At 37.3% G+C, this 144,179-nt stretch overlaps 7 protein-coding genes across 7 annotated transcripts; 2 read left to right on the top strand and 5 right to left on the bottom strand.

Moving 5' to 3' along the window:
• Positions 1–15,713: 15,713 nt before the first annotated feature.
• LOC121429196 (histamine N-methyltransferase-like) lies at positions 15,714–24,076 on the bottom strand. The gene is made up of 3 exons (XM_041626143.1): positions 23,814–24,076; positions 22,937–23,278; positions 15,714–17,782 (listed from the first exon to the last, which is right to left on the bottom strand). The coding sequence occupies exons 1-3, from the start codon at positions 24,040–24,042 to the stop codon at positions 17,361–17,363; spliced, it is 993 nt and encodes a 330-aa protein (XP_041482077.1). The 5' UTR covers positions 24,043–24,076; the 3' UTR covers positions 15,714–17,360.
• A 12,527-nt stretch (positions 24,077–36,603) lies between these two features.
• On the top strand, positions 36,604–42,697 carry LOC121428970. Its single transcript, XM_041625864.1, has 7 exons — positions 36,604–36,633; positions 36,955–37,147; positions 37,857–37,990; positions 38,377–38,445; positions 38,985–39,179; positions 41,115–41,261; positions 42,348–42,697. The coding sequence occupies exons 1-7, from the start codon at positions 36,604–36,606 to the stop codon at positions 42,507–42,509; spliced, it is 930 nt and encodes a 309-aa protein (XP_041481798.1). The 3' UTR covers positions 42,510–42,697.
• A 6,005-nt stretch (positions 42,698–48,702) lies between these two features.
• On the bottom strand, positions 48,703–105,786 carry LOC121428324 (MAM and LDL-receptor class A domain-containing protein 1-like). The gene is made up of 21 exons (XM_041624892.1): positions 105,691–105,786; positions 92,271–92,417; positions 91,543–91,805; positions 90,647–90,863; positions 87,303–87,461; positions 85,684–85,787; positions 84,443–84,607; positions 83,570–83,690; positions 78,751–78,864; positions 76,082–76,225; positions 75,018–75,280; positions 62,652–62,868; positions 62,019–62,183; positions 61,345–61,445; positions 59,917–60,081; positions 57,819–57,954; positions 57,001–57,132; positions 55,966–55,980; positions 52,371–52,476; positions 50,490–50,544; positions 48,703–48,820 (listed from the first exon to the last, which is right to left on the bottom strand). Exons 3-21 carry the CDS (start codon positions 91,795–91,797, stop codon positions 48,776–48,778), a joined length of 2,679 nt encoding a protein of 892 aa, XP_041480826.1. The 5' UTR covers positions 91,798–91,805; positions 92,271–92,417; positions 105,691–105,786; the 3' UTR covers positions 48,703–48,775.
• A 3,434-nt stretch (positions 105,787–109,220) lies between these two features.
• LOC121428913 (phosphatidylinositol N-acetylglucosaminyltransferase subunit C-like) lies at positions 109,221–123,686 on the top strand. The gene is made up of 9 exons (XM_041625797.1): positions 109,221–109,302; positions 116,260–116,364; positions 117,027–117,096; positions 118,283–118,437; positions 119,141–119,253; positions 119,893–119,948; positions 120,140–120,287; positions 120,714–120,880; positions 122,210–123,686. The coding sequence occupies exons 2-9, from the start codon at positions 116,262–116,264 to the stop codon at positions 122,250–122,252; spliced, it is 855 nt and encodes a 284-aa protein (XP_041481731.1). The 5' UTR covers positions 109,221–109,302; positions 116,260–116,261; the 3' UTR covers positions 122,253–123,686.
• A 4,131-nt stretch (positions 123,687–127,817) lies between these two features.
• On the bottom strand, positions 127,818–131,090 carry LOC121428771. Its single transcript, XM_041625590.1, has 2 exons — positions 130,823–131,090; positions 127,818–130,293 (listed from the first exon to the last, which is right to left on the bottom strand). The coding sequence occupies exon 2, from the start codon at positions 129,398–129,400 to the stop codon at positions 128,369–128,371; it is 1,032 nt and encodes a 343-aa protein (XP_041481524.1). The 5' UTR covers positions 129,401–130,293; positions 130,823–131,090; the 3' UTR covers positions 127,818–128,368.
• A 16-nt stretch (positions 131,091–131,106) lies between these two features.
• On the bottom strand, positions 131,107–133,612 carry LOC121428772. The gene is made up of 3 exons (XM_041625591.1): positions 132,711–133,612; positions 132,143–132,339; positions 131,107–131,236 (listed from the first exon to the last, which is right to left on the bottom strand). Exons 1-3 carry the CDS (start codon positions 132,922–132,924, stop codon positions 131,162–131,164), a joined length of 486 nt encoding a protein of 161 aa, XP_041481525.1. The 5' UTR covers positions 132,925–133,612; the 3' UTR covers positions 131,107–131,161.
• A 5,403-nt stretch (positions 133,613–139,015) lies between these two features.
• LOC121428968 (trichohyalin-like) lies at positions 139,016–140,508 on the bottom strand. The gene is made up of 2 exons (XM_041625862.1): positions 139,971–140,508; positions 139,016–139,683 (listed from the first exon to the last, which is right to left on the bottom strand). The coding sequence occupies exons 1-2, from the start codon at positions 140,506–140,508 to the stop codon at positions 139,016–139,018; spliced, it is 1,206 nt and encodes a 401-aa protein (XP_041481796.1).
• Positions 140,509–144,179: the final 3,671 nt, after the last annotated feature.

Below are 144,179 nucleotides of genomic sequence, written 5' to 3'. Positions count from 1 at the left end.
CACCTACAGCAAGTTTTGTATGTGCTAGTCTTTGCGTGGAGACACATGTGATATTAATAGTTTCATTCAAGGTCTTAGCCTGCAGACTAATGGCGTATCTAGTGTGTGTGTGCGTGGGGGGCTGTTTGCGTGTGTGTTTCATAAAAACATGTTAAAAAAAGTGTGTGTGCTTGTGCAGGGGGGGGGGTGAAGGGTGGAGTCAAACATCCTCCCTCTGCCTGTTGTGTGACAGGGGAATTTATGATTACATTTATGTCGAAAGAAAGTAAACCCTCTTTTCTTTTTTGTAGTGATATACAAAAAATAGGAAACCATTGGCGGTAAAAATACTACGTCACTTATCATATAAGCATTTGAACACTGTAGACCCTTTCCTGACTATTTGTCGTACATGACTTGTGATCTACTTACTACATGGTAAACACAGTTCACATTACGAACGTTCACAGATGAACAACAGCAACAAGAACAAGAACAAAACATCAAAAATTCGCGAGAGTGGCTCGGCTTTAAGACAAATATAAGAATCTCATTCCTCATTTCGTCTTCTTTGCCTGTAATTTTTTTTCCAATGGAGAAGAAAGAAAGTTATCACAACTCGCGGAAAGCATTTTCCCTTTAAAAGAGCAAAGAATAATTTGTCTGGGGGCAGTGGCGTAATGTGCCAAAAAAAATGAGAGGGCAGATATGATATTTTGGCTAAAATTTTTAAAAAGAGAGCGAAGCAAGCGAGCTAAAAATCTTGGAATTTTTATGACGAAACTCGAATTTTGTGATGGATTTTGACATCCCAACAAACAATATCATACTTTGCCCTTCTCTCGTTCCTTTTCTCCCCCCCCCCTCTTTTTTCCCTGGTTGTGGAGCAAGCGCTTTCGATCCCTCCCCTCTGTACGCCAATATCAAGGGGCAAGTCCCCCTCCTCCCCCGACTCCGCCAGTGGGAGACGGTCCATTGCAAACTCCACAGGGAATAGATGCTCGCGTGATCAAATACACACAGCGTGTTTTCATGTCCATCCAAGTCGGCTATTACCAAGATGACACTTTCCTCTCTAAAGTTAGAAGCCCCTACCCCTACATCCTCCCTTGACTGAACGGACGGGGACCCCCTGCAGTTCGATTTGAACTCGACCAGATGGTCTCTTTACTCGTAAATCAGAAAACTTTTGTGACATGTTTTCATTACTGCCCTAAGCACCACTCGGATGTTTAATTAGGCAGAAAATGAGCCCAAAACGATGACAAATAAAAAAAAATGGGATAAGGAGTCACGTGACCTGCTCATCAGTCTGACCTAGTGGTGTATTAAGAACTTGATTATCCATCCAAAGACTTGACGTAGCACCCCTCCCCTTATAATCGTGCATGAGTCATTGTATTGTTTTGTATTGTCAGTACAATATTCATAGGCACAGGCTTGGGGCTATGGACCCCTCCAACCCCCCCCCAAAAAAAAAAAAAAAAAAATAAACAAAGACCAAGAAAACAGAAGAAAAAGACAGAATAGGTAAGAAAGGAGCTGAAATATGACATTATACATTTTCTGAATGTTAGTTCAAAAATTGGATTTGGATCAGGTAATAACCTTTATAATTTATTTGTAAAACTAGACGGATTGGCCTCCAGAGCTCGGAAGGGGCGAAAGGGGGATGAGGGGAAGGTGGGGGGGGGGGGGGCGAATGAAAAATACAAGTACTAAAAGCATATGAAGGAAGCCCGGTCCTCGTAAAATTTCTTTTGCCGAGCAGTGGACGCTTGGAAGGGAAGTCTCGGGATTATTGAGTAGTTTCTATGATGTGACTATACTTCCATGGGGACGACTTCATCTTTCTTTTCCCTTCCTTTCTTTTTTGGGGTAAAATATTTTTAAGGCATACTCTAGACCATCGCTTTCACCAAGCCCCAAATATTCGTCCTAGTCGAATGGAAAAACAAGTTATAGGCATTTTCAACAAAACAGTCTGAACTCCATCCCACTTAACAGTTCATTTATATTCGACTGATCTATAAGGAATATTGTTGTTTTTTCATAGCTATCATTAGGAGCTGTTATAACGGAAATGTGTTCTCATTCTGGTAAGAGTAATTATTTTGTCACATCACTTTTGTATTTTTTGTTTAATATTTTCAAAACGCGTTCAGGATATTTTTTTCCAGTTAAGTAGACACACGTTTGAAATACGTTTTGTCTTTTCAATGAAGCAAACTTGTCACGGTGCTTGCATAAATCTTGAAGATTGTTATACGATGCGATGATTAACGTTGATTCGGTTCGTTTCCGAGTTGAGAAACTGAGAGGAAAGTCTAGTCAATTTCCCCGCTGACAACTCTCATTAAAAGCCCGGATGCGCGCCAACTCCTATGCTATACGGCATCTAAATACTGTTCACCCAAATATCGTCTGCCAAAACATGGAAACTGAATCGAGTTTACCTGGAGGAGGAGAGGGTGAAATCTAAAATTAGCAACACACAAAAAGCAACATGAAATAGATGCATTTAACAAAATCATGATGAGTAGGGACGATAGGGGCAGATGAGGGGCGCACAAGGGATAAGATCTAGGGCCATGAGACTAATTGGCCCGAATTCACAAAGGTGGTTTCGTTTGAAACCATGGTTTTTAGAAACCATGGTTTTTGAAAAACCATGGTTTCTAAAATTTGGTATTCACAAACGATGGTTTCTAAAACCCACGGTTGAAACCATGGTTTCTGCAAAAACCACCTTTGTGAATTCGGGCCATTATGGATACAAAACATAAGAAAAGAGACAAATTGTGGTCGGCGGGGGGGAGTGAAAGAGTGTAAAAAACGAGAGTGAGAGAGAGAGAGGACGAGAGGGGAGGGGAGAGAAAATGGACGGGGGGGGGGGGCGCTGGCGTACTGGGGAGGGGTTGCCAGGCTGCTGCCCCTGTCAAGAAAAAATAACAAAATTTCTCTTTTCGCTAACATCCAAATTTAATAAATCTAATTCGAATTTCTTCAATATCTGGATCAACTTGTTTTTCTTTCTTCAAAATCATGAATGGACTCACCCGTGTCGTTTGTTGACCAACTTACAGGACAAGTCCACCCCAACAAAAACTTGATTTGAATAAAAAGAGAAAAATTCAATAAGCATAACACTGAAAATTACATCAAAATTGGATGTAAAATAAGAAAGTTATGGCATTTTAAAGTTTCGCTTCATTTCACAAAACAGTTATAAGCACATCTCGGTCGGTATGGAAATGAGGAAATGATGACATCACTCACTCACTATTTCTTTTGTATTTTATTATATGAAATATTTCTATTTTGTCGTCATTGTCACGTGAAATGAAGTTTCATTCTTTCCTTAACACATGGAGTTCCATTATTTTAACATTTTGTGCTTCAGGCAAGGAGGTCCTAATTGTCAAATTCGTAAAAAATTAAATATTGTATAATTCAAACAATAAAAAACAAAAGAAATAGTGAGTGGGTGACATCATCGACTCTCTCATTTGGATGTAACTGGCTCGTTCATATAACTATTTTGTTAAAAATAAGCGAAACTTTGAAATGTCATTACTTTCTTATTTTACATCCGATTTTGATGAAATTTTTAGCATTGTGCTTGTCTGATTTTTCTCTATTGATTCAAATCAAAATTTGTCTGAGGTGGACTTGACCTTTAAACAAAAAATAGACCACCGTAATTTAATCTCATCCCCCCAAAAAAATTCAGCCTCATTACGCACGGACTCCGAGAATTCCTCGACTCCATCGACATAGCATTCAAGACATTCCTTCCTACCAGGTACCTGTTTAGTCGAATGAACGCAGAAGGACGAATACCAATTACTCTTCGTCAATGTATCTGTATCATTTCCCAATATGTCCAACAGAAAGAATTACCTACTTACATTGGACTTGGGTAGTCGATTTATAAATTAATGAAGTACAAAATGTCATTATCGAATGATTATGTATACAAACACTTATTGATATTGCACGTCCGCTTATTTTGTTTTTGCAGCATCGAAAGAATAAAGTTGCTGTCGTTAATGATATCACTAGCGTACGTCATTGTGGTAGAAGAGAGACTTGGGCTATCATAAAATTTCAGATTTATTTGTTTTCTCTTAACACTCCTGTTTATTTCAACATCATTTTAATCAAATCACAATGAATATCTGACGACTTTTTTTAGTCAGGGGATAAATCTATTCGAGAGAATCAATTATAACACTTTATTTCAAATGCATTTTGCCGCTTCATGGCTTAGCTTGATCTAATGATTTCAGTGGCACAGTATCTTCTTCAATACTTCTACTTTTATTCAGTTTTGCCGCGTTCATTTCTAGCCGTCTTGAACTTACAGGACTTAACGCCGGCAAACGAAACCGACTTAAACCGACCAAAGATTGTTTTGTCATCGGAATAATGGCATATCAGAATATTTGAAGTTTTCTGTGTCAGTATTTCAGGTAATCATTAAATCACTCTTCCTTTGATTATCACTGATACTCTCCATGACCACCATCATGATCATCATCATCATCATCATCATCATCATCATCATCATCATCATCACCATCATCATCATCATCATCATTATCATCACCACCACCGTCATCATCATCATCATCATCATCATCATCATCATCACCACCACCGTCATCATCATCATCATTATCATCACCATCACCGTCATCATCATCGTCATCATCATCACCATCATCATCATCATCTCCATGGCATTTATTCTCACCATTGTCACCAATATCCTCATCATTAAAATTATGAACAAATATTACCATCCTGTTTTACAGATGTATTAATTTATTTAATGAGGTTTAATCCGGGGTTATCATTTTTCAAAGCAATCTGCTCACAATGACAATCATTCTTCTTCAAACTGTAAATGTTAAATTAAAATTGTTTGGTATTAAATCATATTTATATAGAATGACATTTCATTCAGTCCATTTTTCTCTTTATGCTTTATGCCCCCCCCCGAAAAAAAAAAATCAGTATATCATTATGTTTGTTATGTATTGAAAATTAATTACACTGTTAAAAAAACCCTGATTTTACAGAAAAAAAAAGATTTTGCAGAAAGCAATAATAGAATCATTCTGTGAATTCATAAAATAGGATTTTTCTGCAATTTAACAGAACAGGTCTGTTTGAAAAGGGGAAAAGGGTGTTTTATTTAAGGAAATTTGTAAGGTTCCATACACCAAATACCAATTTCCTGTAATTTTATATGATATAATGTAAGATTACGCAATCTGGTAAGATTACAGGTGTTCTAGATACTCTACTGCAGGAACTTCTTTTATTTTAAGGATAAATTTTCTAACAGTGTATCTACGAATGTCATGAATGCAGAAGAAAACAATAAATCAAATCAAATCAAAGCAAATATCTATGATCGGTTTAGAGTCAGTTGCGCCCACAGTGGCAATGAACCAACCAAGTACTATTCATTTTTATAATTTTATAGAAGAGGAGAGCATAATATCTTCAGGGAAAGAGAATAAGCCTATGAAACTTCATGAACTGAAATATAGAGGGGTATTTCCCCATGGGACCTGAATTTGAATCTGAATCTGGATTGCATGCCAAACAAAAATCAAGTTAGCCTATATAAAAATTTAACCAGGTTTGATGTCATTTCGTGTTCTGGATTTTATCTGGTTCATCACTCATAAAATCATTTAGATTCATTAAGAGAGATTCATGGATGTCAGTAGTTTCAAATGAACATTATTTTGATATGAGGCTGATTGGTCAAAAATGTTTTAGGAAGCGATTGGATCTGACACATGAGAAAAAATGTCAAAATATCATTTCTTATAACCATCCGCTCATGAAAACATAAGGGCGCGAAATGTTAAACATACTCTGAACCATAGGCCTACTAAAATAGTTTTGTCTTGCGTAGATATGGGGGTCTTAGTGCCATGTGCTAAAAAAAATCAAGACCAAGAAAACAAAGAGATATAGAAAGAAAAGGGAAAGAAAACTATATGAACATTTTGCTCGCTCGATCGCTACGCTCGCTAGCACCTTTTTGGATTTTTTTGCCCCATACGCCATGTCTGCCCCCTCAAAAAATTGCATTCATAACGCTACTGGACGAATGCAATGATTTTATGTTATTCTTTGTGGTGGTGTTGAGAATAGCTCGGATTCGAAAAAAAATATCTTCAGCTCGACGTCAGATGGCGCTGCAACTCATTAGTTAACAGAGCCGTCTATGAAAATATGTATTCCGACACTTCACCTTCCACTGATCAGTGAACCTATTCTGCAGGCTGATATAGGCCTACGTAACGTATAAACGACCTAAATAATCTTAACAATAATGACGAAAAACAAAATGATAGCGATATTAGAATTCGATAGTTTGTGTGGCTTCAAAAATATATCACGGATTCCCGATCATTGGTTTTATTCATATCCCGAAAATAAACTTAGTCATAAAAAAGACAAATGGAAAGAAATACCAAAATAAAAAAGTATAGTGAGGAAGGTTAAATGAGAGGGTGGATTGTTTTTGCTCAGCAACGCCCGGATGATTCAAGAACTGAGAAAAAGTCTTGAAAATGCCCGCCAAATGACAAAGAACAGCTGGGAGGTCTTTGTCTAAAACTTGGTGAACCGTAACAGCACTTTCATTCTTACCATGCTGGAAAGAACACAGTGTGTTCACAGTGTGGACTATGTCACACTGTTAAAATGCTGAAGTTCAACAGTGTGAAAACATTTTCACAGTGTGATCACAGTGTGTTCACAGTGTGGACTATGTCACACTGTTAAAATGCTGAAGTTCAACAGTGTGAAAACATTTTCACAGTGTGATCACAGTGTGTTCACAGTGTGGACTATGTCACACTGTTAAAATGCTGAAGTTCAACAGTGTGAAAACATTTTCACAGTGTGATCACAGTGTGTTCACAGTGTGGACTATGTCACACTGTTAAAATGCTGAAGTTCAACAGTGTGAAAACATTTTCACAGTGTGATCACAGTGTGTTCACAGTGTGGACTATGTCACACTGTTAAAATGCTGAAGTTCAACAGTGTGAAAACATTTTCACAGTGTGATCACAGTGTGTTCACAGTGTGGACTATGTCACACTGTTAAAATGCTGAAGTTCAACAGTGTGAAAACATTTTCACAGTGTGATCACAGTGTGTTCACAGTGTGGACTATGTCACACTGTTAAAATGCTGAAGTTCAACAGTGTGAAAACATTTTCACACTGTGGACACCTCGACAGTGTGACTGTCCTCAGTGTGTTCACACAGTCGAATCATGTGCGTGATTCACACTGTTGGAATGCTCAAATTTGAAGAAGAAAAAAAATGAAAATCCATGAAAATGAAAAAGAAGTGTGAAGGCGATTTTGGTGGTTGGTGGTGGTGATTTTTTACCTGATTGCTAAGAAAGCAAGAATGCTTGTAAGCAAGCAACCAGAGGACCGACGGCTTAAGGTCCTCTCCGAAGGACCTGGTACTGAGGATTAATGCCTTACCAAAGAGCACTAGCGCACCAAATGGGAATCGAACCCGGGTCACCGGAATACGAATCCCCCGCTCTACCGACTGAGACATTGTGTTTTTTCCAGTATTAGGGTAGTTTCAGAGCTGACGATCAATAATATTGCACCCGTTTGTCTAGATTCAAAGACTAAACAACTGTTTTGATTTACCACTTTTCGACAAAGACTTCTTGGTTGTCCTTTTCATGACGGGCATTTTACAATACCTTTTTCTGTCTTGAAACCTCCGTACACGCTGCTGAACCATGTTAAAATCTTAGTTAACGCGCGGGGGGGGGGACATACGTATTGGGAAATATTCATGACTGCATGGCTAATCCATGCTTATTGGATTTGGCTTTTTGACAGACAAAATAATTAGAGGTGACAAAACGTTACTATCTTAAGTCATCTGTAATTTATATTTCACTCGATAAAAGTTTTGTTCGTTTATTTCCTTCTTGGGTGGTATGATAATCACCAAATCCGTCATCGGTTAAATGATCAGACGATTTCATTGTTTCATGAACGCTTCGCAATTTATGCCCAGCATGGAAGCCGCCGTGTCTCTTATGTATATAATTATGATTTCCGAAACGAAGAATAAAAGAAATATCTATCATTGGCTGCATGACCCGCTGTACTTTCCTTAAAGGACAAGTCCACCCCAACAAAAATTGATTTGAATAAAAAAAGGAAAAATCCATCAAGCATAACACTGAAAATTTCATCAAAATCGGATGTAAAATAAGAAAGTTATGACATTTTAAATGTTCGCTTATTTTTCACAAAACAGTTATATGCATATCCTGGTTGTTATGTAAATGAGGAGACTGATGACGTCATCCACTCACTATTTCTTTTGTATCTTATTTTATGAAATATGAAATATTCTAATTTTCTCCTCATTGTCAAGGGAAACAACGGTTAATTCTTACCTGAACCTTTGGAATTATAATTGTTTTATATTATGATTCAGTCAAGTCGGTCCCTATGGTCATATCTGTAAAAAAATAAAATATTGTATAATTCAAACGATAAAAAACAAAACAAATAGTGAGCGATGGACATAATCAAGTCATTTATTTGCATGTCACTGAGTTGTGCATATCACTGTTTTGTGAAAAATAAGCGAAACTTTATAAATGCCATAACTTTCTTATTTTACATCCGATTTTGATTTAATTTTCAGTGTTATGCTAGTTTGATTTTTCTCTATTCATTCAAATCAACATTTTGCTTGGGTGGATTTGACCTTTAAAAACGGTTATTTAGGATTTTGGGTACTGCGTGGGTGGGGAAGGGGGGGGGTGTACCGGGTACCGCATTCGCCGATTAATGAGTGTCAAAAAAAAGGGATGGGGAACTGGAAGTGCACTTTGAATGGAAGGACGTCGGTGGTCGTAACTCATCGTTATTTCTCTAACGACTAATTGGGGTTATTTATTGAGGTTTTACAATTATCTGGGCATTAGACTAAATTATAATTAGACCAAGTGGGTTTAGCCCACTATCCGAGTCACGGTATAGACCAACTATACTTTTAGACCAAGTGAAAATAAACCTTCAAAAGGGGCAAGATAATTATCGAAATCACCCGTGTCATGCTCAAAGTATATCTGGGCTCAAGGCCAAGAATTGACAATGAATATGACGGAAGGTGCCTCCTTCATTCTTTTCCTCAGGAATTCCTAATAATATAACATCTCCTCGCCTCCCTCCCTCCCCCTGCTCCTCTTATTCATCCGCCATTTCTTTTATTTGCTTTTGTCTGCTCGTGTAATAAGTAATTTTAGCTGTAGTTGTATTGTCGCCGGTGACATTCTCAAAGTTTCATACACTGCAGAAAACAACCGGTAAATCTTTCTGACAACTAGAGCTATTAAATACGAATGACATAGAAGAGAAATAGATATTTAGGTTTTATAGAACGATTTTATTTATTTCCGTTTCAGATTATATACACAATATAACAAAAACTGCATGGCAAAGTCAAACACATATAAGCCCTTATATCAGACCGTGGTCTAACTCTGTGCTAAAATTATGGGAAGCCGAAGGTGTCACAATAATTGTGTTAATTACATTGTATGCTTGATATATTTACTGTCCTCTTTCCTATTTCTTTAATGGATGGATAAGACAACCATCTTTTTCATCCTCTCCAGTCAGTTAAGAACGATTTTGAGAGTAAAACAAATTTATTCCTTCAAAATCTAATGCTAGAGATTTATGTCACAATTTGCCATCCATAGTTAAACCACTGACAGCTTTAGACCTGAGTTTTAATTAAAGTTTACTTCAGAATACGGGTCATTATGTACCAGACATCGCATGCGTAATATAATCATACATCTTAATAATAATAATTATTGGATTTAAATAACGCTTTTTCCAGAGGATACAAAGCGCTGTTGATGGCATAAGACAAGTTAATTTATGGTTATGTGTGTTTTGAAGAGATCAAGAGAAGAGAGGTTTCAAAGAGATGGAGGGAGTTTGTTCCAAAGACAGGGGGGGGGGGGAGAGATTGAAAGGAGTTAAAACCGGCATGTCTTCTTTAAGAATAACTAGGAATTATTTTTACCCCAATATTTAGTGACCTTGAATGATTTCAATATTGAGGAAAAATGGAAATTAAACGGAGAGGCGTGCCGTAAACCCAGAGCTTGTATAATGAGTGTCAATCCATTTAACATAATTTCACTTTGTAAGTTTAATAAGAAAAGTCAATCGAAATAATAATGATAAACATGTACTATTAACATGATTAAGTACTGACAAAGCATGCAGTACATTCTCTCAAATTTGTGATTTTTTAAAAATGTAATTTATATTTATATTTGTAATATTTTCGTTATGGCCTCCAGATAGGGTGTAGTCCCGGGGGTGTGGTTTTGTAGTCTTGATCTAGTGGGGTTGCTTAAGAGGTATGGGTTGAATTGACACCAGTACGTTGGGCCTATAGGCGACGTGCATGAATTCAAAATAGAGCAAGATGATACACAGGTCACACTTAAAGGACAGTCCACCCCAACAAAAAGGTGATTTGAATAGAAAGAGAAAATTCTAACAAGCATGACACTGAAAATTTCATCAAAGTCGGATGTAAGATAAGAAAGTTATAATATTTCAAAGTTTCATTTGATTTGAAAAACAGTTATATGCGCATCCTGTTCGGTATGCAAATGAGGGGACCGATGACATCACCCACTCACTATTTCTTTTTATTATGTGAAATATGAAATATTTTCGATTTTCTCGTCATTGTCATGTGAAACGATGTTTCATTCCTCCCTGAACACGTGGAATTCCATTATTTTAATATTTTGTGGTTCAGGCAAGGAGGTTATAATTGTCAATTTCGTAAAAATTGTAGTATTGTTTAATTCAAACAGTAAAAAACAAAAGAAATAGTGAGTGACATCATCGACTCTCTCATTTGCATATCACTGAGTGGAGCATAGAACTGTTTGTGAAAAATAAGCGAAACTTTAAAATGTCATAATTTTCTTATTTTACATCCGATTTTGATGAAGTTTGATGAAGTTTCCAGCGTTATTCATGTTTGATTTTTCTCTATTTATTTAAATCAACTGTTTTCTGGGGTGGTCTTGCAAAAGTTTTGATCCGGCTAGAACTTCTCGACGTAGTGTGTCTGCGCCGTTACCACTTGTCAATGCTGACACCTTTGAGAGAGTTCCGCAGGAAAAGAGAGAGGAAAAATGGGTAGAAAATGACCTTTTGCACTGGCGAGGAATAATAGGATAAGAGGACATTTACACTGGACATCTGGCCACCACATGGGTGTCTCTTTCGTTCTTATCATGGACCTACAAGGTCCATGTCGGTCCATATTCTTGTGGAGTAATATTTACAAGTTCTCTGAACGGTACAGAATACAAGAGCTAAATATTGCGGTTTATCACCCATACCAGGCAATAGGCCTATAGGGCTAATGGCCAAAAGTGTTACGTCACTTAAAGGTCAAGTTTACCGCAACGTAAAGTTGATATGAAGAAAAGTGAAGCAGACACCACATATCTGTAACATCGAAGTTTGATTTTGAAAAAAATGAATTTCACGTAAAATGCCTAGTTCTCAGGAAGCACAGACCGATCGGGTGATATTATGTAAATGGGACATTCGCGACAACGTCATACACTCAACATTTTCAATTGTTTGAATATTTGTTAACAAGAAATCTATTGACTGTATAATCTACAAGGCCAGAGCATGATTAGATGGATACACTTTTAAAAAACCCTGATTTTACAGAATAAAATGATTTTGCAGAATTATTCTGTAAATTCATAAATCAGGATTTGTTTAAAAAGGGGAAAATGGTGTTTCATCTAGGGAAATTTGAAAGGTTCCATACAACAAATACCAATTTCCTGTAATTATACATGATATAATCTGGTAAGATTACAGGTGTTCTCGAGACTCTGCTGCAGGAACTTCTTTTTTTTAGGACAAATTTTATAACAGTGTATTACAGGATGAGAATTGAATTATTTATCATCATAGTGTTGTCACTGGTTACCTTCAGTGCCGCCTGCATATGATGCGCAAATGGGCCTCTTTTGTGAAAGTAAAACGAAGAAAACTTTGTTGTTTTTTTCCTTATTTTATTTTAGGGTTATTTTAAAGCTTGTACTTAATTGGATTTTTTCTCCTTTATTAAAGATCGTCTTATTGTCGAGCTCGAATTCTCTTAAATCATCACATTTGGGGTATTGTGCTCTACAATGTTGTATCGACGTTGATATTTAGTCGCACAACATGGTCCCAGAAGGGGCGTCGATCCGTTTTTCAGATGGGGGGGGGGGGGGGCAAAATCATGAATCAACGTTCCAAAGTCGCTCGATCACACAAATGTATAAATATATATGTGACTCATGAGAAAGAGACACATCTCACCAACAAATTAATGCAAGCGCGAACTGCGAGCTGACATTTGTAGTATACTGACCTGAATACAGGAAAAAGGTACCTGTTTAGGACTGTTTGTAATGCGAGTACCGAGAGCGAGCTGAAATTTTCTTAAAATCTGACTTGGAAAGCTTGATAAGCATTTTTGGTACCAATTAGTAAGATGGGTATCTAAAAAGAACAACAGATGCAAGCGCGAAGCGCGCGAGCTGAAAACTTTGACATTTCCATCTGAAAAAATGACAGTTTAATGAACGTGTTTAATAAAGAACAAGATGTCCAATAAACGATTATTGAAAATCGAAGGGGGAGTTCTTTTAACGTTTGGAACTGAAAACGGGACATTTTATTAAGTTTTTAGTGCTTTATATGTTCATTGCATGTTTAGTTATCATAGATTTTCCAGACATTTTTATGTGTTTAGCTTTTAACATTGATAAATCATGTATTAATTTTCATGTACTCGATTGTCCATTATGCATGTTATAGAAACATGAATTTACTTTGACATTTTACTTTTCCATGTTCACATTTACTTTTATCTTGTATGCACCCCTTTGTTCGGATTACCTAATAGATATTTCATTTTGTATATAATTGATTTTTTGAGAACGGTATATCATTTCTTCGTCTTTTTCTTACTATCATTATTATTCTTTTTCTGTTTTATTTTCCGCTGTCTTTTGCTTCTTCTCCCTTTTCCCTTCTTCTTCTTCCCCCTTTTTTTGTCTCCCCCCCTCCTCTTCACCTTTCTATGATTCCTTTGTAATATTTCATTGCTGCTTCTGTTAACATATTTTTTTGTATATATTGTTCGTTAAACACTGTTTTTTTTAGCGTATATTATATCAATTGTATATCATGTTCCACACGGCCCCAATGGAAATCAGTCTATGAACTGTTTGGGCTTTTTAACAGTGTATAAATGAAATCAATCTTATCTTATCTTACCTTCTTAATCATGAAAAGAATGGGATTTTTGCCAAAAGATAAAAAAAATGATGCAGCGCGAAGCGCGAGCTGAAAATTTTGACATTCCAGTCTGCAGAGGCCATTTTGAGCACGACTATAATTAAAGAACGAGTGGCATCTCAGTCTCGTTTGCCGACTTCTGTGTAACATTAAATCTTATTCTATTTTTGCACATCCGGAATTATTGGGGGGGGGCAAAACGATATGTTTGCCTGTCCAATATTTTCATTGGTGGGGCGATCGCCCCCTGCCCCCCAAGATCGACGCCTCTGGGTCCAAGCACGGCCAGCTGCACCACCATGACCGCGTTAAAACCTAAACTCACCTAAAATCCTTCAATGTCACCTTGCAAATGCATCCCCTGATAAGCTTGGTCGCTTCGATCGCTCCCTCTCTTTCGAGTTTCTTGAACAAAAAATTAGGCGTCTTACCTTAATTATCCTAATTAGGTGTCTTAAGAAATTCTGCGTACGTCCATGATGGTTTTTATTTGAGCAATATTCGTGTATTGAATCTAGCAAAAGTAATTGTGAAATTTTGGCCAAAATGGAGTTACTAGTATAGCTCCATGGTATTGTGTATTACATCATTCTTTCAATCGTTTGAATCAGATGAATATTGATCGCAAAGTTCGTGAAAGTTACCGTCTTTTCCGGACAATCAACCCGTCCGGACATACAGCACGCGGGTGTAATTGTCTAGATTAAGACAATTTGTTACGTAACTATACACCTTTCGAAAGGCCTAGAGTTTATCGTTGATCACATTTCCGTCTATTTCTGTTTTTAGTTCTATCAAGTATTTAGTGAAATTGCCCACTGAATTTGTTTATCACTTATGTATAGGCAGACTAATAAACGATAGAGATAATAACAGGAAAGGATGGTCAGGACGACGACCTAGTATTTTGCTAAATTGCAGGGGTAATTAAATTACATCATACCTAGATCTATTTTCCCTGCTCTTCTTCTGTTACTTCCCTCTTATTCTTTCTTCTGTCTTCTCCTGGTCTGGTGGTTCTGACTCTTGCCTCTTAAAACGGATTGTCCTAGGTTCGAATCCATAGGTTCTCATGAATTCATTCACAACGTGCCTGTCTCGATCTCGGCGAGATATGGGTGTTAGGATGCACCTTCAATGTGTTGACACATAATGTATTCATCATGTTCATTCAGGGACGAAAATCTCTCCCAAAAGGTAGGGGGGACAAGGGGCTGGAAAATTTGACAAGCAAAAAAAAAAGGGGGAGGGGGGGGGTTAACCCCAAAAGTAACGTCATCTCGTCATAAATTACATGTTTTATTTAAATTTTTAATGATGAATTTCTTATTACAGTTCATTTCGGCAAAAATAAATTTGACAAGCAAAAAAAAGTTATCATCCCAAAAGTAAGGTCATGTCGTCATAAAATAATGTTTTATTTAGATTTTTAATGATGAATTTCTTATCATCATAAAAGACCAGAAATAGTAGGGGGGCATTTGTATTGTGTCCCCCTACTATTTTGAGTAGAGGGGACACGCCCCCCCTGGGATTTCCGCCCATGTGTTCATTGTATTATCACTGCGCTGGAAAGAACAGTGTCAGATAGTGTGGAACACGATGTGAAATCATCTTCACACTGTTTACTTTGAGCATTTCAACCGTGTAAATCACATATTCACATAGTCGACCATGTGAACACGCTGTGAACAGTCACACTGTCGAGGTGTCCACAGTGTGAAAATATCTTCACACTGTTGAAGTTGAGCATTTTAACCGTGTGAATGATATTTTCACATAGTCCACTATGTGAACACACTGTGATCGCGCTGTATGACACAGTGTTCTTTCCAGTAAGAGTGTCAGCTAGGTCCCAGCTACGTCCTAGCTACAATCCAGGAAAATTGATTTAAATTATTGAAATAAATTGAATTTATTTTCATACTTCAGAACAGAATAATTATAATAACACAAAAAAAAGGCATTTGATACATACGCAATACAGAGGATAATGACAATGGCAGTAAATAAAAGTGAAATATGAAGGAAACTGCATAAAAAGCAGAGTTTGTAATGAATGTCTGCAGGTTCAAAATGTAAACGCATAATAATATTGCTAGGCATATAGCGCCATCTATCTAGAATATTCTATTCCGAGGCTCGTTGTTATTACCCCAGCTTTAGCTCGAGCTGCCTTTCAGCGCTCATGCATTCAATGAATTAATCCTGCCGGGTACCCATTTACCTCACCTGGGTTGAGTGCAGCACAATGTGGATAAATTTCTTGCCGAAGTAAATTACGCCATGGCTGAAATTCGAACCCACGACCCTCTGTTTTAAAGTCAGAAGACTAATCCACTTGGCCAGAACGCTCCACATTATGCACATACATGTAGCTGCGCTTTACAATAGATCATCACTATTATTGATTTTGATATCTCCAAAAGTGGATCGAATAAACTTGTGGCATCCATGCCGTCACCACCATAGCTGGACCACTCCGAAACCCAGCGGCACCCCGTCCCCCTCAAGTTCAGCTCACAGGCGGGAGGGCCCGCTACATCTTGCACGCCGCTGAACTTGACACATGGAAAAAATTATTATCAACATGATCGAATCCCCTGTTTGCGGTACGTGCTACCGACATGACCTAGACGGCATAAATAAAAGAAAGAAAGTGTGATTTTTGTGTATAACATGACAAACTACACAAGTACAGCGATTGGTCTTAATACACATTAAGAGACTGAAGACATGAATGTGCTATAGGTGGCACCAGCTGGCACCAGGGCAAAAAAAAAATCCCCAAAAAGGGCGACAGTGGTCTATCCTATTTACAATAGAGGGAGAAAGGGGAGGCCAGTTTGCAATATGTCTCCTTCCAAGCTCTCCCAAAACATAATTGTAATTCATTTTGATTTTAAACATGCAATCTAAATTTTATACAGACAGCTCTGTCTCCCGCCTCGTTCCTGAAGGAGGATGTAATTATTTTCCATATAACTGCCCGATTGACCAATAAGTTGATAAGATATCATAGGGTCTATTATCTTTAAAAAAAAATCATCGTCGAGCATCTGTTCGTTTTTATCATGTCATATCAGTTGAATAACGATAAGGAATCTGTGGATTCTAAACTGAGCTGAAAATCTAGAGCCACCCCCCCTCTCCGAAAAGCTTTCTCGTCATTTACCGATCACGAACAAGAGAGGGCGATCTTGGTGAAATTCCACGGCATCTGCCTTTGACTGATCTGATCGTGGCGGTGCCGTGGCCGAGTTGTCTAAAGCGCCTAGCCAGACTCTGAAAGTCCGGGGTTCGATGCCCGGCCGCGGCACCTATGCCCGTGAGCAAGGCATTTAATCTACATTGCTATTTTATCCTGCTTTCAAATAAATGGAAATGTTATGTGCATCATTGGTAACAAGGTGTGCATTTGTATATTAAACAAAAAAAACATTCAACGGGTTTATGCCAACCAATATAATCTCCAATTTCTTGCAGCGAAAAAAAGAATAGAAAACGAAAAATGACGAAGAATAATAATTCAGCACCACGCCCTCTAGAGTGCCCCATTGTGTCTCATTTTGTTGTCGGACACTACAGGCTTCACAACTAGAGTTCCTGTAGAGAATAATGAGAATAATCAAACACCACCGTCCCTCACCTATATAACGCAGTAGCCAAGTTATACCGGTCGACATAAGTTGCATCATAGATAGGTCTACTTTATACTTGCTTAATATTGATGCCTTGAACACTATACTCATTTGTGCGACAGTCACACCAACGAAACCGACTCCAAACCGATCGATTGATGTCATTAGAAATAACGGAATGGCTTTTGGTCGGTCTGAACGTAAGTAGTTTCGGCGGTATGACTGTCATTCACGTTGTACGTTATTACATCATTGAATCTTACAAAATAATGAAAATTTGCAAACTTATTAGTTAGCGAAAAACAATGACCGACCGCCAATCCCTGTTAAAACGCAACTCGTTGTCTCTGTGATCCTTCTCTTTGGGTACCCCTTCTTTCAGTTCTTCCTTTGCCCCACCATCGGCTCCAGACGCCTCGGAGCATATGGCGCGCAGAAATCCTAAAACCTCGTCATACATCTCTGCGGGTGCAGTATCCCTGAATCGTATCGTGTTGGTTAAAAAGTCGAGGACTTTACCCCCTTCCTCGGATTCCGGGTTAAAGCAAGAGATCGCGTCGGTCCTGCAATTAACCGTCTGCACGGAGTAGGCAATCCCGAGGTCTTCGAGAGCTGTTGTTATGTCTTTGCTGGATAAGTTCTTAGCGAGAGCATCCTGCTGTTGACCAACGAGGAATGGAAAGTTATCCCACATTCGGTAAATGACGTGATCATCTGTAAAAGTGAAAAAGAGAGACGAAAAAGCTAATAATTGATAATGAATAATAATAATAATAACGTTTTATTTACCCAGGGAGCCAATTCAGTTAGGAAACTGCTCTACCAGCGGGCCCTGCATAATCGCATACATTCGTAATTCCGAAGCTTCGTAATTCCGAAGGTTCGGTTATTCCGAAGGTTCGTATTTCCGAAGGTTCGTAATTCCGAAGGTTCGTCAATCCGAAAACGAAATAAGGTTCGTAATTCCGAAGGTTCGTTAATCCGAAAACGAAATAAGGTTCGTAATTCCGAAGGTTCGTTAATCCGAAAACGAAATAAGGTTCGTAATTCCGAAGGTTCGTTAATCCGAAAACGAAATAAGGTTCGTAATTCCGAAGGTTTGTTAATCCGAAAACGAAATAAGGTTCGTAATTCCGAAGGTTCGTTAATCCGAAAACGAAATAAGGCTCGTTAATCCGAAAATTAAATAAGAGTCGTATTTCCGAAAATGAAAATAATTCATTTTGGTAACAAAAACGATGTTATTTTTCATTATTATTATTTTATTCGGCATACAGAATCAAATAAAATATTACAAACAAGTGAATACAAAATGCAATAGAGTCATACAGATCATAATATAAAATTCAAGACAAAATTACGTTGTATCAGGTGCGTCTGGTCAAGCTGCCAGGGTATGGAAAAAGTTAACTTAATAACTATGGTCCGCAGACCTTCCTCCCCATACCTGACCAGACGCACCTGATATTGATTGAAATAATACATATATATATACATACATGTATATCAAAGTAAAATACGTACATTACAAGATTACAAGATATTATGCAATGATAGTAATAACGATCGATGATGTGTGTTGGGGCCAAAGCATGTATTTCATTAAGAATGGCGCCCTGATCAAGCATAGGCTAATTTCGATTTTATCTGAGCAATTGCTGCCTATAAGCAAATGGTTTAATTAAAGATGCAGGGGATCAAGTGTGTTGGAAGCGTGCGAGCAACCTCTAGATAATAGGATTTGTATTGGAGGGGATGTCATTTTTAATAACAGCTTCTGCTGGTAATAAAAATAAAAATAATACTAATAATGATCCTTGTGAGATGTTGAAAGCGCGAATCGCAAGCTGAAACTAGTAGACATTTCATGTAACAAGACGTGAAGTGAGCATTCGGAGCATTTTTTGTAATCGTGAGAAAGATGTGTATCTTTCTAAAGAATTAATGCGAGGGCGAGCTGTAATTTGTTTATATACTGACCTGGGGCCCGCTGCATGAAACTTTTTACCTGAGTTTTTGCCCTGTGCTAAAGTCAATGGCGGAAATCAGACTAACCTTAGTTTTCAGTTTTTACCAGAGTTTTCTCAGGTAAAAAGTTTTATGCAACAGGCTTCAGAAAGTAATCTTTTAAGGACTGCATTTAGTGACTCATGAATAGAATATATATCTCACGAACTAAATAATGAGAGCGCGAACCGCAAGCTTAAAATTTGTGATATTCCAACCTGAAAACTGGACATTTCATACTTCTTTTTTGTAACCAGGAATAGAATGAGTTCCTCAATAAACAATACTTGATGCGAGCGAGAAACGTGAGCCAAATTTTTCCGATTTTCCAACCTGAAAACTGGACATTCTATAGCATTCTTGTAAAAAAAATAATAATAGCTGGGAGAATAGTTTTCAGAACTGAAGTGGCTTCCCTGGGTAAATGATATCTATATCAATATCATCATTCTAGGCCCACATGAAATTTCCAAAAGTTTGAGCACGTGATTCGCTCGCAACATCTCACAAGGATGCCCTTTTCACAGTATTGACCAAAAAGGTGAATTTTACATCTTCAGATTTGACTTTTTCCCCCAAACCGCTTGCTCTCTACGCTCGCAGAAATGAAACGTAAATATATAACTTTAGCATGTTTAGTGATCACTTAAGAAATTGTGCTCAATTTAGTTACTACAAAAACACACAACCTCTTTACACAGATGATAATCTAATGGTGAAAATATCCGTTTGCACCAAATTGCCCCTATTGGCCCTTTTTTTTTTTACTTTGCCCCCCCCAAAAAAAATACGTTCCTCCCCATTGGCTAAAACACGCATCGTCTTCATGGCTAACTGCAAAAAGTTCTTAAAATGTCCCCTTTAGATCAGATCAGAGCTTATATATTTAAAAATTCTGTTCGCGCTTCTTGCTAGCAGTTATTATCTAAATTTAGTTACATAGGCATCTCGCTTTGAAGATCACAAACATATTGCCCATCATATTAACAAAAATATAGCTCGCGCTCGCATTATTTAAAAAGGGTTTATCATGTTATTACATATTTACTTTATTTTATAAGGATAAAGCTAATTATTGACTGTTAGGACTACCCTTTCAAAGAAACAAACAAAAATCAACTTTAAACTGCCGATCAAGGAAAATATGGCTACCCCCCCCCCTCTATTTGACGAAAGTTGGATCCGCCGGGAGGGAGGCAGGGGGCATCAAAAATGGAATAAAAAACAGGGGAATTAATATTTTCCAAAATGGGAAAGTTCCTTTTTCATGTTTTTTTCGAAATAAAATACTCTTTTTAAAGTATACAAGTTAAGTTAAGTTTTCAGGCTGGAATATTGAAAAATTTCAGCTTGCGCTTCGCACTCTCATTCGATTGGTGAAATATGCATCCTAAAGAGGTCACTAAATGCTTTCTTTAACAGGTTCCTTTTCTGGTCAGGATTTTTAAAAACTGATTTTCATTTTTTATTGAAATAACCTAAAGTTTAGCTTGTGATTCACGCTCGCAACACCTCGCAATAATGCCATTTTAAGAATAACTGACCACAAAAAAACGTTATACAACTTCACCTTTGAATTTGTTTTACCAAGCCGCTCGCTCATTATACTCTCTCCCGAAAAATAAAGCCTAAATATACATTTTGCCATAATAAGAAGTCACTTCAAAAAAGTTATTCTCTACTTAATCACTATCAAACAGACAATGACTTCAAGCAGATGATAATCTTAAGGTGAAAATATCACCACAGTCCCAATTTTGACGTATGAGTTTCATTTTTTGGCTTTACCCCCAACGAAAATTCGTTCGGCCGCCCTTGCCTTCCCATCCTCATATGATAATTGAAAGGCAACAGTGTCCCCCGCCCCCTCCCCTTGCCTCTGCCTCTGCTTTCCCGGTTTTCATTTTTCGGATTAACGAACCTTATTTTGTTTTCGGATTAACGAACCTTATTTTGTTTTCGGATTAACGAACCTTATTTCGTTTTCGGATTAACGAACCTTCGGAAAAACGAACCTTATTTTGTTTTCGGATTAACGAACCTTATTTCGTTTTCGGATTAACGAACCTTCGGAAAAACGAACCTTATTTCGTTTTCGGATCAACGAACCTTCGGAACAACGAACCTTATTTCGTTTTCGGATTAACGAACCTTCGGAACAACGAACCTTATTTCGTTTTCGGATTATCGAACCTTCGGAATAACGAATCGTCGGAATTACGCCACAAATGTTCGGATTAACGAACCCTTTTTCGTTTTCGGATTAACGAACATCGAGGTATAGGCAATTTACGTGTTTCGGAATTACGAACCTTCGGAATAAAGAACCTTCGGAATTACGAAGCTTCGGAAATACGAAGTGTAACCAATTCTATGTTATATCACCCTTCTCCAATCGAAATGCTGAGCGCCTAGCAAGAAGGCAGAAGGTTCCATTTTTATAAGTCTTTGGTATAACTCGGCCTAGGATCGAACCCAAGACCTCGCGTTCATCAAGCGGACGCTCTACCACGGAGCCACCATTACAGACTCACCATGAAACTTAAGACCGAATGTAACGATTATAATTGCCCCCCCCCCTTTCATCGTTGATCACTGGTTTTTTTTTTATTTTTTTTTTAGCTTGTTCAAGTTTCGGGGACGAAATATCCTTAATTTTTGGTTAAAACCATTTATTTTGCTTGTCAAATTTTTCCTCGGAAAAAATATGCCCCCCTTGGAAAATCCTGGATCCGCCCCTGTTGTTGATATTAATGAGTTTGCACTCCGAGACGTAAGGATGATTTTTAAGAACACGGTAAATATATTAACAATGACTGTCAAATGACAAAGAACAGCTACGAACCGTAGCAGCTGCTTCGTCCTAAGTTTCTGAGCTGACAAAAAACTTGCAAACATGTCGTTGTCCAGAGTCGGAGACTAAATTGCTCCTTTGATTGGCTGCTCTTTGTCATGAAGGGATTTGACAATATATTTTCTAAGTTCTCTAATCCTCCGTACGTAGCTGTGCAAAACTCCCTGTTGTCCACAGTGGACGAAGCATTTTCATTCAATGGTATCCAGAGATAATATGTTAGAGAATATGATATCACAGACAAAAGTCAATCATCACAATAAAAAACAAGAAAATGCTGTTTAAAATTGTATACAACGTGGTATACTTAAATACGCCAGCCATGGCATAGTTTCCTTCAGCAAGAAATTTATCCACATTGTGTTGCACTCAACCCAGGTTAGATGAATGGATAACTGGCAGGAATTTATTCCTTGAAATGCCGAGCGCTGGAAAGGCTGCTTGAGCTACAGCCGGGGTAATAATATCGAAGTCCTTTGGAAGCGCATATAGAGACGTAATGTGCTATGCGCTGTACAAGAACTGACTATTATTATCAATTATAAGGATTGTGTCATGGACTAGTGATGGCAAGTTTGTGACTTCGAATCCCAGCTCTGCATTTTTTTTTTCATTTTGAGAAAAAAAGGAACCGAGAGTAATTTCTGTCGTCTGTGCCTGATTGGCTTAAACGTGAAATGTTTCCTATGTCATTTATACCAACTTGCCATTATCCAGGCATAAAGCTGTTCTGTCGAGTTCCTACGGGAGTTGAACCTTATAGTAGTTGTAACAGTTTTAACAACCATCTTAATTTACTGAGAATTAAATTTAAAAATTATACTTTGTTGTATAATATTTTAAACATTTTGTTTAAACCGTTTAAGATACTACAGAAAGCCTATTATAGTGTCAACAGCGTTATATAAACAAAAAATAAAAGGGTTTTTACTTTGTGTAGAATTAATTGAAATCACCCTTAATCTAGTCATTTTTAAAGGCTCATTTTCCGGGAGAATACATCTTACCTGTCATCACAATGACGAGCATCACGCCTCCTTCTTCCAGCATCTCATACATCTCTCTGATCACCTTCTTGAAATCATCCACGTGATACAGGCTCGAGATCGCGTGGATGAGGTGAAATGTTGGGCGCGAGTCGCTCGAATTCGAGTTCTCCCGCGTTTCTGCGCAAAATTCCTCGAAGGTCGTCTGCTTCAAGTGCGTTGTTACCCCGGGAAGGCTGGTCGCTTTCTCATCGAGGAGGGCTTTGTACTTCGAGATGGCATCGGTCGCAGGTTCGACGACGGTGTTGCTGATGCATGAGAACCTAGCTGATAGCCGTTCCAGGAGACAGACATCAATCTCACCTGAAAGTATAATATTTAAAAGAGGGGAGTTGGGGGTAATGATAGCAGCGCTTTAATTGTATCATCAAGAAAAGGCGCTATACACTTAAAAATAATGTTGGGCAAAATGCTGTCTACTGTGTTGGGTAATATATGATGGTATTATTTCAGGCACTTAAAGTTTCATGATGTAGGCCTTTTAACTAGAGATCTATTAGTTATTATTATTCATCAGTTATTTTTTTCATTATCTTCATGATATATGGGGTAACATTTTTATATGAGCCTTAATATCGGGGGAACTTGGAAACGACTATGATCGACTATAATGGAAAGCCAGAATAAAATGACTTCATATTCACCTGGCGCATCATGGGGGGGGGCTGTTCTGTTTAATTTAAGTAACACGAGTTACACGACCAAAATGTACGTATCTTTTTGATACACTCCTTTCTATTTTCTCCTCCATTCTTCTTTTTTTTTTGGGGGGGGGGCAATTGCCCCAAAATCCCCGATATCTTTAGGCCAGTGTCGCGGCGCTCCTGTTTATAATTACCTCCTCCACTTCCAATACCGAGGATTCTGAACTCCTGTTCCCCTTGAAAGAACTCCTGAAGCTTTTCTACTGCGATAGGAAGAAAGACGTCGTCTGCCCACTTCTGATACAACTTGATTTTGTGACTATAGAATCCCGCGTAGGAGCGATACGCCTCTGCGTAGTAATCAAGATCGGAGACCAGAGATTTCATCTGGGGCGTCCTCATATTCTTCCGTTGCGTCTCCATGGCATCGCAGAAGTCACTGCATGGAGTGAGTGAGATTCCGAGAGATTTATGGGGGAAATATATATGTGTTAAGAGAAATAGGAACCACTCAAAATATGTAGTCCTATCGATTGACGTTCAGAATACAGCATTGAAATTGCAACGACCTGAAAACCCACAAAATTTGAAAGATAAAAATGCGGGATCTAAGTTGTTTCTGAATGCAGCAGCCGCATTGCCCGATTGGATTTGGTCGAGTTGAGATCAGACATTGACATCAAAATTATGGCTATTGGATCATAGAGATATATACTAATAACGCACATCTCTATTGGATCCACTATAAGGCTTACTGGGACATTATTAAGAAAGTGGATTTTATTCTACTTACATAATACACATAATATGTAAGTTGGTATCGTCCGTTATTCACTCTCTGTTCTTCATGTTAGGTGAATAAGGCTAATGATGTTTTATAAGGCACTTATAGGCCCTAATGCTTAATCTCAGAGATTAGCTGTCATCGTCTCACACTAACCCTCGATAGGAAGAAAAATCGACCAAAGGTCGTTTATTGTACAATAAGAATTGGGCATAAAAATAACATTGTACATGTATAAACGAAGTACGGAAAAGATCGACCGAGGGCCACGGAGGCTGCATTGGCGAGCTTTGACTGTGGCACCTGCGTTCAGATGGGGACACGAGGGGGGGGGGGGGGATGCAAGGCCATGCCCCATACATGGAAAAATAGACCCAGAAAGGAAAGGATGAAAAGGAAAAAAACGCCCCACGCCATGTCTGGCCCCGATTGTTTAAGGACTAATTTATTTTTCATTTTATTTTTTATTAATTCATTCATGCATTAAAAAAGTTATTAATTCATTTTTACAGGACGATCAGGGCTCAGTGGTATAAAAACCTGCCCACTCACAACCTAGCCCCCCCCCGCGCATGCCAGGGTGGTTTACCATGCAAGCCTTTATTTCTTTCTCTTTCCATCTCTCTCCTTAGGATCTTTTTTTTTTTTGCTAATCTCGGTGTATTTTCAATAAAACCCCTTGATATGGAGACAACGGGCGGATCCAGGGATCCGGCTGTGCCCCCTTTTGGGAGGCACAATCAAAATTTGTTATGAATTGAATTGAATTTAATATAGAACGTCACTGGCAATTGCCAACATTTTGTTCAAAACAAGAAAATATATATATAAACAGATAAACAAAAACAAAATAGTATTTTTTGTCAAAACAAAACAAAAACAAAACAACTTATATATACAAATATACACTATATAAACATAGGAATCATTCTGATAGAATGAATATAATTATGTAAATATGCCGTTATTACACAAGTGTACCCCCCTTGAAAGTAAGGATGTTTTTTTCGTGGACGAAATGACCTTAAATTTTTTGGTGAATCCTTTTTTTTTTGCACGTCAAATTTTCCTCATGAAAATGTGCCCCCCCCCATTTGGAAAATTCTGGATCGGCTCCATGGAGACATACAGGTAGGCCTATACCTACTTGAAATTAAATCGAATTACTATCATAATTCATAATAATAATGATAATAATAATAACAATAATAATTATAATAATAACAATGATTATGATAATAAGAATAGTAATAATACTACAACTGCTCCTCATACTTCTATTACTACTACTAATAATGATAAACAATAATAAATAAAAGAATGTTTTTTAGAAAACGAATTTGAAGAATATCTATGATGGCGAAAAAAGTCAAATTCATGGTTGCCAATAAGAACCTCCAGCCCCCCCCCCCCCCGGTTATTCAATTGAGCTTTCTGAGAAGCAGTACGTCATGATGGTGTCACTTCTGCCCGGGGGAGGGGCACTTCCATTGACGAGTGGATACCATGCGCGACCATGAGATCTCAAAAAGCACCCTAAACACGTATTTTCCATAGCACATTCTGAAAATGCACCCCTTAACAAGTATTGGAAACACAACGACACTATTGGCAATGATTCCCTAAATTGAACCCCTACAGCAATATTTCAATAAATTGTGTCAGTCACGGACGTCGGTTTTACCTTTACCTACATCAATGTTGGTTACAGCCCCACTCGCGCAAATCGTACTTTAAACACGTAGTGTTGACTCTTGGGGCAAAAAGTACATCCTTTATAAAACATTTTAGTCTTTATTTTTTATACCCTATTTGACCCCGAACACGGAGCTTTCCTATCTGAAATAGATATCCCATTTTTATTATTTAAGTGTTTTTGCCACCCTTATTACTCTACCTACGACGTACGTTATACGTACGGCACGTTACGTAGGCTACGTAACGTGCCCTATATCTTGGAAAAGATATGGTATCTACTCGTAAGTGCCCCCCCCCCACTGCACTTCTGCAATTGGGATTGCAGTGATTAGCAATGCCTTTGCAAGTTAAACATTAACATTTGCAAACTCCAAACATGCACGCGGCCATGTTAGGCCATTGGATGTTTGATTGACTGATTGATTTTTTTAAATTGTTTTCGACGTTGCATTGTTTGTAAACTGTAGGCTTATAGTGAATGGTCAAGTGTATTGTCTCCTCTCCTCAGTTAACTACTATAAAAATGTTAAGAAATCAGCTACTGAGCTGTGTTGTTGAGTATTGTAGGCCCTATAGAAATGTGCTTAAAGGAGAAATATATTGATTATGAATGTGGTCTTATTATATATCAATGGAAAGGTAATGATGTGGGGATCATCAGTGGGTCATTCAAAAATACCGAAAATAATACAAAAAGGTGAAAATCGCCGATTAAAAAACGCTAAAATGCCCCTCCGAAATATGCCTCGCATCGGTCTCTGAATTGACTGGAATTTGATGACGTCACTGTCTGTACGAGAGGCGTGATTGGCTCTCCCACGTGAAGCTCCACTTGCATGCAAAACCTGTTGCGTGGGTACGTTTTCTCCACACTGTCACTGAATACTTCTATCACGAAATGACAGAAAACCCAGAATTTTATCTAGATTTGGATTTTCAAATTGATGATTTTAAAGATGAAGAGAATGATGATGAAGTGAACAACACAGTGAGGTAGTTGGAGGTAAATAATGGGGGAACAATGCCGATGATTATGATGAAAATTCAACTTGCCTGACGATCACAAGTCATGTACATGCCGATTCGCTACCAACTCATGCAGCTGCTGCTACAAGTGGTAGCTATACGTACACCGCGCGGGCCAAATTAAATCCATGAAAATGAATAACCACATCCAGAGAGAGTCTATCATAAGAAGGAAAATAATGATATAACTGTACTTACAAACAAGTGAATAATCCGAATTAACCTGAAAGCAAATCAACTCAACGAATAGCAGCAGACGATATGCACCGACGATAAACTTCATGTGGCTGGGATAGATTGTCACTCGTTCTGTTAGATGTAATTTGTAACTCATTAATTTGACAAAATTACGAAACTCGGGGAATTATTTATGTATATAAAAATATAGTAACATCTCTTATTATTTTTTGTATTACGATAAAACCTCTTTTGAAGGAAAACGTTGAGATAAACTAAAATTACTTTTAAATCCCCCCCAACATGCGTAGCTTGTATGTCATTGCAAACAAACCATCGCAAACATGCACGTATTCCTTCCTTGCTGATTGAGAGCTGTGCAACACGTGCATAGATCTATTCTCTCAGTCTCAGCCAAGGCGAGCAAACAATACAAAACAGGTTTTATCGTAATTCAAAAAATGATAAGAGATGTTACTATATTTTTATATAGAATAATAATTCCCCGAGTTTCGTAATTTTGTCAAATTAATGAGATAAAAGTTACATCTAACAGAACGAGTGACAATATCCAGCCACATGAAGTTTATCGTCAGTGCATATGCCATATCGTCTGGTACTATTCGTTGAGTTGATTTGCCTTCAGGTTCGGATTATTCACTTGTTTGTAAGTACAGTTATATCATTTTCCTTCTTATGATAGACTGTCTGGATGTGGTTATTCATGTTCAGCATGAATTCAATTTGGCCCGCGCGGTGTAGCTAGCACTTCCAGCAGCATGAATTGGTAGCGAATCGGTATGTACATGACTTTACTTGTGATTGTGTTGCAAGTTGAATTTTCATCATCATCATCATCGGCGTAATTCCCCCAATTTACCTCCAACTACGGCACTGTGTTGTTTCACTTCATCATCATTCTCTTCATCTCAAAATCATCAATTTGAAAATCCAAATCTAGATAAAATTCTGGGTTTTCTTTCGATCATTTCGGGATCGAAGTATTCAGTGACAATGTGGAGAAAATGTACCCTTGCAACAGGTTTTGCATGCAAGTAGAGCTTCACGTGGGAGAGCCAATCACGCCTCTCGTACAGACAGTGACGTCATAAAAAAATCCCCAATTTCGCGGACGTAATTCTGCGTGTTTGAAGCATTCAGAGAGAGAACTTTAAACTATCAATTAACTGAGTTTCATCCGTCTCCATGATAAATGATGTACACCATCGTGTTCTCCTTATTTTCTCCTTTATTGTGATATATGATTCTCCAGTTTTACGATTTTCAATATATTTCTACTTTAAGGCCCTATCTCACCAACGGAAACGTCGCGTCGCCGCGACAGTCTCCAACTTATCAGTCGCTGCAGTCGCGGAGACGTCTCGGAGACAAAAATGGCTTGCGCTCTCACCAAGGAGACGTCTCGATGGAACGTTTGAAAGATCATACACCTGACTTGGAGCAGGAGGAGGGATATCAGCACGCGTTCAGTCACGTGGTTTCTGAAGTGGGTCAAACAGTGTGAAGAAGTGCCGCGGAGACGTCTCCGCAATGTATTATAATTTTTTTTGGTCTCCAGCGGGTCTTCGCGATGTCTCTGAGACGTCTCTGAGACATCGCGGAGACATCGCGGCGATGCAGTCGCGTATATCTTTAGTCTCCGAGACGTCGCAGCAACTGATGGAGACTTCTCGGAGACGTCGCGGAGACAAGAAACAGTCTCCAAAAATATTAAACATGTTTAATCTTCTTGCGACTCCTCGGAGACTCTGTAATTTTCATGAGACGTCTCAAAGATGTCGCGGAGACGTCTCTGCAACTAGCAAAATTTGTAGTCGCGAACTAGTTTCAAGCCCATGTGAGATACCCCTTAAGTGCCTACATCATTTAAAAACGTTGTCTTATCGGATCGGGGGGGGGGGGGCTTCCATTGACGAGTGGATTCCATGCGTGACCATTGATCTGAAGCTGTGCGCGATGACCATGTATATTTGTAGGGAGAAAAAAAGGAGAAGAAAAATGGAAAAAAGAAAAAAAAAAGAATTTATCTCTGGCGTTTCTATTCATGGAGATACCATTTTCTGTCTTCTCCTGTTTAATAACTCGAAGATATGGAGCAGTGGAGTAAGGAGCGCAATCATGTTTTCGAAAGACACATTATTAAAACCAATTAACTAATACATCCATGAACAGAAAAGACAAGCACTATAGTACTAACTGTTAAATCTAACAAATGATGTTTGTTAAACAAAACACTCAAAAGGTTGTTGGTATTAGCTTGCCAATCAAAATGCGAACGCGCAGCGCTAGCTGCATGGAGATGTTGATGCTCAAACAATATAACGGACCGTTGCAGAGAATCAATAATTTGTAAATCAAACAAAATAATGAAAGCTCGATTTCCGAACTGAAATATGTATTGTATATCGACTTCAATACTTGATATTTTAAGCTCCATAACAGCCTAATGAGCAAGATCTTATCGAACATGCATGGATTTTTTTTTTGTAGTGACACGAAATATTTTTTCAAAGTCTTCCTCTCACCTTATTTTATTCCTCGTCTTCTTTCTCCTTTTCCCTCTTTTTCTCCTCTCTTTTCCCTTCTTTTCCCTTTTTTCTTTTGTTCCCCCTTTTCCATTTTTTGCTTCACCAAAGGGGGGGGGGCGGGCCCTCTGCCCCCCTGGATCCGCCTATGTGTAAAAAACACTAAAATCATGAAAAATTGTATATATTTCGCTAGGAAAACTATTTGCGGTCCAATTTGCGAGGGTATAAAAAGACTGAAATACTTTAGGGATGTATTTTTTTGTCCGATTAATTTGAGCGAGGTGTGGGAGGTGGGGCGGTATGAATTAGCCGACGTAATACTAAAGGTAAAGCCGATCACGCGTCCATGACAAAACAATTAAAATATAGGCGGAGTCAAATCAGGGCCTATCAAGGTTGCCGTTTTGTTCCAAACACTTGTTACGAGTAGTTTTTCACATGCCATACTTGTTAAGGGGTGCATTATCAGAAAATGGAAATTACTTGTTTAGCCGGGTACTTTTCGAAAACCAATGGTCACGCATGGTATCCACTCGACAATGGAAGTGCCGCCCCCGGTGCATGATCTTATATAACACTGGCGGATCCAGGGGGAGGGGGGGGGTGGCACAGCCGGTCCGTGCGCCCCCCCCCTTGAGATCGAGGCACAATTAAAATTTTTAATGTAAAAATGCCGTTAAAACAGAAGTGTGCCCCCCTTCCCGTTTGAAAGTAAAGTGTAAAATCTTTTGGTGAATGAAATACCCTCAGTTTTTTTAACCCCCCCCTTTTTTTTCTTTTCAAAATTTCCTTGGTAAAATGTGCTCCCCCATTCGAAAATCACGGATCCGCCCCTGTATATATTGGGCACATAGCGTTCAAGCATATCGCACGTAGGCCTACAGGCACTTAATCTAAAGCCCGAGTCCTTATAGGGATGGTCCGGGCTGAAAATATTTCTATCTATATAAATAGAGTAAAATTCACAAATTAAAATACTGAAAATTTCATCAAAATCGGATAACAAATAACGAAGTTATTGAATTATAAATTTTATCAATATTTTGTGAAAATATGCACATCGTCATGAATATTCATTAGGTGGGCTGATGATGTCACATCCCCACTTCCTTTTTTCTTTATTATTACATGAAATCGTAAATGTTTTATTTTTTCATACATGTGTAAATGATGCGTCTCCAATATGATGAACGAATTGCGGCAATAATGCACTTAATCAATTGTTAATAAATTTGTTTTTCTTAGTATAGATTTTTTAAATACTAATTTAATGTAATAAAATACAAAAGAACAAGTGGGGATATGACATCATCAGCCCGCCTAATAAATATTTATAAAGACATTCCAGTTTTACCGGAATAATTTAGAATTCAATAACTTTATTATTTGTTATCCGATTTTAATCAAATTTTCGCCTTTTTTCGGCATTTTGCTCGGTGAATTTTAGTACTCTATTTCTTAAGATATAGATATTTCCAGCCTGGACAATCCCTTTAAGTTTAAGATAATTTTCCAGTGACTGGCTAACTTTATTTAAAAGTGAAATAAATTTACAATCCACCGCGGTTTACACGACACACGGGTGCAACCAAAAAAAAATCATATTTATCATCATGATCAAGCCTAAATTTTTATCATAATGTATTCAAACTTGTAACTGCATGTATATTTCCCCGACTAAGTGGCGTCTTTAGTATTACTAGTAGTGTTCAGGGGCGGTATTCTGAGGTCATTTTTTTTCGTGAATAACGTAATACTAGCAAACTAGTATAAAGGAGCTTTGTTGAAAGCTCCTAGCTTGCTATTACATATCTCCTAGCTTGCTATTACATATCTCTAGCTATTACATAGCTTGCTATTACATATCTCTTGCTATTATATATCTCCTAGCTTGCTATTACATATCTCTAGCTTGCTTGCTTGCTATTCAGTATCTATATGTCGTAACGTCGATTGCCCATCCATTCTTGTTTTGATTTGGCAATATTGACTATGCTTTTGACTATTGCCCATAATCCTACTACTGTAGTCTTTACTAAAAGTGTATATTTATTTTATTCAGAGTGAATATTCGAGATATATATATCTCTGGTGTGAATTTATTCTTCAGATGGGTGATCGGGTAAACTTAACTATCACATGAAAATACATCTCATATGTTAACCTTGTATATTTTGACGATTTGTTTGATATACTTTTACCAATCATAAAATTCTAAAAGTAATAATACTTTAAATAGGCGAATTGAATGAGACTACATGGAGATATGTAGCGTGGGGACGCAACGCCAATGCCAATCAAGTTTTGTAACGACAGCTAGCTGAAAAATCGATAAAACTTACCTTTGCCTTCCTTTCTGCTATTTTCGTGTATTTATCCGACAAGAATTCCGGTGAGTCAAGAAAAATTCTTATTGAAATATATGTTGAGAAAATTATCAAATTAATATTACCGTTTGAAAATTCAAAGAAAGAACGCGAGCGCGAGTGATGATGAGTTGTTTGTGTGCGAACACGATCACGAATACAAAAGGCAGCTACCGGTAGTGCCTGCCCAGGCCAGCCGCAGAGTGCAGGGCAGCTCGACTGGTATCGCCGACTAGACGCTGCCAGCTGCCTGGCCCTGCCCTGGACTCGCTCATGCACATGAGTTCTCTGTGTTGGTAAAATGTGTGGCAAAATAAGGTTGACAATGTTACTTTGGCTTATTTTCTCTTTTTCTTTGCCTTGGAACAAATGCTTGATTGTTTGACACTGCCAGTATTACAGCTACATGTAACTTGGCCTTATCCTGAAATAAGTCACCTCTTTTGTGTGTGTGCACTCGTTCAACTGCACCATCTTGCACTCATCCTACGAACGAGGTTATAATGCCATCTTGCATCTTGCCTGTAACCTTGTTCATTGAATGAGTGCATCTACCGATTACCGGTAGCCTACCTTATTCTGCTTTTCATCATCATGTTGTCATAAATTGGCTGTAGCCTTTTTTTTTATTTATTTTTTTCTAAATCAGAAATAGAAATTGAAAAATGAAAAACTTATTGCCAAATTTATATTAGTACCGGTAATTTCCACCAATAGAGGGCATACATGTAGATGAATCAGGGACAACTCGGACCACGGGACATCTCGGACCATGGGCCGAGTTGTCCCACCCATTGCGAGATTTTTTTTTCACAAGTTTGCGTCTATTTTTCCGTCATTTCGAAATTTCTTGTAAAGATTTTCTAGAGATATGGTCTGATGGTAATGTTCTTCACTTTCTATTACTTAAAACTGAACTCTCTACACCAGGGAAACTCAATATGAAAAATAAAATGTAAAAAAAATAGGCCTAAAAATAATAAATTTAAAGTGAAATATTAAGCGCCCCCCCAAAAAAAACCAACAATTTTTTTATTGATGGCTAGCCTCAGCCCGGCATGCCCACACAGCTACACCCCAAATATATTTTTTTTTCGCATTTCGGGGGCAAGAGTGAAATCGCCCCGAGCCCCCACCCACGTAAAAATATTTTTGAGCGACTCAAACATCCACACCAGTCACACTCAGTCAAAGAAATTGAAGCATATTATATCATTACAATCTTAGAGCTCGAAACCAGGGAAAATCAATATAGAAAAAAATTGAAAAATACATATTTACAAAAAAAAAGGCAGAGCCTATATGACTATACGACACTGCCAAGCTTCAAACTCTAGTTCACTCTCTCTCACTCAGTCAAGCTCAGCTCTTTGACTGTGCACGCCCACTTCCATTGTGGATTCGGGCTGAATCCCACCCCGCCAGTTTAGGCGGCCGAGCTACGGAGAATTACGATGAAGAGCAGCGGACCGTTCATCGGTTGTTCGCTTCTTGCGACCAGAGAGAAAAAGATGAAAAACTTGAACAAAATCGTGCAAATACACCAAATTTTATCCTTGTGATGAGAAAATGGAGGTAATGGAATACAACAAAGTCCATCTTCTGCGATAAAAGTAGTACTTTGAGGAGAAATGATCACAAAATCAAGTCAGTTATTGAGCGGGGCCGAGCACCGACACAGTTAATACACGCGCGCCTATGGGAATCGCGAGCTGTCGAAAAAACGCCTAAAATTACACTTTTTTTTATTTCAGCGAAAAAAAAGTAATAGAAAGTGAAGAACATTACCATCAGACCATATCTCTAGAAAATCTTTACAAGAAATTTCGAAATGACGGAAAAATAGACGCAAACTTGTGAAAAAAAAATCTCGTAATGGGTGGGACAACTCGGCCCGCGGTCCGAGATGTCCCGTGGTCCGAGTTGTCCCGACCCCATGTAGATGTACACAACAATATAAATCAATATGCCCAACATTCACGTTTTTGAGCTCTCTGGATGTCTGGTTAATTTAGACAAATAAAAAATAAATTTCAATGTATGGAAATAGTATTTTTGGTCACAAAAATGTATTTTTAATGACTTTTTAAAGGGTGTGTAGCAGTAGTGTGTTAGGACTCTGAGTGCATGTCTAAAAGCTTCAGTAGAGTCTATGTCTGTTTTTAAGGCTATTGAATTAAACTGATATATAAGCTTTAAGTTTAACGTCATTGTCTGCTTAATAAAGCTCTATTGCGACCTGTTGGCATTAATTGTAGCTACACACAGGTCATAGCGCAGTTTACCTCAGGCAATGGTTCGTATAGGCTCCACTACTAGGCCCTAGGGTGACTGCACACAGAGCAAAACATTTCGCTCTTTTCATCGCATTCACACAGCAAAAAATGGTCATGGTTTTGAGGGAAAAATCAAAGTTTAACACATTTTTGACATATGATCCCGTTTTTCAAATTAACCCTATCTAGGCCGGGTGGGGCCTCAGAGGCCCCCCCCCCCTCAACGACTCATGCGATATTTTCGCCGTGCAAAATTTTTTGACCGCGCTGCTCGCTGACTTTTTACTTTCAAGTCTTGCGCAACTTTTGAGACCAATTTTGCATTGATCGGGTACGCAGTTCTGAAGTTACGCAACGTTACATGTATGTATTGAAGTGCATGTCAGACAAAAAATTGCACAAAAACGTGATTTCGTGTACAAAGTCAATGTAAATTGTGTTTTTAACCAAAAAATCATAAATTTATGATTATTTTTAGTTTTGCTGGCATAAATGTATGTTTTTTATGCTGTTTATGATCTTAGAAGAGTCCTCAACGAATTTCATTGAAAAAACAATGAAAAACAAAAGGTCCCCAAAACAAGGAAATACATAAGAAACTGCAAAAACAATATAATACATAAGAAATTGATCTGATATCACATTTTTTTCATGTACACTTGCTAAGAACATCACAAAGAGTTTCTATGCTAAAAATTAGAACATTTGGAGCTTTATCTATGGAGTTAGAGGAAAAAGTATGATTTCGCATACAAATTACGCATAAATTAGCATAATTACGTAATAACGATTCCCATGAAAAAAATTAATATACAAGTTTGTAGAATATATTCCAGACAACCTGCGTGCCAATTTTCGTCGTGATCCCGCATTCGATGGCCGAGATATCAAGGGGGGCCTGAGAGGCCCCCCCTGGCCATATGAACTCCCAAAATACCCCAGCCTAGATAGGGTTAAATGATTTTGGTATCCAATTAAAGAGAATAAAATACTCCAGATAACCTTCATGCACTTACATGTATTTTACATTAGGTTACTACCATTATTTTGATGTCGCATTGAAAAAGGAAGTTCAATGTCTCGTATCTTGTGAATAAATGTACAATATTTTTGTACTAGCGGGTTTTTGTAGTATTGATAATGGTAAATCCAATAGAAATACTAATTTTTCACCTTTCCTCTAGGATCAAGTGTCAGAATTGATTTCAAAATACGCTTCCCCCACTTCTCCAGAAAGCCCAATGCAAAAATGCACACAAAATATCTGCACTCTGTGTGTACATGTAGTTGTGTGTTTTAGCTGTGTGTGTTGTGACAAATTATACTACAGAGCCTGTTGGGAGCATTTGGCTGAATTTCATTCGAAATTCATTTGTTTCATGGATTACTATGAAATTTGGTAGAATTCTATGTAGCATTTTTTTCATCAAGATCTAAAAAAACTGTTTAATGAAGTGGTTGATGAGATAGAAAAATCTTGTGGTCTCCCTACCACTGCACTTCACTACCCTACCACTACCCTCTGCTCCACCTATCCGAATCTTCAGCTCCGGGGACAAAAAATACTCGCTCTCAAAACCCAGTGACAAATTGTGGCACTTTATGGTAACAAAGGCAACATATGACCAAAACATACATTCAGCTTTAATACTCTACAGTGACTTAATTTACTATCGGACACAGGCTTACTCCTGGCCCTTTCTTGTAGTTGTAATAGTCTCGAAATCGGTGATTTGAAGCCGGTTAGCACACATTTTATTTCTCTGCCGAATCCAAAATGGGGATCGCGAACGAAAATTAATTGTGCATGGGTCATCAGTTTGGCGGTGAATCAATACATGTGGGGTACTGCAAACAGGCTTCAAATCACTGATCACCAGTTCACCACAGCGACTAAAGAATCTGGCCCAGACCCAGTTCGATTTGTTACTTGTTAGATCATGCTTAATTGTGTAGGCCGAACGTTACGTTAGATTGGTCGCTGGTGTCACATTTGGCTACGCGGCCATGTAATCCAGAATGTATAGACCTGTCCGGGTGTCCACTGTTTATAACTTAAGTCTGCTTATAACTTTAAATTTCAATTCAATCTGTGTTCAAGATTAAGAATGTGGGCAGAGTGCAGTGCAGAGTTTGCTGTAGTCTAGCAGTTACATGTTGGCTTAATGGAGGCCTCTTTGATCCACATGCAACGTTAAACTAACATTAGATCTAGATCCAAACATAATACTTTTTATTTTTTTTCTATCTCTTTTATTTTTAAATATACATAAGATCTACTAGGTCTACTTCAAATAAGCTCATTAAAATCTAGCAGTAATTACAGTGCTTTATTTCATGTCCAAATGTCAGTTTTTTTGTGTGTATCATTGTATCACTATCACCATGCCTAAGCACGCTCTTGAATCATGTAGTCTATATCTATTATTTTATCTCTCTTTAGGTTAGTATTTTGAAAGAAAATAGCCATGGAACTTTCATCAATTGACACTCCAGTCCTGGTCAGCGCTTGTCTCCTGGTCCTGGCCTTCCTGATTGGGTGTTCTAGAGGACGGGACACCTGGATCTTTGTGGACTTTCTGGCTACTTCTGCATTTGGTCTTGGCTGGTACTTCATCCCTGACATCATCTTAGGATTCCAGGTTGGTTGTCATGACAGTAAAATGATTAGCAGCTGAAAAGAGAAGTGATGGGGATGATGGAGAGTGATGATGATGGAGTAGATGATGATGATGATGATGAAGATGATAAAGGTGATGATGATGATTAATGGTGATGATCAAGATTATGATGGTCTCTTTAACAATTAGAGATGACAATGATGATGATGAGGTCATGAGGATGCTAGTGATGATGATGATTAATATAGTGATGATGATGATGATGGTGATGATGATAATGATGGTGATGATGATAATGATGGTGATGATGATGGTGATGATGAAGATGATGATAATGATGATGGTGATGATAATGATGATGGTGATGATGAAGATGATGATGATGATGAAGATGATGGTGATGATGAAGATGATGAAGATGATAATGAAATGGTGATGACAGTGATGATGATGTGAGTGATGATAATGAAGATGATTGTTAGTGATGGTGATGATAATGATGGTGTTGATGATGGTAGGTGATAATAATGATGAAGATTGTGATGGTAATGAAGATCACAATCATGATGATCATAAAGATGTAGTGATGATCATTGATGATGTTATTGATGAGGATAGTACAAAATGTTGAAAATCCTACATGTAGATTTGCCACTCAACATTAATGTACATTTTCTGTGCATTTATCCATTTGAAATTTCAACATGCAATATTTTTTTTGTCTTTCAGATCAATGTGACCCCCCGATGGCACTCATCTGACATATACTCGAGCCTTTGCTGCTTGTATGATTGGTGATGCTGTATCCCGGTATTTCCTCCGATGTTCTAAAGATGCTTCTACACTTGTCTACCTCCTCTTCTCACGCATAGTGGTAAGAATTACAGTGCACTCGTAAGCAATCGATCTACTTTTGGGTGTTTTCTAAAACATGGACTTATTCAAGATGGAAGATAAGAAAAGAAGGAAGATAAGAAAAGGAGGAGGGGAAGGAGAATAAAGATGTGATAAGAAATAGGGGGGGGGGGGTAGAATAGAGTTCCAGTAGAGAACAAGCTAATGAGGGGGTTTAAGAGAAGGAAAAAAAAATCTTTCGTGCTCTATATTTTTTGTGAAGCTGTTTAAGAACATTAATTTCTCAACATTGTACCAAAAGTTTGATATTATTCCTGCTCTAAATTCACTAATCACATACATGTACATGTACTATGCTATTGCAAAGTTCTCATATTTCTATTTTTTTTTGTATTTCTACAACAGGGCTGCTCTGTTCTCATTATTTCCATGATCTACATTCAATACTTCGGTGGAAGTGCTTGGAACCAAAATGTGAGTATCCTTAATTGTTATGAAAATCATCTAAAAGTTTGCCCCGTCACAAAGAAGTGAAATTCTCACACTTAATGACTGCAGTTACGCTTTGGTAGTTGCAAGTAGATAATTTCAAGTTCTTGCATATTTGACATCAGATTGAACATAACACATACATGTACATGTATGTCGATGTTGCTGTGCAATGCAGATTGAGTGACAAACAAATAGAGATTCAGCCCCTCAACTTTTTTCGTTATAAATTCATGATGGATGAAGATCTTTTTGCTGTATTTTTTTTGCCTTTTTATAGTCTCGCACACTTATAAAACCCAAATTCACAATAACACCAGGGTTCTCATTTCAAAAGTTGTGCTTATTTTCATACCCGCATATCTGACTGAATTTTTTTTCAGAAATTAGTAGTGTTTTAAGCTAAATTAGTAGTGTTTTAAGCTAAAAAAAGAAGTAGTGTTTTAAGCTAAAATGTGACAATATGAATTATTTTCATCTTTGATTGATTTAAAGCAACACCATTTTTTCTACTCCATCTTCAGCACATCTTCTTCGGCATGCTGGGCAACATGCTATGGATGATGGGAAGTGTCGTCTACTACTACCAGTCCCGCTACTCCGGTGGCCACGCCCAGCTTGAAAGCCGTCTTAACATGCACCTCCGCCTGGATGGATTCCTTACTCTGTTGATCGGATGCTCTTGCTATGCCTTCCCCGATTTCTATTTGAAAATGCAGGTACGTTGTGCGTTAACTTTTTCCTCTTTTGCAGTTAGGGTTGTTTTTAACTTTGGATCTTCAAAGTTTTATCAGTCAGAAAATTATGCAAATTTATTAAACATGCCCCGTGTTTGTATGATTCATGTTGAACGATAAATGTTTGAGAAAACCGTGTTGGCAAATGAATTTATTGACAAGGTGATTTGCATGTGGTGCACATGGAAAAAGGTGTGCCTTTTGGATAAATGCACAATGCATGGCGCTTTGTCAAAGGTTGAAACTATCACTTTGATTAAAATGCAACAAATTGTCGGCAGTTCTGTGTGGGCTGCATACTTTCGAGGAAAATATGATTTGGATTTACAGTGAATTACAGTAGAAAACAAGAGATTCAATGTTCCTCTGCATGATTATAAACAAAATTTTCAATAGACGAAGTAGAAATTATAAGAAGACAAGGGGAAAATTATACCATCTGGTTATTAGACTAAATGACAGATGGGAAAAGTGAGTATTAAACAAAGTGATGATTGAACCAAGAAGTATTCAACCATATTGATAGACCAAAGTCCCCAAATGGATTCAGTCACGATAGTGTTAGGTTAGCTAACCATTAGACCATCTTTGTGTAGACCAAGTGGGTTTAGTAATGAAGGGTTAGACAAGCTGAGAATTAATCTTATCTTTTAGACTAAGTGGATTTACCCAGGATGTGTTGAAAGATCCAAGAATTAGACCATCTGCCTTCAAACCAAATGGGTTTTACAGACCTGTCAACCAGTATGTTTTTTGCGTATTAAATATGTATTTGCAACCAAAATACGGCAGAAATATGTTTTTGTTAAAAAAAAAATCATGATTTATTGAGAAAAATCATCTCTATATGTCTCTATTTCATAAAACTTAATGTATCACAAATATGGTTATTAGATCAATGTAATTTCGGGTAACTTGTTTTCTTTTTTTCAATCATTTTGTTAAAACCAGGGTGAGATATACACATGTTTAAATGTTTATTTTTTTCATCTGCAAGAGCAGTGCGCATTTTAGCTTGCATGCATCTTTAGTGCCGCGATGAGCGAGTGTGCCACGCATTTTATTATGAAATACACTTTTTTGGGGAAAAATACATATTTTTTAAATCACAGAATCCAATTTTTCATTCCCGGAGGTTGGCAGGTCTGGTTTTAATAGCCAGAGTGTGTTAGACTAGCTCAGAATTAGACCATCTGCATGTAGACCAAGTCAGATTAGCAATGATAGGTTAGACATCCTGAGAATCTGCATGTAGAACAAGTTGGGTTATCAATAATGAGATTGATGAGCTGAAAATTAGACCATCTGCATGTAGACCAAGTGGGCTTAGCAATGATAAGTTAGACAAGCCGAGAATTGGACCATGTGCTCGTGAATGTACAGTACATTGTTACCGTGTTTACACATTGACTCGGGTGTTGAATCCGCGAGCCGGGTTGAACACTGCGAAGAAGGGATCAGAGATCGCGTTTATACGTACATATAAAAAGGTGAGTTCAACACGGCTCGCGGATCTCGAACGGAAGAAGAATTATGACGTCGCAAATTAAACGCGGGAAATTCACCGCCGGAATCGAATCTTGTTCGTGCGAACAACAACAATGCCAAAAGTGAAAGCGCGCGCAGTGACCTGGTCAAGAGAGTTCGACACGGCTTTCTGTTTACACACGAAAAAATTGCCGAGTCTGACTCGGCTCGCGGGTTGAAACCTACGATTTTGGCGGATCAAAAAAGCCGTGTTTGACACGGCTAGCGGATCACACTGATCACGTTTACACAGCATAAAATTGCCGTGTTGAGCACGGCTCGCGTGTCGAACCCCCGAGCCGTGTAACTGTGTAAACACGGTATGTATTACCAAGTGGATATAAACCATGATAAAAATGTTCACCAATGATACTTTCATGATCTTTGCAGACCACCCTTGAGACCTACGACGGAGCCCACCTTCACATGGTTAGATCCACTGGAGCTCTCCTCATTGGGTCTTCTATGCTGAGCTTTGTGGCTCCAGGATTTCTATTCGACTGGGACAAGAGGGCGCTCTTCACGGGCCGTATTGTGGTAAGTAATGTCAACTTGTTTCTTCTGTTCTTTATACATGCAACATGCGCTGTTCGTTTGCTTGATTGCACCTCTAATTCTCATTTGTAAGATATTGCACAGATGAATGATTGCCAAGGTAGAGAGTTGTAATGATTTTTATTGCGGTGGGTGTTTGATAAAGAGCTTCATAAGTAACTTTTGATCACTTCACGAACAATTGGAACATGTTCTTTGGTACCATGTCATTTACACGTATGTAGAGATGTTATCATAATAATGATAATAATAGTTGCATTTATACACATGGAGCACTTAATTCTTCATGTTCTCAGCGATTTACATTGTACTGTGAGCACTTCCTCTACTTACTAGAGAGCATTTCAACAAAACTTCCAAGATGCAGTTGCTTGGCATACTACATGGGATTTTGCATCTTACTGGGTACCCAATTAAAATATGGGAGGGGGGGAGCACTTCCATGCGTGACCATGGGGTTTGAAAAGCACCCTACACAATTATTGTCCATGTTTTGGAAATGCACCCCTTAACTAGTATTGGTGTGTGAATCCCTACCCTTAAAAGTATTGGAAACAAAATGGTACCCTTGACAAGTATTCCCTGAATTGACCCGCCAAACAAGTACAACGATACATGTATCTTAATTGTTATGTCATGGACGTGATCACGGACGTCAGCTTTACCTTTACTTTCATTGGGTTAGTACCACCAGACACACCTCACTCAAAATGGACCATAAACACGTAGTGTTCTAAAAGTACATCCTTTAAATATTTTTGTCTTTTTATACCCTCGCAATTGGACCATGAACACATAGTTTTCCTAGTGAAATATATACTGTACCCTTTTTTCATTATTTTAGTCTTTTTGACACCCGTATTACGTTACGTACGTAATGTGCCCTATCTTGAAAAAGAGATCCATTTTATGTTTCTTTTGGTCATGCATAGTATCCAATCGTCAGTGGAAGTGGCCTCCCCGGCCATGTGGGATATTAACACACAAACCCCTGATTACAAGGCGCGAGTCAGAACCACTTTACTTTATTTTTATCTTCCTGTTTTCTTTTTTCTTCAACCTTTACAGAAAGTATTTGTGACTGTCCTTGCTGTTCTCTACGCCGCTGCCAAGTACGATGCGTGGGGAGGCAATCTCCATCTCTACCTCCTCATGGAGATCATCATCATATTGAACTCGTTGCTAGGTTACTACGCCCCCCATGAGACAGAACGCTACAAGAGCAATTAAGGAGATATCCCAATGACACCGGAAGCACCTACACCTGTACACAAGGTGCAAATGAGTCTAAGGGTTTTTGGCGATGCAGCAAATTCTGAAAAGTGGATTAAGTTAGACCTAGGGGCTGTTTCATAAAGAGTTACAACTGTTGAAACATTGCCATAATGGCAATTACCATGGCAACAGGGCTCAGGAGCCAATCAAAATCAAGGTTGCCATTGCAGTTGTCATACAGTTACACAGTTGTAACTCGTTATGAAACAGGCCCCTGGGCTCCATTTCATAAAGACTTAATTTTGCTATATTAATAACTACGATGGAAACCTTGATTTTGATTGGCTACCGAACCCTGTTTCCATGGTAGTTACCATCATTGCAAAGATTGTAGGTATTTATGAAATGGGACCCTGGGCCCTGTAACTCAAAGCTCAGCGATTGATCATACAATTGATCTGTGTAATTGATCGTCGTATCAGTCGTATGATCAATTATTAGATCTTGTTTTTCAGGGACCTGAGCATTGTTTAGTCAGTCATAGAAGCATTTTTTAAAAATCATAATAGTCACATACCATCTAGCTATCGTAGCTTTTTATTTATTGGTACGCATGACAGAATGCATCAGTAAACTTGAGGTATGTTAGGGTTGTAGTGTTGAGGTTGTGATTCGATCCAGGCTGTGGCTGTTTGCTGTATGCCTCTATAACTGACCAAATGATGCTCCTAATTCTAATTTGGTCTATGAACTATGAATGATGAATCGTCGCGTGTCATCTTTTTTGCTGTCCGCTTTATGCTGTGGCAATTCTGAAACAAATGAGTCACGAGAGAGATATAATTTGAAGATAATAATAGGGTCACATGACTTGTATTGAATCACAGGCCTTAATTTGCAAAGTTGATTTTGAATCTTTTGGACTGTAGGATCATATTGATATAACATAACGGCCCAAATTCACAAAGGTGGTTCTGAAAACCTACGGTTGAATCCATGGTTTATGCAGATTTCCTGTATAAATTACACTTAATTTAGCGTGTATCTAAAAATGTCCAATGCTGATGCACACTTTTGTCACAGTGCGCCAAACTGACGCCTGTTACCATGGATAGGTGCGCTATTTTATTCACGAGTCCACTGTTTGAAGAGTGGATTCATTAATTCAAAACAGCGGACTCCTGAAGAAAATATCGTGGATAACCACGGCACTGACAAAAGCGCGCATCGGCATTGGAATTCTTTAATACTAGTATACACGGTGAGATGAGCTTCATTTATACAGGAAATCTGCATAAACCATGGACTCAACCGTGGGTTTTCAAAACCACCTTTGTGAATTTGGGCCATTATTTATTTTTTTTTGAGTGCTGTAAATTTTCTTCAATTTTTTGCATTGAGAGTAAAGTAGGAACTATAATTTGGGAATGACAAGGATATGAAGAATTGACATCTTAATTATGTAAAATTGTAATTGAGGGTAAAATTGTAATTGAGGGATGAGTTAGGCTTTTCAAGATATGGATCATGATCATGTTAAAAAGAGACCCAAAGTGAAATATTTTCTTATCTTTATAAGAACTAAATAGACTTGGACAGTCATAGAAAAACTACTGTGTGTTTTGATTCTTGATAAATTATTACGATAAACAGTAACCAATTCGTAATGGAAACTAACAAAAATACTGTTTGAAGTGAATTAATGATACTATAAAGCACTTGATGCATGTCTTTTCTGGAGCAGAAGGATGTTAACATGAACCATGGATTAATGTCCTTCTGACCCTGACTGGACTGTTGCAAGTTCTCGCAAACGCAACAGAAGAATGTAGTATGGTAGTAAAAGCCGTATGTGAACATGCCCCATGGCAGCCATGATTTTTCCTTGTACAAGTAATGTGAGCAGGAACATTCACATATGGTGAAAACAATGCTGAGCGTAAGTGCCACTGCATTTTGGAGCTGCATCGATCCAGGATTTCAATGGCAAACTTTGTATGTCACTTGAAAGGCCTCATGCAGGCCTTGCCGACCCTAGCGCCATGTTACTCCTCTGATGTGTCTGCGAAAACTTGCTATCTATATCACATATTGTGTACTTATGACAACGTGTTATGGACTTTCAGGGTTGTGTTTTAAGAGGCAATTGATAAGTATCGTGTGCTGTAAATCTGGCTGGATTGGTTTGGCAATACAAGATGATCAAACTTGAAATGACAAGAATTATAAGAGTGAGGTATTTGCAGTTCTTTAGGAGTGATTTGAGTTTGTTTCGTCATTGTTTCATTCACCATGATAAAACACATCCACAAGTATATACTTTTTCTATGGAATTAGAAGTCATTTTTTTGTAAAAATCAAAACGCAAACTCTTTCTCTGCATTGTAACATGTATAGTGGGCAGACTACATTTCTCTTCCACCTAAAAAGCGATCCAAAAATAGTTTATTTTTCTATGCCACTTTGGTATAAGTGCTATTTTGTATGAAAGGAAATCTTGTATATACTTTTTGTGTCAAATGAATGGGTTATTTTCTTACTCTTATTTGGTTATACGCGAGTTCAAAATAGTTGTAGTAAGTTCGTACCAAAGTTTGAACAATCTTGTCTGGACCATTCCTCAGTATATGGTGTTTACATGTATGTTTACATTATCTGTAGTGGTATTGAGCCTGTCTCTCTGAGTTGTCTGCACTCAGTTTTGGAAGAGGAAATGGTGATTTGAAAGATATTATCTACCTGCATGATAATGATTTTTATCAATTGAAAATATGTAGATCTAGCAGTAGCAGCTTGACATGTCTGGCCCAGTGGATTAGTTTCCGGACTTTGAAACAGAGGGTTGTGGGTTCGAATCCCAGCCATGGCGTAATTTCCTTTGGCAAGGAATTTATCCACATTGTGCTGCACTCGACCCAGGTGAGGTGAATGGGTACCTGGTAGAATTCATTCCTCGAACGCTTTAGCGCCTATTAATATGGCGGCTCAGCTACAGCTTGGGTAATAATATGATGCCGAGTATCAAAGCGCAGTTGAGTATACGCACATAGTAACTGCGCTATTAATACTAGTAAATATTTATATTATTATAAGTGTTTATGACATAACCATGTACATACACTGTACACACGGCTCTTCCCATTGTACATTTTGGCAATCCTGTATGTACAGTATTGCAACTGGTTTATTTAAATCGGAAGTTGTATGTATTCATTGCTCGGTCTCGGACTATGATTTTTGTATATTTGTACATGCTGCATGCATATCGTTAACAGTTATCCTCTTTTGACGGTCATTGTATGCAAGGGATAGGCAAGGTTTCATGCAATCATTCCAGTGTTCTGATTAATATGCATTATGTTTCAAACACTAGATCTGCCATTTCCACTCTTTATCCAAAAGCACTGCATGCTTGTTGTATATTCAGTTTTGTGATATGTGTAGTAGAGGTACATGTAAAGCCTCATGGAGAAAAAATCATCCATATTTCGATTGCTATATATTTGTCTCCATTTTAGATAGGTAAATGTTATGACTTGCTTTTCATCTAAAAAACAAGGTATTGGTAATTATCCACTTCAGAGCCCCGTCTTACAAAGAGTTTCGATTGATGCAATCAGCCTCAAGTATAGGAACATCTATCAACATCAGAATATTTTTCTTCAAGAAATATTAAACAAGTGTCTTATTTTCTTCAAGAAATTTTTAACAAATGTCTTGTTTAAACAAATAGAAGCACAGTGAATTTTCAAGAAAACTACAAAATACAGCATATCTAGGAAATATTTTGAACAAACACATTTTAGATGTTGACGTTGCTGGCTTTCCATAGTTGTGTATGATTGGATCAATCGTAACTCTTTGTAAAACAGGGCCCTGGAAGAGAGACTGTAATGTATACCTCACATTCCAACAGAGGCAATTTTGTTAACCTTTGACAAAATTCATCCCTTTTAAACCTTGCATATTTTTTTCAGTACTCCCGAGTCCTGATACCACCTTGAGATTGTTGAAATAAGCTCCAAGTACTGTCAAGAGAAATATTTATGTCCACCATTTTTATTGTATTTTGTTATGAAGTCATTCATCTGCAAGTTCCCTCCCAGCGCCCGAGAGTATTGATATCCAATTTTTTTTTCAGAGGCAGATCTTTGTTCAGTTTTTAAAACAAATCCTGAAAGGGGGCAGGCATAATTGTCTGTTCTTGATATTTATCAATTTTGACATTTTCCCAGTATCCCTATCTAGTGACAGAGAATTAGCAGTGTCTGTTAAAAAAACTATAGATGTTACAGCATTTGATCTTAAAAAAATGCATTTAACCTATAACAATAGCATGGTCGAGTTTGGGTGGGGGTCTTTGGCCGAAGTTGATGACAGCCAGGCTACAGAATTTTAGCAGTGGACTCGGCCGGTGTAAATTCATGTGGGAGTGTCATCAACGGAGTATCATGAAAAGTTTTATCAGTGATTTTTACTCGGATATATTCAACTACTGCAAAATTGTTGCAACCGATAGGCTGTGAGCCAAGTAGTGAAAATCACTTGGAATTTTTCATGACCCCCCCCCCCACCTCTGAAAATTTCTTGTTTTTTTGCATTTAATCTCATTTTGTAATCATTCTATCCCTATACCACTGTATACCAGTGACGTTATTTTTCATTCTGATTATGTATGCAATGATACCCATTTGTATATTGATTTTTTTCTTGTGTTCTATTTTCTCTGAGAAATACAGACGTTTTGGTTTTCCATAAACTTGTTTCACATGTTTCTTTCTTCTGTGCATTTGGTATTTACATTTCTGAAGATGTTAATATGAGTTTGACTGAGTGATTTGTTAAAGGAATCGATGGTGACGGATTCATCATCATCATTACCACCACCACCACCACCATCATTATCATCATCACCATCATTATCATCACCACCATCATCATCTTCATTATCACCATCGTCATCATCATTATCATCATCTGTTCATCATCATCATCACTATTTTAATCAACATCATCATGTGACATTTATAAATGTCATGATAATAAACATTTGGAGAAAAGTGCACAAAGAGACTTCATTGATTTTACAAACTCACAATATATTTTCCATATTTCAGATAAACACAAAAATAAACAAAAATGTATCGATATTTGAATTCTAACATGTATAGCAATGACAGATTTAGTAAATGATGTACATGAAATATGAACGTGCGAGCAGTCATGATCTTGCCACGCCCCTCCCCTCCCCGGAAGAATAAAAATCAATAAATGATTATAACGTAAATGAAAAAAGGTAAATAAAATAAAAACATGAAATTGAATTAAATCATCTTAAAAAAGTAGAAAATACATTGTACATCTTTTTATATCAAAATGTAGTAAAAGTACAGTAAAAGTGTGACCCAGTTCCAACGATTTCTTTCCTAAAAATGCATAAAACGCCTTCAAATTTAGTAATTTTGCTCCCTAAATGAGTGTTCTTGATTTTACATATTTTTCCCTCATCTGTGACATACCACCCAAAACTAACAATAGACCACCAATAATAAATTTTCAGGTCTTTAACGGGCTTAAAAAAAACTAATTGTCGAAATTGTTCAACACAAACCCAGACAAGTACTCGATTGATTGCAGAAGAAATCAAGCGAGAGCTTATTGAACGCAAGCAGAAAGGTTTGAAGTGTATGGTTCACTCAAGCATTGAACAATTTCAGTAAAATTTTAACTCAGTCCTCAAATAGTGGTGTAAAAAATCTTTTATATCTTTTCTTTTATTCAATTTGCATAGTATGAAGGAAGTTTGCTCTTTTAGATAACCCATTTTTAACTTGCTTTTCGAAAATCTAGTTAGTATTTTTGGCTATTTTTACAGAGAACCTTACCTTATTGTTGGTTTATGGAGGCTGATCACCTTTTTATTTCTTATAAAATAGTAAGGTGGTCGCCCCCTTCCATACATTTTTTTGACTTGACAGAATACTCGCTTTCCAATCTAACTTGATAGCAGTGGCGGATCTAGGTAAGGGCAATCCAGCCCGTGCCGCCCCCCCCGTATTGATCGAGAGGCACAAAAATATTTTCTCGGGGGATGTATCACGCATAAGCAAGAAAGGTTTATTTTTTCTTTTTTTTTTGCTTTTCATTTTTTTCAAAATGACCTCCGTTTTGGATCGAGAGCCCTTTTTTCCGTTTTTGCATGTAAAAATCCTGGATCCGCCCCTGTAGTTATGGTTGATTTTTCTGTGCTATAATTTGCTTTTGTACCCAAATATGTTGCATTAAGCTTGTGTGTCTGTCTTTTCCATGCTGAAAGAGGCCGGATTCTGTAAAGGAGAAATTGATAGAAAAAAAACCCACCAATCGTTTAAAAGCATGAATTACACCCCCAAATAGAAATCATTCCATATGGGTACGAGTATTGTAAAGCCGTACAACAAATCACAAAGAAAATAAACGACAAATAAACTTTACCCCATTTCGAAAAGTGAAGTAAAAGAGAATACATGAAATTCAAATGCATCGTTCTTGTTGTGAACTTTCATTTTTTTTTGTTGAAAACAGTATGTGAAATGAAGGGAAATAAACGATTCAATTATTAACAAACCTTTGGTTAAAAATACATAACAAGTGGAATGCCTCTGGCCGTCTCACCTGCATCACGCAGTTCAACATAGCAGCAGTGCTGACTTTGAAAACTACTATAACTCGCACAAGATGTTCAGTGATACTTGGTTACTCTTATTTCCGCGTTTTATGAACTAGACCAATACACTTACAGAGATAGGATGGTAATTCAACAAATACCCCCAATATGGCCAAAGTTCATTGACCTCACATGACCTTCGACCTTGATCATCTGACCTGAATCTTGCACAGGATATTCAGTGATACTTGATTACTCTTATGTCCAAGTTTCAAAAGTCAGATCAATAAACTTGCAAAGTTATGATGGTAATTCAAAAGATACCCCCATTATGGCCAAAGTTCATTGACCTTTGACCTTGGTCATGTGACCTAAAATGCGCACAGGATGTTCAGTGATACTAGATTACTCTTATGTCCAAGTTTTATGAACTAGACCAACATACTTTCAAAGTTATGATGGTAATTCAACAAATATCCCCAATTTGGCCAAAGTTCATCGACCCTAAATGACATTTGACCTTGATCATGTGACCTGAAACTTGCACAGGATGTTCAGTGATACCTGATTACTCTTATGTCCAAGTTTCATGAATCAGATCCAAAAACTTTTAAAGTTTTGATTGTAATTCAACAGATACACCCAAATCGGCCAAAGTTCATTGACCCTAAATGACCTTTGACCGTGGTCATGTGACGTGAAACTCATGCAGGATGTTTGGTGATACTTGATTAAGCTTATGTCCAAGTTTAATGAACTAGGTCCATGTCCTTTTTAAGTTATGATGTCATTTTAAAAACTTAACCTCAGGTTAAAATTTGGTGTCGCCGCCGCCGTCGGAAAAGCGGCGCCCATAGTCTCACTCTGCTATGTAGGTGAGACAAAAATCAGGTCAAAATTGATGACATTTCAAAACCTTAACCTCAGGTTAAGATTTCGATGTTGATTCCCCCAACATGGTCTAAGTTCATTGACCCTAAATGACCTTTGACCTTGGTCATGTGACATGAAACTCTAAAAGGATGTTAAGTAATACTTGATTAACCTTATGGCCAAGTTTCATGAACTAGGTCCATATACTTTTTAAGTTATGATGTCATTTCAAAAACTTAACCTCAGGTTAAGATTTGATGTCGCCGCCGCCGTCGGAAAAGCGGCGCCTATAGTCTCACTCTGCTATGCAGGTGAGACAAAAATCAGGTCAAAATGTATAAAGTTCTGTGATATCTCCATGAATTAAAACATTAATTCATTGAATCAAATAGTATATCAAAATAATATACATAATGTACGTGTGTAGGAAGCAAAAATATAGATGAAAGGAAAATTGTTTGGTTACTATCACTTACGTTGCCATATGCAGGATTTGATACTCCCGGAGCCATTTCATTGTTGACAAGTTTTCTGGATAAAGAGAATAATTTTAAAGCTTATAGTGGCATTACTATTAGCATCACCTGCAATTTAAATACATTTGAGGTAAAGTGCAGCAGCTGAAAAGAGACCATAGACACACCTCCAAGCTGGTTTAGCCTGCCTATGATAGACGTCAAGATGACAGTTTTCTTGTTATTTATTTTTTCTTATTGTAATGTAAGATATATTCGAGTGAAGATGCAGAAAGTGATTGTTAGAATGACATACAGAAAGGTATGGAACCATAAAGTCTACATAATCAAGACTATTTTGGAAAAGCATACTTCCGTTGAAAAAAAAGGAATTATTGTGTTTTACTGCTTGAAACATGAAGATGGCCAAATAACAGCACTTTGAACAGCGCCACATATGCAAAAAAAGGTGAAGGAGTGGGCTTATAGAATGTATTCGTGTGTTAGAATATTACTTTGACATAAAAAATAAATCAGGGGCTGCGGAAGGTTTTATTGAAAGGGTGGGGTGTCAATCATTCAAGAGGTCAATTTGAGATGTTTTTGTTTAGGTCCTGTCAGTGGCGTACCGTGGGTCACGGCATTGGGGGCACCAGTAAAAATTTCGAGTCACTTCATGAGCGCGCGAAGCGCGCTCAGTTGCCAGGTATACTGACCTAATTGAGATATTTTAAAGACAATGACATTAAACGGATATGTATCTCACCAATCAAATAATGCGAGCGCGAAGCGCGAGCTGAAAATTTTGTTATTCAGACCTGAAAAGGGACATTATAATCATTTTTTTAAAATTATGACAATGCGTACCTGTCTCGCTAAACAATGCAAGCGCGAAGCGCGAGCTGAAATTTTTGTATAAATTCACCCCAAACAAGGAGATTTTAAGGACTATATTTTAGGAATCAATTAAGAGTATACATATCTAACCATAGTCATCTAATACGAGTGCCAAGCGCTTGCTGATTTTGTTAGAATTACATCTAAATATATGAAGCACTTGTAGTCATTGTAATCATGAATATCATAGCATCTCACTAATCAAACATTGCGAGCGCGAAGCGCGAGCTGAAAAATTAGATAATTCAGACCTGAAGAGGGGTATTTTAAGGCTTGTTAGTAGGAATTCACGAAGACCATACGTATTTCACTAGTCAAGTGATGCGAGCGCGAAGCGCGAGCTGAAATTCTTTGATATTCACATCAGAAAAAAGGGACATTTCAATGACTGATCTGTATTCATGGAGAGCAGACATATCTCATCAATCCACTAATGCGAACGTAATCGCGGACAGGAACTGTTTTATATTAAGACCTTAACATGGGGCAATCAGTAGTCATGAAACAGAAGCATATGTCACTACATAAAACAATAATAACTCGAAGTGCGAGGAAATACATTGGGTGTATATTGGCTTGAAAACGGGAGGTTTCAGTACATAAGCATCATATATCTCATTAAACAGACAATGCAAGCACCAAGAACAGTGAAGACATAGGCCCTGAGAAAATTATGTTTCATAAAGTTATGATAAAAATGTTTTAATGTAACATAACATAATTATAATATAACATTATTATGAAAAAACAAGTTCTTCGTTCTTCTTCCCCATTTCGTTTCTCTTCCTTTCTCCCTCTTTTTCTCCTTTTCCCCGTTTTTGGGGGTCAGCCGATGGGGGGGGGAGGCAAGTGCCCACCATGCTCCCCGTAGTTACGCCACTGGGTCCTGTACTGGAAGAACATGGGCGCAGCCGCTACATATGACTTCTTAAAGAAACACTACGATGGTTAGTTGAAACCCGGATTGCATATCGTACATAAGAGCATAAATAAGAAGCGACTTACGGAGTTTTCTTTGAATAAATCTTGATGTAATAAGCTACACCACCAGCAAGAACAGCTACGAAGAGAAAACCGAACGTTACTCCCAGACCAATAGCCACAGGGTTATCTGTATGGTAAACAGACCAATGTCGATATTGATTATTACCATTTATTATCAATAAATACAACATAACATATATTATTGTACAATCCATAATATCTGAAATAGGCAGTAGAAGTAGTAGTAGCAGTAGTAGTATTAGTAGAAGTAGTAGTAATAGCAGTAGTAGTAGTAGTAGTAGTAGTAGTAGTAGTAGTAGTAGTAGTAGTAGTAGTAGCAGTAGTAGTATAAGTAGTAGTAGTAGTAGTAGTAATAGTAGTAGTAGTAGTGGTAGTGGTAGTAGTAGTAGTAGTAGTAGCAGTACTAGTAACAGTAGTAGTAGTAGTAATAATAATAGTAGTAGTAGTAGAAGTAGCAGTAGTAGTAGTAGTAGAAGTAGTAGTAGTAGTAGTAGTAGAAATTGTACATACTTAGTAAAATATACACAACAAAAAAAGTAAGTCCCCCCTAAATCAAATTGCTGTAACTTTTGAACAGAATTATTTTGAGATATGATATTTCGTAGGTGGATTTCTACACTCATTAGGCAACTCCTGGGGAAATATCAAATTGATCGGTTGAGTCATGCATGAATAATCAAAGATTGAATTAAAAATGACCATTTTTGAAAGTCACAAGAGTCGTGTTTCAGATTGTGCAAATACAATGTTGGACAAAAGTTGTTTTTTAGGTGAATTTTATGGTGTTATACTGGTTTACTATCCATCATTTAGCCACTCCACACACAATTTTGATATCGTATGTTCATGGTTGAGTGAGCACATTGTATTGCAGAGGCCGCGGAAGCAGGGTGAGGGGGTTCAGCCCCCCACTGTTTTCAAAAAGTATGTACAAAAATGTAAAAATGACCATACGATTGTGATTTTTGCATGGTCAGCCCCCACCCTCCCACTTTTGGCTCAGCTACCCCCCACCTCCCCCCCCACTTTGAAAACCGTTCCGCGGCCCCTGTATTGTGACGTATCATCATAGGGGGTTATGGTAGTATCCTTTACAACTTGCTATAGATCATGTTAAAATTTGAAAATGTTGGTGGCTCCCCCGATCATAGGCCCCTCCCCATTTAACATTTTGGGTCCACCACTAATTTGCCCATAGATTAAACTGATCATGAAAAATTGTTACGAAAAGAATACATTTATGCCGTATAAAGAGTATTCATTCCTAAGTTTTCGAATGTGCTCGCTCAACCATGAAAATGTTTTAAGTTCGAAAAGTGTGTGGTGATAGAAATGATGGATGATAAAACAAAAACATTTGAAACCGAATTTGCCCTCAATATGCACTTTATGTCCCTTTAAAATGAGTCTGTGACATTGAAAATACCAATTTTCCCACTTTGATGCGTGCTCACTCATCCATGAATAAACATATCGATTTCATTTTTGCACAGAATTCCGCCCATAGGTTAATAAACATTACTGCCAAATGACATTGCTAAAGACAGCCTTGAAAAAAAGTTCCACCATATTGAATGAGGGTTTACTTATTCTTAAACATATGCACTCATAATGTACACAAGTCTATGAGAGAAGAAGTCAAAATTTTCACAAATATGAAATGAGGGTTTGTTTAATGGACGGTTTTTGCTACTTCTGCCAACAGTTTTTTCATGAAACTTCGCACATGGCTTCAGAGTAACACTATCCAAAAGGCGCGCACACCAAAATAACCATTCAACACGGCAGAGAGTGGGGCCAAGGCTTTGAACTTTCTTCTCATTTGCATAATTTTCGAATATTATGTGCTCACTGATGCATTAAACATCGGGATTTTCATAAAAATCAAATCAAATGAACTATGCAAGGAGGTTTTTAACAGATATCCATAGTTACGAATTGCATTTTTTCCAATAACGTAAAAAAGAGAGCATCACATTCCACATGTTCATTCAAGCGTGAATGTTTAATTAAACGCCTTTGAATCATTGAAACATGTTAAATGGTCGTGAACATAACGAAAAAGTTGAGAAAAGATCATTTTCAGTTACCAAAATGAAGCAATACTTGTCTATGATATTTGAAAATCGTATTTTTTGTTTTTAATAAATGTTCATTGAACCGTGAAACGATGAATATTGTTGAAGATACTCTTCCCAAAAATAATTGTCATCATATTCTTTCATTCTTAGTGATATAAATGTGTAAAAAATCCAATTATTGCAAATTTGGACTTGTGTTTATTCAACCATGAAATTTAGCAAAAAAGTTGTATCGTACTTTAGAAAGTACCTTTTACAAGCCTTCTGACTATTTTTCATGATGAGAATGTGGAATTAGTTCCAGTAAAATTGAATCAAAGTCATGATATTTGGCTTGTGACTTTTGAAAAGTGACATTTTTGCATTCTGACGGTGCTCACTGAAGCATGATGTAAAATACGTCCATAACATTTACTCGGAGGGTAGCCTATAAAATTACCTACACTCTCATGTAAAAATGTATCAATAATTCGAATTGGTTCGGAAATTATTGATGTTTGTTCAAGGGGGGACTTACTTTTTTTGTTGTGTATATATTGGGTAAAAGTTTAACCAGCACGAGGGAATGTGTCCGACCAATTGGGGCATCATTTTACCCAATGCGAGAAGCATATTGTCCAGTAAAACAAAATAATCAGCAATTACTTCAGAATGGGCAAAATTTTCATCACACTTGATAAAAAAAATGCCCCAAAGAAATGCCCAATGTTGGTTGGCACATAATTACCCTCATGGAGCATTTTTACCCGATATTTTTTAGAGTGTAGTAGTAGTAGTATAGTAGTAGTAATAGTAGTAGGAGTAGTATATAGGAGTAGTATAGGAGTAGTCGTAGTCGTAGTAGTAGTAGTAGTAGAAGTAGTCATAGGAGTAGTAGTAGAAGTAGTAGTAGTAGTAGTTATAGTAGTAGTAGTAGTAGTAGTAGTAGTAGAAGTAGTAGTAGTAGTAGTAGTAGTAGTAGTAGTAGTAGTAGTAGTAATAGTAGTAGAAGTAGCAGTAGTAGCAGCACATGTAGTAGCAAATGGTAGCAAAGTGATGCAAATTATTTCACCAAAGAGAATTTGAAATCCAACATTAACACCTCTCTGTCATGTTTGATGTGGGTTACTAGATGTACTATTTTATTTGAAAAATTATAACGAAAATGTCATTTCAATATTTCATTACAATAATTTTTCGATGCTTTATTACAAAACATTGAATTCCTTGCCTTAATGCATGGAGCCTGATCCCAGTGATAGAAAACGAATCGAATAGTTTTTCTGGTAAGAGTTGCTTGATTATTTTGTTATCTGTTTGCATTTACCGAAAAGTTGCGATTCAAATATTGGCAACTAAACGAATTTATAACAAACATCATTGTTGACTGGAATTATCTGGAATACATAGTAAAGGCCCAACAAATATAAAGGCCCTGTTAAATTGCCTTAGAATTTAATGATATTCCATGTGCTCTCTTAATAATGCTACATTATACGGGCGTGATTTTAAAAATGTGGAAAAAGTATACTTACTATCTTTACCTGCCGCTGCAATAGAAGAAATAAAACACAAGTTAATGCATAAAACAATTCATTGAAAGTAATTAAATCTCATTAATTTGTTTAAGTATAAAATAATGTTCATTACCTCGTATAATCATAACATAATGCATTGGACTACTAATACTTTTATATATAAACAATCTTATTGAAATATGACGCCCAACAAGTTCTATTGAGATCTTAAAATGGTTATGACGAAAATTTCATCACCTTAATAAATTCCTAAGTTTGTTCATGAATTACATGGCTGTTCGCAGCGAAGAGGAGGGGGGAGGGGGGCAGGTGCCCCCTGCCCCCCGGATTTTTATAATATACTTTTTTTGACTGACACACTTTGATCACCAAAAGTGTGTACAAAATCTTTCGATATCACTTCAGAAAATAACAACCTCAATCGTTTCACTCCCTTGCTTTCGGGTTACTTCTTCGAAAATATTTACACAGTCGTAATCTGTTCATTTCACAGTTTTTTTTTTATATAGGTTCATTACGTGTTATCAGATTGATCCTTATACATCGTTTGTATTAATGTTCTCGATATGTTCGTGATATTTTCGTAGATGCGTCTTTAAAGTAGCCGTGATCGGTTTTCAGTCTGTTCGTGTTCTTATTATTCGTAATAATGTTCTTAGTTTGTTTGTAGCGTGTTCATAAAATATTTTTCCCGATACAAGCGATCTTTTTTAACTCATCTTAAAGTATTCGTGATTGGTTTTCAGTCTGCTCGTGTTATATTGTTAATGTTCGTGATCAGTTTGCTCGTCTTACAATCCTGAAATATATTTCTTAGCATGCTCGCAATCTTTCCGCGTGCTCGTCTAAAATAAATTCGTGTCAGTTGATCTTTTCTTAAAATTCCATGAAATATTTTTGAACTTTTCGTGGACTCTTCCTTAAATAAGTTCGTGATATTTTTTGTTCGTGGGGTTATCTTTAAGAAGCATAATGTATGGTCGTGATCTGTTCGTATTTTGTTCGTGGCACGATCGCATGTAGAATACTTACGACACGATGCCTCGTCTTGTGAGTCGGGACAATCACTCTTGCCATCGCACAACATGCTTTCATCAATGCACGATCCGTCTGCTAAGCATGTAAACCTTCCCCCGAGACACGATGGTATAGTGGGCCGGTCAGCTATCACCAACGAATGGGAACAGATATAAAACAGGGGAGCGTTTCATGAATAGTTTTTGCCAGTGATTTTCACTTCCACATTTAATTGCAATCAGCCAATCAGATGCAAGGATTCGGACTATATAAAACTTTTGTTAATTACCTTTTTAAATCTATTCCTTTTGCAGATTATGATTTACAATCATACAACCAGGAGGTTTGTGGTTATGATATATCAACGCATTATCAAACTTATCAAACATAACGAGCACAAATTTATGATAAATCAGAAGTGAAAAATCAAGAAAAAACAACTAAAAACATTATATTCATGGGGAAAATTGTTTACTTGTAACTTTATCAAGTTCTGAAGTGCTAAATACAGAGATATCATATTTTGATAGATAAAATCATGCAGAGAAATAAACATAGAAAGAGAGAAAAAACAAGAGCCGACTAGGACACAACGGGGAGGGGGGGGGTGCCCACAATGATTTTAAAAGAAACATGGGTACAGGGGAAAAAACAGAGAAAGGGTCGTACTCAGAGAAGAAATGGCTTGGTCCTAGAAAATTGACAATTTTTATCGTTGAAGATTATGACGTACTGTTTAGCCCCCCTCCCCCCCCACCACCACCAGCCCTTTCCTTTTTCGAGAAGTCTCAGGGAGATCTGAAGTTATCGAAAACACTAAAGTGAATAATTACGTTTTGGTGTCGTCAACTTTTCAGTCGCTACAATCGGCAGACCACTAGCAGCACGGCGGCATTCTTTGGCAAAACTGATATCATCCAATCCTATATCACTCTCAGCAGTATAACCCACAACCCCTTCAAATATTACCTGGATAGTAGAAGAGAGAAATATCATATATATGTACGTAATTTTACATGTATTCTGGGCCTTGTTTACATTATCCTTATTGTTCCATATATGACATGACATTTCCCCATATTTTCCTTCAGCAAGAAACTGATCTACAATGTGCTGCACTCAACCCAGGTGAGGTAAATGGGTACCGGTAGGAAGTAATTCCTTTAAAAGCTGTGTGCGCTATGAACGCCTAGCTTAGCCGGGTAATATAGGAGCGCCTTGAGCACCAAACAAGGTGGATATATGAGCAATATAAATACCCTATATTATCATTATTATATGATGTCACATTTTTTTCATTTGAAGTGATTTTTTCCCCATATGACGTGCCATTTTCTAATATGACTTGTTATTTTCCATATGACGTGTTATTTCCCCCATGTGATGCAACATTTTCTCATAGGACGTGACATTTTCTCATTTGAAGTGACACTTTCCCCATATGTCGTGTCATTTCCCCATATGACGTGTCATTTCCCCATATGACGTGTCATTTTCCCATATGACGTGCCATTTTCTCATTTTCAAATAGGATGTGACATTTTGCCATATGACGTCTCATTTTCCCATAGGACGTGACGTTTTGTCATTTGACGTGACATTTTCCCTAGTAAAGCATAAAAATATCCAATCTTATGTGACATTTTCCAATATGATGTGAATTTTTCACCATATGATGTGAAATTTATGTTTCCTTCAAATATAACCTGGTTAGGAGCTGGGCCTTTAGATGCCACATTCCCCTCGGAGGTAATAATTTTGTTGTCTTTATTGCTCCAACCTATAAGACATGACATTTTCCAACAAGACGTGACATTTTTCCATATGACAAAAAATAGTCCAATGTGTTGTTTTTATCCATATGACGTGTTACTTTCTCACATGATGTGAAATTTCGCATATGGCGTGCAATATTTCGATATGACGTGGCTTTTTCCCAAGGGATGTCAAACATTACCCAGTGACGGATACGTCGTGATTATCTGACAGGACGCGATTATCATAGGAGTTAGGACGAGCATTGTGATATATTCCAATGTGACCAGATAGTATAATCCAAGGAGGATAAAGAGGAAGAGGAGGACATTATATACTCCCATAGGAATATAAATACTCCTATATTTGACGTGAAATATTATCGTTGGATAATGGTGTGATATTTTCCCATATAAGTGACACATTACACTGTTAAAAAAAACCTGATTTTACAGAAAAATAAAAGAAGATTTTGCAGAAAGCAATACCAGAATCATTCTTTAAATTCATGAAACAGGAATTTTTCTGCAATTTAACAGAACAGGTCTGTTAGAAAAAGGGGAAAAGAGTGTTTTATTTAAGGAAATTTGTAAGATTACACACACCAAATACCAATTTCCTGTAAGATTACGCAATCTGGTAAGATTACAGGTGTTCTCGAGACTCTGCTGCAGGAACTTCTTTTAGTTTAAGGATAAATTTTCCAACAGTGTACGATATAGACAAATGTGAGATACATTCTAAGAAGTGATACTACCATTGATAAGAATTTAGAACGAGTGTGTGATAATTATATTCCCACATGACGTAGCATATTACCATAGGCTATAGAATATGGGCGTTAAGATGTGATATTTTCCATGGAATAAGGACATGATATTCCAGTCGGACGTGATGTTTTCAATATCTTATCCTATCATATGAAAAACGATATGTCGTGATATAGGACGATGGCGTTGATATTCCAATGATGGTAATAATTCTACAGCAAATAGCCCGCAGAAAGGGTAAACTCATATAATCATTGTCTATATTTTCTGACTTTTGCTCTAGAAATCACATATTCAAGATTACATAGTTCGAATGAATCATGATAAGTACAGCATAATTGCACACATGAGGAATTTTCACTTTTCTGCAAAAAAAAATGATATGAATATGAAAAATAGAACATACTTGGAAGTCGTTTGTAAGTCGCAGTTCTAGGTTATCGTAATTCCATTGTTCTCCCATCTGTCTATCCTGGCTCCATATCTTCGACAGCGGACCATTGATGGCGGTTCTTGTATAGACGTTCAGCGTACCAATTCCTTGCCCTTCCATGTGGTAGAAAAATCGAATCTGTAAAATAAAAACATGGGTGTGGTTGGTTACTAACCAAAATCATTAGGAGCCTGCCAAGCAATGGGCAAAAGGACTAATATATATTATGAAGCCCCATTCTCTAAGGAAATGTGAAGATGTTATATTTCAAAAAGTAAACAAAAACACCATTTTGGATATGTCGAATTACAAGTGTTTCTGGCTCCTATCTAGAGTTTCCGTTTCACTACTTAAATAATAAAAGTGAGAGTTTCACTAATAACTATAAGGACTTAAAATATGTTTAAGATTATGCAAGGTTGCTGCTTCTCAGAAATAAGGGCAGAAGGTGAGTTTAACATTAAGAGCAAATGACCGCCTAGTGGCATAACGAAGCGTTGTGGAGCGTTGTGGCCCAGTGAATTAGTCTTCGGACTTTGAAACAGAGGGTAGTGGGTTCGAATCCCATGGCGTAATTTCCTTCGGCAAGAAATTTATCCACATTGTGCCGCATTCGACCCAGGTGAGGTGAATGGGAACCCGGTATGATTTATTCCTTGAACGCTTTATAGCGCCTAGTAATATGGCGACTCAGCTACAGCCGGGGTAAAAATAATGATACGAAGTATCAAAGCGTAGTTGAGTATATGCACATAGTAACTGCGCTATATAAATGGACATAATAATAATTATTATTATAACGAAGGGCGCAGAAATCTAGCGGCAGAGTTTGAATACCGGTGCAATATTTTTGAAATTTTGTAAGTGAGCAAAATCACTATAAATTCAATCACACTTTTCCCACACGTTCAAAGAATTCACTGACTTGAAAAAGTTTAATCGCACGAAATTTGATGAAACTTATGAAGCTGATACTTTGCTTTTTATCAAAGTCAATTTGTGCGATATACGTGGGGACAAATTTAGGGGTGTCCACCTGAAATTTTGGGATGGACACAGGTAAAAAATTGGACAAGCGCCCCCCAAAAAGGTTATCAACTTAAATTTTAGGAGTGGCAAACCAAAATTTTTGACAAGCAAAAAAAAAAAAAAAAAAAAAAAGGTCATCAACCTAAATTTTAGGGGGGGGGGGTCCACGCTTTAGGGGGGGACGCTGGAAAAACAATTGACAAGCACAAAAAAAAGAGTTATAACAAAAAAAATTAGGGGGGGGGACGGTCCCCCTACCTAAGATTTAGGGGGGACACGTCCCCCCCCCGCTTCCACCGCCTATGGGGACAAACAGGAAGGGAGTGGGGTGGTAGAGGAATTCATGTCAGCCATTGTCAGAGGTATACTCACCCTGCAGTCTCCCGAGGTATCAGCCGCGATAGGAAAGCTGGCTAGCCTTGCCCTTTCTCCATTTTTCCTTCTATCACTAGACTCTGTATAGTAATACCAACCTGACAAGCAATAGGAAAAATATATATTTACATCATGTTGAAAATACCTATTGTTTTATCCATTTTTTTCCTAAATTGATGATTGGGCACATCAAGCTTTAAGCTTATTCGCACACTCGAAGAGGACTATTCTTTTAGCGAGCTATTACACCAAATATGACTACCAATTTCTAGAGTATAACTTACAAAACAAAACATATAACATAAGTCAAATGGAATTTTTTTTATTAGACCCGTCATCTAGATTGGACTCCATGTTAGTCTGGCTTTGGAAAGACCCCTTGTCCTGGTAAAGCTGCTACTCTGAGCCCAATATTATCTGTGGTGTTCTGCATGTGCAGGTGGAGATGGAAATCCATGAGCTGTCATTTTTTTCTTATTTGTCACAAAACTTTAATTAAAAATATCATTTTTAAATGTTCGACAAAATATCAAAAATTTAAAAAAAAAAAAAAACACTAGTGGAAAAATTATAGACGAAAGAGTATTCCTATTTTCAAGATTTTGCCCTCAGATCCCGGGTAATCGGGTATTAGTACACTACGGATAGTTCTTTCCAGCACTAATGGTTACCATATTCATCGCCTTTGGTATGGTCATACTGTGGACCGGTTCTTCTCCAGTTATCCGGGGTACCGCCTTGCTGCCATGTCCAATCAAACTCATCGGTAGTTAGCTGCTCCCATTGGTTGTCACATAAGCCCTGTTCGAAATCACACTGGATATAGCCTTGGCTCTCTGCGAAAAAAAAATCATGATTGTTAAAAAGCAATACAGAAGTAATGGTAGAGAGAGAGATAGAGAGGGAGAATAGAGGGAAAGAAAGTTATGACGTGCCGTATGACAATAGCAAGTCTGATAAATTATTCTGAAAGATTGGATAAAACTTATGACGTTAAAAGTTTAGAATGAAATATACAAAAACGCTGTTTTTTCTTTAAATAATCAATAAATTAATATTTTGATGTTGACAGTTTAATATGAAATTACAATTATTTTATAAAAACACTAATTTTGTGATTTTTTTCTTAGTTATTCAAATATTTCATTCATTTATTTTTATTTCATCTATTTTTTCATTCATTTATACATTAATCTTTAGATATTATATGCATATTCAATGATTTAATTTCAATATTCTTTTTTTCCCTTTATTATTATATCTTTATTTTGATATATTAACTACGCGCCATTTTGATGCCCTACCACAATCTGTTTCATCCGTCCCGTCGCAGCAATCCAACTCCATATCGCAGTGATTAACGGCTGGGTAGCACTCCCATGTGCCGCACTGCATCGTATCCGAAGGACAGGTGCCAATGTCCACCGTCTCGGGGAACGCACAGTCTGTGAAGGACAGATCATCCACGGCAAAACCACTCTCAATCGGGCCCTGGAGCTTATCTTCCGATTCTATAACTATCTGGTAAATTGAAGTTGAAATTGGAAATAAAAATGAAAAAATGAAATTGAGATTGAACATGAAAATGAAATTAGAATCGAAATTGAAATTGGAACTAAAATTGTTATTGAAATTCGTGATAAAACTGGAATTGAAATCAACATTGAAATGGGCTTATATCGTCATGATTATGATGGGAACTATGCCACACAGAGGTGACTTCCATGAAATACTAAGTCATTTGACTGTCTATATGGAATGTTGCTTCCAATTTATGTTTTGACACACTTCAATTTCAATTCAATTCAATTTTATTTATTTCACTTCCATCAAACAAAAACAAATTGTATACCATATATAAACATAAGTATTTGTATCCGTTGCAAAGAAACAAAAATAATAATACATATGTTGTGAAAAAAAACACACAATTTGGGCAACACATTGGAGGTTTTAAATAAGTATACTATTTTTCAATAGAAATTAAATTAAGATGGAAAAGGAGGGACCCACTAAAAAGCAAGGCTTGTACAATGTGGGCCCCGATTACTTGCAACAGTAAGAAAATAAGATAAGATTGTTTGAACTTATGGTATATGTCCAATTTGCATGCACCTGTTATGCACCCAGTAAAGCATTTCAGAATTCTGCAACAAGTTTCATTTTCGCTTGCTCCTTTTAATTCGTTCAAGGTGATCAAAAGACCTATGTAAGTTTTCCGACAAGAACTGAAGCAATGAAAAACATAGAGAACTCTTTGTGACCACTCGACCAGTTTAGTCTGTAGCCAAACAGAGAGCTTTATCTACATTCTGTAAGAAAAATATAAAATATATCCATCTTGCGGCACCAAACACTGAATTAAAGGTAAAATGTTCTTTTAAGATAAATTCTATAGAACAGTACATTCTCCTTCCTTTGAATATATTACATAAATACTATTACCATGATTACAGTAAATGCTAATTCCTAATACTTTGCACTTTCTCGACGATAACGATATTGTTCACAATTCAAGATCGTGGTCGACTGGATAACGCATCTGCCTGGTAACGCTAGGGTCGGTGGTTCAAACCTCGCTAGACTCCTTTTTTGAAGATTCGAGCTGGACCTTGATGGAGACGGACGCAAGGAGCTAGCTCTCCGCGTTCTAGGCACCGCCCTAACCTCTTTAACCCGAGATTCTACCTAAATTCATGGATTTATTCACCTGACTAACTGTATCTTCGTTTTTGTTCTGCAGGCTTATATATTACCTACAAAAACAATTTTGGGGGTAACTTTTAACTGAGAACTTAACCCTGATTTATACTCCACCGCTTTTCTGTCTAACTAAAGCACGGCTTTCAACATGGCGAATCGTACCACGCGACAGGCCGCAAAGCAAACAGTCCAGCATTCACGCGCTGCCATGCCGGGCAGTCAACCCAATGCTGATACGAGTGCATCGGAAGAGCCAAGCCAACCTTCTCTATCGGATATTCAAAAAAGCATAGCGAATTTTTCCCAATCACTAAACTCAAAAATGGATGCTCTCTCTGAAGAATTTAAGATGATATCGAGCAAGCTGAATGATTTGGAGCAGTCTGTCACAATGAATACTGATGAAATAGCCAAAATCGGAACGGAGAAACTCCCGGAGATCGAAAGAAAGACGGAAAATGCAATCTCTAAGCTTGAGGAAAAGTTGATGCTTTTGGAAATATATGGCCGCAGATCAAACCTCCTATTTTATGGAGTCAAGGAGCAACAGAACGAGGTAATTTCAACCACTTTACGGGATACATTCATCTCCCTTGGCATCGACGCAGCTGACGCAGCACTAATAGCCATAGCAAATGCCCATCGCCTCCCCCGACGTGGAAATTCTTCGACAGATGAACCGAGTGGACCCCCTACTCCTCGAGCAATCATCGCTAAATTCGTGTACATGCACGACAGAAACCGAGTACTCGACGCTTTTGAACACCGCCATCGACAACGCCAAAACACCCCGACCCCGCCCCGTTACCGCATCACGGTCCGCACCGACCTACCCCCAGCCCTAAAAGCACAGAGAGGTGCTTTTGCCAAGGTTGCCTACAATCTACGCAAAGAGAGGAATGTAGCAACAAAAATATCCTTAAATGGCACCAAAATTCAACTGCAGTGGAAGGAAAAGGGTACGTCGCAATGGAACCTATACCGTGATTAGTTTTCTGGTGTCTTCTAAAGATGATTGATCTCTAGTTGTCATTAATGTGACAAAATTCTGGTAAGCGCTTCAATTTATTTCTGAGTTAACCCTGATTTGCTTAGTCTCCCCATTAACACTTTGCTGCAAATATGGTCACCGTTCAACTATTATCAATTTATTATCTTGTTTTCACTAAATCCTTTCTTCAAGGCATCAATTTCCAACCGAAATTTACAACGGACATCAAATCATAAACATTTCATCTCATCTAATGAATATAGAATTTGACACGGATGGAAAACGCTTCATGAATAAGCATGATCAAATTTTGTTGGATTATCGATGACACTATATTTGTCATATTTAGTGACAATGCTACAGCAAATGTTGAATGTTCATCCTTAATTTTGATATATTAACTACTGTTGTAAATTGACATTTTCTTTAAAAACCTGTATAGAGTACTATCTTTAAAACTAGACAGCTGGACCTTGATGGAGACGGACGCAAGGAGCTAGCTCTCCGCGTTCTAGGCACCGCCCTAACCTCTTTAACCCGAGATTCTACCTAAATTCATGGATTTATTCACCTGACTAACTGTATCTTCGTTTTTGTTCTGCAGGCTTATATATTACCTACAAAAACAATTTTGGGGGTAACTTTTAACTGAGAACTTAACCCTGATTTATACTCCACCGCTTTTCTGTCTAACTAAAGCACGGCTTTCAACATGGCGAATCGTACCACGCGACAGGCCACAAAGCAAACAGTCCAGCATTCACGCGCTGCCATGCCGGGCAGTCAACCCAATGCTGATACGAGTGCATCGGAAGAGCCAAGCCAACCTTCTCTATCGGATATTCAAAAAAGCATAGCGAATTTTTCCCAATCACTAAACTCAAAAATGGATGCTCTCTCTGAAGAATTTAAGATGATATCGAGCAAGCTGAATGATTTGGAGCAGTCTGTCACAATGAATACTGATGAAATAGCCAAAATCGGAACGGAGAAACTCCCGGAGATCGAAAGAAAGACGGAAAATGCAATCTCTAAGCTTGAGGAAAAGTTGATGCTTTTGGAAATATATGGCCGCAGATCAAACCTCCTATTTTATGGAGTCAAGGAGCAACAGAACGAGGTAATTTCAACCACTTTACGGGATACATTCATCTCCCTTGGCATCGACGCAGCTGACGCAGCACTAATAGCCATAGCAAATGCCCATCGCCTCCCCCGACGTGGAAATTCTTCGACAGATGAACCAAGTGGACCCCCTACTCCTCGAGCAATCATCGCTAAATTCGTGTACATGCACGACAGAAACCGAGTACTCGACGCTTTTGAACACCGCCATCGACAACGCCAAAACACCCCGACCCCGCCCCGTTACCGCATCACGGTCCGCACCGACCTACCCCCAGCCCTAAAAGCACAGAGAGGTGCTTTTGCCAAGGTTGCCTACAATCTACGCAAAGAGAGGAATGTAGCAACAAAAATATCCTTAAATGGCACCAAAATTCAACTGCAGTGGAAGGAAAAGGGTACGTCGCAATGGAACCTATACCGTGATTAGTTTTCTGGTGTCTTCTAAAGATGATTGATCTCTAGTTGTCATTAATGTGACAAAATTCTGGTAAGCGCTTCAATTTATTTCTGAGTTAACCCTGATTTGCTTAGTCTCCCCATTAACACTTTGCTGCAAATATGGTCACCGTTCAACTATTATCAATTTATTATCTTGTTTTCACTAAATCCTTTCTTCAAGGCATCAATTTCCAACCGAAATTTACAACGGACATCAAATCATAAACATTTCATCTCATCTAATGAATATAGAATTTGACACGGATGGAAAATGCTTCATGAATAAGCATGATCAAATTTTGTTGGATTATCGATGACACTATATTTGTCATATTTAGTGACAATGCTACAGCAAATGTTGAATGTTCATCCTTAATTTTGATATATTAACTACTGTTGTAAATTGACATTTTCTTTAAAAACCTGTATAGAGTACTATCTTTGTGTAATTAAATTTGAACTCTAGCTTTTATGTTTTCCGGATGCTGCATTTACAACATTTTAATGGTTCCATCTAACACAAATTTTTGCATACAACTCTTTGCAACGTTTGGAGAATTTTGCTTAAAGCTAACCTATCCTTTAACATAACTTAAAAAGCCATTTTCATTTCAATTTTAAAGAAGAAAATATCTCTCCTTCTGAGGAAATTTTCTCTTTTATGGTAAAGCTTGGTTTACTGTGCATCCAGATATATATGTATATGACTCGTCTCTGAATGTTAAACAGTGTAATTGCTCAAGTTGTAAGCTCTCATTATGTATTCCAGGTGACCATGTCTGGATAGTTTTTTACAAGCATGCTTTTCATAATTTGAATCTTAAACTGAATTGCATTATTGGGGCATATTTAACATTTGACCATTTTGGTTACATCACCAAAGAGATTTGTAGCTTTCTTATATGGTGATCAGTTAGCTTTATCAATAAGTATCTGACCCTCTATAAAACGCAAAGGTCAGCTCATATATCTGAACTTGTTTAGACGCAAAGGTCATTTGCCTTTTATGTAGTCAGTCAACTGAGTTTCTAACAAAGTTTATCATGTTCAAAAAGTCACATTGATGCAATTCAAATTTTAAGATTGTAAAATAAACAACAGATCGGTCTGCCTGGGAATTCAGATGAAAATTTTTCAGGGAATATTTTCTCTTTTATGACAATGACTTCAACCTGATGGTTGAAGGAGTGGTTGTTAACTGATGAATGCACCTCAATTATAGGAGTCTGTTTGGACCAAGAATGCCTTCTGATTATTCCTGACCGATCAGTCTTAAGGTTATTTTCAAATTGTTAGGAATAACTATTTACATTGTGTAAAGAATGCACTGGCTCAGTAGCTTTCTCATGGTGTTTAATTCGTTTTAACAATAGGTATCTGATATTCATTTAGACGCAAATGTTAATTTGCCCTCTAATGAATGTAACGGTCAACTGACTTTTTGACAAACTTTAACATACATAAAAAAAGTTCTTTGATGATGTAATCTGGATTTTAGAATTGTCAAACAATGGACCCGTTTGAATTCAGATAAGATGTTCTGGGAATATTTTCTCTTTTCATGGTAATTGGCCTGATGGTTGAAGGGAGTGGCTGATAATGAATTCAAATCAATTATACGAGTCTATTTGGTCCAAAACTGCCTCCTGATCATTACTGACCAATCAGTCTTGATAATTAAATTGTTAGGAATTTTGTTTAAAAGAGTGTACTGACCAAAAGAAACAAAAACACGGAGAAAAGGAACAGTTTAGCAAACGGATCCATTGATTGCAAGGGTATTTATATTGATTTAGAATTCAAACGATTTTGTTGGTAATCCGGAATTTTATGAAACTAAACAATGTAATTGCTAAAGCATGTAGCGATTTCTTACTTAGTACTCATGCAAAGTTGGACAACTGCTTTTCAATCTTAACTTAAAATGACTTGCATTACTGCAGGGTACGGAACATTTTAAATATGTTGCATTTCGCTTGTGTCGTCAGAGAGCTTGGTAGTCTTCTCTTAGCAATTAATTCATTATATATCTGTCCTTCTTTGAGACGCAAAGGTCAAATGCCTTTTCTTTTTTAAAAAGAGAGTTGGTCAGCTGACTTAAAAAAAAAAGTCGGTCAACGGATTTTCTAACATACATGTAGTTCATCATATTAAGAGAGTCCCCTTGATGTAATTCAAAATTTTAGGATTGTAAAATAAACAACAGATCGGTCTGCCTGGGAAGTCAGATAAAATTTTCAGGGAATATTTTCTCTTTTTATGACAATTGACCTGATGGATGAAGGGAGTGGTTGTTAACTGATGAATGCACTTCTCCAATTATATGAGTCTGTTTGAACCAATGAATAACAAACAACATTGTTTAAAGAATGCACTGGCTCAGTAGCTTTCTCATGGTGTTTAATTCGTTTTAACAATAGGTATCTGACTTTCATTTAGACACAAATGTTAATTTGCCCTCTAATGAATGTAACGGTCAACTGACTTTCTGACAAACTTTAACATACATAAAAAAATTTCTTTGATGAAATCTGGATTTTGGAATTGTCAAACAATGGACCGGTTTTGAATTCAGATAAGATGTTCTGGGAATATTTTCTCTTTTCATGGTAATTGGCCTGATTGTTGAAGGGAGTGGCTGATAATGAATTCAAATCAATTATACGAGTCTATTTGGTCCAAAACTGCCTCCTGATTATTTCTGATCAATTAGTCTTGATATTTAAATTGTTAGGACTTTTGTTTAAAAGAATGCACAGATAAAAAAAAAGCAGAGAAAAAGAACAGTTTGGCGGACAGATCCATTGATTGAAAGGGTCTTTATATTGATATCGAATTCAAACGATTTTGTTTGTGGAATTTTATGAAACTAAACAATGTAATTGCTAAAGCATAGCGATTTCTTATTAAGTACTCATTAAGTGGACATTATTGTAAGTCAGTTTAGATGTGAAAGGAGATATTTTCCCCCTTTTCTTGATGGGCGGAATGTTGTGTTACCAGGTGTGTTTCTGAAAGTTAAGACTTTTGCTCAAGTATAACAAGTTCCTATTTGTAATCAAAATCTTTTCGACAACTTTTTTTTTTTTTTTTTTTTTTTTTCAATCTGAATGAACTGCATTTTGTTGAATACGGACACTTAGGATTGTGGCCTAGTCCCAAAAGCTTAGTAGCTTTCTCATGGTAATTATGTTTATCAATGGCCTATCTTGGGATACTCTTTCATCGCACATAATACTGGCCTATTTTGACCAAGTCTGCCTCCTGATTGTGTGTTGTCAGCTGTTTTCGCACGACACGGGCAGGGGGTGTGGGGGGGTGTGGAGGGGGGGGGGGGGTGGGTTGGTTACATAGTACCACCACCACCCCCTCCACCACCTCCCTCACCAGTCGCTTTCTGCGAACACGGCTGATATTCAATCCTTGATGTTATTTTTGTATTTCAGACTCAGGATTTCAAGGAAAGAAGATGTTTATGTACTGAATGTAGATTGGAAACTATTGTATACATACTTGGCTCTATATCTTATTGATATTATCACAACAAGCTTGTTGATTTAGAAATAGAGATATCTTAATGATGATGAGCTACAGTTCATTCTGATTTTTTTTTAAATCAAAATTCTTTTATATATAGCACATATTCATGAGTTTAAGTAGTTTGACGTATGAACTCATGGTTACCCTTGTTTACAGTGTAATGTTTGTGCAAGGTGACTTGTACCAAATAGGAGTAACAATGCGGGACTATATAGCTTGAGCATTGTCTTTTTTTTTAATGTATATGTGTGTATGTGTAACTATAGATTAGAAATATTTCAAACCCTATTAAGCATGGTGAAATTTGGGCGGGATTTGGTTCTGCTTGCAAGGTCCAGTTAGCTGTCACTCAGGAAGTCACTTTCTGCAGTAGACAGTTTTCGTTTTTTTTTTTTTTTTATTAATTTTTATATATATATAATTTTTTTTTTTCCCCACGGTTGAAGGGCTGTGAGGTTGATTTATTTTAGGATGGTGGATAATGTATTAAATGTATTTTCATGCCATTTCCTCACACTTAATGTAAAAGGAATACGAGACAAAACAAAACGAGGAAAAATCTTTAGTTGGTGTAAGACGAAATCCGTTGACATAGCATGCTTACAAGAAACATATAGTTCGCCAGATATTGAGGATAAATGGCAATCAGAGTGGGGTGGGAAATGTATCTTTAGTCATGGTACGCACCATGGAAGAGGAGTTCTTGTGTTAATAGACAGTAAGATAGACATTGAAATTGGCAATACCTGGGTAGATGAAAATGGTAGATATGTTTTAATTAAATGCAAGATACAAGGACAGAAGTTGCTATTTGGAAGTGTATATTTTCCCACGGGAAATAACGAAAATGACCAAATACAATTTTTAAGTGATTTAGGTCAATTATTATTAAGGAATAATTTAGAGGGAAGTTCAGTAGTACTTGGTGGTGACTTTAATGTTATTAGAGACACCAATTTAGATTATTTTGGACATGTATCAAAAAAAGATTCAAAATTCAGTAAAAAATTACAAGAGTTTATGGACATTTTTTTATTAATTGATATCTGGAGAAATAAAAATAAAGACAAAAAACAATATACGTATAAACAGCTAAATCCATTCATGCAGAGTCGCTTAGATTATTGGATTATATCAGAGAACTTGGAACGGATAACATCCAACTGTGATATCGTTCCCTCTATAGCTCCAGACCATGCTGCAGTTAATCTAGTTTTCCATAAAAGATCACAGTCAAAAAATAACAAAAGATCTTATTGGAAATTCAATAATAGTCTTTTAAACGATAATGATTATGTTCAGAAAATGAGAGAAAAAATTAAGTCTTTAAAGAAGAAATTGTCAGTGGAAATTAAAGATAAAAGAGTATTGTGGGATTTTATGAAAATGGAAATAAGGAAATTTACTATTAAAATATCAAGAGAAAGGGCGAAGGAAAGAAAAGAAAAAATTGAAAAACTGGAGGAAGAGATAAAGAACTTAGAGAGTCTATTGTCGATTGATAGTGGACATCAGAAAGACATTTTTGAAAATATAAGAACTAAGAAGCAACAACTAAGTTCACTTTACGATTATGTTAATGAAGGTTTGAAAGTCCGTTCAAGGTCCTCATGGTACGAAAGTGGAGAAAAGAATACAGCATTTTTTAAACAGTTAATACAATCAAATAGGAAAAACAGTATAATACAAAAATTAATTATAGATGGAAATATCACTACTAACGAAAAGGAAATTATTGAAGGAATAAAATCATTCTACAGGCAACTATATAAGGAAACAGATATTATAGAAGACAACACTTTAAATTTCTTTCCTGGTAACCTACCAAAATTAAATGATACATCACAAAATTTATGTGAAGGAACAATCGTTGAAAGAGAATGTGTAGAGATATTGAAAGGTATGACACTCAACAAATCTCCAGGAAATGATGGTTTAAGTGTAGAATTTTATCAGAAATTTTGGTCAGTAATTGGAGATTTAGTACTTGCATCTTTTAATGAGGCTCTGCGATTGGGAGAATTATCAGCCTCTCAAAGACAAGCAGTTATTACCTTGATACACAAAGACGGCAAAGATCCAGAATTTATTAAAAACTACAGACCGATTTCGTTACTAAACGTAGATTACAAAATTTTATCTAAGGTACTTTCAAAGAGAATACAAGAAGTTTTACCGGAAATTGTAGGTTTTGATCAGCTGGGCTATGTTGGGGAAAGAAATATTGGAGAAGCAATCCGAATAATAGATGATATGATCTTTCATACTTCTTTCTATAGAGAAAGGGCTTTTTTGGTAGCCATTGACTTCGAAAAAGCGTTTGATTCTGTGTCACATTTATTTTTACATAAGGTACTAAAATCATTTAATTTTGGACCAAGGTTTCGCAAATGGGTAAATATTTTTTATACTAATACTGAAAGTTGTGTTATAAATGGATGCGCATCGACAGGTTACTTTAAGGTTGGAAGAGGAGTAAGGCAGGGAGATCCTCTTTCTCCATATCTGTTTGTTTTGTGTATTGAAATTTTAGCTCACATGATTAGGAATAATCATCAGGTAAAAGGGATCCGTTTTGGAAATACAGAATTAAAACAAGTTTTGTACGCAGATGATATAACGCTTTTTATTAAAGACTTACCTTCATTTAAGGAGACTGAACGCATTTTTGAAGCATTCTATAAAATATCAGGATTAAAGATAAACAACGACAAGACGTTTATATTACTTTTAGGCCCACAGTTTTCCACTCATAACTTTCCTTTTGGGAAGCAAGTCGATATCGTTAAGATATTAGGAATTTATTTTTCGATACACGAAGATATCAAGGAAAAAATGAACTACAAAGAAATACTAAGTAAAATTAAAAAATTATTTAATTGGTGGAAGCAACGCGATTTAACATTAATGGGAAAAATTCAATTAATGAAAGTATATGGCTATTCCAAATTGATATATTTATCATCATTGATGCCAGTTCCAGAGTGGGTACATAGTGAGATTGAAGAAATAAGTTTTGATTTTTTATGGAAAGGTAGAAACAAAATAAAAAATACCATAATAACTTTAGACTATTCGCAAGGGGGGCTCAAAATGATGAATTTCAGACTGTTTGTGAAAGCACAGAGAATAATGTGGATAAAAAGGCTTGTTACAGGAAAACAAGGTATTAATTGGAAAAAATACTTCAAATATTTGATGAGACCAATGGGAGGTAATTTGATTTTTTATTGTAACTATTGGGACAAGAGTGTGAATATTAAGCTACCTACCTTCTATCGAAGTTTAATAGAAACATGGACGGATATGAAAAATTATGTTAAAGCAGAAGAGAATTACAAGGGAAATGAAATTTTGTACAACAATAAATATATTCAGCTGGATGGCAAAACATTATTTGATGAAAATTTGTTTTTGAAAAATATATATCGACTTCACCATATTTGTGATGAAAAAGGGTTATTGAAAAAGGATGCTTATTTCATTTTAAAGGGTTTAAGTAAAGAAGAAATTACAAAAATTGGAAAAATATATTCAATAATTCCTCATGAATGGAAAAGAAACGTTCAGCCGGAAAGGAAGTCTATCCACTGTGGCCTCAGCCTAGAAATAGTATTTACAAAGAAAGTTTATAAATTTGAAGAAATAAATGCAAAAATGGTTTATAGAAGTCAAATTAGCAATAATGTAGAAATTAGCTCTGCTTTTTATAACTTAATGGAAGTTTATAATATAACAGTTAAGGAAGTGGAAAAGATTTTTGTTCGACCAAGGTTGTGCACATTAGTTTGCAAATTGAGAGAGTTTCAGTTTAAATTATTGTATAGAATAGTCTATACGAACCATCATCTACACAGATTCAAACTTCGGATAAATGGGTTGTGTTCATATTGTAATACTTCAGAAGAAACATACCAACATGTATTTTTTGAATGTAATATAATTAAAAGACTGTGGGAGAAATGTGCTGATAAATTAAACTTACCGTTTCTTAGGAGAATATCTTGGAAACAAATTCATATTGGAATAAATGGGACTAATGTAAAAACAGAACAATTATTAAACCACATTATGATTTTGATAAAATTCATGATCTTCCATGGTAGGGAAAAGGGGTTACCTCCAAATGTAAAGGAAATTAGAGATAAATTAATTGAAAATAGAAAAGAAGAGAAACGGCTTGCAACGGAAAGGGGAACCTTGGCATTTCATTTAAGAAAATGGGAGCACTTTGACGAATCAGCCTCACAGTCTTCCACCACTTAGGGTTTTTTTTTTTTTTATTTTATTTTTTTTTTTTATTACCATTATTATTATTCTTTATTTGTAGTTTATGGGGGTAGGGGGTTAAGTGTAGCTAAGGGTCTGGTTTTAAGTTGTGTGTATGTTTTTTTATTAATATAACTTCCTCATTAATCAGTTTGATTGAAGAGTATGGAGAATTTTGAGTTTTATATACAGATTATAAGTTTATTTCCGTAATTTAGATTTTTGCTGTTGTACCCGGATTCTGTTCTGTATTTATCCCTTCGTGATTATAAGTTGTTTAAAAAAATTTGAGCAGATTAATTTTAAGTTTACATTTGAAATTCATATATATTCCTTTTCTCACCATGTTAAAATGTTAATGTGTTAACTTGAAACAATTAAGTTTTAATGTCATGTTATATATATATATATATATATATATTTTTTTTTACATGTGATATGAGGAAGAAATAAATATGATTTAAAAAAAAAAAAAATATATTTAATTCAATTCAAATAAACATTTATTATCTTCCATTTCACTACATTTTTGGTAAACATTAATTCATACAAAGCGTTACACTGACAAATACTATTTCATTTTTACAAGTCATCTTCTTACTTGAAAATTTTGTGTACATGGGAGAATTTGGGAATTCCAGTTGTACCATCTGTTGTACTGCAATGCGTTGTCTTGAACTTTAGTCACGTGACTCTGACCTCGGTCATCACGCAGTTTTACTTCCAGGTCGCCGTACTCGGGACCGAACATGTAAAACCACATGTTGAAGGTACAACCTCGTGGCGCCAGTTTGTATTCGGGACTGATCAGCCTCGCTTTTTGACCCGTCCGCGAAGTAGATCCATCCACATAAATATACCGACCTATAAGAAATGGTTGATTCGAAGACATCGTTAACAAAGTTTTTGTTTTCGGAAATGTAAATGCACTCCGAGATGGTAAATATTGTGCTTAGGCTATAGGCCTACTGGAACAAGAACACATTTTCGTTCTGTTTGACATTCATCATCATTACCATCATCATCGTCATCACCATTATCATCATCATCATCACCATCATCATTATAATCACCATCATCATTATCATCATCATCATCATCATTACAATTTTCACCATTAGCAACATCACCATCTTCTTCATCACCACCACCACCATCATCGGCATAATCATCTTCATCATCATTAACATCTTTGTTTTATATCACGCTCTTTTCCAAACTTCACGCATTATCACCATTTGTCAATTGTCAACAGTAATCTAACAATTCAGTCCTCTCTCGCTCTAGCTCTCCTCTGTCTCATCTATAGACCCTATCATTACGATCTTCAGCAGCAGCATCATCATCAACATCGTCGCCGACGTCCTTAACATTGTCATTATTAACAGCAGCAGCATATCATTATCATTCATCATTATCATCGTCATTTTAACTACCGACATAATCATTATCTCAGCAGCACTATGATGATATCATCATCGTCACATCCACTAGCATGTCAGCAACATCACCACCACCTCCTCCTTCTTCATCGCCATCCTCGTCCATGTCCTCGTCATTGTCACTACCGCCACAATCATCTTCTCATCACCATTACCATGTTATAATCATTATCACAAACATCAATATCATCATCATCATCACCATCGTCGTCTTCAAACATACCCTGTGCCGATCCTGTGGTGTGATCAGTTGCAGGTCCTTTGTATCCCGAGGGGACCGTTCTTGCTGTAAACATTGACCAGTCCATCTCATCCGTATCATCTTGTGTCCAAGAGCAGAGGTCCCTTTCGAAGTCACAGCTGTCAGCTGAAGAAATCATTAAAAATGAAGAAAACGAATTAAACAGTGGCGGCACCAAGACTTTTTGAGGGAGGCATGCGGGGGCAAAAGGCAAATGGGGCTGGCAGAGGCGCACTCACTGTATATTTTTTCTTCATTTAAAAAGATCAGTGGGCACCTGGGAGCAACGCTTCTGAATGGACCACTATTGTTTCTGCTACTGGCGTAAAAGTACATATCACAGAAGAAGGGGAAAACGGAACTATACCACCCATTTCTTTTCCATCATTGGAAAATAAGTTATGATATTTCAATTTACTATGTTCATAATGGTATGAAACCTTCACGCGTAGAATAGCAAAAATGGCTAAGAGTTTGAAACGAACGTAAAAAAAAGTGTGAAGATTTCATTAGGATGAGGCGACCTGACGTTAGGAAGGAAAGACTTGTTTTGTTCTACCACTGTGTTTCTTTAGGTAATCTCGAAATGAGGATGAATCTGGATTCCAATGTGGATTTTTGCGAAAATCATTTGTGACATGCACCTAGTTTATAATTCACAGTGGTGGTCATGCATGGCCGATTTTCTCAATCAAAGATGTCACTCTTATTATTATTGTCAAATACATAGTAAAAACTTAGTCAATAATCGTTATATATATTATATCTCTTAAAACAATTTTTTTATCATTTTTTGGTAAAATAACCATTGCTGGTCTTCTTTATTCATCAAACAAAATATATTCACAGTGCTATTATTTGCCTCCATTTCTGGAGGGAAATACATGGTTTTCTGGATTTCACATTTTCTTCTATCTGTAAACGATATCTTAATAGGTAAACCAATATATTAAACAGCCTTTGAATCGTTATTTTCCTTTTAGATTCATTTCCAGCGAAACATTTATAAATAGTATATAAAGCATGATTCAAAATTACATCTAAATCAATTTTTCTTTTGATCTAAATGAAATTCCTGATAGTAAATGACATTGCTGGAAGTGAAAATTTTACAAAATATATTTCTGTACATTTTCTTCAACTTTTTTCCAAAATATTATCATTATGTTACAAGAGAAAACATATGACTGCAATTACCTTTTTGATCACAGTAAAAACATTGATCGTTTTCTTTTAATTTCTATTTAAAAAGGTTAGCTGGTGTTGCCAAAATATTATACATGAACTTAAAATTAAAATTCACCAATACATTGTCCTTATATTACCAAACTTTAACTTGAATAACCAGACATCTATCCAAACTGGCAAACAGTCAAATACTAACGTATTACTCCAAAATCCCTCTGCTCCAGATTCTTCGGTTTTTACTTTGATCAATTTATAATATATTTTCCTAACCGTCAATTTACTTAATGAAATAATACTATTAACCAATCTAATATCATTATATACATTATCATTGGAACTAAATTCTGAATGCTTCTTTTGCAATAAACTTTTTTATTATTATTATTATTTAATACACTGTATCATGTATCCTCTAAACTTTTAATATATGTTTTTCCTTGAGATTTCATGGGGAGATTGAAATTGTTGGGACCAGACAATGTGAAATGTGTGAAAAATGCCTTTAATATATATATATGTTGTTTTTTTAGGGGGGGCGGAATTTAGAAGTTATATTAATTCGTCATTGATTTCCATGGTGGATGTTTTTAATGTATATACATGCAGACATATCTTCGTTAGATGTGAATATACTGCTATAATGACAATATATATACTTTTTCAATATTTCATCAATATTATCAAGGACAAACATAAAATTTGATTGGGATATTTGGAAAGTTTTGGATAACTTTGGAGGGAAACAAAATCAGGATAATTCATGGAGTCACTTTGTATTGGTACATGCTGAGAACAGCTTTTCCCATCTGTCCATGATATCGGTTCTTCCTTTTACTTGCATTTGTTCTTTCTGATAAACCATCGAAGACTGGTAAAATACTTGTTCAATATAAATGTACAGGCGTCCAAACTTCTGGTTTATTGAAAGCCCTGTCCATGGTAAAATGACCGCATTCTGGGCCTTTACGGTGTCACGCGCGTAAAACATTCCCCATAGACTTGTGTGTTAAAATGACACTTTTGAAAAATTCATGAAAAATGAATGTGAAATTAGAGGGTGGAATGTTTACTACCTTTGGAGAGGATATATATCTGACAAAAATAAATCTCCATTTATGAAGATGATGGGATCAAATTCATCAACTGAAACAGTAAAATAGCCCCAATTCTTCCGCCAGTCAAAAAATAATTCCAAATCATTGATGCATCTTCCCAATTTGGGCAAAGGAAGTTCAGTAGTTACCATTTCTAGAATCAGTGTTAGAGTTTGAATCATATTCACACACTTTTGTCAATCAGCAATATCAAATTGAAAAAAAAATCGAATGGGTTGGGTCGAACGAATATCATTAGCCCTCCTGATGTAATTAGGCTCAAGGAACCTCATGCTCCCCTTCCCACATTAAAAGCGAGGCCCCATTCATATGTCTCGAGTTAAAATGAGATAATGGAAACAAGCTTACGGCAATCTCTTTCATCCTCGTTCTCCTCTCCACAGTCCTGTTTAAAGTCGCAATACTTGGCTCGATCAATGCAAGTATTCCCATTGCATGGCAGCTCTTCGGGAATACAAAATACTATATGAGAAATGGCAAAGGAGAAAAAGAAGAAAATACGTTTATATATCAATTGCATTGAAACCCGATTTTCTGATTTTTGATGATAAAAGGTCAAATCTTTTTTTAGTAGCAAACCAGATGAGATTGGATGACATAGAGCAGAAAAGTAGATGAGTTGAGATGAGTTTTAAAGTCCTGGCAGCGATGAGCATAGATGAGCACTAGACAGTAAATAAGTTGAGATGTCTGAAAGCGATAAGTAGATTAACCACAACTTGTAGTTAAGAAGCTGCGAGTAGATGAATAAAGATGAGTTGCCCATGTCCAAGCAATCATCAGATCATTGAGTAGCGGCAGATAAACACCGATGTTTACTTGAGCAGTTTAGGTGAGCAGACTGACCCCCCCCCAAAAAAAAAAAAAAAAAAAAATATATATATATATATATATATATATATATATATATATAAACACAACATCAAAAGTAAGTTCCCCCTAAAGAACCCTGCCAGTATAACGAATTATTCAGTTGAAACCAAGCGTGGGATATAGATAGAGTTGTTAAGAATCAGATTCTCGAAAATATGAGATATCCGTAACTTAACGGCTGAATAAGCACAACACGAACAGAAAATGACGCATTTTCAAAAACAGCAAAATGCTGTGCTCACTCAGCCGTTAAGTCACGGATGTCGCTTATTTTCGAAAAAAAACAACACTAGCTATATCACATAATTGGTTTCAACTTGAATAGCTTGTTATACTGAATGACTTGATGGGGTTCTGGGGGGGAGGGGGACTTACTTTTGATGTTGTGTTTATATAGGTCCTATAATATGCAAAGGCCTATACATGTATAATTGATTAATACAGTATTCAATTCTTGAATAGTGCTCTAAAATCTTTTTTTTTAATATTCAAATGATAACATTTTCTCGCTCGGTCGCTAAACGCTTCCTTTGGAAAATATCATCTAAATGAAGAATACATTAGTGCTCTCTTAAAGTGCGAATATAAATCAATAATCTCCTGCAATAGGCTATAGCAAACTGCCTTGCACCTTTTTTTTTTCCAAATTAACATCCCAAAGTATACATTACCCACAACGAAATGCCATAAATTTGAAGTTTAAACTCCAAACCTGTCGTGTTTTGTCAAAGCGCTCCAAATTTGTGTCACTCTTTAGGATATTCTTTAGAAAATATATATGTCGCTATTATACTCCCTGATAGAGGCTAAACTTATTGAAAACATATAGTTTAGAGTCAGTAGTGCTGATCCATGTTTTGGATGGCGTGAGTGGGTAAAGACAATGTCCAAAAAGGCGGCGCACTCTGCGCGCTAAATTGTCATGCAGAAGTTTGCTCGTGAAGCTCACCAAAAAGTTTACAGTATTATGTTTAACTTCCATGTCAAGTCTGATAGTTTTATACCAGTTTCAGATGTTTGTCAAACGCATTTTTGCAATGGATTCTTAAACTTTTCAATCTCGCAAAATTATTGGGCAGGGCAAATCGATATGTTTGCCGCATCCCCAATATTTTCATGGCGATCGCCCGCTACCCCCTGATAGAAACAAATGTAGAACGATTTGACTCTACTCTATACAATAGGCCCTATACGTGTTATCATTAGGCCGATTTTTGCAGCCTTTATAAATGCTGAATTAGTATCCCATTCGGCAATTTAACGATGTTGCAAGAGTAGGCCTACATTTCTTTGTAAAGATCATAAAGTGCCCTAAATGCTAGGTTCACTTCAATCATTTTCTCCCTGGTCACCACATTCCCTCGTAATATTTTAGGGCTGTCATTGATATTGAAACCCCATCTCTGCCGTGTTCTAATATACTTATTACGTTGAAAGTCTTAAACACCGCCTCAGGAGAGATTAACAATTAACACAAACCCATTTCCTGAAAACCGGTCCCCCCCCCCCCCAATTCTCGTTAAATGCCCTCATCTACATCTGCAACACCAATCAGTCACTGATGCATAACATAGATGAAAAATTCTCAAGCGTTTTGAAAAAAACACAAAAAGATTCACTCGGTCGCTACGCTCCGTCGCACGATATTAGAAATTATTTTTATAGGAGGGGGACTAGCTGTTTGGTGTGTATAAGGCTATCTATTACAGGCCATTTTCATTGTATTGAAAAAAAACACAACGTCGATCAACTTTTCAAGCCCCCAGAAGCCACCCCTTCCAAAAAAAAGTCTAGAATCGCGCATGCAGGAGAGAGTAGATGAGTTGAGATGAGGTGAGTTGATATGCAAATGAGAAGAGTAAATAACTTGATTAGTCAATGAAACAATAAGTATATGCAGTGCAGTGTACGTAGATGAGTTAAGAAGAGTTCAAAGACTCAGGGAAGCAATGGAGAGATGAGCATTGCAGAGTATATGGGTTGAGAAGTTCTGACCACGATGAGTAAAGAAGAACGGCAACGTTTAAATTTTGACAATAATAGGTGTGTTATGATGAATTCACAAAGTCCTGGCCTCGATGCGTAGATCGTTGGGTGGCTATGAGTAGATGGACAGTGTAGATGAGCAGTTGACATGAATTGAGATGAGCCTGGTTCTCCAGGAAGGGATGAGTAAATGAGCAGGAGAGAGTAGATGAGTTGAGTTGAGTGTGTTATGATGAGTTCACCAAGTCCTGGCCTCGATGCGTAGATCGTTGGGTGGCTATGAGTAGATGGACAGTGTAGATGAGCAGTTGACATGAATTGAGATGAGCCTGGTACTCCAGGAAGCGATGAGTAAATGAGCAGGAGAGAGTAGATGAGTTGAGTTGAGTGTGTTATGATGAGTTCACCAAGTCCTGGCCTCGATGCGTAGATCGTTGGGTGGCTATGAGTAGATGGACAGTGTAGATGAGCAGTTGACATGAATTGAGATGAGCCTGGTACTCCAGGAAGCGATGAGTAAATGAGCAGGAGAGAGTAGATGAGTTGAGTTGAGTGTGTTATGATGGGTTCACCAATTTTTGGCCTTGATGCGTAGATCGTTGGGTGGCGTTGGGTCGTGTGGTCCAGTGGTTAGAGCATTGGACTCATAATCGCAAGGTTGTGAGTTCGAATCCCAACTCTGCCATTGTTTCCACTTTGATAAAAAGGCCCGAGAGTGATATCTGTCGTCTATAACGTCAGCCACTATGACTGATTAATCTAGACGTTAAATGTTTCATAGGTAATTGGTTATATACCAGCTTGGCGTTTACCAGCAAAATGCTGTCCTGCCGAGTTCCTGCGGGAATTACCAAAAACAGAAACAGAAACAGTAGATGGACAGTGTAGATGAGCAGTTGACATGAATTGAGATGAGCCTGGTACTCCAGGAAGCGATGAGTAAATGAGCAGTAGAGAGTAGATGACTTGAGTTGAGAGTGTTATGATGAGTTCACCAAGTCCTGGCCTCGATGCATAGATCGTTGAGTGGCTATGAGTAGATGGACAGTGTAGATGAGCAGTTGACACGAATTGAGATGAGCCTGGTACTCCAGGAATCGATGAGTAAATGAGCAGGAGAGAGTAGATGAATTGAGTTGAGAGTGTTATGATGAGTTCACCAAGTCCTGGCCTCGATGCGTAGATCGTTGGGTGGCTATGAGTAGATGGACAGTGTAGATGAGCAGTTGACATGAATTGAGATGAGCCTGGTACTCCAGGAAGCGATGAGTAAATGAGCAGGAGAGAGTAGATGAATTGAGTTGAGAGTGTTATGATGAGTTCACCAAGTCCTGGCCTCGATGCGTAGATCGTTTGGTGGCTATGAGTAGATGGACAGTGTAGATGAGCAGTTGACATGAATTGAGATGAGCCTGGTACTCCAGGAAGCGATGAGTAAATGAGCAGGAGAGAGTAGATGAGTTGAGTTGAGTGTGTTATGATGAGTTCACCAAGTCCTGGCCTCGATGCGTAGATCGTTGGGTGGCTATGAGTAGATGGACAGTGTAGATGAGCAGTTGGCATGAATTGAGATGAGCCTGGTACTCCAGGAACGGATGAGTAAATGAGCAGGAGAGAGTAGATGAGTTGAGTTGAGTGTGTTATGATGAGTTCACCAAGTCCTGGCCTCGATGCGTAGATCGTTGGGTGGCTATGTGTAGATGAGCAGTTGACATGAATTGAGATGAGCCTGGTGCTCCAGCAAGCGATGAGTAAATGAGCAGGAGAGAGTAGATGAGTTGAGTTGAGTGTGTTATGATGAGTTCACCAAGTCCTGGCCTCGATGCGTAGATCGTTGGGTGGCTATGAGTAGATGGACAGTGTAGATGAGCAGTTGACATGAATTGAGATGAGCCTGGTTCTCCAGGAACGGATGAATAAATGAGCAGGAGAGAGTAGATGAGTTGAGTTGAGTGTGTTATGATGAGTTCACCAAGTCCTGGCCGCGATGCGAAGATCGTTGGGTGGCTATGAGTAGATGGACAGTGTAGATGAGCAGTTGGCATGAATTGAGATGAGCCTGGTGCTCCAGCAAGCGATGAGTAGATGAGTTGAGAAGTCCTGGCAACGATGATCAGTCGAGTACCAGTGAGAGAATGCGCAGATCAGCAGATAAGAATTGAAGATGAGTTGTGCACTCCAGGAAGCGATGAGTAGATGAGCAGTGGAGAGTAGATGTTGTGATATCGTGCAAGTTATACGGTTGTTGGTGGTCTAAAACAGTCGACTATTGTCGGCAAACGTGCTCCTCGAGAAGCCGCTGATTTACCTCCATCTGGAGTGGAAACCTCGGGTAGACTATTCCCTCTTTTGCAATCAGGTGTGAAGCTAATGTCATCCAGTCCTATGTCACTCTCAGCAGTGTAGCCGATTACGCCTTCAAACACAACCTGTAATAATATTAATATGAGTTACAAATGTAATTTGTCGTCGGTTTCGGTCTGTACATAGTTATTTTTGGTTTACGTTATGGATATTCGTTCATATCGAAAGTTTAATCCAATATGGCGGGTTTTTATTCTAGTTTGTTATATTAGGACATAAAATCATGCACCATAAATTTATTCATAATGCATTTCAGTAAACTTATCCTTATAGAAAGAATGTGAAAGAATTCTACCTATGTCAAACCAAAACGAGTCAAATCATTAAGAATCATTTTTAAGGGGCGTAATAGTACGGATGGGATAATATTCATATTAATAATCTTATGCCATATTTTTGCTTTCCCTTTAATTTCCCGTTTTTGTTGTTTTTTTTTTTCTCGGTAACGGACACCAAGCCAACCCCTATATATTCTGTATACAATATTGACCCATATCAGCAATATGTATCATTATGTCATATATGTTTTCATCAAAATGTATCACTTTTTTTCAAAACCGTAAAACGGCTGTTCAAATTTGATACAACTCTATTAATATTTGAAATTTAAGGTAGTTGTTTAACAGTTTAACAAACCATACTGAATTTATCGAGGATTTAATATTAAAGATGGATTTTTTTGTTTACGATTTTAACCACTTACTTAAACTTTTAAACGATACTTTACAGTTTATGAAGTAAATTGCGTTGTATTAAAAAAAACAGTGTTGTGGTTACTCTGTATACCATTTCAAAATTCCACCGTTTTAATATTTACCTGGAAGTCATTTTCTTCATTCAACTCCAAGTTCTGGTAGTTCCACTGCTCACCGGTCTGCCTATCTTGGGACCAAAGGAGATTTAACGGTCCATTGATGGCAGTCCTGGTGTAAACATTCAAAGTCCCGATCCCCTGGCCCTCCATGTGGTAGAAGAATCGTACCTTCATTGGTGAATAAATGTAATTACATCAAGGTTTTAAAACACAACGCCACACTTGGGATTGAATCCAGTAAAGCGTTTTCATCAAAATTTTGATCTGGCAAGATGTGATGCCTGGCATCTTTCCTTGATTTTGATTGGCTGAGAAGCACAGTTCCTATGGTAACTGTCGAATTAAACTTTCGACAAGTCCCTTCATGAAAAAAAACTCCCCTGGATTGACAAGGGTGGGGCAGGTGCACTACCCCAATATAAATCATACTATAAAAAGTATTTTTCCGTTGATTTATCATGAGTTAGGGTGGCAGGGCCCGTTCACTATAAGAGCATTTTCTATTCGTGGGTAAAGTCATACGTATGTACCAAGAGGTTTATAGGAAACAGCCACAAGGGATGCACTGCAAAAACTCCGGTGTTGATTTAACACCAGCCCGGATTCTATATATGTCCAAACCAGAGAAGTATTGAAACAACACCAGTTTGGTATCAAACCGATGATGTTTTAATACTAATTGGTGTAGTATAATCACCTATCTGGTGTTAGACCAAAACTACATTGGTGTTGTTTAACACTTCTCTGGTGTGGACATATATAGATTACAGGCTGGTGTTAAATCCACACCGGAGTTTTTTCAGGTGACGTTAAAGGTCGGTCCCAGACCTATACAGACATGACAGAGGGAGTCAGAAAAAAAATGGCTAATTGGTTTGCAGTTGTCTTTTCTGAAGTATGACGATTCAATCATTGATTTATTGTTATGTCCTGATAGGGCTGCTCGTCCCGCACACTTTGGCGCCATTTTCATACGAATGTTTGCATGCATGACTGACTACACGAGACAATCTCCGGTATGTCGTAAGAATCTCAGTTTAGCGAAGTTGCTTGGTGGAGAATGAAAAATAAACAGTAAACAAACCCCACATGCACAGTCTATTATTTGATCGATACCCCTCTTTATAGGAAAAAAAATACAAACACACAACCCTGCACACCCTCCCCATACACCCACACCTGCACACACACACACACACCCGCCCCTCTTAAAGGCAGTGATAGATTAAACCCAGTGGACTCACAGCACACTCTTTTCCAGATGTCACGCCAACGATCGGGAAGCTGACCATGACGGCTCTATCTCCATTTCTCCTCCTGTCGCTAGACTCGGTATACACGTACCATCCTATATAAGATGATAAACAAATTCAAAGGATAGTACAAAGTTTTCACATCGCCACGCAGAACGTAAATGTAAAGTAAATGCAAATCAATTCCAATGAGCAGCTGATAAGTCTTTGTCGAAAAAATGGTGACTCGGAACAGCAGAGCTAAAAAAAAATTGCAGATATGGGTCCTGCGTTCAAGACAAAACTATTGTTTCGATTCACCAACTTTCGACAAAGACCTCATTGTCATAAAGGACACTTGACAATACATTATTATTTTTTTTTATTGTACCCGAATCCGTTGCGCGTAGTGGAGCGAATTGATGCTCCCTAATATCCTAATTGTCAAAACTGATTAATGAAAAAGCTATAGACTCGGCAAGGTAGGGCTAAACATGGTGAAGGAATGTGATCTAAGAGGGGATTTGTCCCTCTCCTGAATATTGAAGATTTTGATAAATGATTGTGAAGTATCCTGGAACTATTTTCACTTATTTATTTATTTTGTTTTATTTATTTTATATTGCAGGGCAGGCCTGTTCCGTTCTTAAAACTGCTTTACAAAGGCGCCCTGCATTTTAAAATACATGTCAAGATAACTATAAAATATATCATAAAAAAACAATCAACGTCAAAAATACAACCTATTTAACATCAGAAACAATTAACATCAACAAAATTTAGATTGGGAAGTGACAATTTTAACATACAAGTACATAGCATTGTATAATAAATGGAATATTATTTCGCTCTTCATCAATTCAAATGAAAGGCTTTGCATAATTTTTTAAAACTAACAAGGAGGTACAGGCTTGTAAATTTGAAGGAAGTGCATTAAATAATTTGGGTCCGAAATATGCGAATGTCAATGAACAGTTTGCAGATATGAACAGTTTGTCAGCACAAATCAAGTGCTTATAGGGGCACTCCAGAAAGACCATCAAACGACAGAGACGCACATTACATTTTAACGTGAAATTAAAAAAATATGTTTGAATTTAATTTTTGAAATGTATTTTGCGTCTTTGTATACATGAATGAAGAAAACCGAAGCCATAACAATTTCATTATAGTGTTGGTAAATGAACTCCTTTAAATCAACCAAAGCTTGCCTACGTCTTAATGTCATTTGAAAATTGAACGGCAGACTTTCTTCTTAATAGTTGTTATTTCGACAACACGTTTGCATTTTTTTCTATATAACTGGTGTGTATGTTAATTCTACTTCGGAAATAAGATAATCAACAACATCAATTAACAACATTGTAATTCGACCGTCTACTGATTTATATTTTATCTAGGGTTAGTGCCAGACTATTTTGATAGGGCTAGAAAACCTAAAGGTGTCTTAATTTTGCGATTGAATTATTGGGTTTTTGGAATACAGTGCTCTCGTTTATAGTATTCTTTCTCCCTCATTCCCTTTTCTTCCTCTCATCACCCCTCGACTCTTAACATAACGGGGGTTGGCCGCCCACTGCCCCCTATGATAGCGTCGCCCCGTTTCCTTGTGACGTTAAAAAGGTTCATACCTTCAACGGTGCCCGTTGTATGGTCGTACTGTGGACCTGTTCGCCGCCAGTTGTCTGGCGTACCACCCTGTTGCCATGTCCAATCGAAGTCATCATTGAGAAGCTGCTGCCAGTCACATATTCCATTCTCAAAGTCACACGACGAATAGCCCTGTATATCTGAAATACACCAAGATAGTTTTGGTGAAACAGTGGCGTATCTAGAGGAATAACCATTCAAACCAGGTCCTCATAGGGGCACTCCAGATTTAGAATAATGATATCTAAAGTAATCGAACATGTAAATAACTGAAAGCAGTGACGTAACTACGGGGGCATTGGGGAACGTGCCTCCCCCCCAATCGGCTGGCTAAAAAAACAGGAAAAATGAGAAAAAGAGGGAGAAAGGAAGAGAAACGTAGTGGGAAAGCAGAAACTATTAATTTGATATTACAATTATGCTATATTACTGTACATTACATAAGTAAACATTTTTGTCATAACTTTATGAAACACAATTTGCCCAGGGCCTATATTTTTTATTGTTCTTGGTGCTCGCATTGTCTGTTTAACTAGATATAATAGATCAAATATTTTTTTCGGAATACTATAGTTTTCAAGTATTTTTGAGAGACGTGACTTTGTCAAATCAAGTCAATACACACCAAATATGATTCCTCGCACTTCGAGCTATTAGTGTTTTATGAAATGACATAATATGCTTCTTTTTCATGGCTACTTAAAATGATCGCCCCATTTTAAGGTCTTAATATAAAACATTTCCTGTCCGTGCTTACGTTTGCATTAAAGGATTGGTGAGATATTTCTGCTCTTCATGAATTCCTAAAATCAGGGAGTCCTTAAATGTCCATTTTTCTGATCTGAATATCAAAAATTTTCGGCTCACGCTTCGCGCTCAAATCATTTGGTTAGTGAAATACGTATGGTCTTATTGAATTCCTACAAACAAGCCTTAGAATGCCCCTCTTCAAGGAGTCAGAATTCCATATATTTTCAGCTCGCGCTTCGCGCTCGCAATATTTCATTAGTGAGATGCGTTTGATAATCATGATTACAATGACTACAAAAGTACTTCATGTGTTTAGATATAATTCTTACCAAATCAGCAAGCACTTGGCACTCGCATTAGATGACTATGGTGAGATATGTATACTCTTAATGGATTCCTTAAAAAAAAGTCCTCAAAATATCCCTTTTTCTGATCTGAATATACACAATTTTAAGCTCGCACATTCGGTTAGTGAAATACGTATGGTTTTAGTGAATTCCTACAAACAAGCCAAAAAGCCCCTCTTCAGGTTTGAATTTTCTAAATTTCAGCTCGCGCTTCGCGCTCGCAATATTTGATTAGTGAGATGCGTGTGTTAATCATGATTACAATGACTACAAGTGCTTCCTGTGTTTAGATATAATTCTAACAAAATCAGAAAGTGCTTGGCACTCGTATTAGATGAATATGGTGAGATGTGTTGATTCCTAAAATATAGTCCTTAAAATGTCCGTTTGTGGGTCAATATATACAAAAATTTCAGCTTGTGTTTTGCGCTCGTATTGTTTGTTTAGCGAGACATGTATGTAACATGATAAAAATTTGCTTATAATGTCCCTTTCTAGGTCTGAATGTCAAAACTTTTCAGCTCGCGCTTCGCGCTCGCATGATCAGTGAGATACATATCCGTTTAATGGCACTGTCCTTAAAATGTCTATTTTAGGTCAGTTTACCTGGCAACTGATAGGTGACTCAAAATTTTTGATGGTGCCCCCCCCCCCCCAATGCCATGACCCACGGTACGCCACTGACTGAAAGGTTATTCGTAGAGTTCAGCAATATTGTCAAAACAGTTTATCCCTCCCATCTTGAAATTGAAATTGAAAGGTTCGTTGATGAGGCCATGTATCTCCACTTGTATTTTTAAGTTTTATTACATGTATATGAAATTGTTCCATATTTTCATTTACACGTGAATGTAAAACGTCACCCTTGTAACAAAATAAGTTTCAACAATGATTATCTTATCATCAGTAGTCAATTATATTTTACATTTTTGGATGACAATAATTTGATAAACATAATTTCATACGATAAAATATGAAATAATGAATGGGGGATATGACACGATCAGCTGGCTCTTTGCATATTCATGAGGATGTGCATACAACTGTTACGCAAAAATAATGAAAAAAATATCTAATGAACACTTTCAGTCTGTTGATTGTTTTTATTCTACATGTTTTCAGTATAGAATACCCCTTTAACCCCATGGGGAGCTTTGACAATCACTACAAAGACGTTTTCTGGAACGTGGAGAATCTATTGTCCAAAGCCTTTTTTTATTACAAAGGAGTCTTTGTCGAAAATCGGTGAATCAAAACAGCAACTTCGTCCATAACTCTGCACAATCATAGGACGATCTGCTGTCCCGGTTCACCAATTTTCGACAAAGACCTCCTAGCTGTTTATTGTCTTTTGACGGGTACTTTCAATGCATTTGCTATGTTCCAGAATCTGTCCCCGTTGCAAATGCGAAAACTCGCCAGCATAGATGATCAGAAAATACTGAAGGACAAATCATCCCCCATCCTCACACACCAACATCATTGAGGTCTATTGAACGTAAGATAATTTATTCCGGAAGTGGGGGTACCACAAGACAGCTAGGTGTCACCATGCCGTATAATGTCTTGTAACTATAGACAATTTTACACGCTCTTTTCTACTCTGATTTCATTTTATGTAAGATAAAGCCCATCGAATACATCGTCTTCCATCTAAGCTTACGCTTCCATCACTCTCCAATTTGATTTATTCTGGTGATTACACCTGGAAAAAAAAACCCGCCTTCTGCCTTCACCCACCCTTTTGCATCCCTGTTGCAAGGAACATAAGTGCGACACACAATGTTAATAACTTTGAACCTATTGAATTCGAGTATTTGGCCACACTATGAACACTCAAGTATTCGGGGGTCCTTATGATAGCGCAAAACTATCTTTACAGAACATAATTTGAGCATTTTAACATCGTGAATTAACATCTTTAGATAGACACTATGTCATGTATGTGAACACACTGAACAGTGGCACATTTGCTTCAACGGAAATTGCTCTGTGCTTGATTTCGTCTAGATGTAGGGTAAGGGTTAGTGTTCCAATAGAATTTTATGTTACGTTTAGGGTTAAGTTTACAGTAGGTACAGTGTCAAATCCAGGGTTGAAGTTGGCCATTTGATTAATGTGTGGAATTTACAGCGAAGCAATTGTCGCCGGCGCAAATGCCATGGAACCCTGTGGACACACTGTGTAATACTATGGTCTTTCCTGTGCCATCCCTACAGCCTCCTTACCGCAGTTCGCTTCATCAGTTCCATCGCAGCAATTTAGCTCCATATCGCAGTGTTGATTTATCGGGTAGCACTCCCCAGTGTTGCACTGCCTGGTACCTTGAGGACACTGACCGACGGCCACCTGATCCGGGAACTCACAGTCTACAAACGATACATCGTCCAGAGCAAAACCACTCTCCGTAGGAACCTGAAGCGTGTCTTGGGACTCCACCACAACCTTGAGAATACAGAATAGACAAATGGTGTGATACGACAGAGGGATTCTAAAAGGAAATGAATCTTTAAAATAATGCAACCCCTCATATATCAACACATTTTACTACACACTACTTTACCATGAAATGAATTAATAAGGAAGAACGAATGCTGCAACTGGTGACACCAACGGAACTGGCTCCAACCTGATGGTCTGGCATTGTTTATAACGTAAAATGTGGTAATTAATTGGTTCTGTCGATCTGGAGTCGGTTACTATCGTGCGTCAGGAGCAAAGTTCTATGACAGGCCTATCATAGTTATCGGCTACCACATTGCACGAATACTGTTAAGGCTCTAGGTCACGAAGTAAAAGTGGGTTGGCAGTAGCTAGGCCTGCACCTTACACCTGATACTTAATCGAGATATGGCGCTTCGATGACCCATTCGAATCACATTTGAAATTCCTTATTCCTTAATAGCCCTTAAGTGGCGCCGGGTAGTTTTCTTTTATAAGACATACTTTTGGGGGTCTGGAGGGGTTTGATACCTCACAATGCCTCCCAACTCAAAAGCTGTGTCTGTTCAGAACGTTTTGGCCCCGCCGCACAGCCTTGCCACATCTCTTTCATGGCGCTCTCTACGCAATATAGGGATTTTCCTTACCACTTTTGCCACGCAGGCTAACTTATATGACTCACTTGAAAGTTTTCGGTGCATGTTGGTATCTGGGACTCCCATTCGTACCATTTGTTGTACTGCAACGCATTATCCAGAGCTTTGGTCACGTGACTCTCGCCACTCTCGTCCAGAAGCTTCACTTTCAGGTCGCCGTATTCAGGGCCAAACATGTAGAACCACATGTAGAACGTACAGCCCCTGGGCGCCATCTTGAAAACAGGGCTTATAAGCCTGGCCGTTTGCTTAGTGCTTGATGTTGTACCGTCGACAAACATGTAGTGGCCTGTTCCAAAGCGAAAAATTGTAAACATTATTAAGATTATTAATGGAAGGTTGCAAACGAGGACCTACCGGTCTACTTTTTTTGTTTACTTTGTCTATAATGAGTACTTGGTTCATGATAAACAGTTCCAGATTTAGAAGAGTGTTTTTGACCTGGCCAATGAGTATAAGACGGAGAGCTAGGTACAGCCTCACTGAAAATTTGACAAAATATTAAATGGTTTAAATGGCAGTAAACAAACGGAGTGGGACCATGAGACACATGTGGCATGACAACCATTGGGTGTAGAACAAACTGCAATTAAAGAATAAGTGTCTATGATGATCTGTTTTGTTAGCATAAAACAATCTATAGCGTCTTATAAAACACAAAATAGGTTTCATGGTTTCAAAGAGTAACATTCCTAAACATTATATAAATCAATAAACTAAGACGAGGTGAAATAAAAGAAAATCTTTGGAATACCTGATGAAGTTTCTGTGGTGTGATCTGTAACCGGTCCTTTGTACTCATGGTATATCGTGTCTACATCATACCAAGTCCAGTCGATGTCGTCACCCTCGTCTTGGGTCCAGTAGCACAGATCTGTTGAGTCGAAGTTGCATGAAGTCGCTGGATATGTCAAAGAAAAAGGACAATTTAAAAGAATAAGATAATTAAAGGATTACACAGGTCTGGTTTTATTAGTTCCTCCTTTCTCATGTTCCCCCTTAAACATGTGATAGGTGCTTTTGAGATATAAACAAATTTCATAATCTGAAATCTGAAATGCAATCTTATCCTTTTTTCTCTTGGATTCCGCCGCAAAATATATGCATATATGGTTTTGTATTTTAATTGTCCAACATAACCTTTCAATAACAAAAGGAACGTTAATTGTCTGCAGAATTGATAAAATTATCTTGTCTAGATATACTACAGGATACACAAACACGGGGTATAAACACTGACTGACAGATTGATTGATTGATTGATTGCTTGCTTGCTTGCTTGATTGATTGATCGATTGATTCGAGGGCGTATATAGGCTGGTGTTGCACAGTGGGTGCACGTGCACTGAGGCAGAGGAGTTCCGACACTGGCAAGCAAAAAAAAATTTGTACCCCTTCTTCTGCTTTCAACGGCTGATTTTCCAAACTTTAGATCCACCTCCCAAAGATGTGCACCCCCATACCACTTTAGTTCCACCTTCCAGGATGTGCACCTCCCCATGCTCACACCAGTCTACGCCCATGTGATTACGTGGCGGGGCGCGTGAGTGATTTATCCAGTGATTTACTGATTTCTTGATGGTAGGACTTTATTTAAAAAATAATTTAAACAGTCCAGAAACTGAAGTACAATTATGGTTACAACGTATACCACTCATCCAAACAATATACCTTTATGAAAAGAGTAAAGATATCAATTAAATTAATACATCGCAAACGAGGGAGAAAACAAATAGTTGACAAATTATCCTTGGAAATCAATGTCAACATGCCTATTTTAAAAGAGTAGGCATATAGCTAAAATGTCAATTACGATGATCATCATGATTTTTCTATTGTAATTTCTTTTTTTTTTAATTTATATAACGGAGTGTAATCACAATTGGCAATGGTACAATAGCACTGATCATAATGGGTGTTTGGTACAATAGCACTGTTCAGGTGGGTGTTTCATAAAGTTGTTCGTTAGCTAATAGCGACTTTAAGAACAACTGGTGAACCTTTCCTATGCGCTAAAAGAAAATCACCAATGAACATTTAAGGGTGAATATCATTTACCATCAAAAAGGATCACCGGACTTTCCTAAAGTCAAGACGGCTCGAAGAAAATGTTTTATGACGTAGAAATGTTTGTGTGTGTTTTTAAAGTTGTTTCTAACGAATACAGTGCTGTATTTTTTTTATTACTCCAATTGCATTTGTAAATTTGCAATATAAAGATTATATACCTTAATGTTGCAATCAATCTAATTCAGCCCTCAGCTGCTATGGAGTTTTCATACTCATATTAAAATAATTTCATTAAATATCTATACCGCTACAATGACTGTTTCCTAAATCCAAACCAAATATTACCGCATTTATTAATTTGGAACACCTGTACCACTATAATTATCTGTACCATCACAGTACTGCTTAAAAAAATCGAATTCAATGACTAAATATTTGAATTTCTGAAAATGTAATATGTGTAGATACTTCAAAACGGAAGAAGACAACCAAAGTTTGGGTTTGTAAAAACAAATCATGAGAGTGCAAGACGGCTCGAAAAAGGTATCATGAATTAGGAATGTTTGAGTATTTTTTAAAGTCGTTTCTAACAAATACAGTGCTGTATTCTTTGATTTAATTACTTCAATTGCTTTTGTAAATTTGCAATATATGTACCATATGTTACAATAACTGGCTTTAACATGACTTGTTTATAATGTTTGTGGGGGGGGGGTAAGTTGTTTCTAACAAATAGTGTTGTAATATTTGATTTAATTACTACAATTGCATTTGTAAATTTGCAATATGTATACTACAGTGCGTGTCAAAAAAAGTTTACACTTAGAAAAAATCCTGTAAAATTATATATTTTTAATATCCTGAAGATTTTCCACATTTTATTATTATTATTATTTGTTTGGCGTCACCTGTGCCTGGGAGGCGAAAAGCGAACTGAATCACTGTGACCCGCAGGTCTCTCCTCCCGATATAACTGATTGGGGGGAATGCAGGTGGACCACTACACCGGGGTTTCCCCTACTCTTATACGAATAGTGCAATGGGTTCTTAACGTGCAAAGGTGGTGACTCTCCTCTACACGGGGCCTCCATTTAACGTCCTATCCGAGGGACGGAGTGTTTTCCATTGTAACATAGCCTGCATCTATGAAACATGGGAGAGACGTTTACACACAACGCACTGGCTTCAGTCATCCGCCCGGGGTGGACTCGAACCCACTATCTTTGGTTCGACGGGCAGACGCATTACCGACTGAGCCAACACCGCTCTCCTTAACCGCTTAACATTGGTACAGATTCATTTAAGCTAATTACGATATAACTGTCGAAAAATATTTCCGCTTGAGTGAGCACCAGTTACTTTTGAAAAGTTAGTGAAAAATGATTTGCGCAGAACTTTGAAATAGTTATGTGAATAAAAGTAGACCTTGATCATGAAGGAAACGTGGAATTTAGCTTGTGAAATTGATTTTAGGATATATTTTACCTCTTTTAACTTGTTTCCTTGCCCAAAACACTTTGAAGAGTGCATTACGACCCACCCCTCTCCCCCAAACACCGAGGCCATCGTGAAGATATTTGCTTTACACTGAGCTTTGATTTACATGAAATGGCTTAGGCTTCATTTTCATTTTGCTAATCATTGTCAAGCTTGGGAAAAGTGTGGAGAAACAAGTATTAAATGAAAAATGAAATGTAAACCCACTTTAAATGATACAAAGTACACTGACTACAAAAATATTCTGACAGGTATACTAAGAAGATGTAAAAAGAATTATTTTCATAATCAATTTGACCTCTATAGAAACGATGTTAAAAATACATGGAAAGTTATAAAAAAACGTTATACAAGGTAGCTTCAAAATGTCTACGCCCGCGAAAGTAAATGTTGATGGTGAATTGGTAGAGGATCCCCTTGCCTTGGCAAATGTCTTTAATGACTATTTTGCATCCATAGGCCAAAATCTTGCCAACACTATCCCTGCCTCTTCTAAACACTTCACATCTTTTCTTAATGTCCCTAATCCAAATTCGATATATTTCACACCAACAGACGTAAAAGAACTAGCTGATATAATTTCTGGACTAAAGAATAAAATGAGTTCAGGATGTGACGATATAAGTAACATTCTCCTGAAAAGAAACCTGATACACATTATTTAACCTTTGACTTATATCTTTAATTTGTCTCTTTCTACAGGAGTTGTACCTTCATCATTAAAGCAAGCCCGAGTAATCCCTGTTTTTAAAAAAGGCGACAACACCGTGTTGGGAAATTATCGCCCCATATCATTATTGACATGCCTTTCGAAGGTTTTGGAAAAAGTAATTTTTGTACGCACGACAAAGTTTCTTAATATACATAAATTGTTTTATCCCCTGCAGTTTGGTTTTCGCGAAAAACATAGTACTACTCATGCCCTGTTGGCAATGATCAATAAGATTGCCAATGGAATTTACAAGTATGAGCATACTGTTGGGGTGTTCCTGGACTTCTCCAAGGCTTTCGACACAATCAACCATGATATCCTTTTATACAAGCTTACTTATTATGGAATCAAAGGGATAGTCTTGGAGTGGTTCAGGAACTACCTCAGCAGTAGGCAGCAATATGTTTCCATAGCAAATGTAAATTCCCCTCCCAAATCCATCTCATGTGGAGTCCCTCAAGGCTCAATCTTGGGTCCGCTTCTTTTTTTGGTCTACATTAATGATTTTTATAAATCATCAAGTACTTTATCATTCATTCTTTTTGCCGACGACTCAAATATATTTTTTTCCCATAAGGACCCCAAACATTTACTTGACACACTCAATAAAGAATTAAAACTAGTCTCAGAGTGGATCAAAGCCAACAAATCATCGCTTAATCTCACTAAAACAAATTCCATGCTCTTCAGCAATATCATTGATGAACTCCCAGGTAACATTACTTTTGATAACATTAATATTCAAAGAGTATTAAGTACGAAATTTCTAGGAGTAACTATCGAACGACAGACTGTCATGGAAAGAACATATATATAACACATGCAAAATAATTTCAAGGAATATTGGAATTATAAATAAAGTTAAATTCTATTTCCCGACTCATATATTATTAAACTTATACTCTACGCTGATACTCCCGTATTTGAACTTTTGTATTATTGCATGGGGGAGTTGTGCTGATTTTCATTTGAATAGACTTTTACTACTTCAGAAAAAAAGCTTTGCGCGTTATTTGCCATTCTCATTATCGGGCACATATGAATGTTCTTTTTAAAACTCATGGAATTCTTAAGATACATGATCTTTACCATTATAATCTTGGTTCTTTTAAGGCGCTGTCACACCTTGGCGTTTTAGACAGCGTATGCCCGACGTATGAGGAATTTGGCGAATACGCTGGCGTACGTCGAATACGTTACGGGTAAGTTTTGCATACGTTAAGAGTACGCTAAAACACGCTGGTATACGTCGTCATACGGCGAGGTCGTCGAAAAATTTTGTGCAAGCACAAAATTTTTCGACGTATGCCAGCGTATGGCTCATACGTCCCGCATACGCGGGCCATAAGTTGTAGGCAAGTTACGCGATTGTTGATATACGTTGACTCACGTTACTCGTAAGTTACTCATAAGTCGATGTACGTCGAGATAATGTCCAGCGTACCCTAAAACTTACTTCTAACCTATGAGTAATGTGCTTTGAACGTATGTGTAACCTAACCCCAACGTATATTGACGTACGAAGACGTGCTCTGGACGACCACAAAACTTACTGGACGTGTTTATAACTTACAGCTACCGTATAATGGCGTATTGACAACGTTTATCATGTTTATAGGAATTGGTATATTAAGGTGGGGTTCACAGGAGTTTTCTTCGGCATGGCGGTGGTGTTGATAGGTGATGTATCGTGCGGTTATGATTTGAATAGTCGAGCGGCAGCCTTTTTATAGGCTACGACACGTGTTTGTCAGCAATACGCTGCCGCGCGCTATGCGTAAGTTTGGCTATGGTAGGGCATAAGTTGTGTAAGCCAGCAATACGCTAAGCATTCGTTGGAATACGTTACTTATAAGTTAACGAAGCGTTCGATATAAGTTACTAATACGTTATGTATACGTCCAACTCGTTATGAATACGCTAAGTATACGCCCAGAGTTGAACAAAAAAAATCAAAGTTCAGCGTATGCCGACGTTTTAGAGAAATTTTGATACGTCGGGCATACGCTGTCTAAAACGCCAAGGTGTGACACCACCTTTATGTTCAACCTTAGTAAAGATGAACTACCGGACGTATTTTATTCTATGTTTACACGAAATATCAATGTACATCACTACCCTACAAGATCTGCTGGACTTTTCCATTTACCTAGAACGAGGACATTATTAACAAATAAACTGTTCATATCTTCTGGTATCAAACTTTGGAATTCACTTCCGCAAACTTTACGAAATAAGCCAACTATTCATAGCTTCAATAGAGCACTTAAAAAAATCTAACCAATAACTACAACACTCACATCATTCATCATACTTAGGATATCTTGTGGATCTTCTGTTCTTCCCCCACCCCCTGCCTTTATTTCGCTTCTTTTCCCCGTCTCCTTTCATTCGCTCTACTTGTGCAGATTTTTTGTTTCTTTCTTTTACTCGTTTTTGTCCTTTGTTTTGTCGTTGTTGTCTTTTTTTATTTGTCTGTTCTTGTAATATTTCGTCAGTCTTGTTTTGGTATAACTTTTTGTCATGTCTTGTTCTTGTACCGTTCTGCCACGTCCTGTTTTCGTGATGTTTTTGTCTTGTGTGTCCTTTTCACTTTTCTTCATATCTTGTAATATAATCCAGCCTTGTTTGTCTTTTACTTGGGAGAATATGCAAAAAATATACATATTTAACAAGGATTTACATACAATTTTTACAAGAAAGATATGATGACTTGCATATTATATATATTTTGAACTTCAACAAGAACGATATGATTTGTATATTATATATAGATATATACAGTGCCGCCGCGGGAAACGTCACGCCCGAGCACGCAAAAAGCCTAGGGGGCTTTCGCGTGTAACCGAGGGTATTCAAGGGGAGCAGTCTAGGGCGTTTAGACGGGCCCGCGGTTTCCCGCGTGCTATATAATATTGGCCGTGCCCGCACTTACCCTCGGAAATCCTAGGGTACGTACATTGCACTATGTTTACATTTACTTCGATTATCTTGTGATAGACCATTATGTTTTTAAACTAGCGTGATCGGGATCTATTGTAGGTTGAATTTTTGATTTAAGATGTTATTTGTTTTCTTTTCTTTTATTCTTTAATTTCTGTTTCCCTTTTAATTCTTTTCCCTTATTATTTCTTTCCCTTCTTTCCTTCCCTGTTTCCTTTCCGTTTTTCTTCTGTCTTTGTTTCTTTCAAATAATGAAGGAATTATTTTTCTTTCGTTCTTCCCTTCTTTCTTTCTCTTTTTTCTTACTTTTCTCTTTTCTCTCAATATATTTTTTCTTTCACACATTCATTCATCTTCCCTTCCTTTATTTTAATTATTTCTTTCTTTATTCATTTCAAGTAATGACAGAAACCGTTATCTGTCCTCCATTCTTTCTTTCAACGTTTTAATCATACTTTTTCCTTTGAATTTTCCTTAATTTTTTCTTTCTTTCCTCTCAATTCATTTCTTGCTTCCTTCTTTCTTCCACTAGCCCTCCCTTCCCTTTCTTGATATATTTTGTTAACAAGTCTAACATTGTGTGGCCTTTTTTGTTGTTGATTTTTTGGCCTGGCTCGGTCGATCCTATGTAGTGCTTTGCCGATTGTCCCGTATTTAATTTTGTGAAATCTGGTCACCCCGGCTGGAACGTCGAAGCTATTATCGCAATGAATCTAAACTTTTCGACATATAGATACATGCATATACTCTCGGACGAAGGCCTTCCCCGAGTCTTGACATTTTTTCAGTGCTCATTTATCATTTCCTTTCGCTGGAATAGTCACAATGATCGTTGATTACGATACAACGTTACGACGTGTTTATGACATCGGTCATGCGCGAGGTCGACTCATGATATTTCACCGCCTCCTTTTTGTGCCACGATCTTTCTTTGATTTCTTTAAAGGGGGTTGTCGATTACGACCCGACGTTGGTGTGTTCTTTCGACATCACATCATGCACGGAAGGCAAGAGCCCCACTTATTGTCATTTTATCTCATTTCGGTATTGATATTTTATAAACCTTTATCATAATAAGCGGGGTATATAGGGGTCCGGGGGGGGGGGGGAGAGCAAAAAACCCCTCTCATATCGGGGAAAATTGTTCTTTCTCACATCATAAAAAGTAGACGCGCAAAAAGCGAACCCCAGCAAAACTGGTTGTGCTCATCGATTTTTTTTTTATTTGGTTCTTTTGTTATTGTGCAGTCTGGGAGAGTCTTGCTCCCCGTCCACGCCGACCCCTCTCCTTTGATCACATCCGCTTCCCAATTTATGACAGGATGTTCTTAGAAATGGGGGGGGGGGGGATATTAATTATCTGATGCGTCAACAACAATGAATAAGGATATTCTTTTCAATTCGGTTCAAATCGGGTCTTTAAAACCCCCACCCTGTAAAAAGTATAAATTTACCCCAATGTTGCAGATTTAACAAGTTTGTCTTTTTGCTAAAACATCTGATTACATTATCTGCTCTCGATTGCGGTGTTAGTTACATCGGTAGATATTCGGATTGGGAAGATAATAATAATTAACATAATCAAAGTAAAGATTACTTGTCCAACGCATTTATTACGCGCAATTTTATAAAAAGTTATAGATGGGTTTAAAACGAATATTAATATCCTTGATACACTTATATGATGATCGTCGAAGTAAAGATTAACCTATCATTTTTACGAACTGCGGTTTTATATTGATATATTAGTTGGATATCATTTAGGGTCTAGACATTGTTTCAATTATTTCATTTCAGTAAAACAATATTTTCCTTCGAATATATTTTGTTATATGAATTGGAAATGATAAAACGAAATCACAAAACCAAACCACAGCTTGGTACAATACATAATTCAGTGTTATATGGAAGATAAAAATAATAATACATGAGATTTGTAAATCGCACTTTCCATCTTGATTAGATGCTCAATGTGCTCCAGAGCAGAACAACAAAACTATTTGCATATATGTAACTATTAAAAACTTTCCTAACGCATTTAGCTTAAATGCTTAAACCATGCAAGCAAAGGTATGTTTTTGAAAGCTACTATGACGTGTTGTATGGAATGGGTACTTAACGAGTTAATTATCACTTGCCAACAAAGATATACAAACCCTTCTTTTCTTTTATTAAGAATTTTAGCGGGTGCTCACGCAAACGCTAACTATCAAACCTAACTTCTTTTCGGGGAACAAAGGAGTTAGTCGAGCCAAGTTGAAGAATAAAAGCCCGTCCGGGTTCACCTCTATACAATATAGTCGAAAATCCCTTTAATCATCACGCTCGATATCCCCCGCTATATTTTCTCTTTCTCTCCCTTTCCCCTCCTTTTTACCCCCCCCCCCCATTTATTCACTCTTTTCCTTCTTGCTCCCCTTCATATTTTTCTCTTTTTCCCTCCTTCTGCTGTCCCTCTATATATTTTTTTCCCTTTCCTTCTTTTTTCCCTTTCCTTTATCCCTTCTGTTCCCTTTTCCCCCTTCCTTTTCTGTGCCCCCTTTCACTCCTTGATTTGTTTCTCCCCTTTATTTTCTATTGCTTTCCCTTCCCCTTCTTTTGTAATACCCCCTCCGTTATATTGCGAAACAACAGTTTCTTGTATTCTATAGAAATGTATAAGTAGCTTAATTTAACATAGCATTATATGTTGGGAAGAGAGAAAGAGTAGTTTTAGAGAGGGATTGAGAAAGAACTAAACGATAAATGAAAATAAATTTGATGATGAGAGGTGCATATGAAAATGATGTCCACAGATAAACATCGGGAAAAGATGAGAGCTAGTGGTTGAGATAGATAAAGGTAAATCAGGAAGGGGATAAAAAATGATGAAAATTAGAGAGGGGTTCCAGCATTTTGATAAGAATAGTCGTATCCTTTTCTTTCATTTTCCTTGTTTCTTTTCTTAGTCCCTTTCCCTCTCTCTTTCTCGCCTTCAGTAACTTTTATCCCCGCTATTTCATCTTTCTCAATTTTCCCTTCCTTTTTAATTTCTCACCCCTTATTCCTTCTCTTTATCCTTCTTTTATTTGCCTTCCACCTTCCCTCTTTTCTTTCTATCTCACCTTCGCTTTTTTTCATCACCTCTGTTTTCTTTCTCTCTAGGTTCTTCTTCTTGTTTTAATTTCCCCCTTCCTTATCCCTTCTCCATTTTACCTTTTCCCTCTTTCTCTTCTTCACCCCCCCCCCCCTCTATTCTCTTTCTCCCCTTTCCCCTTCTCTCAGTCCGGGCTCCCAGTTTTCTATTTCTTTTATCAGCCTCTTATTACCTTTTGCTTCCGATTTGAAAGATAGTTTTCGAAAAGTTTTAGTGTTACAGTGCCGGCCGCGGGAAACGTCACAGTGCCCCGGGGATAGACGCGGGCGGTTCCCTAGGGCACTCATTTTCTAGGGGAGCGGACGCGGGCGCTTCCCGCGTCCGCTCCCCTCAAATGCCCGCTACGGGCTACCGCGTCCGCCCTAGGGGGCACTGTGACGTTTCCCGCGGCCGGCACTGTAGATATACAGTGCGTATCAAAAAAAAGTTTACACTTTGAAAAAGTCCTGGGAATTAAAAAATACACAACACGTGGGTAATTTTTTCACATATAATCTTCAGTTGGGTCTCATCTATCCAATGAAAGTAAAAGTTTTGTCAGAATGTTACACTTGAGTGAGCACTGTCCATTTCTGTAAAGCTCGAAGAAATCTGTTTGCGCAGAAATGCTCGTTTTCATGCTGTGTCAAGTCGAAAGGACGAAATCAAACTGACACTACGAAAGATTTATCATACATTTTCCTTGCACTTTTAGGCAATTGGAATAAAACGGATACATTCAAGCATTTTGTGACAATATTGCCACCCAAATTGAAATTTCAACACTCAATAAGCACAACCTTTACCCTATTTGTGCCAGCTGGATCTGAGGACATAATCCGAACAAAAGTTTACATCAAACATCTCCAGCATTTTTTCACTAAGTTTTTGTCATTGAAAGTTGGTTTACATTTCATTTTTCATTTAATACTTGTTTATCCACACTTTTCCCAAGCTAAGCAATGATTAACAAAATGAAAATCAAGCTTAAGCCATTCCATGTAAATCACAGCTCAGTGTAAAGCAAATATCGTCACGATGGCCTCGGTGTGTTGGGGAGTGGGGTGGGGCAAAATGCACTCTTCGAAGTGTTTTGGGCAAGGAAACAAGTCAAATAATGTAGAAGATATCTTAAATCAATTTTACTAGCTAAATTCCATGTGTTCTTCATGATTAAGGGCTACTTTTATTCGCATAACTATTTCAAATTTCTGCGCAAATCATTTTTCACTAACTTTATAAAAGTGAGTGGTGCTCACTCAAGCGGAAATATTTTTTCGACAGTTATATCGTCATTTGCTTTAATGGACCTGTACCAATGTTAAAATGTGGAACAATCTTCAGGATATTACAAATGTATAATTTTACAGGATTTTTTCAAAGTGTAAACTTTTTTTGATACGCACTGTATTACTACTACTACTACAACAACAACAAATACTACTACTACTACTACTACAAATACTACTACTACTACTACCACCACCACTACTACTACCACTACTACTATACTACTACTACTACTACTACTATATACTTCTACTACCACTACTACTAGTACTACTACTACTACTACTACTACTACTACTACTACTACCACTACTGCTACTACTACTACTACTACGACTTCTATTACTATTACTGCCACTACTACTACTGCTTCTATACCACCACCATCACTACTATTATTACATGTAAATACATCTCCCAGATAAATCCTGGATCCACCCCTGCACACTAGCATCTATAGGTCCCTTAAGCCGTTACTAATTCAATAAGATTCAATCGGGTACCTGGAGTATATGTTTAAAGTGTATAGCAATGTAATGTCAATTATTTATTTTAATATCTCAAGTACTGTTTCAAGAGCTTGATCAAAGTTCAGAGAGACAGGGATTTAAGATATCATCTCCATAATTATATCAACATAGTCTGATAATTGATCTCGAATGATATATTTGCAATTAAGCTATGAATAGGCCTATGTCATCATATTGGCTACACCGCTGAATACGCCCTCTTTCTATGATTGAAGCTTTTTAAAGTCTCTATATTTTTACCCAAATATGCAATGTTCCCTGTTATTTGTTTCCTTAAAAATGAAAAACAAAATGAAAAATTGAGATATTTCGTATCTATTATTATGCTATGGTCTAATATTTATGAAATAAAAGTGTAATTTTGACAGAATGTTGCGCTTGGGTGATCACCGTCCATTTTTGTAAAGCTCGCAGAAAGCACGTGTCAAGGTATACGGGCGAAAAACAAACTGACCGTGCTCTGCATTTCTCATTATTTAAGTTGTATATAAATTATTTGGTTTATGGAAATGAAAGAGATAAACTGTATGAGCCTACAGATTGCCTTGCTACCCGAATGAATATTTCAACCCAAGAGTTACACATAACTTTTAGTGTTTGGGTTTAGGGTCTGAGGATATTAAGTTAAACAAATCAAATGTAAACAAACAAAAATTCAGACAGTCCGGCTTTTTCTTAATTTCGTTTTGTCATTAAAGGGCAGTTTACTTTTTTACACACTTTCCCAAGGCATGGCAGGGAATAAATGCTAAGAAAAGCAAACAACTTCACGCGATTCACTGCTACATGTAAAGCATCGCGATGATCTGGATGTTTGGGGTAGGGGGCAGCGGTGCTCGATTGAGTGTTTTGTTGAAAGATAATACTTAAGAAAGGAAAAAAAGGCAGCTTCATTCATATCAGTCTTCCGAAGTCCATGGTTCTACATGATAATCGTCTAATTTTATCTGTATATACAACTATTTCTCCAACTATTGTGCAAATAATTTTTCACGAACTTTTAAAAAGTAAGTGCTCACTCAACAGGAAATATTTTGTTGGGGGAATCATATCGTCATTCGCTTAAAGAGATGTATATATACAGATGTAGAAAAAACACTTCAGGATATTACAATTATATAATTTTATAGGATTGTAGGATTTGTTTAAAATGTTTATCTTTTATATACACACTGTATTGCTCTCACTCAAAACAAAGGCCGACATAATTTTTCGTACACATTCATCATTATTTTGTATCGAATCAAATTTAATACCAAGACCATCACCAGTGGCGTATGGGTAAAAACAATTGAGGGGTCCAAACATGGCGTGCGCGGTAAAATAAGTTGAGAGCGAGCCAGTTAAGTGAGCAACTTTCTTCAAAACTAAAAAAAAAAGAATCTACGCTCTTTGATAGATATTGACATAATACATGTAATATCCATAAAATAACATTCTTTTTTTTTTTGGGGGGGGGGGCATGACCCCCATCTGCACGCCAGTGACCGCTACCATTACTCCTGGCCACCACTACTACTGCTACTACTACTACAACTACTACTATTACTACGACTACTACTAGCACTACTACTACTACTCGTACTACTGCTAATACTACAACTACTACTACTGCTGCTGCTGCTGTTGCTATACTTCTACTATTACTACTCCATGTATAGGACTACTCTTTCCATTACTTCTACAACTACTCCGCTATTATCTTGCTAAGAATGATCTACTTGAAGGAGAGGGGGGATGAGAGGGAAACTGAGCAGGAGAAGAATGAAAGAGAATTTTCATTTTTTGCTTTTCTACCTGACGATACTGACCAACTAGTATTAAGGGATTGGTCTGTACAAGGGCGTTGTCACGAATGTGGGGGGGGGGGTCACGGGACGACCGCCATTGTGATTTTTAAATATAATACACAAATCGTGGAACGGGGGGGGGGGAGAGAAGTAGAAGAATTAATAAAATAAGTTTGGGCCGTTTAACAGTAGGTCAACCATTACTTATAAAAAAAAACTCACCTTACGTTCGCCCCCCCCCTTGGTCACCACCCCTGGGTCTATATGTAGAATTAAAATAAACTCACGACATGTTGTCTCGTCTGAGCCATCTGAACAATCTTGTTTGAAGTCGCAAACTTTCTCGTCATCGATAGATGGACCATTACTACACTGAAATGCAGTACCTGGAGAGATATCATGTATATGAAAATAAGTATAGGGTTGTCAAAAAATAACACCAATCTGCTTAATAATAGTACACACATAAGAAAGGAATCAATAGAATGACAAGTACATTTAATATCTCGGTAAAGGGAAAATAAAATTGACAAAATATTTATAAATATATAAATCAATAAAACAAATTGTATTATTGAATGAAATCAGCCTCTGTGCAAAATAATGAAAATAAGGAGCGCCAAAGCGAAGTATCGTCATGATTAGAAAAAACTCTACATAAAAAGATTAAAATCGAAATTGATACAAAGACAGGATTTAAGATTGATAAATGAAATTGGCAAACGTTCACTATCACAAAATTGATAATTTAATGACATTAAATATATATACTAGCACGATAGAAAAATATAATTGAAAAAAATTATCATCCTTGCCTGAATTCACAAGAAATGTTACTATTGTAACGATCCAAAGAAATGCCGAAGTTTTCATCCTCATCCTCGGATTTTGCAAAGCTGCTCGACGATGTGTTTTTACAGAACTTTCTCGCGTATTTCACCGCCTTAGCAGTTTATATAACAATACTTGCAGTTATAATTATGACTGCTTTATATAAACTTGCAAATTAGTTACATGCATAAATATCAACGCCTGCACACGAAACTGAAATGAATAAGTTATTGATGGAGGCAACGTAGAAAACATAATCATGATGAATATTTGTTTACTATAATCTGGTTCTAAATTCTATGTAGCTCGAGTGGTACAAAGTTTGTAGATAGGCCTATATATCTTTCTATCTGATAATCATAGCTAATTAGTTTTTTTATATTTTGGAAAGGCCTGGGCAAACAAATATTTTCGATGGGGGGGGGTATGCAAGAAGCCAAGAATAAGCATGGAGAAAATTAGATTAAAATTGAAGGATCCAGTACAAGTTAGGGAAATGTTTTATTTGCCATATTTAACTAGTTTTATTGTTAAATTCTTAAGGCATGCAGACCCCCTCTCCCTCCACCACCATATGTCATGATTGTAGTTGGTAATACAATGTAACCTATATGTCACATCGAGGGATATAGACATGATTCACTCCGCCGGGGATTGGCAGGTCTCCAGAGGCAGGGGGATCCAGTAGGAATGAAGGGGGGGGGGGCTGTTCAGAAACATTGTGAGAAGCCGAAACAAGAAGGGAAAAAAGTCTTCGCTCCCGAATAAAGGTGATTTGCTTCACGTAAACAATTCTATACTGCGAATGCCTGACTACATTTCCTATTACGTATACGGTTAATTATTTTATGCGTCTAAAGAGGTGGGGGTTGGATCCGTCATTGTCCAGAATGATGATTATCAAGAACTAACAATCAACAGTTCCCATGCAGTGCCGTGAGCGGTAGGCTTTCCCAATGCTGCCCCCGACCAAAATGGGGAATGGAAAGCGATAGAGAGAAACATGAAGAGGGATAAGATTGAGAGGGGGAGGGGGCGAGAGGGGTATCTTCACATCTAGCTAGCATGCTCCCCAAAGAAGAACGCTAAATAGCATAATTAAAAAAAAGGGAAAATTATGACAAACTTGTAAATATTGTAATGAATTGGGAAATAAATCTTTTTCAAAATAATAGCACAGGTGAATTATGCATCATACATACTTAGATCATGAAGACTGGAACATTAATTGCAGAGAAAATTAAATTATGAAAAATTCATTTCATGACTAAAAAAATCACTTGTGGACGTTGAGATTGGTACCCCGGGATATCCAATTTTAGTAGTTTACGAAAGTAAACCATAACGGTTTTCTTTGTAAAATGATGATAATTATACGGTCTTCTACGATTCCAAACGTCATCAAAATATAGTTTAACGAAACATTTTTAATCATTGATACCGAAACATACAATATTTGGCAAATTATATATATATATATATATATATATATATATATATATATATATATATGCATAAATTAGAGATAGAATTTATATCCAACTGTTAATAGGGGTCTGAAAACAACAAATTTGAGTTCAGTTATGGATGGCCTGACGTGGTAGAATCTTTATCGATTAAATCATTTTATTATTTCAAAATGAATGGTTTTGTGGCGTTTTACCAACAGTTTTTTTTATAGTTTATTTGTATTGCAATGATTTTCATTGAATGCATACCCCACTTGTTTTGTGCTGTAATTTTAACCTCTATGATTGATTACGTACACAGCAAAAACTGTGGTGTTAACCGATGTACCTATAGAGAACCACACTAGTTAATTTACACCGGTGTTAGATTGGTGGTGTTAGTTTTACACCTATATAGGTGTTATTACAACAACTATGGTAGTTACATTTACACTCTTTGGTGTTATGTTCAATCTCTAGGGTGTTATTTTAACACCTCAGGGTGTGGTCCTCTATTAACACCAATTGGTGTCAGTTTGAACACCACAGTTTTTAAAGTGTAAGATTATAATTTTAAAACTTCCAGGCACTTTTGCATGTCATAGCCTACCCACGTGATGTCATTATGAAAGAAGTTATGACAGGTTCGGAGGTGTCATAAATATTTAGTGAGGTTGTTGTACCGATCTTGGCAAAGAGGGCTTCGTGAAACGGTTAGCGGACAAGTAGCTCACTATCTCCAATTTAGTCAAGTTAGACTTATGACGGTGTTGAGAAACGGGCCCCAGGGGCTTCGCCCTGCATAAAATTAAACATAGTTTTGCACATTTTAAATCGCCATCGTTCTTCAAGTGATATCTTCCAAACACTACCGCCGTAGGTACAAAGTCTATTTGTTGCTTTATATATTATCTGCACATATTGCATTTTTAGAATATTTCCCGAATATTTAGTCATTGAATTAGATTTAAAACCCCCAGTAATTGTGATGGTAGTGGTACAGGTATTATCCATTATGATAAATGCGGTCATGGGATTGGATTTAGGAAACAGTAATTGTAGCAGTTTTGAGTATGCAAACTCCATATATCGCGCAGTCGAGGGCTGAATTATATATTATGGTACATATGTTGCAAATCTACAAATGCAAAATTTACAAAATCTAAACTGTAGCATATGGTACATATTAATCAAAGAATACAGCACTGTATTTGTTATTAAAACAACTTACCCCCCCCCCACAAACATTAAACATGTTAATTAAAGCAAGTTATTATGGTACATATATTGCAAATTTATAAAAGCAATTGAAGTAATTCAATCAGAGAGTACAGCACTGTATTTGTTAGTAACAACTTTTAAAAAACACACAAACACTCCTATGTTATAATACTTTTTTTCGAGCCGTCTTTCGCTCTCGGAATTTTTTTTTACCGAACCCAATCTTTGGTTAAAACATGAACCTCTCAACTGTTGATGATTTTTTTTTCTCCCCTGAATGTTTTCTCTCTGATGCGAGGATACCATAGCTTAAGGACGGAGGCCGGAGCGCGAGGAGGATGCCGACCGTAAAAGCCGCACTATTACCTTGCCTTTTCACGTTGTAAATCACTGTCTGTGGTAAGTATGTACTGTGAAAGTAGGTATAGAGAGTTGAAATGTTTCATGATTTGGATGTAATGTAGGTTTAGATTTGAATAGATTAAAAATTCAAATAATAAAAACCACCAACCCACCAGCAATTCAGGCCCAAAATGACGCTCACCATGGTCCACGCTCGAGGCCCCCAGAGAATAGGCCGAGTTGGCACGCGGCTAGTGGCGCGCGGGTCCAGGGCAAAATTGCATGTGTTGCAAAATAAGGGTATAGCAATGTTTGGCTTATTTTCTCTTTTTCTTTGGGACAAATGCTTGATTTTTTTACACTGTCTGTTTTCATTACAGCTATTCATGGCATTATCGTGATCCAAGTCCCCGGTGACTCGGATCCACGGACAATTTTTCACAACGTAAAACATGTCCTACCTGTTTCTACCAACCTCCATCGTAGTTGTGTGTGACTTGTCTCTTTTCAGTCTCCACCAAAGATTGTAGAGCGCCGCGTACGCGCGCTCTACAATCTTTGGTCTATCTTCACTTTATTGGCGTTAAAAATCAGATCGAATTGCATCTATATTATACTTCTTTTCAATCTCTATTGCTTTAGTTGGTAAATTATACTTTTCATATAAATAAATCATGATTATATTCATCTTTTTATGTTTCCCACACTATGAAATTTGCTTTATTTCGTTTTCATTTTTACTAAATAAATCGGCCCCAAGTATATCCCTCGAACAGTCTCAATTGCTTTATTTCGTTGATTCCTAATTTACTAAATAAATCAGGATTGAATCATCTTTTCAATCTCCATTGCTTTATTTCGTAAATTAGTACTTTCATATACATAAATCGAGATTATATTCATCTTCTTATGTTTCCCACACTATGAAATTTGCTTTATTTCGTTTACATTTATACTAAATAAATCGGCCCCGAGTATATCCCTCGAACAGTCTCTTGCTTGATTTCGTTGATTCCTAATTTACTAAATAAATCAGGATTGAATCATCTTTTCAATCTCCATTACTTTATTTTTCATATACATAAATCAAGAGTATATTCATCTTATGTTTCCCACACTATGAAATTTGCTTTATTTCGTTTACATTTTTACTAAATAAATCGGCCCCGAGTATATCCCTCGAACAGTCTCAATTGCTTTATTTCGTTGATTCGTAATTTACTAAATGAATCAGGATTGAATCATCTTTTCAATCTCCATTGCTTTATTTCGTAAATTAGTACTTTTCATATACATATTAATCAAGAGTATATTCATCTTCTTATGTTTCCCACACTATGAAATTTGCTTTATTTCGTTTACATTTTTACTAAATAAATCGGCCCCGAGTATCCCTCTTCTGCAGACATTGCTTTATTTCGTTTATCCCTAATTTACTAAATAAATCAAAATTGCATCTACTTCTTTTCAGTATATATAGGCTTTATTTCGTCGTACTTTTTAATTATACTATGAATAAATCTCATTATGTTTGTCATGATTATGCTTTATTTCGTCTATCACATTTTTACTAAATAAATCAAAATGCATATCTCTCTCTTAACTGTCTCCATTGCTTTATTTCGTAAGGTACGTAATTAGAATGTCGGTCTATAATTACTCCTCGTGATTCAAGTCCCCCTTCATCCGAATTAAACCACTGTGTCACTTGTTTCCTATTTTCGATGATGAATTATTAAGATCAATAGAATTGAATTAAAACAATATATACTACTCCTCGTGATCCAAGTCCCCTCTCCTAAAAATACAAAACGGCAATTAACCTGTTGATATTCATCTACCCCTCATTTCCCTCCTCTTCAAAACCACTCTGCCACTTTTAGACAGTTTCCTAGAGATGATTAATAAATATTTTCGATAATAAGAATCATTAAAATCAATGAAAATCACATTAAAGACACTATTTAACTGTCTAAAGAATTGAATTAAAACAGTATATACTACTCCTCGTGATCCAAGTCCCCTCTCCTAAAAAATACAAAACGGCAATTAACCCGTTGATATTCATCTACCCCTCATTTCCCTCCTCTTCAAAACCACTCTGCCACTTTTAGACAGTTTCCTAGAGATGATTAATAAATATTTTCGATAATAAGAATCATTAAAATCAATGAAAATCACATTAAAGACACTATTTAACTGTCTAAAGAATTGAATTAAAACAGTATATACTACTCCTCGTGATCCAAGTCCCCTCTCCTAAAAAATACAAAACGGCAATTAACCCGTTGATATTCATCTACCCCTCATTTCCCTCCTCTTCAAAACCACTCTGCCACTTTTAGACAGTTTAATAGACATGATTAATGAATATTTTCGATAATAAGAATCATTAAAATCAATGAAAATCACATTAAAAACACTATTTAACTGTCTAAATACTCCTCGTGATCCAAGTCCCCTTCCCGTGTTAAGTTCGTCCAATTTCCCATAGGAGGGGACTTGGATAACGAGGAGTACTATTACTCGTGATCCAAGTCCCCTCTCCTAAAAATACAAAACGGCAATTAACCCGTTGATATTCATCTACCCCTCATTTCCCTCCTCTTCAAAACCACTCTGCCACTTTTAGACAGTTTCCTAGAGATGATTAATAAATATTTTCGATAATAAGAATCATTAAAATCAATGAAAATCACATTAAAGACACTATTTAACTGTCTAAAGAATTAAATTAAAACAGTATATACTACTCCTCGTGATCCAAGTCCCCTCTCCTAAAAAATACAAAACGGCAATTAACCCGTTGATATTCATCTACCCCTCATTTCCCTCCTCTTCAAAACCACTCTGCCACTTTTAGACAGTTTAATAGACATGATTAATGAATATTTTCGATAATAAGAATCATTAAAATCAATGAAAATCACATTAAAAACACTATTTAACTGTCTAAATACTCCTCGTGATCCAAGTCCCCTTCCCGTGTTAAGTTCGTCCAATTTCCCATAGGAGGGGACTTGGATAACGAGGAGTACTATTACTCGTGATCCAAGTCCCCTCTCCTAAAAAATACAAAACGGCAATTAACCCGTTGATATTCATCTACCCCTCATTTCCCTCTTCAAAACCACTCTGCCACTTTTAGTTTAATAGACATGCTTAATGAATATTTTTGATAATAAGAATCATTAAAATCAATGAAAATCACATTAAAACACTATTTAACTGTCTAAATACTCCTCGTGATCGGAGTCCCCTTCCCGTGTTGAGTTCGTCCAATTTCCCATAGGAGGGGACTTGGATAACGAGGAGTACTATTACTTGTGATCCAAGTCCCCTCTCCTAATAAAAATACAAAACGGCAATTAACCCGTTGATATTCATCTACCCCTCATTTCCCTCCTCTTCAAAACCACTCTGCCACTTTTAGACAGTTTAATAGACATGATTAATGAATATTTTCGATAATAAGAATCATTAAAATCAATGAAAATCACATTAAAAACACTATTTAACTGTCTAAATACTCCTCGTGATCCGAGTCCCCTTCCCGTGTTGAGTTCGTCCAATTTCCCATAGGAGGGGACTTGGATAACGACTAATAGTACTCCTCGTTATCCAAGTCCCCTCCTATGGGAAATTAGACGAACTCAACACGGGAAGGGGACTCCGATCACGAGGAGTATTTAGACAGTTAAATAGTGTTTTTAGTGTTATTAAATTTGTCTTATTTAGTGTTTTGATCATTGTTTCATCAACTTGGAAGAATATACCGCCACAGGAGTGAAAAGAAAGAGACTATATTTTTGTCGTTTGAAAAAGTGTCCGAGTCAGTTGTTATTGTGTCAATGGGAAAACGTGTGGTGGAAGGAAGTCCCCGCTCAGTGAGAAGCTTCGCACCGTTTCGCATCGCGAACAATAGATTTCTTTTGAAAATCTTCCAACCGTGGATTCTATTGAAAGATTGCTGATATTTGAGGTGTGTCTCAAGTTTGTCCCCAGTGACTTGGATGACGATAAGGCCCTATTCCTCATATAATTTGGCTTACCATGATATTATTAGTTATTACTTTCCATCAATAGAATAGAGGGCTACCATGCTTACATAAAAATATGCCCAAAATTCAAGTTTTTGAGCGCTCTGGTGAATACAAAAATTATTCCGTAGTTACTAATGAAAAATAAATTGCAAATGTTTGGAAATTAGTAATTTTGCTCACAAAAGTGTTATTTTAATGATTTTTTAAGTGTGTGCTGTGTACAGCATTGGCGTACCATCCTAGTCTTGAGGACGCAATGATGAAGTTTTTTTTATATACTGTCATATTGTTTGCAAACCGAAATGTCATATCAATTCTCTCGATCACATTTCATTCCAGGTCAATATGCTCATAGACTGATATAGACAGCTGGCAGCCGTCTGTTTTAAAGGTCAAGTCCACCTCAGAAATATGTTGATTTGAATCAATAGAGAAAAATCAGACAAGCACAATGCTGAAAATTTCATCAAAATCGGATGTAAAATAAGAAAGTTATAACATTTCAAAGTTTCGCTTATTTCAACAAAATAGTTATAAATGAACCAGCCACATCCAAATGAGAGAGCCGATGATGTCACTCATCTATCAGAAGGTGGGAGGCACTTAGGGAGGCAGCGTAGCTCAGTCGGTTAGAGCGCATGTTTCAGATAAGATAGTAGATCTCAACGTGAGGGGTTCGAGTCCCGCTCATGCCGAAACGCGTCTAACAAAAAATCTGATGCTATAGCGTTGTGTGTTATCATGCCTCACCACTGTACTCAGTGCAGGTGTGAATGCAGTTGGAAAACACTCCGTCCATCGGAAAGGACGCAAATGTTGGTCCCGTGTATAGGAGAGTCATAACCTATGCACGTTAAAACCAATACACTATTCGTCAAAGAGTAGGGTGTTCACCCGGTGTATTGCACCTGCCGGTCCCGGTAAGTCAAGTCAATCTTGACGTTCATATGCCATAATAATCAATATAATGATTGTGGGCATTAACGGAAAGACGACAAGACAAGGTGGTTTCAGACCGCCTCGAAGTTCGTCAGTTCCAGGTATTCTCTGATCGGGAAATTTACCCCGATCAGAAAATACCAGGTATTTTGGTAATGTGAAAGCAAACTACGCGTAATTTCCCCGAAAGAAAATACCCGCTAAAAAGTAGGTACTTGGCGAAATTACGAGAACTTTCGCAGGGATTTTTCCAAGGTCGCAGGTATTTTGGCGATGTGAAAGCAAATTACGGGAACTTTTAGCCCAGCGTGTCGTTGGGCGCGGGAGCTGTGGGTGGCTGCTGGGCTAGTGATTTTGAATCTCGCGCCTTGCCTGTTCATCAGACCATACCGCGCATGCTCGTAACTTCAGGAACTTATCCCGAAGGGTATGGTTCAGGGCGGTGTGAATGCAGGAATAAATTAATGGGTATTTTTAGCCTAAAAAAGTTCTCGTAATTTAACGGGGATTCTTGTGATCGAGGCGGTTTGAAACCACCTAGAATTTCTTTTTTTTTATTGTTTGAATTATACAGTATTTAAACTTTTTCTAAATTTGATGATTAGGACCTCCTTGCCTGAAGTACAAAAATATTAAAATAATGGAATTCAACAAATCCACGTGGTCAGGGAGGAATGTAACTTCATTTCACATGACAATGATGAGAAAATCAAAATATTTCATATTTTATATAATAAAATACAAAAGAAATAGTGAGTGAGTGATTTCATCAGTTCCTCATTGGGATACCGACCGAGATGTGCATATAACTGTTTTGTGAAATGAAGCGAAACTTTAAAATGTCACAACTTTCTTATTTTACATCTGATTTTGATGAAATTTCCAGTGTTATGCTTGTTGATTTTTTCTCTTTTCATTCAAATCAAGTTTTTGTTGGGCTGGACTTGTCCGTTACGGAGTTTTTAACATTAATGAAAAAAGTCTTGTACATAGCCAGGGTAATTTACTAACATATGCTTACTCTCAACCCTGGGGGGGGGGGGCACTCAGTATATAATGTGTAGTGGGCCACCCTTGAAGAGAGAAGAGCCCAGTTCAAGGTGGTGATGGTTTATCGCTTGGTAAACACAATTGTTGATGTACCAAAGGTACAGTACTTCAACCAGACTGCCACTTCCACTTCGCTTCATGGTCATCAGATGAGGTTACACGTCCCACATGCTCGCACTGTTACTTATCAGAAAACTTTTATTCCTGATGCCATTAGACTGGAATATTCTCCCTGCCATTACAGCTAACTGTACTTCAGTAGCCAGCTTCAAGGCTGAGGTGCAGAAAATCCAATTGCGCTAAGGCTGCGCTGATTTATTTTATTTTATTATTTATTTATTTTTTTTAATTTTTTTTTACCGCACGTAGAATAGATCTTCCACAGCACTGTACATACTCATGCACAATTCTACAAGTACGATGATACACCAACCTTGTGGACTGTACTTTAACGGATGATAATGATGTGCCGCGGAGGGGACCCCTATTTTAATTTTTTTTATTTACACTAATTTCCGGTTCCAAGGCAAAGCATTTTTATCTTATTGAGAAAAGGAACAGAGAAAGCTGCTTCAAAGCAAAGCATTTATTCTCATCGAGAAAAAAGAAGAATGAAATCCGCTCTAATGCTTCGCATATTTCTCGTTACGCCGTTCCGGTCGCATTGATCGTTACAATGAGCTGCAGAGCGCTGATCAACCATCGCTTCTGCGCGACTGCACCCGACGCCCTTGCTGCCGGGCTAGCTGCATGCACGTTTGCCAGACCATAGGGATGCATACACACTCACACGCAGGCAATGCATTCCAAGTACCCCCATTTTCACAAACATTTGTAGTTCCGAAGACCCTACATTTTACAATAAGCCCGCTCCGGAGCCCCCGTTTTTTTGTCTCGCACGCGGCACACCCCTACCACTTTTGTTCGAGTATGAATTGGGTCAGGGTTAATATAAATGATTGACTTTCTCTGTTTATATCAGGCATGACCATGGTTACCAGGAAGTGGGCCAAGATCTTGTACAAGGAGCAAGGAGTCCCAGACAACTATGTTGATGATTCCTTCCTAGATGAACTGAAAAAGAATTGTAAGTATGATGTGAATTAGATGCCTGGAAATTCCAGACATTGTAAAGTTCTGCAGGATTTTTTCCCCATGCTGTGGAATTTAATATTTTACAATTTAAATCATATGTATTTTTTTTTAGTGTTTTAAGTATTGTGCAACAGTTGTTAGTCAAGGTGGATCACCTCTTTTAGACACATGATGCAATTTGGGGGTGTGCCTAAATTAGCGGGGGTGTCTTTACAGCTGGTACATGCGTAGTCTGCTGTGCAAGCCGTCACCTGAGTAAAGGGTCTGAATTGTAGCCTACTCATGCCTTGTGTACTGAAGGCCATCTTGCCTGAATTGAAACAGCAAGTTTTGTATTTGCTATGTGCGTGGAGACACAACTGTTGATCAAAGTTTCTATCAGGGTCTGTGCCTGCAGACTAGTACATGCGCACTGTATCTTTTAACATATTCAGACAGAGTCGGGCACCAAGGTGTGTTGACAGTTGGAAAAAAAATATTTAGAAATGTGTAAATGTCTGAACAGCTATTGGAAGGTCACCCTCTGCTAACCCTTGCCCTTGCTTCACCCATTGCTATTTTAGTCTTTGATGCTGGCTAAAGTTTAATTTCATTACCGTAAAATAACAAAAAGTATCTTTCTTCATCATTTCTTTTGTCATTTTCTGTCAACAGTACATACAAGAACATATGAATATTGGAATGTTGTACGTGAAACAGGAGTGGTCACCCAACAACTAAGCAGGTACTAAGTTTATTTTTTATGATTAAAAATGAGATTTTTTGGAGTATGATACACGTAGCTTGAAATTGGGAGGTGGTTATTGTTAAAATTAGTCAATTTATTTCTAACTATGACCTACATGTGTATTCACAGTAACAAATATTTTAATCAAATCAATTCATGCTGTTGGAAAGTAATTTTTTCCCCTCTTGCCAGAAAGAAATAAACCAGGGGGTGTTTCACAAAGATTTAAGTACTAGTCTCACTTAAATACCAATTTCCTTTTGTATGAAAGGCTTGACGGCATTGGTCAGATCGTGTCATGAGGACTCGCACTATTGTGTATATCAATAAGAACGTGTGTTGCATATCATGTATGCATCGGTATGTAAGTGCTGTTGAAGTCATACTTAAATCTTTGTGAAACACCCCATTAGTTGTTTAACAAAGAGTTGATTATGGCCTAGAGTCATGGTTAAATGCTGATGTGCACAAGGCTTGTAACTCGCAATCTCATTGATTAGTGCGCATCTTTTTAGCATGATTTGACCAATGCAGTGATGCCTTTTCTACCACATGCAAATGGTAGTTTAAGTACGACTCTAGGTCACGCTTTACTCCTGTCGAAACACCCCCAACAATTAATTGATTACAAGCTTTATAGGTGAGTCTAGGTAGTACAAGTGAGAACTGACTTTGCATGGCGATCAATACAGTGACCTTAGCTTTGTCCATTGATCCTGTGCATGGATAGCAAATGTTTATGTTCCTTCTTCACTTTTATAATCAGATATCAGAGTACATGTAGTTTATGGTTGTTAGGTGCCTTTTGATGTGCAATGTATTCTTTATGGTTTACTGCACTGGCCAAACTGTTTTTAATTAAAAAATAAAAAACGGTTGTGTGTGTGTGTGTATATATAACAGCATGGACCTTCATGAACAGAGAGTGCGATGCTAATCTAATGGAGGATTGCAAGAAACTTGAGATCTACTTCGTATAACCGAATCAATGACATGCTTGTTTGGAAATTTGCAATTGGATCTTGCAACAAGAAGTATAAACTGAATTGCTTCATCTAAAATTGATTTTTAAGTGTAAAATTGGAACAGAAATTTGCAATGGATTATAAATGTTTTCTTTCTGCATCCAGTAAGGCTACCTATTGATTGAGTAATGATATGAGCTATTTATGTTTTGTTTCAGTGTGTGCTTGTTTGTTGTCGCCCATATCTTCATGCTGAAGGAGCGGTTGTCCCCATCCTTCCTGCTGTGTGTTGGCGGATTACTTACTGTGTGTGGATATCCAGTGTTTAGATGGCTAGAGAGGCCAGACAATAATGCCAAAGTTCAAAGGTCTGGTAAGTTGTCTATTATTATTATTGTTGTTGTATATGGCCTTGCACTGGCAGAAAATTTAGTAACTTTTCAAAAGTTATTGCTTTAATTTGTCAATTCTCACTTGAGGCCTGTGCTATCTTGCACCTTAGGAAACAGTGCTTGACCTGCAAGTCTCTCATAATAATGAATGTTGGTGGTGCATATGTGCCTTTCCACTCCAAAACCAACAACAAGTCACCTAAAATGAATTTTGAGATTTTGATTGCATTTGAAAAGGCACATACTAAGCTTTGAAATGATATATAACTTTTCGAAATTTAGCAACCAAAACCCACATAAGCAATTGATTAAATGCAAAAGAAATTCAGTGAGGGCTTAAGACAAATATGGCGAAAACATGTTTTGAATGAGCATGAGATGTGCTCACTGTACAATCTCTGTGAAACTTTCATGTAGTCCACAAAAAATAGTGTCAAAGAAGCTATTATCTTTGTATTCAGCTTTACAACTTCAAATTTTTACTGTATGTAGAGGAAAAACTACTGTTTCAGATTAGCTAATTTTCTTAATTTTACTTTTTAAAGTCCAAATTCTTATTTTGGCACATTACAGAGAACCTTCCCCAGTGACTTAATGTTGATCAATGGTGTAAATTTAATGGTGTAAGTATGAACAGTGATTCTTTACTGTCCTGACTCTGTTCTTGTTCTTATCCCCTTCCAGTTTTAGATGACCTACGGTCCAGCTGTATTTTTCTCACATTCTCGTTTGGGATGTCACCCATACTGAAGACCTTGACCGATTCAATCAGTACAGATACCATCCATGCTATGACGGTAAGTTAACTCGTTGGTTTCCTGGGTTCTGTAATTCCCAGTATGTAAAGGGGTTAAAGGTAAAAGACAGTGGTTGCAGCAACAATTATTTCATGAGAAAGTCTTTTAAATCAAGGTTAATTGTCAAAATATTATGAATCATCTAGATCGGGTACATTAATGTAAACTAATGTTTGTAAAATCATGAAATCTTAGCTCAAAATTGATAGTTCTGATGATCAGTAACACAGAAAAGCATATGTGGGAAAGTGTATGAATATTGCTTTGAAAAATACCTGACATTTGATTGAATTCCTGCTTATTTTGCTCATTTCTTAGAAATGACACATATTCTTCCAGAGCTTTTTGGCGCATATTCTTTATTTATTCATACAAACACTTTGGAGGTGATTTCATTGGATTCTGATTTTGCGTTTGTTTTATGTGTTTGTGCTCCTCTTTTTTAATTGAGAGAGAGAAAAAAACCCCCTAAATTATTATATTTACTACCTTCAAGATGAATTTGTATGGCATTATGGGTAAAGCAAAAGAGTTCATCTCAAGGTAAATCATTGAATTTTTATTTTACCCATAATGCCCTATGATGCTGTTGCTGTCCTTCATGTATTTTGTCGTCAAATTTGATCAATTTTCTTTCAGGTGTTTATGCTACTGGGTAACCTAATCTTCTATGACTATGGTACAACGAAAGTTGTGTGAGTATATTTTAAACCAATCAATTTGATTCACTTCAATTTTTGTTTATTAATGCAGTAGTCCAAAGACTGATATTCCATTGTGTACATAAAACATGATTCTTATTCTGAGATTGTACATGTACATAAATTGGAAATAATCTTTCTACATGTAATCCATTATGGTGTAATTTTCCTATTTTCTTTAATAGTGCCTCTCAGCATCTGTCGCTGAATGCATCGATCTTTGCTGCAGTGTGTCTTGCATCAAGACTACCAACTACTCTCCATGCTTTTGCCACAGTGATTCTTGCCATGCAGCTCTTTGCCCTCTGGCCCACACTCAGGAAACGATTAAAGGTAACTATATCTATGCTTGAGATCTGTGCCTCTCCTGCATTTTCAGTGTTGTGCGGTAGGCCGGCATCGAGGACAATTATATGGCCTTGAAGGTCTGAAGCCTTTGGCTTTGAACTTGGACATTTAGTCCCATTTGTCCTTTTTTGGCATCAGACAATCTGCTCTTGGCTTTGACCTTGGCTGTCTGGCCTTATGCATTCACAGTTCATTTATTGAACTGAAGGCAGATCAACTACAAACTTGTATTTGATCAAGGGACTTCCATGTGATTGGGACTTACTATTGAGGTGGAAATGTAACTTTCTTGATACCAGCTAATATGTCTTTTTTCTTTGTCTTTATATGCTAAGTTGCATAAAACTGCCATTACATGTACGTTGAAATTGGCTCGTTTCTTCTTTTCTTCCGTCCCCCTTCCTCCTGCAGAAAGAGGTTCCCAAGACCCAGCCCATCATGACATGGGTTAGTGCTGGCATTGCCTTCATCGCTTTGTACTCTGTTAGAGTTGTCCCTGCCATAGCATTTGGGCTAGCTCACCTGTTTATAACCTATCTGTGCCCCTTGTGGCTCATCAAATTACAACCATATAAAAAGTAAGTACTGTCTGTTTCTGACATTTTTATTTCATTCCTCTGTGAGTAGAGTAACGAAGACGTGAAACTAGATAACCTTTGTACACGTGACTTGGCACGAGGCCAAGGCTGGAAAATTGCAACCTTGGCCCTTGAGGCCAGCCTCAACTTAATCCCTGACAAGTGTTCTAGCTAGTCCCATTTTAGCAGTGGTCGCCATTTCACTGCATTACAAAGTTTTGAGTAAGTCTTAGAGCCAAAAGTGAAGGAACATTAATGTAATAACAATCTGAACAATCTGACAGCAAATCTTTGAAAACAATATTTTTATCAAATGTAAAAGTATTTTATGTAAGTTATGCAAATAAAACAAGGTTAACCCTATCTAGGCAGGGGTATTTTGGGAGTTAATATGGCCGGGGGGCCTCCCAGGCCCCCCCCTTGAGATCTCGGCCGTCGACCGCGCGATTGCGCCAAAAATTGGAACACGGGTTGCCTGGGACATAATCTACAAGATTGTAGAGTAATATATTTCATGCTAATCGCCATTAAGTAATTATGCTAATTTATGCGTAATTAGTATGCAAAATCATACTTTTTCCTCTAATTCCCTAAATAAAGCTCCAAATGTACTAATTTTTGGTATAGAAACTATTTGTGGTGTTCTTAGCAAGTGAACATGAAAAAAATTGCAATAGGAAATCATTTTCTTATGTATTGTTTTTTGCAATTATGTATTTCCTTGTTTTTTTCGACCTTTTGTTTTTCATTGTTTTTCAATGAAATTTGTTGGGGACTCTTCTGAGATTTTAAAAAGCATAAAATAAATACATTTAGACCAGCAAAACTAAAAATAATCATACATTTCTGAATTTTGGTTGAAAACACAATTTGCATTGAATTTGTACACAAAACCACGTTTTTGTGCAATTTTTGGTCTGACATGCACTTACATAATGTTGCGTAACTTCGGAATCACGTACCCGGGTGATGCAAAATTGGTCTCAAAAGTTGCGCAAGACTTGCGCAAGTAAAGTCAGCGAGCGGCGTGGTAAAAAAATTTGCATGGCAAAAATATTGCGCGATTCGTTGAGGGGGGGGCCTCCGAGGCCCCCCCCCCACCCCCGGCCTAGACAGGGTTAAAGATGGGAATAGATGCAAGAGCAATTCCTCTTTTCAAGGACTTAGTTTTGAAACACTCTTCATTTGAAATCATTGATGGATGGAAGGAGTGTTTTTTTATGATGGGGGTGGTCAGAAATTGTCTATGCCGGTTGGGCCCAACCACTGCCATCCTCTGTAGCTTCAACACTGATTCCTGATATTCTTCTTGTCCAATTTCATTTCCAGTAACATCCACGGTCCTTGGGATGAGGCCATCATACATCACTAGTAGGAGAAGGTCTGAAGTAGCCACATCACGTCTTTCATTACCTACGGGATACAATTAGGGAGTTCTATATTGAAGGTATTATCACCTGAAGAAGATGATCTGATGCAACTACCTCAAGCCGTCTAGGAGTAGGATTTCCCTTTAGACAAGCAGAGTGCCATATTGAAGGTATTTACATTATGAGGAGGAGACCTCTTGCAACTGCAACCAAGTCTTTCATCAAGTATGAATTTCTGTAATAATGATGGTAATTGATACTACTAGCAAGAGATATGATGGAACTGCCTCAGGTCTTTTGTCAAGTACAGAGTTCCCTAGGTATTAATATTACTTGCTTGAGATCTGAGCTGACCTCATCAAGTCTTTCAAAGGTATAGAGTTATTTTTCAAATATGAAAGGTGTTTTCTTTCGTGTGCGTAGTTCATACTGAAAGGGGCTGTCACTTGAGGGCCCTGTGACACGGAGCTTAGCGAACAATCTGGGGGCTGATTTTTACGATTGATCATACATGCTTATCAATATGAGCAATGTAATGAATTGTAGAAATGAGCCCAGTGATCAATCACTGAACTTCATGTAACCCAGACATGGATATTTGAGGCAGCATATGCTGATGAACATTTACATATGGCAAGCTGTAATATATCATTCACTCCTATTTCACAAATATCAAGAAATGGGAAAAGATGATAGAATGGCTTTCCGTATGTAGATCAGCATACACTTGCCCTTTCAATTTTTGTATTGTATGAAATGTAGTAGCAGTATATAAAATCATTTATCTGAAGCTGATTGAGTATAGTACAAAGATATCTGCTTTGATGTAAAATCTCCAAGATCATTTGGTAACTTAGTCATGGTTTCCCATGAAATTATTATGTCTCTTTTAGACAGCTGCATCATGTTCAGCTGTCAACTTGGCCTGCTGGTTCGCAAAAATTGATGATTTACTTTAATAGGCATGGCACCAAAAATCCCTTATGCATCGCTACTTGTCGTGACTGAATCGCAAGATCCGGGTCTGATTCCAGACGGAGCGACGAGAGCCGACGCAACCCGATGACACCCCTTTTTCCATTCATTTTGGGTGACATCCCTTCCTGTTGCATCCTTTTATCTTGCCGAACCCGCTGATTGGAGCATCTTGCTTCGTCGCAAATAAGTATATATATAAAACACAAGTAAATAATGAACATACAAAAGTGTTGCAACATAAGCTAAAAGCTTGATTGGTTGAAGCACCTTTACACTGGTTTTGCATCCAAGAAAACGAAATAAAATGTAAGAATAAGGAAGAGAGGAAAGAAAGAGAAGAATATAAAAGTGATAGATTGCCAAGATATAACAATTAAGTTTCAAGTTTTTATGAATATATGGTAATAGTAATTCAACAACAAAGTTAAATTCTTAGTCTTCAGTTACGAAGAAAAGAATTACATACATGTATACGTTACTAGCACTTTACAGATTCTGTAATTTTGAAAGGAGATTGTGCTTTGCAGTCAATTTAACTCTTCATGCGTTACGTTCGCATTATTGCACATCCGTAGGCGTGTTTTGTTCGCATTTTTGCACAACCACACATTTCCCATAGATGTCCCTGTCCCATTGTTTTCGAACAATTGCATGCCCCGGAGTGTGCCTAGCTACAATGTATAGCCTGACGCTTTTATATACCGTACATGTGTACCGATCGATCGCGCGTGCGACATTACTTTAGTGTTCAACGGATTATCCGGGGATTATCGCTGTTTACAAATTACAGAATCTTTGGGTTTTCCCCAAAAATCAATACATCCTGATCACAGCCAGGAAGTTCATTGAAAAATCAGAGGATAAAATCAATAAACCCTCCTCACAAACAATACCATGGCCAAGTTTATTGTAAGGAGTCTGTGACTCATAGCACGAATGTGAATGAGACCCTAAAATAATGCAACACACAGGGGGTTTACAGGTGAACGCATGAAGAGTTAAAAGAATGTGAGGTTTTCAATTTTCAAATATTATGTGGAAGAGAATTCCAAACATCTGAACCACAGTGTCTAATTGATTTATGAGCTAATGTGCGGGGATTAACCACATGTATGTTCGATGACTGTCTTGTGCTATATGAATGGACAGTGCTGTTAAGCTGAAACATTGAAGAAATAGAGTAAGGCAGCATATTGGCTTTAAAACGAAACATAGATAAGGCAGTTTGCAAAAAAATTATATCTTCAACCTTCAAGTACTTCAGCTTTACAAATAAGGGATTTGTATGGTCTCTGTAACCAGACCCAGTACATATGCAAACTGCTTTCTTTTGCAGGAGAAATATATTGGTAGTTAACACTTTAGATGTAGCCCAAAGAACATTGCAATATGAAATATGTGGCAATACAAGAGTATTGTATATCAATAATATCCTATCATTAACAAAATGTTTTACCCTACATAATACAGCAATATTTCTAGAAATTTTGGTAAACAATGTGAGTGACATGATCACTCCAGTCTAGATTCTGATTAACATACACACATAGAAACTGTGTACACTGCCTTTGTTCTATTTAAACTCCATCTAATAATGCTTATTTGTTTTTACCAGTAGATTTCCTCCACTGAAAATGAACAAAATTTGTTTTTCTTAACCCTATCTAGGCGGGGGGGAGGCCCCCCCCCCTCAACGAATTGCGCGATATTTTCGCCGTGCGAAATTTTTTGACCGCGCCGCTCGCTGAGTTTTTACTTTTAAGTCTTGCGCAACTTTTGAGACCAATTTTGCGTCACCCAGGTACGTGGTTCCGAAATTACGCAACATTATGTAAGTGCATGTCAGACCGAAAATTGCTCAAAAACGTGATTTCATGTACAACGTCAATGCAAATTGTGTTTTCAACCAAACTTCATAAATGTATGATTCTTTTTAGTTTTGCTAGTCTAAATTTATTCATGTTATGATTTTTATGATCACAGAAGAGTCCTCAACAAATTTCATTGAAAAAACAATGAAAAACAAAAGGTCAAAAAACAAAGAAATACATAAGAAATTGCAAAAAACAATATAATACATAAGAAAATGATTTGATATCACAATTTTTTTCATGTATTCTTGCTAAGGACACCACAAAGAGTTTCTATACAAAAAATTAGTACATTTGGAGCTTTATTTAGGGAGTTAGAGGAAAAATTATGATTTCGCATACTAATTACGCATAAATTAGCATAATCACGTAATAGCGATTCGCATGAAATAAATTACTATACAATCTTGTAGATTATGTCCCAGACAACCCGCGTGCCAATTTTCGGCGCAATCGCGCTGTCGACGGCCGAGATCTTGGGGGGGGCCTCCCAGGCCCCCCCCCCCCGGCCTTAGGAACTCCCAAAATACCCCGGCCTAGATAGGGTTAAATTCAGGGATAATAGGTTTACTCCTAAACCGTAAAGTCAGCTTCGGAAGTTCTGAATTCTGTTTGTGCTCTAGATCATTTGCATCAGATGTGAAATGAAAACATTAGTATCATCTGCAAATAAATGTAATGCAAAGCGGCTGAAACATCACAAATATCATTAATGTAAATGAAAAATAGTGGTGGGCCTAGAATAGACCCCTGTGGGACACCACATGTTAAAAAGGAAACATCTAAAGTTTGTACCCTTGTAATGAGTATGTTGTCTTCTAATAGATAAATAACTTGAAAGCCATTGTCGTGCGACACCTCGTATTCCATACTGGTCCAATTTACTAAGTACAATCGAATGTATCAAAAGCTTTTAATATCGAGATCCATAAATACACCAACAACATGCTCGTGAGCTGCTAAGTCAATAGTGCAAGGTCAGTGGATTGGATCGTGTAAATCCATATTGTTCAGAATTCAAATACTTATGATCATCCAGAAATTTATAAAGCCTGTTATAGACAATTTTCTCTAAAAGTTTGGATAAACTGGGTAGTATTGAGATTGGTCTGTAATTAGATACAGTTGCTGTATTGTCCTCCCAATCAATTGAAATTAAATCTGTGTTAAGATCATTGATCCCTTCATTAATGATCCTTCTCCTCCCTTTCATGTATGTACCTCTTATTTTCAGTAAATTGCCAATTTTAACACCATACATTATACAGAACACAGGAAGATGACCAGATATTTCAGAATAAAACAATCCAGACTCAAAATGACACTGAGACACCTTTAAAAGGATATTATCTATTAATGAAGATGAATGATTGCTAATCCTGGTTGGCTTGTCAATCATGATATTGAATGCGTTTGAATTGATGATACTTTGGAAGCGAAGGGAGTGATTGGATTGGGATAATAGATCAATATTGAAATCACCCATCACACAGACAGATTTACCAGATGAGTTAACAGTTGACATGAGGCATTCAAGATCAGCAAGAAAGTTAGTCACATCTTTGGTTGGTGGTTTATATATTAGGGTCATTGGGTTATCTTAGGATACATAATGATTACAGTTGTTGATTTCTGGTAAATCATATTCTTCTTCATCCATATGAAGCTTTAGTAGACAATAACAGATCAAATATAATCATAACAGACAAATTTGTGTTAACAGATTTACATACCGGTATACATGTAGGGCAGTAGAAAGATGAAGGAAGAGAGTAAAATAAAACTGAACTACTATATTCAGTATATACATGTACTATAACTAGAATATGATGAAACATAGCATGATAGTAACAACCTTATATCAAATTCTTTACAATTGATCTGCATCCAATCATGGTAAGAGGGAAGATGAATGAGGAGAATATGGAGAGAAAATACATTAGTGCATAGAGAAAAAAACAAAGAAGTTAGTGTTTCAGCCTCATGACCACAAGGACTAAATTCCAGTTAGCTTGGATGAAGGCATGTATGTGGTCAGGGACATGAAATGTTGAAGTCACTCTGCCATCTATGCAAAATATGGTGCGCCTCCATCTCCTCTCCAGTACCCAGCATAAAATCTAAGATTTGTTCCTTTTTTGTATAAGTCTTGAACTTCCTTGGAATGTTTATTTTTTTGCTCCAGGTCACGAGTTGTCAAATCATCTGTTAGATAGTAGCATTCACCATGAAGAGCCTTCCGTGCACCTTTCATGATGTCAGTCTTGTCACCAAATGTTTGTAGCTTAATAATGATGTGACGAGGGTGAGTGCCTTTCTTGCCATATCGGTGAGCATTCTCAACACTCACATTGCTTTTTACCCTAATACTCCCAGGGTATTTCAAAGCTTGTTATTACCAGGGGGGGGGGCATTATGGCCCCCCCTGAGATCTCAGCCATGGGTCGCCCGATTGCCTCAAAATTGTGCACAAGGCTAAAGAATTATGTAATCTACAAAGTTGTATAGCTAAATTTACGAAAGTCCTTTTATTTTTTTCAAAACTAATTAATTTATGCGAGAAATCATAGATTCTGGTATTTTTCACTAAATAAAGCCTCAGGAATAGCAATTTTTGGTAAAAATGTCTTTCATAACTCCCTCATCAATTCTTGAAAGAAAAAGATTGTGGTTGTGGTAATAATTTCTTATGTATTTTATTGTTTTTCAATTTTCTTATGTATTTCTTTGTTTTTCGTCAAGCGTCTTTTGCTATTTGACAAAATTACAACCACATTTCATTTTATATTGCTCAAAAATACATTTGTATCAAAAATTGCACTGTTTCTTTATGTACCACTATATTTTCAAGCTAAAATAAAAAAAAAACAATTAGTATGCAGATTATGCAAATTAGCCATTCATACGCATCATTCACATTCACTCATTGGTACTTAGTGACAAACGTGAAAAGAAATTACACCAAAAAATTATTTGGGAAAGGTATCAATTTATCTTTATCTTCCAGTTTCGTCCCACATCAAATGTCTCAACAAAACAAACATGACATTTACTTTCATGTTTACAAAACACAATGTGAAAAAAAAAATATAAATAACAGTCTGGTTATTACAGTAAAATGGCAAGTGTGATGGTAAAAGTTTTTGAATTGTTTTTTTGAACTTTGCATTTTCATCAACTTGATCAACATGTTTACGTCAGAGGTGTTTCTCAATCATGTGAAGTTGAAAGTAAAGTACTATAAATTAGGCAAATGATTGGCAAATAAACTATAAAGTATTATTGATTTGTCCATGTGTATGGTGACAATCATGTTTGAGAGTCTTTATGCAGATTCGAATGCGCAAGATTTGCATTGGATGACTGAGTGGGTCTTGCAGGTTGTCTTTCCACACATTTGGCACTGCGATGTCATCTTTGGAAGGCTTTTCTTTTTTATGACCTTCACCATGGCTGTCATCTACACATGTAGTGCACCGCTTTCTGCTTCCTACTTTGTCGAATGCTAGGGCAATCCTCTCTCTTGGTACAGGTTCCCCAGTAAAGAATTTCATCTTTCGGAGAACAGATGTTGGAAGGCCTACTGTTGGTCGCTGCTGGATGTAAGGTACTACAAGGCTCTCAACCAAGTCCCATCCAAACTCGAAAGATGATGCCTTCCGTGGATCAAGTCCCTGGTTCATTGACAAAATGGATTGGGCATTGACTCTACATGTGTCCAGCAGGTAATAGAATGCCACCATTGTCCATCTGTTGGACTTCGCCTTCGTGGTGTAGGTTTGCATTCGTTGATCCACTATATCAGTTCCTCCTTTGGTGAAGTCATAGAGCTTGAAAATAGCAGGTTTATGCTTCCCACCATCAGTAGTCGTTCCTAGAATTGGCTTCATCGTGGTCAGGACAAGCACGTTACGAGGGCCAGTGCTCTTGGTTCGTACCACATACATGTATGAATGAAGGCTCATCTGTTGATTCTCGACATTCCAGTAGACCTCGTATGAGAACTCATCTCTCCCTGCTGTCGGTTTGACTTCAGCTGGTATACCCTTACGATTTATCATCATGGTGCCAATTATTGTTGCGTTGACCTCTGTAAACAGCCAGTCTGCCAAGGATAGTGAGGTGTAGAAACGATCCATGGTGATGTTCCTTCCTTGGACATGGTTATATTCCTTCATCTTGTTCACTAAATACTGAACGATTTCCTCTGTTCCGGTGATGTAGTCTGCCGTTGGCGCTTCGGTTGGTTTGCCACTGTAGGGGAGGGTGACGAATGTGTATGCATACCTTGCTGAATTCATGGCTCGGAATAGTAATCCATACTTAGCGGGTTTGTTCCTGTTGTACTGCTTTATGGACACGGATGAACCAGCTTGTTGCACTCCTCCTCTTCGGAAAGTTCTGGTAAGCCTACCAGACAGCAACTATTGTGCCTGGAGAACCTCTCAGCTTTATTACTCTCCGCCTTTTGATGATCAACCTTTTTCTGCAATGGAGTATCAAGTTTTTCCATTTTCTCCATTCTCCCTTCCAGATTCTTGTTTTTCTTTTCAAGGTCATCAATGCGCTGGCCTTGATATTCTAAAGCTTTCTCTTTTTGCACACTTTCCACAACTGATTTCACTGCGCCATTCAAATTCGCTATTGCTTCTTTAAGGCTTTTGGTCACAGCAGCAATAGATGGGGGAGATTCCTTCACTTCATCCTCTGAGACTGAATAACTGAATTGGAAGAGGAATATTGCCTCGATCAACTATACACAATGGGCGAAGGTGTATTAGTATCTAAACAGTAGGTGGCCTCCGACGATTTTAACATCTTGTTAAAAAAACATTTTCTGTCTTATTAATACCTGACAACTGCTGCCTTCACGTATGTCGAAATCGGCATCAGTGTCTCCAAACACCTCGAAGGCCCTTAGTAGCTCCGAGTCTGGGCACCGTACCTCTAGGTTGCTGGTTATCCTATCAATAAGTTTGTAATGAACAGCATCGCTGTGCATGCCAGGAAGTCAAAGGACTTCACCTCTCGTGCCAATCCACTTGCTGAGACATCGTCTCTCTGTCGCCTCTCGTTCCAGGCTGGCGATTCATGAATTGAGACTCCTCCTTACTGCCATGACCGCAGCAAAATGGCTCAACCAGCGGACATTTTGGGGCTCTTTCAGCTTAATGACGGGATCCTCCAGGATTTTCTTAAAAAACATATAACAAAAAAAGGAATCAATTGAAATAAAGTATATCACTTGTGGTTACTTGGCTTGACATGATTTGTGACATGTATTGATAATACTGATGCTTTTTATTGTTGGGGGTGGGGGGGGGGAGGTTCGAGATGAGTATTTGACAGTTCCCATATTCGAAATAGAAAAAAAAAACACATTTGATGTAAAAGCGTGCTTGGAGATTTCATGTTTCCTCTGTAATACTACCTTATTATTCAAGTGCCACACTTGGCAGGTGGCAACGTTGGACATGACTGGGACAGTTGGTCTAGAAACACATTACTGTACATGAAGACTATCCCTACATTCTCTTGGTCGTTGAGCTATACACGTATGGTGTAGCTAAATGTTCTGTGTCTGGAAATCAGGAAATACTGACAAGCTTCTTACAAAACTTTTAACTGTTGAGAAAGTCATATTGATTTTCTTTCTGGTAAGATTATCCCTTCTGCAATTCTAGTATTCTTGCCAACATGTAGAGTTTACAAATATTACTAACCTGCAGTTCTCTTTGAGTCCAGCCATCCTGACAGGACCCGTACTGTAGAAACTATATAACTGCTGCAGCATCCGATTGTACCTCCTCACCTTGTCTATTTGCTCAGCAGCCTGGGAGACCCCTAGAGCAATGCGATGCACCACACAATGGATGGACATCATGTGTGGTGCATCCATTCTCAGCCTAGCCGCAACCTGGGGACCGTTTCATCAACATTTTAGTCTGACAAGTTGTCAGATCTGACATCTTTCCTTGATTCTGATTGGCTGAGAGGCACTGTTACTATAGTAACTGTCGGATAAAATGGGACTTGTCGGATAAAACGTCCGACAAGTCCTTTCATGAAACGCTCCCCTGGTGGGCCAGAATCTCCCACTGCTGGGATGTGAGGGAAACATTCTCTCCAAAGGAAACCTTATAAACAAATTTAGCAAAAAAAGAACAGTTACCAAAATGTCTTCATTAATTTACATTGACAATTATTTTCTTGAATTGGTACTATTACATAAATGTGCCAGTATGACACTCTCATTTTCTGACAGATCAACTGAAAGCAAATACTTCATTGTACATGTATGTGCATAAATTTCAAAAGAGATAGGTATAACCCTTAATCTCTCGGGGTATTTTGATTCTTGTCATTCCCGAGGGGGCCATTATGGCCCCTCCCATTAAGATCTCAGCCGCGGATTGCAATAACAGAAATTTGCATGATGGTAGAGAATGACGTAATCTACGCAGTAGCATTGGTAAATTTTCCTGAATTCATATATTTTTATTTCATATGATTTAATAATGCCAATTTATTCATGAAATCATACTTTTTGCTCTGATTCACTGAAAAAAAGCTCCTAGAATGCTATTTTGGGGTGATATTCTTTATAGCATTCCAAACAATTGTGAATGAAAAAAATTTTAATACCAAGACAGATTTTTTTATGTATTTGATTGTTTTTTTATGTATTTTACTTTTTGTTTTTCATTGTTTTTTCAATGTAAATCGTTCCAGACTTAATTCTGATCGTAAACATGAAATCACATTTATGAGCAATTTGAGGTCTGACATGCATTTACACAATGTTGCGTCACAAATGTGGTCTCAAAATTCGAGCGAGACTTGAAAGTAAAAAAGTCAGTGAGCTGCGAGGTCAAAAAATTTTGCGCAGCAGATATATCGCCAAAATTGTCGAGGGGGGGGGGGGCCATTATGCTACCTCGGGAGAATTAGGGTTAACACTGAAAATCATAAGCCTACATGTATCTCCCAAATACATATCTTAACAACAGCAGATTTGATTTGTCTACACCATTTAAACTTACCTTTCCATCTATAGGTATATAACGATTCTCTTCAGATGAAGGGATGGTCCTCCTTGGCTGAGTTTGTTCTGGAGTAGCAGTCGGGGTACTTGGGGGCCTTGGGGCAGCCAGGTCTGCTGAAGGGGCAGCTGAATCTGGAGGCGTTAGGATGGGTGTGGAGGTGGATGGACCAAAATCCAACATCCTTGACTGTTTCGCTAGAAGAGGATGAAAGGGGAGACAACTCATGAATATTTGCCACTTCGTTACTGCATCATTTTTGGATGGAAAATGGAAGATATTCGGTGACAATAAGAATCTCATACTTGATGGCATGATGCATGCTGTACATCTGAAACACACCAGAATTTACAATGAAAAGGATGAATTTACACTAATAGCGATTTACAAGCCTGATTTTTGGACATCTCTGAGATGCATTTAGCTTACCAGTATGCTCTTTACTGCGGTAACTGACACCTGTCCTCATCCATTTTCAAAATTTTATTTACATCTCTAATAAAATATGATTCAGAACAAAGTGAAACAATCCCTTTAAAAGTGAAAAATGCTTAAAAAAAAGCCTTACCAAATACATCAAGGATCTGGTTTTGAAGCCTCATGTTGAGTTCTGTCAACTTCTTGACTCGTTTTTTTAGCTCTAAGTTCTCCTTTGTTTTGGCCTTAAACTTAGTCTTAATCGCCTCCATTTCCGCTGCCTGATGAGTACCAGCTTTGCCTTTGGTGCCACTTGCTGCTTGAGCTAAAACCAGCGGCTTTTTGTTAGCCACCAGTTTATCCATGATGGAACTTATTTCCTTATTTCGAGATGCTACTTGATGTTCAGTCTGTTTTTTCTGCACATTAAAGCAATAAAAAAATACCTATATTTGTTACATCATCCTAAAAAATTGTTTGGACAAAGACTTTAAGAGGGTTATAGTGCCTGCATGTACTTGTACACAATTTGGAAAAAAAAAAATTTTTTATCAACACATACTAAATTCAAAGGGAACCCAACCCAAGTAATAAAAACTGGAGGAAAAAGGAAAATCAGACAAGTTGAAACGTGATTGGCTGCATATATGATGTCATAGTGACATAAGGAAAGGACTACCTGACCATGTACTCCCAATACATAAAATGACTAAAATTTATTTTTCTTCAAGTTTTACTTCAAATAATATTTTTCCTTCATGGGGACATGAAACAATACTACCTGGGTTACATTTAGATTGCTGCCCCAAGGAATGGGTACTTAGGAGTTAAGACAGTTAGAAATCCACACACCCCTTGTTAAGTATATGCCCTATGGGAAAGTTTTCCTTGCCCCTTGTCATAATTTAATTTCCAAGTTGCCAATTTGAAATCTACATCTTAGGTTTCTAAATTTTAAAGCAGCCCTAAATTTTGAATTGCTTGTCCAATTTATTTCAAACTTTCACCATTCTACTTTATTTTTATACATTCCATCACAACATTTTATGACCAAGGCTGGATTCCCCTTTAAGGATGTTTTACAGTTAAAGTGAAATCTATGTCATTTTCACCAAACTTTGCACATAGATACTTAAGAACCTGAATATTCGAAATATGCAAAGATTAACATAGGTCCATGTGCTTGATTTTTCGCTATAGAGCTGCTAAGTTCACCCAAATTGATGTTCTTAAGAACTGCGCATTCAAAAGAATTTGGAATTTGTAGACCTTGCAAGATCACTACAATGAGTTTGAACCTCTATTACTCAGTCAAAATACATGAAAAAGTCATCAAATTTCGCAAGATAGTTAATAAGTATATCGTTAGAGAAAACAATCTCTTTATAGTGCTATTTGTTTGCAATTTTAAGTCTAACAGCACTGTCAGTTCTTAAAAATGACGTAAAAGATAACAAAAAGTCAATCTCAAAAATGTGAAATTTAAATAATAAATGCTGCACTGTACTCAAAATCCACGTAATTTTCACCAAAATTTGAAAAGTTGTAGAGGAAGGTATACATACAAGAGCACAAATTAAAACGGGTTCATGTGCTTCTTTTCAAACTATCATCATTTTTATTAGAGCAAATTAGAGCTTTTTAAAACATAAAAATGCGCCAAATATGTTGTATCTATGTGAAGAAAATAATAAAAAAACCACTCTACCATTTATTCAAACTCGTCATATTCCTGATATTTGGCAGCACTGAAGAGAAAAGTACTTTGAAATTGTAAAGATATTTTGAAAAATGGTCCATGGAATAATTCCAGTTATTTTAGCTTCATAAAATAATGCATTGGATCTGCATGCAGTTAGAGTGCAGATGATGAGAAAAATCAGCTCATACCCACAGGCCTCAGCTAATTAATCAATAATCACCTGTTCATCCACAGTGACGTCAGCGCGCAGAGTGTAAAATATATGCAGATCATGATGCGCACAAACATAACTGTGGAACATCCTTAAGTCTTCAAGAGCTTTGATCATTTAAAGACTGTACTGGCATATCAGTCTCCCTAATTATCTTTAAATGCACAAGATATATGTTTCTCATCTTGCCTTTTTAAAGTTAAGTCAAATCCATCTGAACTGCCTTAATCTTTTTTCAAACTATATGGCTTAACATAACTAGATGATTTTTTTCTTAATTATTTCAAGTGGGTTAATTAGAATGTAATACATAGATGTCATAAGTACATGTATTACTTGTTACCTTTTTTACTTGAGCAAAGTCTAGTGATCTTTTTGCGGGGCAAGCTACTGTTTCACCTTCTTCATCTGATGTTTGCTCAACACTAGTGTCAAGGAGTTTCCGCTTCCTAAATACCACTCGTGTCCCTTCTCTGATGCACTTTTCCAAAGCCTCCACAGAATCTGCAAATAAATTCAGGTGTGTAATTAGTGCTTAGTCTGTACACATACGGTTGAATACAATGTACATTGGATCCTGACGACTTCCATCTAGATCTAGTTTGATTGTCTAATCTGGTGAAGTGGGTGAACTGATTGAAAATAGCAACATACTGAAGTTTGTAAATGAAATCATTAAAAACCTGAAATGTTTTAAATTCAATTTATTTCATGATTTTCACATATTTTTAATGAAACTAGGTGATATGAAAATGCAATTTGAATTTGCAATTTTGCATGCTTGAATTGATTGGACTCAGTCATATGCTGATGTCTTTTGTTGTCAGGGGTGGGGGTGGGTTGAGATGAATATTTGACAGTTCCCATATTCGAAAAAAAAAAAAAATACATTTTATGTAAAAGCGTGCTTTGGGATATCATGTTCCCTCTGTATTATGACCTTATTATTCAAGTGCCACACTTGGCAGGTGGCAATGTTGGACATGTTGGACATGATTGGGACAGTTGGTCTAGAAACAGATTACATGAAGACTATCCCTACATTCTCTTGGTCGTTGAGCTACATACACGTATGGTGTAGCTAAATGTTCTGTGTCTGGAAATCGGGAAATGTTGAACCACGCCGTACACCGGGGTACCGTAGTACCCCGGGGTACGGCGTTGTGCAGCGCCATCTCGTGTTGTAATAGTGTACAGTTACATTGCTGTCATGGGGATCACGGTGGATTATTATTTGGTACCCCAGGGTACCAAATACTGCATCAAATACTGACAAGCTTCTTACAAAACTGTTAACTGTTGAGAAAGTCATATTGATTTTCTTTATGGTAAGATTATCCCTTCTGCAATTCTAGTATTCTTGCCAACATGTCGAGTTTACAAATATTACTAACCTGCAGTTCTCTTTGAGTCCAGCCATCCTGACAGGACCCGTACTGTAGAAACTATATAACTGCTGCAGTATCCGGTTGTTTCTCCTCACTTTGTCTATTTGCTCAGCAGCCTGGGAGACCCCCAGAGCAAAGCGATGCGTCACACAATGGATGGACATCATGTGTGGTGCATCCATTCTCAGCCTAGCCGCAACCTGGTGATCAAAGAAAGAGAATAGATTCGAATTACACGTATTTCGATTTTAGAATAATGGGTCGAGATCTCAAGAGGTGGGGGGACCTGGGAGCCCCCCCCTCCCGGCTATATGAACTCCCAAAATACCCCGACCTTGATAACGTTTAACCTTAATCGACTTTCTAGCTCCTCTTGAGTAGTCACCATTCATTGGAGAGCTTGTTTTGGCAGCCTTCTTAAGTAGTTTTTATCCATGTTTGTATAACATGAGGCAGCGTTATCTTTAGAAAAAAAAAAAACATTACGATAACATGAACAACATTAAATTAAAAGAAATCAGGTGTTTTACCACTATCTAGATCTCTTTGTACATACCTGTATAAAGTATACAAACCTGTGCAGATGTCAACTATGACATCATTTGTAAATAATGACATGTAGCTTTGGCTGTTAGAAAGTCACTGGCCATTGGAATTATATTCTCTATGAAGCTTTGATATAAGGACTGCATTAAGCCATGTACCCTAAACCAAATAGAATCACTACACATTATTGTTACTCTTGACAAAAGCACATTTATTTACTCTTCTTCGTCTGTGATAATCTAATGCTCTAAAGCAGCCGAGTGTGTCCCTGAATCTACATGTACCTCTCAGTTAGGTTTCATGTATTTGATGTACATGATAAGTTGCTTTGTTCTTGACACATCAGTAGATGTTATCTTGAATTTGTAGTAATTGTAGCGATCAGAGAATAAAAAGAATAATTAAAAAAATTCTTGCGATCAGTTACAGAAGGCACATCATGGCGTTTGTAAAGGATCGCACGGAAGTGGGAACGTGGCATTAATGTAAAGACTTGAGCAATTTGATTGTGTGCTCATATAAGCACATCTTTCAAGGTGTCTTGCAAATTCATGATTTTCATCAAAATGTGCCAACAATTTCAATTCATTCATTGGTTTTGTATTGCCATATCTTGGTCAATGTGTTAGGGTGGACTTTGTCTAAATTGAATGGCAATGAGAGGTATCAAGGACTATTTTTCATACCACATTCAGATGATCTATGTAGTCGCAGCCAAGGCTCTTCATGAGTTTTAGGAGGGGGACATACTTGGTCGAGAAAGGCAGCTCCTTCTTCACCAGCCAATAAATACACCGCAGAGCCCCCAAGAGAGCCATTTTGTTTACTGACGTTGGTCTGTTCAGTGCCCCCCTTATACCGCCGTGGGCAACGATTGCAGCGACTTGGGCCTGGGTAGCAGCAGGATTCTTATGCATCGCCCCCTTCTGGTGCCACTTGATTGAAGCCAAGCGGTAAACAGAACATGGTCACATTGTCCCTGCAAGTTTCTTCTGATGGGCCTCATGTCCTATGTGAAGGGAACACAAGTTGCAAATCATACCTGAATTGATTTGAAAGTACCAGATATTCAGAGCAATTTTGATTTAGAATAAAGTATAGATACAAAAATAATTGTGAAGTGAATCGCTAGTACCTAAGAAATATAGGCATACTGTAAATCTGCTGTTTTTAATATTTTTTTCACCCCCTTCTTATACAATAAAAAATATTGGGTAAAAGTACTCCATTAGGGTAATTAAGTGTCTAACCAAAATTGGGGATTTCTTTTGGGAAGGTTTGCCCATTCCAAGGGAATTGCTACTTATTTTTAAACCTTACTGGACCACATGCTTTCCACATTACAGCCCAAAATTGGTTGGACACAAGTCAAAATTACCCTAGTACAGTGCTGGTTAAATTTTACCCAATATTTTTTACAGTATAGTATACCACCATTACAGCAATACAGATGTCCTGAATTGACTGCATTTGTGCACTAATGTCCTTGCTATTGCGCCAAATCCCTCGTTCTTTGAAATGAAACAAAATCCTGTAATCACATTTCGTGCTTTCTTTGAAGTTTCATATCAAATTTTGAGCATTATAATCCAAGTTCTTCAAGAACCCACTTGGCAAATTAGCACTTACAATGTATTAACAATGTAAGCTCCCATGCTACGTACGGCCATGGTCCTAAGTAAAATTTGATGTCAGCTGATGAAGTTGTATCAAACATCGATTTTCCTCTCCTATGTATACCTTTTTACACCTGCCAAAATTTGCAAGCACCCCGTTAACTTCTGCACAAAATTATGTAAGATTATGCAACGCACACACCCCCATACCTTTACATGCAAATATGTGAAAAGATCTTCCAAAAATATATTCTAAAAGGAGTCTGGACCAAGAGTGAAGGAAAATAACTGGTATTTTTACTCATACTGGAATGAATTTGAATTATTCATCAATGAAAACATCTTCCGAGCTTCCTACGTGAACAGTACGTGTTTACATTTGTCTTCCACTTTCGTCTCTATTCCTGACGTCACAATTGGATTGTACCGGTTCGTATAATGTTTTAACCGATTGTAGGTTATAAGTCCCATTGAAGAAAAACGCATGTGACAGTCACATGCACAGTGCGCGACTGTGCTCTATTCTCAACCCTAATTTTGCGTTTATCTCTGAATCATAACAAAAAGGAGGTGCACCAGTCTCAACACCAAATTAGAGGGCACAGTTCACCAGAGCGCTGTTCTGAGATTTCTTTTCATTCATGGCAGAGCAACAACCAAAGTAAACAAAAGAAATTCTCGTGCTTTTATGCATAGCATTGAGTGAGTGACAAATGTAAACATTTTATTATTTTTTTAAATATAATTATTATCAATTGATAAATCAATTTGGAGTGTTTTTCGTCACACTGCCCCCAGCCAAATAAAATCACTGTCCCCAGTGATCCAAATTTTATCTGAGAATAAATGATAGCAGTAAATACAATACTTAATCACAAATACATGTTTATTACATAAATTCTATGTGTACATGTATTAACATTCTTCAATCCTTAAGGAGCCTTCTCTGGATAGGAAGTTTCCACCCTCCTCCTCTTAAGGTGTAGTACCCCATCATGTTCCTTGTAGATGCTCGTATGTATGGTCACTTTCGTGATTAATCTTTTGCCCCTCACGAGCTTCGGCACCTCGATGGTAATTTTGTCCGAACCTTTGATGGGTACAGAAGAGATATTGAGAATAGTTTCCTTCCGAGTCGCTTGAATCAGACTCATTAGATGATTCTTCTTTTTCTTCATTCGTCTTGTCCTCACTTTCAATCTCTTTGAAAAGGTCGATAATAGCCTCCGTTATTCTTTCGTCCTTCCTCGTGACTTTTTCTTGCTCTTGTTTCTCCTTTTCCTTCTTCTTTATCAGCATTTCTTCTTCCTTCTTGGTATCTTCCTTCCTTTGCTCTTTCTTTATCAGATTTTCTCTGCCCTTCTTCATTTTCTTCTTTTCCTGCTCTTCTTTTTCTTTTCTTAGCTTGGCTTCCTTCCGGTCTTGTTCTTCCTTCTCCTTCAGCTCCTCTTCCCTCCTATTGTAATGTTCCTCCTCTTTCCGTGACCAAGCCTCCCGCCTAAAACATTCCTTTTCCTCCTTCCGGATACAATCTCTCCGTTCTCTCTCTTGTCTTTCCTTTCCTCTGTTTTGTTGGTGAGCTCTATCCCTATTGTAGCATAAATCAGGGTAACTGGAGAAATTTCGGTTGCAAACACTGTCAGTCTTTACATCCGCCTGCACTGAAGACAATTCACACATGGACGACGAGACAATCCATCAGCGTTAAAGTGGACCCTACCAGCACAGTGTTCCAAGATAAGTCTATATTGGCTTTGTACTTTTAACCACCGAGCCAATTGTCCCTCTGGATTCTTGAACTGTGGTAACCACCTCAGTGCTCCATGATCCGTTCTCACTGTCACCAGCTGTCCGTAGAGATAATGTCGAAAATGTTTTAGGAACACAACAGCTAGCACTTCTCTTCTAGAAACACAATAATTTTGCTCTGCTCTATCCAGTGTTCTACTTGCATATGCCATCACTCTCTCCTTTCCCTCCTGAACCTGAGATAGCACTGCACGAATGGCAAAGTTGTCTGCATCTGTATCAAGGATGAATCCCATGTCTAACTGAGGATAAGCCAGTATTGGAGCTGTTAAAGTTTCCTCCATTCTTAAGAATGTCTCTTCACACTCTTGGTTCCAAACAAAAGACTGATCTTTCTTGGTTAGATTGGTAAGTGGCTTGACAACTTGAGAGAAGTTCTTCACAAATTGCCTGCAATAAGATGCTAGTCCTAGGAAGCTTCGTAGTTCAGTGGAATTCTTGGGTGTTGGCCATTTCTTCACAGTTTCTATCTTGGCTGGATCAGTCCTCACACCGTCTGCTGAAACTATGTGTCCCAAGTAAAGTACATGTACCTCTTTCTGGAACAAGTGACACTTCTTGGGTTTCAGCTTCAAATTTGCATCCCTTAATCTCTGTAGGACAACTTCTAGCCTCTCAATTATATCTGGTACACTGGCCCCAAACAAAATGATGTCATCGAGGTAGATCAAGAGCATTTCCAATGTATCTGATGAATTTGGGAATCCAAAACTAAATTTTGATAGTATAAAATTAAATATTCCAAAATGCATTTAAAATATAACATCATCTAGCTTTGATATATGACTTGACCTATTGATGCTGGATCCGGAGACAGTGTTCTCGCTTATCCTTCTTGCTTGTAAACACGTAGTGGCACCTCATTACATCATATCTTCCAAGCCACATCAGACTGTACAGGGGCAAATGTTCACAGGGCTGTGTCCTTGGTAGTTGTAGTGCTTCCTGGAATGTCGCGAAGTGGTCAGGGTGGGCCTCTGACAGAACAGGTGAGGAAAACTTGGGAAGAAGATACATGTCCTCTGATGAAAACGACGGCAGATTACTGGTAGAATGATCACATTTGTCATCCAAGCACTTTGCGAAGATCACCATACCCATTCATCTGTCCATATGCTGATGGATGAATCCCAGCTCATCGTGAATACCAGTCTGTTGAAACTGCCTGTCTGACAATTCAAGAGTCCGTTTGTCATCATTGTACGATGAGCCATAAGGATGTGGGTTGCTTCCGCTTGGCTCCACTTCAGTTCCAACACCAATAGGCATTCTTTACACGTCTCATGGTCTCGTTGAACACTTGGTGCTCCTTTGCCAGCTTCTCGTAGTCCAAGAGTCCTGCTTGAAGTCCTGGAGGTCCGTCCTCTTCTGGGAGCAATGACGGTAAATACGATAGCTCCAGTGAGTGCCTTGGTCCATGGCCCCCACAAATGCTCGACAGGATTGAGTGCTGAGTCACCAGGACAATACGATGTCGCCAAAAGCTCATCCATGCAAGAATCCTTAAAGAAACGTCGGTAGTACAGCTCATTGATGCTGTGGTTGATGCTAACATCGGGGCTCTCGTGAGCATCATTGCTCGCTTTCCATGTTGGATGGCAGCAGGGATGTGCAGTGGTTGGTAAGGTCATGAAGCCGCATGGGTACTAAGTATACAAATAATCAATTTACCTGTAACTTAGTTTTGCCTGGCTTGGTAATTGTATCCCAAATAGCACTTTCAGCAAATTCGGTGTTACTCATTCAGAGTTCAAGACGCATGTGTCTCATGTAGAGTAGGTGACCCATGACCCTGGGTCACATGTAGGGAAACCCTGCCATGTCCTATTTGAAGTTCGCCGAGAATACCCGAACTCGGGCCCCCAGGGCAGTCGCTACTACAGTCATTTAGAACTAATTGGGCCGTCGCAGGGCATCCTGAAACCAATCAATAAACTGCTTCTGCTGAATAAAAAGCAGACGGACTTCATCGGGAAGCGATGAGGCATTGAATTAATTTACATCCTCTTTTTGCATGGCGATGGCTCGCGACGCATAAGGGATTTTCGATGACGCGCCTTATGAAGAGATATCTCTTGTGTTTTACATATAAATAATAGAGAATATGTTTTCTTGCTCGTCCAAATAGTGGCAATGCTTGTAGGTTTGGCCTATTAACCCTCTGGTATTGGCAGAATATCACACACAAAACATACAAAATGACATCACATCTCCTGATTGGAAGTGTAGTAATAAAATATTGATCAATAAAGACAAATCTTTTATCATATATGAAAGGTAAAACTTCAAAGATTAATTTGAATAATTAAAACACGGAAATATAGGATTATCTATAGCAAAAAATGGTTCCATAGTGACCTTACGTTCAACAATACATACTGACTCGTATCAGTGCATCATTTGTTTTATTTACCGAAGTATATTCACAAAAAAGTGAAACAATGGTTACATAACATAAGGGGACTTCTTCTTTAGTCTTTTCTATCTTAAAGCTGAAAGAAAACCGAAAAGAAATATGGCTCGCGAAATAGAGGAATGTAAAATCCAGTTTTGAGAAAATGACATTTCCAATAGAGATTACACGCAAAATGAGCAAAAATGACATGCCTCTTTAAATCGCAATTTTTTAGGATGATCCATTCATTAAAATGTAAATAAAGCCAATTCGTTAGAGTAGGTCCTCAGCTACAACATAGAAAAAACTGGGCAAGAGCTTTGAAGTGGTACCTCTGGTTGTATTTCTGTAAACTATGCTAAAACTTAACAACAGGTTTATTGAAGGCTGTATCTCGTGCAGTGGAGGTGTCTATAGGATTCCTGATGGACAATCTCGGTCTTTGTTTGCATCGAGCCCTCCAATCCTTCCTAGCTTTATTAGAATTTGTTTCCAGTGGTTTCCTTGCATCAGTACGTTGTTGTCATTTTTCAAATTCTTGTGCCAATGAAAGGCACTTTTGAAATGAAACCAAGACCATAGTACAGATCAGTCGTATATCTGTGACATTATTGACAAATCATGCTCTGACAGTCTCCTATGCAGTCTTCTAGCTGAGTTCAAGTTTAGTTTCATTGTGTTTATTTCCATAATTCCATATTCAAATAATGAACAAACATTTCCATAAATATGAATATGTAAAAGAGATTGAATATCATATAAACTTAAATTATAGATATTATTGTAGGAAAAAAATCAGTAAATAGATAAATTGTTGCATCATGATATGCTTGCATAATTAAACGAACAACACGTTGTAATTAACATACATGTATAATTATGAAAAAGAAAATGGGGACTTATTAAAAAGCAGAGCTTGTATTTGGCAAGACTTTCTGGACATGAATCGTAGTAATCTCAATCACAGGTCATTAACTCTTTTTGCGTATTGCGCATAACATTATGAAAATAATCTACTTGAATTAAAATTAAAATGCCAGAATTTTGCAATTTCTTGAAGAGGACAAGAAAGGTACATGTACTTAAACACCCATGATAGAAACAGACGTATATGTACTCATAAACTTGGCAATGGAAGAGTGGGCATCAGTGACAACTTCCTGGACATATATGCCACCGTCTTCTAGATTCAAAAGGCTATCCTTGAAGCCCTTCATCTCCATTAAAGGTCTTATATCCCCAACCTCTCTTTGGTCTACAAATTGGACGTTGAGGACATCTTTGTTGTATGTTCCATGATGGTGTATGTTAGAAACTGAGCACAGTGGCCAGGGTTGTCATTCCTACCGTTGCCTAAAAGACGACAAAGATATATCAATTTGATTTTAAAGGAGACAAAGAATGACAATGTTCAAACTTGATTACAATGATCATTTGAACCAATTGCAAAGTTGTGATTATCACTTATTATTTTCATGTCAATAAAAACTCATTTTTAAAAATACCAATTATTAACCCTAAGAGAAATTCCTCCCTTACAAAGATTTGTGTTTGCCATACAAAGAGAAAAAATCAATAACCACAATGGTGAAGAATTAATCAAGAATTCAAACTTCAACTAAGAAAGAGCCCTCCAAAAATCATATGAATGAAAATATGAATATCCTGGTAGGGAAGCATCTGAAAAGACTAATGAGGACACCTCACAATTTCTTTTGTGTATTATTTGAAAAATTGTGAAGATTTGATTCATAAATGAAAATGTTGAATAGCAGTTACTAGTGCAACCTATCAGCATACAAGTATCAGCTTCCTGGTTTTTATATAATGGTCAAACTACAATATTTCAATAGTCAAACAGTTCCAGCAACACTTTATAATACTCAATACAAAGGAGAGAGACAGGTACACATGTCTTGATTCCTATTGAAAATGTAGAATAGCAGTTTAATA

The sequence above is a fragment of the Lytechinus variegatus genome, chromosome 15 (assembly GCF_018143015.1).
Source record: "Lytechinus variegatus isolate NC3 chromosome 15, Lvar_3.0, whole genome shotgun sequence".
NCBI lineage: Eukaryota > Metazoa > Echinodermata > Echinoidea > Temnopleuroida > Toxopneustidae > Lytechinus > Lytechinus variegatus.
The sequence above is the reverse complement of the archived record's forward strand: the minus strand, read 5'-3'. Positions and strand labels throughout refer to the sequence as shown.

Bases quoted from the DNA above. Each gene is read 5' to 3' on its own strand.
- LOC121428913 (XM_041625797.1), top strand. From the start codon at position 116,262: ATGACCATGGTTACCAGGAAGTGGGCCAAGATCTTGTACAAGGAGCAA. The intron at 117,097-118,282 runs GTACTAAGTTTA...GTTTTGTTTCAG, and splicing joins GTCACCCAACAACTAAGCAG to TGTGTGCTTGTTTGTTGTCG. The intron at 120,881-122,209 runs GTAAGTACTGTC...TTTCATTTCCAG, and splicing joins AAATTACAACCATATAAAAA to TAACATCCACGGTCCTTGGG.
- LOC121428324 (XM_041624892.1), bottom strand. From the start codon at position 91,797: ATGTTTGTCGACGGTACAACATCAAGCACTAAGCAAACGGCCAGGCTT. The intron at 87,462-90,646 runs GTAAGGAGGCTG...GGTGTATTTCAG, and splicing joins AACTGATGAAGCGAACTGCG to ATATACAGGGCTATTCGTCG. The intron at 62,184-62,651 runs GTAGGGCATCAA...TTTTTTTCGCAG, and splicing joins GACGGATGAAACAGATTGTG to AGAGCCAAGGCTATATCCAG.
- LOC121428771 (XM_041625590.1), bottom strand. From the start codon at position 129,400: ATGAATTCAGCAAGGTATGCATACACATTCGTCACCCTCCCCTACAGT.
- LOC121428772 (XM_041625591.1), bottom strand. From the start codon at position 132,924: ATGGATAAACTGGTGGCTAACAAAAAGCCGCTGGTTTTAGCTCAAGCA. The intron at 132,340-132,710 runs GTAAGGCTTTTT...ATCCTCTTCTAG, and splicing joins CCAGATCCTTGATGTATTTG to CGAAACAGTCAAGGATGTTG. The intron at 131,237-132,142 runs GTAAGTTTAAAT...TTTGTTTATAAG, and splicing joins ATATACCTATAGATGGAAAG to GTTTCCTTTGGAGAGAATGT.
- LOC121428968 (XM_041625862.1), bottom strand. From the start codon at position 140,508: ATGCTCTTGATCTACCTCGATGACATCATTTTGTTTGGGGCCAGTGTA. The intron at 139,684-139,970 runs GTAGAACACTGG...AATTGTCTTCAG, and splicing joins GAGAGTGATGGCATATGCAA to TGCAGGCGGATGTAAAGACT.
- LOC121429196 (XM_041626143.1), bottom strand. From the start codon at position 24,042: ATGGAGACGCAACGGAAGAATATGAGGACGCCCCAGATGAAATCTCTG. The intron at 23,279-23,813 runs GTAATTATAAAC...TTATACTTTCAG, and splicing joins CGGTATTGGAAGTGGAGGAG to GTGAGATTGATGTCTGTCTC. The intron at 17,783-22,936 runs GTAAGATGTATT...TCACTTTTACAG, and splicing joins GCTCGTCATTGTGATGACAG to ATGATCACGTCATTTACCGA.
- LOC121428970 (XM_041625864.1), top strand. From the start codon at position 36,604: ATGTGGGCAGAGTGCAGTGCAGAGTTTGCT. The intron at 39,180-41,114 runs GTACGTTGTGCG...TGATCTTTGCAG, and splicing joins ATTTCTATTTGAAAATGCAG to ACCACCCTTGAGACCTACGA. The intron at 41,262-42,347 runs GTAAGTAATGTC...CAACCTTTACAG, and splicing joins TCTTCACGGGCCGTATTGTG to AAAGTATTTGTGACTGTCCT.